General features: G+C 49.7%; 3 protein-coding genes across 9 annotated transcripts; 2 read left to right on the top strand and 1 right to left on the bottom strand.

Moving 5' to 3' along the window:
- The first annotated feature begins 5,384 nt into the window (after positions 1–5,384).
- On the top strand, positions 5,385–6,089 carry CBY3 (chibby family member 3). Its single transcript, XM_062189899.1, has one exon. The coding sequence runs from the start codon at positions 5,385–5,387 to the stop codon at positions 6,087–6,089; it is 705 nt and encodes a 234-aa protein (XP_062045883.1).
- Positions 6,090–62,380: 56,291 nt separating this feature from the next.
- On the top strand, positions 62,381–71,358 carry HNRNPH1 (heterogeneous nuclear ribonucleoprotein H1). Of its 7 annotated transcripts, none has more exons than XM_062188552.1 (14): positions 62,381–62,474; positions 62,887–63,015; positions 64,273–64,428; positions 64,633–64,776; positions 66,253–66,391; positions 67,339–67,517; positions 67,612–67,683; positions 67,740–67,873; positions 68,017–68,152; positions 68,470–68,529; positions 68,622–68,681; positions 69,428–69,520; positions 69,980–70,029; positions 70,597–70,685. In XM_062188552.1, the coding sequence occupies exons 2-13, from the start codon at positions 62,919–62,921 to the stop codon at positions 70,027–70,029; spliced, it is 1,320 nt and encodes a 439-aa protein (XP_062044536.1). In that variant the 5' UTR covers positions 62,381–62,474; positions 62,887–62,918; the 3' UTR covers positions 70,597–70,685. The 7 variants fall into 7 exon arrangements, with proteins under 7 accessions (XP_062044536.1, XP_062044533.1, XP_062044537.1 ...); XM_062188551.1 differs by having other exon boundaries at positions 62,382–62,474; positions 68,622–68,711; XM_062188549.1 differs by lacking the exon at positions 69,980–70,029 and having other exon boundaries at positions 70,597–71,358.
- A 3,696-nt stretch (positions 71,359–75,054) lies between these two features.
- Positions 75,055–131,316, bottom strand: RUFY1 (RUN and FYVE domain containing 1). Its single transcript, XM_062188547.1, has 18 exons — positions 131,220–131,316; positions 119,099–119,272; positions 117,810–117,927; positions 113,490–113,591; positions 110,780–110,903; positions 102,887–102,948; positions 102,487–102,552; positions 98,308–98,377; positions 96,041–96,142; positions 94,311–94,427; positions 93,504–93,671; positions 90,420–90,517; positions 82,841–82,960; positions 82,146–82,275; positions 80,118–80,212; positions 77,191–77,239; positions 76,240–76,317; positions 75,055–75,563 (listed from the first exon to the last, which is right to left on the bottom strand). Exons 2-18 carry the CDS (start codon positions 119,256–119,258, stop codon positions 75,420–75,422), a joined length of 1,803 nt encoding a protein of 600 aa, XP_062044531.1. The 5' UTR covers positions 119,259–119,272; positions 131,220–131,316; the 3' UTR covers positions 75,055–75,419.
- Positions 131,317–141,302: the final 9,986 nt, after the last annotated feature.

Below are 141,302 nucleotides of genomic sequence, written 5' to 3'. Positions count from 1 at the left end.
CCCAAGCACTTGGGCCATCTTCTACTGCTTCCCCAGGTGCATTAGCAGGCAGCTAGACTCGGAGTGGAGCAGCCAGGACTCAAACTTGCTCTGATATGGGATGCTGGTGTCACAGGAGGCAACTTAACCCACTTTGGCAGCCACAGTGTTGGCCCCAACAAGTTTCTTTAAAAGTTTTTCTAAAAGAATAGAAAGCCCAGATCCACACATACACAGTCACAGGATGACACCTGCAGACAGGGAGGGAAATGCCAGTCTTTTCTATAAATGGTAGAGTCAATTTGACATCTGTATGAAAATCAATATATAAACAAAAGGGAGACAAACATAAATTGCAAAGCTAAAACCATAAAGTCTAGGAAAACAGAGGAGAAAAGTTCTCAAATATGACACCAAAGACCTGACCTATAGAAGAAAAAAAAGCTGATAAATTAAATTGGACTTCATTAGAATTTAAAAGTTTTATACTAAAAGACAAGCCACAGAGTGGGAGGAAATAACTGCAAAACATAGCTGACAAAGGACTTTAAAAAAATAATTGTTTGAAAGGCAAAGTGGAAGAGAGAGAGAGAGAGAGAGAGGTGGATGGAGAGGCAGAGTAAGAGAGGGAGAGAGGCCGGCGCCGTGGCTCAACAGGCTAATCCTCTGCCTTGCGGCACTGGCACACCGGGTTCTAGTCCCAGTTGGGGAGCCAGAGTCTATTCCGGTTGCCCCTCTTCCAGGCCAGCTCTCTGCTATGGCCCGGGAAGGCAGTGGAGGATGGGCCCTGTACCCGCATGGGAGACCAGGAGAAGCACCTGACTCCTGGCTTCGGATCAGCACGATGCGCCAGCTGCAGCGGCCATTGGAGGGTGAACCAACGGCAAAAAGGAAGACCTTTCTCTCTGTCTCTCCTCTCTCTCTCTCACTATCCACTCTTCCTGTCAAAAAAAAAAAAAAAAAAGAGGGAGAGAAAGAATCTCCCATCTACTAGTCTACTCCTCACATAGTTGAACAGCTGGGGTTGGCCCAAGCCAAAGTCTGAGTCTCCACTTGGGCCACCTTCCACCATATTCCTATGCACATTAGCAGGAAGCTGGACTGGAAATGGAGCAGCTGGGACTTGAACTGGCACTCTGATACGAGATGTGCCACAGCACCTGCCTGTCCCCTCCCCCATCCCTTCACATACACAAAGGACTTTTATCTCACATTAAAGAACTGCAATTGGCGGGGGGGGGGGGGGGGGGGCGGCGCTGTGGTATAGCGGGTAAAGCCGCCACCTGAAGTGCTGGCATCCCATATAGGTGCTGGTTCAAGACCCAGTTGCTCCACTTCTGATCCAGCTCTCTGCTATGGCCTGGGAAAGTAGTAGAAAATGGCCCAAGCCCTTAGGCCCCTGCACCCATATGGGAGACCGGGAAGAAGCTCTTGGCTCCTAGCTTCAGATGGGTGCAGCTCTAGCCTTTGTGGCCAATTGGGGAGTGAACCCTTTGATGGAAGACCTCTCTGCCTCTCCTTCTCTGCGTAACTCTTTCAAATAAATAAATAAACCTTAAAAAAAAAAAAAAAAGAACTACAATTCAGTAAGACAAATAATTCAGGGCCAGCATTGGGGCACAGCAGGTTATATTACCACTTGCAATGTCAGTATCCCAAATCATAGTGGGAGTTCAAGTCTAGCTGTTCTGTTTCTGATCCAGCTCCCTGCTAATGTACTTGGGAAAGCAATGAAGATGGCCCGAATACTTGGGCCCTTGTCACTCACATGGGAGACCCAGATGGAGTTCCTGGCTCCTGGCTTCAGGAGCTGTGGCCTGGATCGGTCCTGGCTATTGTAACCATTTGGGGAGTGGACCAGTGAATGGAAGATTCTCTTTGTCTCTGTTACCCTGCCTTTAAAATAAATATTCTTTAAAAATAAAAAATAAGACAAATAATTCAACCTTTTAAATGGGCAAAAGACTGGAACAACTGCTTCATCAAAGTGGGAAACATAAAGGCATGAGAAGATGCCCACCATTATTAGCCGTTAAAGAAATGCAAATTAAAACCACAGGACTACAGTGACTAAAATTAAAAAGGCTTACCATACACATGCTGCTCAGGCCACAGAGGAACAGAAACTTCTGTTCATGGTTGATGGGGACACAGTACAACTATCTTTGGGAAAAGCCTGCCTCTGTCACGAAACAGCAAACACACACCTGCCATCCCATCTAACCACCATGCTACTAAGCCTTTAAGCACTGGTCCACACAAAGACTTCTACAGACGGGTCTGTGGAAGCCTTCACTGGAGTAACCCCAAAGCAGAAAGCAACCCAGATTTCCAGCAGCTGAACAGAAAATCAAATGCTGTGGTATTTTCATAAAATGGAGCAGTACTCACCAATGAAAAGGAAAGGATTGTCGATAAAGGTGATAACACAAACAAAAGAATTCCCCTGCAGGAAGCCGATGACACAAACTACATGCTGAACAATTCTAGAAAATGCTAGCGAAATACGTGGTGATTGGAACAGAGAAGACTCCTCGAGGTATTTATTGGGTGCCTTAATGTCTTGATTCAGAGGATGATTTTGCTCAATAAATTATCAAACACGTTGAATTGTACATTGTAAATATATAGAGTTGGTTTTATCAATTATACCTAAGTAAAACTGTGAGAGAGGAGCCAGCATGGTGGCTCAGTGTGGGTTAAGCCACTGTGTTACAGGCATCCCCTATGGGCACCAGTTCCAGTGTCAGCTGCTCTACTTCCAATCCAGTTCCCTGCTAATGTGCAAATGCATCTGGGAAAGCAGCAGACAATGGCCCAAGCCCTTGGGCCCCTGTACCCACGTGGGCCTGGCTTTGGCCTGGCACAGCCCTGGTCTGTAACTCTGCCTTTGAAAGAAATACTTTTTTTAACAAAACAAAAAAATTATTCAAGAAGTGTTCCCTGAGGTGGCACTCCCCTGGCTTCTGAACTTCCCCGGAGCTGGGTCCTACCTCTGCAGGGCCAGGAGGGCCCCTGAAAGTGGCCCCAGGCGTCAGCAGTCAAGGGGATGGGCTCATCAGGGGGACTGCCTTCACTTCCCACCACTGCCCCAAACTCAGTGCTTGTCTTCTCACAGACGCCCAGTACCTTCCTGCCTCTGGTCCCCAGATCTGTATGGGGCTGGGGTCTCCTCATCCTGCAGGTCTCAGCATGAATGTTAAGCGCCTTCTCTGAGCACCATGTCTAGATCTGTTCCTACCCCAAGTCACTTTCCATATTTCCCTGTTTTTTTTTTTTTGTTTTTTTTTTTTTTTTTTAATTTGAAAGGCAGAGTTACAGAGAGGCAGAAGCAGAGAGTCTTCCGTCTGCTGGTTGACTCCCCAGATGACCGCAACAGCCGGAGCTGAGCCAATCCGAAGGCAAGACCCAGGAGCTTTTTCTGGGTCTCCCACGTGGGTGCAGGGGCCATCTTCTACAGCTTTTCCAGGCCATAGCAGAAAGCTGGATCAGAAGTGGAGAAGCCGGGACTTGAACCTGTGCCTATATGGGATGCTGGCACGGCAGGTGGCAGCTTTACCCACTATGCCACAGCGCTGCCCCCTTTCCCTGTTTTATTTTCCTAACTGCACGTTATCACAATCAGAAACTCTTACCCACTTAGCAATGTCCTGCCATTTTTACTAACTATTCTCTTCCTCCCCTGTCCATGCTGTGGGCATCCCACCCAGGCCCCCATTACCAGTGGGGCACCATCCCAGAGCTTCCCTTGCCAAGGAGGAACTGAGTATGGGGGCAGTGGGAGGTAGGGAACACAGCAGGGGTTCCCTTCCCTGCAGGGGTCCTCACTGGGGGCTGCAGTGCATGCGGGGAGCTCCTGTGGAGCAGGCTAGCCTCCAAAGCCCTTGCTTGGTAGCTTTCCACCAGCTTGTCCTGCAGCCCTCGCTCCCTTCTCCTGAGACCACTTCCTCCATGACTCACTCAAGCAAGAACTGTCACCAGAGGAACTATCTTGTTAACCCCCACAGAAGACATTCCTGTCTGCCTATGACCATTCCCGCATCCCACTCCCCATCAAGAATGATGAATGAAAGAGCGAGGACAATGAGAATGGAGCTTAAGGGGCCAGTGTATCCCTCTCTCCTAGAACTGTGCCTGCAGCTCAGTGTGCACTCAGTAAATGCACTGAGTGAGCGCAAGGGAGACAGGGAGACAGCCCAGGTCTGCAGTCAGCACTCCTGTGTTGGGCTGGCCTGGCTGGGAGGCATTGTGAGTCGTACAGCAGGTAAGACAGGAAGCGAGCGGGGTCAGAGATGGGGCCAGGTTTGGGACCGCAGCTGGGCAGCTCGGCACCTCCACCACATCTTCCAGGCGAGGGGCGAGCCGGTAAGGTTATCGGGAAGGGAGTCCTCTGGGAAGACACGGCCTGATGGGTGGGCCTGGCTGTGGGTTGCCAGGGACTGTCTCCCTGAACCAGGGGCACAGTTGGCCTCTTGCCCAGCTTTTCCTGAGAATGCGCTGGGTTAATGAGAGCGCAGCAGAGGGAGCCCTGCCCGCAGTTCTCTCTTCGCCCACCATGAAAAACAAGGACACACAGCTCCTTCTCTGACACAACAGTCAGCACTCACCAGGGGAAGGGGAAGGCAGGACAGGCCTCGGCTGTTATCTGGACTTCAAATTCCCTGAGGGTGTGGTCTGCTCACAACAAGAATACTCTTGTCTCACGTGCCCAGGCCCTTAAGCACAAGTCTAGGCAGGGCACCCAGCCCAGATGGCACTGGGTCTGTCCTCCCAGCTGGACCAGGAGCACCCAAAGGGCAGGCACAGGCTGTGCTGGGGTCCCCTGCCCAGATCAGGGCCCAGCACGGAGCAGGTGCTAGTTCAAGATGGTCAAATCTCTGGATCTTGTGAGCGGCATTTATGCACAGAGCCTGGATCAAACCCTCAGGCAGTCCTCTTACCATAGAATGAAGCCTAATTTCTGAACCAGCCTGCACAGCGCCCTCACCTGGTGGCACCTGTCACCTGGTGGTGACACCTTTTGGTGTCCTTTCCTGTTTTTCGGGGCACCAGCTCCCCTGGGCTGCTGGTCCCATTTGGAAGGGGAAAGCCTTGCCTGGCTCTTCACTCCGCCTGGAAGCGCTCCATTATCAGACCGCAATCACCCTGGCAGAGAGCCCTCCTCCTCTTTCTAAATCCAGGCTGCAAGTCCTTCGTCTTCCACCCACAATCCATGCCCAGTCCAGCTCAAAGAGTAGGGCCCTGCTCCATCTGCAACCCCATCCCCATCCCCATCCCCAGGGCCCGATGCCGCAGAGCGATCTGTGGGGGCAGGGACTCTGGTCCGGGGTGGGGGAAGAGGGAGGGCAGGTGTGCTGAGCTGGGTTCCTCGTTGGCCCTACTGTGTGCCGCGGGCCCAGCTGTGAATGGGGGTGGCCGGCCTGAGCAGGCTGCTCACCGGAGACGCCTGCTCCCCGGCAGTGGCCCTGGCTCGCCTTCATCTTTCAGGACCCCGCGGCTGCCTTGTTCAGCACCTGCACGCCATTCAGAAGCGGCCCCACCCAGCGCTCGTCCTGGCGGCCTTCGAGTGCCTGGCCTCGAGCCACCCCAGCCGCCTGTGGGAGCAGCTGCGGCAGTTCTGGGCCGACAACTTCTCGCGGCGCTTCTCGCCTCGGCGCCCGCCGCTGCGCCGCATCTCCTCCATGTCCACCTTCTACCTGCTCGACCACCGCACACGCCAGGCCGAGCTGGGCCTCAGCTACGGCGCACCGCGCACGCGCCTCAACGGCGAGGCCTTCGTGTTCCGAGGCGGCCGCTGGACGGCCGAGGGCTCGGGGGCCGGGCCGCGTCCCCGGCCGCCGCTGCCCTCCGCGGCTCTGTCGGGCTGGAAGGCGCAGGTGCAGCAGGTGCGGAGCCAGGTGCTGGTGGAGGAGAACAACTACCTGAAACTGCAGCAGGAATTGCTCCTGGACATGCTGACGGAGACCACGGTGCGCATGCACATGCTGGAGCAGCAGTTCGAGCCCGAGGCCAGCCCCGCGACCGCGGCGCGCGCCTGGCAGGGGACGCGCAAGCGCGACGCCGCCAGCGCGGTGCTGCGGCTCGAGCCGCGCGCGCTGGAACCGCGGTGACGCAATAAAGCCCGTGCCGCGCACGCGCGCCTTGCCCTACTCGCTGGTGGAGGCTGTCTGGGTGCGGGTCGCGTGGGGTTGGGGCCGGGGTGCTGCCCGAGGCAGCAGGCCCTGGAGGGTGCTGGGCTGGGAAGGCCTGAGCTGTGGAGGAGGTGCGGGGGAGGTGCTCCAAGATCCTGGCTCGCGGCAGAGTGCGGCGGGGAGTGTTGTCCAGGCTTCCGACTGAGCAAGGGCGAAGGCTGCCAGGCCTGGCGTGGATGGGGCGAGGGTCGAGGACTTTACACTTCTGCTCCAGGTGCCGGGGCAGGGTGAGAGCGCGAGATTCCTGGGGAACCTTGGGCCATGGCTGCCTCCCATCTCTCCCTGTGCTGCTTTGTGGAGCGGAAGGTGGCGCCTTTGTGGAACGTTTGCGTTTGCATTAGTTGCCGGCTTCTCAGCGTTTGTAGAAGTCACCTAAAAATAAATCAGCATTGGGGAGGGAGCTGTGGCACAGCAGGTTAAGCCCGTTTGCAGCACCGACTTCTCATATGGATGCTGCTTCCAGTCCGAGGGCTGCTCCACTTCTTATCCAGCTCCCTGCCAATGCGCCTGGGAAAGCAGCAGAGGATGACTCAAGTGCTTGGGCCCCTGCATCCACGTGGGAGACCCAGATGCAGCTCTTGGCTCCTGGCTTCAGCTTGGACCAGCCCCAGCCATCGCAGCCATTTGGTGAATGAAGCAGCAGATGGAATATCTTTTTCCTCTGTCTCTCTAAATTCGCCATTCAAATAAATAAATAAAAATCTAAAAAAAATAAAACAATTTTTAAACCCAGCATTTTTCCTGCTCTCCTGAAAAATTCAGGAAGACTTGGCCTGAAGACTCCACATCTTGGAGTACAGACAGTCCACATTGGCAATGTCCACATTCTGTAGGACTTAAACATTTTTTTTTTCTTTTTTAAGATTTACTTGAAAGGCAGAGTTAGAGAGAGGAGGGGTCTTCATCTGCTGGTTCACTCCTCAATTGGTCACAACAGCCAGGGCTGGGCCAGGCTGAAGCCAGGAGCCAGGAACCTCTCTTCCAAGTCTCCCATGTGGGTGCAGGGGCCCAAGCACTTGGACCATCTTCTGCTGCTTTCCCAGGCACATTAACAGGGAGCTGGATCAGAAGCGGCGCAGCTGGGACTCGAACTGCCTCACGTATGGGATGCAGGTGCTGCAGACGGCACTGTGTCCCAGTGCTGGCCCCAGGTCTCCACCATTTCACTAGGGTGACCTGCAGGCCTATGAAAGGGGGTGGGGTTCCGACTTGCTTTCTGGAGACGAAACTACTGCTTCGTTTAAAAATGTGTACTTAAATTCTGCAAGACGACACAAAGCCTGTCATTAGACACTTCAAAATGACACCTCTGGGGTAGGTGTTTGGCATGGCAGTTAAGGTGCCTGGGCTTGAGTCCTGGCCTGGCTTAGTACCCTGGAAGGTGCTGACAACTGAAGTAGTTGGATCTCTGCCACCCGTGTGAAGGACCCAGATTGAATTCCCAGCTTCTGGCTTTGGCCCAGTCCCAACTGTTGCCAGCAGTGGATGGAAGATCTCTGTCTCTCTGTCTTCCAAGTGAAATGAAAATAAATGTTTATAAAGGGTGGATCTGTGAATTCTACTACACACAAAAAATTAGTAAAAAAGAAGAAGGTGGGATACATAAAAATATGAAGCAAAAATAATATGTGGGATGGTAAAATAGCAAAACCATAAAGGTGATTCAAGAAGGCCTAAAGTTTAGGGAATGGTGCTTTGGTCAGATGGCTTAAAACCAGTGGCAGTTCTGGGGTAGAGAAGAGAACCACCCTGGCCGACAGGGAGCAGGAAGTAGGGTGCCCCACAGGCCAGGGTAGGCCTAGGCAGTGGCATCCAAGTAGGGAAAGAGTCCACAGTAAATGAGCCAGGATGATCTCTCGAGATATCTGCTCTGGAATTTCACTCCCTAGCCCTGTGCCTGCTGTGGCAGCCAAGTTCATTGCCCAGAGAAGAAAAGTGACAGAGCAGAAGCAGGAGCAAAGGACTGTGGCTTCCTGCCTCCTGCACCTCAGAGCTTTGCAAAAATATCTTGGGTGGGGCAGAGGAGGGCGAGTGTTTTGGCATAGCATGTTAAGCCACTGTTTGGGACACACACAATCCATTCGGAGTTCCTGGTTCAAGTACTGGCTATTCGGCTGCTGAGCGGGCTTCCTGCCTCCTGGGAGGCAGCACACTGATAGCTCAGGTAACCACCCTTGTGGGAGACCTGGATGGAGTTCTTGGCTCCTGGCTCTGCCTAGTGGGGGAGTGAACCAGCAAATGGAAGATCTCTCTCTCTCTCTCTCTCTCTCTCTCTCTCTCTCTCATTGGCCTTTCAAATAAGTAAAATTTAAATTAAAAAAAAATAAATTGAAGGGAAAGCTTTGGCCCTTGAAAGACTTGGAAGCAGCAATATTGCAAGGATTATGGAGGTGGCTATCTTTTCTAAACTTAGCAGCTTTGAAGAGAGAGAATGAAAGGCTTGTGCCGGCCTAGCATCCACTCAGGGCACACTGTGCAAGCCAGAAACTCCCCCAAGGTAACATGTGAAGAAACCCTCACTTAGGAGGCAGAAGGCAGTAAGTGCTAAAAATGAAGCCCAAGATTACATCAGGAAAGCAACAGAGTTGCAAAAGACTCCTACATTGAACATTCCTATAATAGAGTTGGGCTTTAAAAGGGAAGGAGTGGGACCTTGGGCCCTGCTGTTAAGGTAGAAGACCAGGGGCGGGGTGTATGTGTGTGTGTGTGTGCACACGCGCTGTGACATAGCGGGTTGAGCCACCTCTTGCAGCACTGGCATCCTATATGGACACTGGTTCAGGTTCTGGCTGTTCCGCTTCCAGTCCAGCTGCCTGGTGGTGTGCCTGGGAAAGCAGTGGAGGATGGCCCAAGTGCTTGGGCCTCTGCACCCGCGTGGGAGACCTGAAGGAAGCTCCTGGCTCCCGGCTGAGGCCTGGCCCAGCCCCTGCTGTTGCAACTGGGGAGTGAACCAGTGGATGGAAGCGCTCTCTCTCTCTCTTCCTCTCTGCCTCTGCCTTGCCTGTCCTCCTCTCTGAAACTCCGCCTTTCTAATAAATAAATAAATAAAATCTTAAAAAAAAAAAAAAAAGGTAAAAGACCAAAGACCCTTGAGCTCCGGAGTCCTCTGAACACTCCTGGATGGCAGGAGCTGCCTGCTTCCCGGTGACAGAGGCCAGCTTCATCGGTCCTGCAGGCACTGCTGAGGTCTTCCCTGTGCTTTACGAGAGTCCTCAAGCTCCACCCCTTCGCCTGGCCTCGGGGTCGGAAGCTAGGATCGGTCTCTGCACAGTCTGAGTAATGATTTCCTACTCTAGGAAAAAGCTGTCACCCAAAGAGTGGCAGCCTGTACCTGACAGCAGACCCTGGGAGAAACCGTGTGGGAGTGGATCTTGGGGTCAACAAACCCAGAGGGAGGGCGTGGTAGATAAGACTGCCAGCAGGGTGCTGACGGAGCAGGGAGCATCCCCTGTGACTCAAGTTTAAGGTTCTGCCCAGGACACCTGAACTTGTCCTCCAGTGCCCCTGGGTGGCTCCCGGAAGCTTGGCCATCACCTGTTCTACAGTAACTGAACTGGAGATGCCACAATTGTCTTGGCACAGTCTGTTATGCAGCCAATGAATATATTAACTTCCAATCCAGGTTCTTGTCTCCCACAGAGGTAAAAACACTAAGACTAGTATTGTGTGCAAATAGGACCAAAATTTATTTACTGGTGAGGAAAAGGGGATGGCATTGTGGCACAGGTTAGGCCGCCACCTGCAACCCATATGAGTACTGGTTAGAGTTCTGGCTATCCTGCTTCTGACCCAGCTCCCTGCTGGGAAAGCAGTGGAGGATGGCCCAAGTACTTGGGACCCTACCACCCATGTGGGAGACCCTGCCCCTGCCATTGCGGCCATTTGGGGAGTGAACCAGCAGGTGGAAGACCTCCCTCTCCTTCTTCCTCTCCCTCTCATTCTCCCTCTCCCTCTCCTTTTCTCTCTCACTATTCCTTTCCAATAAAATCAATAAAGAAATCTCTCAAAAGGAAACAGTGAGGAATAAACACATTCATGTGTGAGTGTGGGCCATCCAAAACAGAAATACCCAGCATGAGTGGGCCAAATTGTTGCCTGCAAATGAGACAGAAGGGAAAGCAAAAATGGAACTCTAAGCAAGAGCAGGAGAGCAGCAGAGGTCCACCCGAGCTGAGTCCATGCAGAAAGATTTAGAAAATGAGAGCAGTATGTTTGTGTGTTCCATAGTGGGAAGAGAGCTTTCTCCCACCTTCCACCTCCATTTTATAAGGAACAGGATGGTACCCCAATCTCATATACAACCAGGGTGGGGCTGAATATGTGCCCTGGGCCTGAAAGCAACAGTTGCATCCTGGGAAGTTGGATGTATAGAGCCAACAGTTAAAGAGATAGGATTACATTGCAAGGGTATGAGAGTTCCAGCTCACCTAAACTTTAACTGCCCCATTACCCCATATAATCTTCATTTTATTTTATTACTTTTTTGAAAGGCAGAGATACAGAGAGAGGGAGAGACAGAGAGAGAAAAGGAGAGAAAGAGAGATTTCTATTTGCTGATTAACCCCTAAAAATATTTTTATCTGCTGATTCACTCCTAAAACAGTTGTAACAGCTGGGGCTGGGCCAGACTGAAGCCAGGAGCCTGGAACTCCATCCTGGTCTCTCACGTGGGTGCAGGGACCCAAGTACTTGGTTCATCTCCTGCTGCTTTCCCAGGCACGTTAGCAGGGAGCTGCATTGGAATTGGAGTAGCTGGACTTGAATCAGTTCCCATATGGGATACTGGCATCACTGGCAATGGCATAACCTGGTGTGCCACAATGCCAGCCCCATGATACATGGTCTTGAAGCAGGATTCTGAAGATTCAGAGAAGTGGGAATGTCGGAGTGGACTTGTAACGTGACCAGAAGATGTCTCCTAAAGTTGCCATGAGGACACACCCAACACTAAGGCAGTAAGGACAGTGCCTCTCCAGCACCAAAGAGAAGCTCTTGGTGACCGTCCTCATGGGCCAGTGGTGGCCGCAGGAGACCTAGAGTCCCAGGGGATGACGCAATTCTGAAACGCATTTAGCCAATACAAATGGTGACATTTAGCTGTCAGAAGCCAGCAGGGCATTCTCCCCAGGCTAGGCAGCAAAGCGGAAATGGCAGCTAGGACAGGCCTTGCTTCTCCGTGGTCCGTGGCAATGACGACACTGGGCCTGGTGTTCACAGAGGCAAGCTAGTGGAACTTTCCTTGGAAGTTAATGTGTTGTAAATTTAATCCCCAAAGTTTTTTTTTTTTTCCTTAAAGATTTCTTTACTGGGGCCGGTGTTGTGATGCAGTAGATTATGCCATCTCCCACAATGCCAGGATCCATATGAGTGCTGGTTCAAGTCCTGGCTGCTCCACTTACAATCCAGCTGCCTGCAAATGCACCTGGTAAAACTGCAGAAGATGGCCCAAGTGCTTGTGCCCCTGCACCCACATGGGAGACCAGGATGGAGTTCCAGGCTCCTGGCTTCAGTCTAGCCCAGTCCCAGCTGTTGCAACCATTTTAGGAGTGAATCCGCAGATAAAAATCTCTCTCTCTCTCTCTCTCTCTCTCTCTCTCTCTCATGCTGCCTTTAAAGGAAAAAATGTATTTATTTAGGAGCTGGTGTTGTTGTTTAGCCGGTTAAGCTACCGCTTGCTACACCAGCATCCCATATTAGTGTGCTGATTTGAGTCCTGGCTGCTCTGCTTCTGATCCAGCTCCCTGCTAATGCACCTTAGAAAGTAGCAGATGGGGGTCAGCGCTGTGGCATAAAGGTTAAGCCTCCGCCTTCAGTGCCAGCATTTCATATGGGTGCTGATTTTGAGTCCTGGCTGCTCTGCTTCCAATCCAGCTCCCTGCTTGGAGCTGTACCCATTCAAATATGGTCAGTGGTGACCATGAAGAAATTAGTTCCAAAAAGAATGCAGGTTAAGTATCTCTTATCCCAAATGCTTGGGACTTTCAGTGTTTTAGAATTTGGATTCTTTTTCAGATTTTGGAATATTTGCATATTCCCAGAGCTTCCCAGGGGAAGCTCCTGGCTCCTGGCTTTGGCCTGGCCCATCCTGGACCATTGTGGCCATTTGGAGAGTAAACCAGAGAGTGGAAAATCTCTCTGTTTCTCTCTCTGTATTTCTGCCTTTCAAATAAATAAAATGAATCTTCACAAACAAACACAAACAAAAAACAAGTAGCATATGAACGGCTCGAGTACTTGGGCTCTACAGAGCCCATGGGTGGCACAGGAGACCCAGATGGAGTTCTTGGCTCCTGGCTTTAGCCTGGCCCAGCTGTTGTGGCCATTTGGGGAGTGAACCAGCAGATGGGAGTTCTCCCTCTCTCTGTGTCTATCCCTCTCTCTCTGTCAGCCTTTCGATTAATTAAGTAGATACTCTTAAGAAAAAAAAGCCATCACCAGCAGCAGCTTAACCCACTGTGCCACACGCCAGTCTCCCCAGGGTCATTTGTTAACCGTATTTTTGAGTGGGGCCTTGGGAGTTCATTAGGACCAGATGAGGCCCCCATGACAGCATTAGTGGCTTTCTAAGGAGAGGAAGAGACCCAAGCTAGCACAGCCAACTCTGGCCCTGTGACAATGCTGCAAAAAAGAGCCTCGCTAGTGCCCGGCTTATAGATGTTCCAGCCTTGCATCTGGGAATGAAGTAAACATTTTTTAAAATTTATTTATTTATTTATTTATTTGAAAGGCAGAGCCACAGAGAGGCAGAGGCAGAGAAGGAGAGAGAGGTCTTCCATCTGCTGGTTCACTCCCCAAGTGCCACAATGGCCAGAGCTGGGCTGATCCGAAGCCAGGAACCAGGAACTTCCTCCGGGTCTGCCATGTGGGTGCAGGGGCCCAAGGACTTGGGCCATCTTCTACTGATTTCCCAGGCCACAGCAGTAGTCAAACTGGTGCCCATATGGGATGCTGGTACTGTAGGGTGCAGCTTCACTCACTGTGCCACAATGCTGGTCCTAAAATAAACTTCTTTACACATTACACAGCTTCAACTATTTTGTTATAGCAGCAGAAAATGGAGCAGGACAGTAGCGGAACGAAGAAAGGCAGACAGAGAGTGCCTGGCGGGAGGTACGGGGAACAAGGACACAGAACCTGGACTAAAGATGTGCTGGCCTTCCGGCTGCTGGTGTGAAGCAAGAGGTCGTGTTCGGACACGTTCCAAAGGAAAGACAGACAGGGAAACCTCCAAGCTCAGCTCCTGCTGCCGCAGTAGAGTGACAGATTTGACCTATGAATCTACTTACAGAAAAACATTGAAATGCCACATTTCTGGGATACCTGAGAAAATGACGTCATAATACTGACAGGGAGAACAAACCACACAAGATGCCACTCTTGAGCCTGAGGGGAGATGAACCTGACCCCAGGGAGGCTCTGCACTGAGGACCAGATTCGCGCACCTCCTGGAGGCAGCCCCAGAGCCGGAAGCAGGCTCAGGAAGTGGCACAGAGGAGGTGTGGGGGGGTGTTGAGGAGCGACCTGCACGGCCAGCCACCCCAGCAGCACAAGGGGCAGCCAGGACTGTAACACAGGCCATCAGAAATGGTCAGTGGTGACCATGAAGAAATTGGTGTCCAAAAATAATGTAGGTTAAGTATCTCTTTAAAAAAAAAGATTTATTTATTTGAAAGTCAGAGTTACAGAGAGGCAGAGGCAGAGAGAAAGGTCTTCCATCTGCTGGTTCACTCCCCAATTGGCCACAATAGCCAGAGCTGCACCAATCAGAAGCAAGGAGCCAGGGGCTTCATGCGGGTCTTCCATGTGGGTTCAGAGGCCCAAGGACTTGGGCCATCTTCTACTGCTTTCCCAGGCCATAGCAGAGAGCTGGATCGGAAGTGGAGCAGCCAGGACTCAAACTGATGCCCATATGGAATGCTGGCACTGCAGGTGGCTGCTTTACCCGCTACACCATAGCACTGGCCCTGGTTAAGTGTCTCTTATCCCAAATGCTTGGGCTGGTTAGTGTTTTAGCGTTGGGATTCCTTCAGGTTTTTGGAATATTTGCATATATATAATGAGCTATCTTGAGGATGGGATGCAAGTCTAAACACACACACACACACAAAATTTCATATAGGTTTCAGATACACCCTATACACATCTCCTGAAGGTCATTCTATACAATGTACTCAATCATTCTGTGCAGGAAACAAAAGGTCGGGGGGGGGGGTGTGTGTGTGGAATTTTCCACTCCTAGCTTCATGCAGTGCTTTTTTTTTTTTTTAAAGCTTTTGTTTAATAAATATAAATTTTGAAAGTACAACTTTCGGATTATAGTGGGTTTTCCCCCCATAACCACCCTCCCATCCACAACCATCCCATCTCCTACTCCCTCTCCCATCCCATTTTTCATTAAAATTCATTTTTAATTATCTTTATATACAGAAGATCAATTTAGTATATACTAATTAAAGATTTCAACAGTTTGCACCCACACAGACACACAAAGTATAAAGTACAGTTTGAAGACAAGTTTTACCGTTAATTCTCATAGTACAATTCATTAAGGACAGAGATCCTACATGGGGAGTAAGTGCACAGTGACTCCCGTTGTTGATTTAACAATTGACACTCTTATTTATGACATCAGTAATCACCTGAGGCTCTTTTCATGAGCTGCCAAGGCTATGGAAGGCTCTTGAGTTCAAAAACTCTGACCTTATTCAGACAAGGTCATAGTCAAAGTGGAAGCTCTCTCCTCCCTTCAGAGATAGGTACCTCCTTCTTGATGGCCCCTTCTTTCCACGGAATCTCACTCACAGACATCTTTCATTTAGGTCATCTTTTATGGCAGTGCTTATAAAGGGATTTTGGAACATTTCAGATGTTGGATTTTCACATTAGGGATGCCTGGATTAGCCAGAAGACTACAAAAAGCACAAATAGACAATGCTGTATTCAGAAAACAACCAGCAGATCCCAGGATGGAAGTGCTTGTATTACTATGCTGTGGCGTATTGAGTAAAAGCCGCTGCCTGCAGTGCCAGCTTCCTATATGGGTGCCAGTTTGAGTCCCGGCAGCTCCCCTTCTGATCCAGCTCTCTGCTATGGCCTGGGAAAGCAGTAAAAGATGGCCCAAATACTTGGGCCCTTGCACCCACATGGGAGACCTGGAGGAAGCTCCTGGCTCCTGGCTTCAGATCAGTGCAGCTCCAGCTGTTGCAGCCATCTGGGGAGTGAAACAGCAGATGGAAGATCTCTCTCTCTCTTTCTCTCTCTCTGCCTCTCCTTCTCTCTGTGTGTAACTCTGACTTTCAAATAAATATTTAAAAAAACAATAAGGATGGGAACCAGGTCAGCATGCAGCTGCTGCCTCCCCGCACAGGGCCCTCACAAGAGCACCTGCAGCACAGAGCCCTGGCAGAGCCCCTGCATACCCGTGGCCCCCAGTCAGTTGTTGTTCATCTGCAGCTCCAGGAGAGACCTGTCCAGCTCACTGCTGAGCCGGAGTGGGGCCAGCAGGCACCCGTCAGATTGCAAGGATACACCCTGTGAGAATAGCAAATGTCGCAGCTGGCCGGTGTCCTGGGGTCCAGCTTCTAACTGGCCCTCTTCCAGACTTGAGCAGAAAGAAAGTCCCCAGCACTGCCCCATCAGGCCACAACCTCTGTCCTGGGCCTGTGGAACCTGAGGGTGGCAGCTGAGCCCAAATGCCACCAGCATTGCCCTGCTGTGCTCTCGGGTCCCTGTGGTCATCTGGACCCTGCTCCCCACAGCGACTCCTGCCAGCAGCAGGCTCCAGCGGGGCCCGGCACAGCAGCTGGGCACTTGTCCCCCAGCTTGTTTCTGGCCAGGGTGAGCTTCTTCAGGCTCTCCTCGGCCTTAAGGATGTGACACAGATCCCGGCAGTCCTCAGCAGGGATGCCTCAGCCCCAGAGCCTGGGGGACACCGACATTCTCCGTGGGTACCCTTCACACCTGGCGGCCTGGGATCTGTTTGAGAACCAACGGGGTCCCGTGCTGGGAGCGGGGTGTGTGCGTGTGTGTGTGTGCAGCAGCCCAGGGCACAGCACAGCCAGCCTGGAGATGTCCAGCAGCTTGTTGCCCAGGTTCAGCTCCTGCAGAGATGCTGTGGAAGCTGTGATCACTGCCAGCCCCACGCAGGGACATACAACACGCATGAGGGGAACGCCAGAGCCCGCCCCAGCCCATGGCACCCAACACTCACAGCCAGGCCGCCAACTTCCCAGAAGTCATTGGCGCTCACTGTGAGGTCCTTGGAGCCAGGACCTGGGGGGGCGGGGAAGGGTGTCGCTGTCTCACCACCCATCCTGGCCTCAGCCTCCTGCCTCAGCACTGAGAGTTGTTCTTAGGGCTGCTGGTTAGGAACAGTGAGTACCCAGAATCTCCAGGCCCACGGGGCAAGAGCCTGCCTTCTGGAAACCTCAAATTCCAGAATCTACTAGACTCAGGAGAAAGACGCCAGCCCCGCATGGGCAGGGCTGAGCGCACCTAGATTCTCTCTGGGGGGCCCACATCATGAGCCTGGCCCACAGCCCATGTCCGTTCTGGAGGCAGAAAGAGGAGGACAGAGCTCCTGGCCCCAGCATCTGGGGGAGGGTGCTCCAGAGCTCCCTGAAGCCAGGGTGCTGTGGGGTTTTCATGGGGCAGGGGCCAGGGCTGGGGCCAGAGAGGGCAGCAGGGAGCTCAGGGCAGGGAACTCGCCGCAGCTTCTCGAGATGGCACAGGGAGTCCGGGGGTCCTTTGCAGGGCAGCTGCAGGCCCCCATCCCCAGAGGGCATTGTTGTTGAGGTGCAGCTTGTGCAGGGTGGCCGTGAAATGCAATGGGCCTGGTGTGCGCCCGGCAGGACCTCACAGCCACCTTCTGTTGTGTAACAGGTCTCCAGGCTGGAGCATACCGGCCATCAGGGGTAGCCTGATGGCCCCCGTATCTGCAGAAGTCAGGGCTGTCCCCGCCTATAGACTTCCACGCACCTCAGCTTCTGGGATCTGCAGGCCCTGCGGCAGCATCACCCAGCTCTTGCAGGCACAGGCTGAGCTCTGTCCGGGCGGGGTTGGCCCAGAGGCAGCACTCAAGGCTGGCACCGAGCCTCAATGAAAGGACCCTCAGTTTGCATTGTGGCAGCACCGCCTCGGGTTCAGTAACCAACTCACAGAGCAGGCCGGGACCCATCAGTGGGCCAAAAAATGCAAAGCTGAGCTCCAGCCAGGACGCATGGAGCCACAGGAGAGCCGGGTGTGAGGTGTCCTCCACACCTTCCCATGGGGCCCATGGGGCCCAAGGGCCCCTGGTCTCCAGGGGAAAATCACACCTGTGCAAAGGAGTATCCACAAGGAAGTGCTCAGGACATGGGCTCCCAGGAAGCAACGCAAGCCCAAAATACATAGTGGTCCAGGGCTGGAGCCGTGAAACAAACACCCCATGAATGAATGGTTGAACAGAGGCAGGAGGAAAGCCAGGCCTTGCTCAGAAAAGAATGAGAGCTGGTCGACGTGGCTGGCAGACACCGTGGTAGCGACTGTCAGGTAGGAACCTCCAGAGGAAGCCAAGAGCAGCAGGCAAAAGCCTGAGCTTAGGGGCCAGCACTGTGGCGTGGCGGGTAAAGCAGCCGTCTGCATCCCATATGGGCGCCAGTTCAAATATTGGCTGCTCCACTTCTGATCCAGCTCTCTGCTATGGCCTGGGAAAGGCAGTAGAAGATGGCCCAAGTGCTTGGGCCCCTGCACCCACATGGGAGACCTGGAAGAAGCTCCTGGCTCCTGGCTTTGGATCGGTGCAGCTCCAGCTATTATGGCCAACTGGGGAGTGAACCAGCAGATGGAAGACCTTTCTCTCTGCCTCTGCCTCTCCTTCTCCCCCCGTGAAACTCAGACTTTCAAATATATAAATAAATAAATCTTTAAAAAAAAAAAAAAAGAAAAAGCATGGCAAACTCTTTCTACTGGCACTTGGACTTACCACTCACATTTCCTTTTTTGTTGTTGTTGTTAAGATTTTATTTATTTATTTGAGAAGCAGAGTTACAGACACAGAGAGAGAGGTCTTCCATCCACTAGTTCACTCCCCAAACAGCCTCAATGGCTGGAGCTGGGCCCATCCTAAGCCAGGAACGAAAAGCCTCCTCTGGGTCCTCCATGTGGGTGCAGGGGCCCAAGGGCTTGGGTCATCTTCTACTGTTCAGGTCCCACTGCTCTGTGTCTCATCCAGCTCCCTGCTAATGGCCTGGGAAAACAGCAGGAGAAGGCTCAAGTGCTTGGGCCTCTGCACCCACGTGGGAGACTGGGAAGAAGTTCCTGGCTCAGCTAAGGCTGCTGTGGCCATTTGAGGAGTGAACCAGCAGACGGAAGACCTTTCTCTGTCTCTCCCTCTCACTGTGTGTCACTGTACCTCTCAGATAAATAAAAAATCTAAAAAAACAAAAAACAAAAAAACTTATTTGAAAGGCAGAGTTGTTGCAGGAGTTCAGAGTCAGCTCCTTTTCTCACTTAACAACGTAGACACTGAAGGGGCAAACAGGGGCCGGCGCTGTGGCACAGCAGGTTAACACCCTGCCCTGCAGTGCCGGCATCGCATATGGGCTCCGGTTCTAGTCCCGGCTGCTCCTCTTCTGATGCAGCTCTCTGCTGTGGCCTGCAAATGTGGCGGAAGATGGCCCAAGTCCTTGGGCCCCTGCACCCGCGTGGGACACCCGGAGGAGGCTCCTGGTTCCTGGTTTCTGATTGGCGCATCTCTGTCCGTTGCAGCCATCTGGGGAGTGAACCAGCAGATGGAAGACCTCTCTCTCTCTGCCTCTCCTCTCTGTGTAACTGACTTTCAAATACATAAATCTTTAAAAAAAAAAAAAAAAGAGGGGGGGCGGCAAACAAAGCAGGTGGAAGTAGATTTTATTGAAACTCTTGCTTGCCCGGAGGGGTCCCCAAGGCAGGGGTCTAGCTGAGTCTGGGTATTGGAAGCTCATATAGGGAGTGCCTATCAATGGATAAATTCTTCTGTGTAGTTTCAGTACATCAGGAGTCGGGTTTTTGTTTGTTTGTTTTTTTTTCCTATGTCTGATATGCCGGTCATGATATGGCTCCTGACCTGTTAACAAATGTTACCATGTTGACCACTTGGGAGATGATAGTTGGGAAATACTGTTGACCTGACCAGTTAAGCAACCTGACCAGTTGCTAAGCACTTGAGACATGCTACTTTGTGGTGTGTTCTGGTCTGGTGCCGCAGCCTAGTTTCTCATATGGTTACCTATGAGTATGGAACCCAGTGTGCTTCCTAACTATCAATCTCTTGGGGCAATGTCTTTTGTCAAATGAGTGGTTTCATGCAAACACCTAGTTCCTTATCCCACGGGAGCCTTTCCTAACTACCATTAACCCTTTTAGCTCCTCACAGAGTGGTAGAGAGAGGGGAAGAAGCAAAGAAATCTTCCATTTTCTGGTTCACTCCCCAAATGGCTGCAATGGTTGGGGCTGGGCCAGGCTAAAGCCAGGAACCTGGAACTCCATCAGGGTCTCCCATCTAGGTGCAGGGGCCCAAGCACGTGGGCAGACTTCTGCTGTATTACCAGGCACATTACCAGGGAGCTGGATCAGAAGTGGAGCACTCCTGGGACGCCAGCATGGGCACTGCAGGTGGCGACTTAACCCGCTGTGCCACAATGCCAGAGCCCCTGCTGTACTTTCTAAAATGCTGTAAATTGCTCAGTTGCTATTGCGACCATCTTTTTTAGACTTTTTGCCATCCTGTTGGGATTCTCTGAAAATATTTGCAATTATATTTATAGAACTGTGTCTTTTGTTGATGTTGTACTTAAATGGTTTTTCTTCCTGAGATTTCTAGGGTTCACAGCACTTTATTTATTTATTTATTTTTGACAGGCAGAGTGGATAGTGAGAGAGAGAGAGAGAGACAGAGAGAAAGGTCTTCCTTTTTTGCCGTTGGTTCACCCTCCAATGGCCGCCGTGGCTGGCGCATCTCGTTGATCCGAAGCCAGGAGCCAGGTACTTCTCCTGGTCTCCCATGCGGGTGCAGGGCCCAAGCACTTGGGCCATCCTCCACTGCCTTCCTGGGCCATAGCAGAGAGCTGGCCTGGAAGAGGGGCAACCGGGACAGAATCCGGCACCCCAACCGAGACTAGAACCCGGTGTGCCGGGGCCTCAAGGCGGAGGATTAGCCTGTTAAGCCACGGCGCCTGCCCCACAGCACTTTATAAAGTATAATTGTGGTGGCCAACACTGTGGTGTAGTGGGTAAAGCTGCCACCTGCAGTGCTGGCATCCCATATGGGTCCTGATTCAAGTCCTGGCTGCTCCACTTCTGATCCAGCTCTCTGCTATGGCCTGGGAAAGCAGCAAAAGATGGCCCAAGTCCTTGGGCCCCTGTACCTGCGTGGGAGACCTGGAAGAAGCTCCTGGCTCCTGGCTTCGGATCGGCCCAGTTCCAGCCTTTGCAGCCGTTTGGGGAGTGAACCAGCAGATGGAAGACTCTCTTTTTCTCTGCCTCTGCCTCTCTGTAACTCTACCTTTCAAGTAAATAGTCTGTTGTTTTTTGTTTTTTGTTTTTAAATATAATTGTGTAAAAAAAGTTTACCCACTTGCCACTTAATTCCTTCACAATTCAAAAGTATCTTAAAGTAACTTTGGGTTAAGATTATGTGTGTTTAGGCCGGCACTGTTGCTCAATAGGCTAATCCTCCGCCTGCGGCGCCGGCACACCAGAGTTCTAGTCCTGGTCGGGGCGCCGGATTCTGTCCCAGTCGCTCCTCTTCCTGTTCAGCTCTCTGCTGTGCCCCCGGAGTGCGGTGGAGGATGGCCCAAGTCCTTGGGCCCTGCACCCACATGGGAGACCAGGAGAAGCACCTGGCTCCTGGCTTCGGATCAACACGGTGTGCCGGCCGCAGCGCTCCGGCCGCAGCGGCCATTGTGGGGTGAACCAACGGAAAAGGAAGACCTTTCTCTCTCTCTCTCCCTCTCTCTCATTGTCCACTCTGCCTGTCAAAAATTTAAAAAAAAAAAAAAGACCTCTAAAAAGAAATGTTTTCTATAAATTTAGAGGTGTTAGATTATTTCAGGATATAAATTTTTTTGAAGAACTCTTTATTTGAAATAAGAAAGAGTTACAGAGAGGCAGAGGCAGAGAGAGAGAAAGGGAGAGAGAGATCGTCCATCTACTGGTTCACTCCTCATATGGCCATAACGACCACAACTGGGCCGGTCCGAAACCAGGAGCTTCCTCCAGGTCTCCCACATGGGTGCAGGGGCTCCAAGACCTGGGATACCTTCTATTGCTTTCCCAGGCCATATCAGGGAGCTGGATCAGAAGTGGAGCAGCCAGGACTAGAACTGGTACCCATATCAGATGCTGGCACCACAGGTGGTGCTTAATCTATTACACTGGCCCTGACCAAATGGTTTAAATCTCTGGCAATTCTTTAGACTCAAATGTCTAACCTGAGTCTTTTGACTTTGAGGCTTCCAGTTGAATCCCTGGAAATCTCAAAAATGACACTCTCAACCTGAAGAAACAATAGCTTTTAAGTTAATCTAGATTTATAAAATGTATTGTGAGATTATAAATGATGCCAATAGGCTGGCGCCATGGCTCACTAGGCTAATTCTCTGCCTTGCGGCGCCAGCACACCGGGTTCTAGTCCTGGTCAGGGCACCGGATTCTGTCCTGGTTGCCCCTCTTCCAGGCCAGCTCTCTGCTGTGGCCCGGGAAGGCAGTGGAGGATGGCCCAAGTGCTTGGGCCCTGCACCCCATGGGAGACCAGGAGAAGCACCTAGCTCCTGCCATCGGATCAGCGGTGCGCTGGTTGCAGCATGGCCATTGGAGGGTGAACCAACAGCAAAAGGAAGACCTTTCTCTCTGTCTCTCTTTCTCACTGTTCACTCTGCCTGTCAAAAAAAAAAAAAAAGAAAAAGAAAAAGAAAAAGAAAAAAAAATGATGCCAAACTTATCCAGCACTTATACAGAGATCCTATTTTAGAAAAAACTATTTATTTATTTATTTGAAAGGGGCAGAGTTACAGAGAGGTGGAGGCAGAGAAAGAGAGGGAGAGAGAGTTCTTCTGTCGGCTGGTTCACTTCCCAAATGGCTGCAATGGCCAGAACTGGGCCGTTCCGAAGCCAGGAGCCAGGAGCTTCCTCGGGGTCTCCCACATGTGTTCAGGGTCCCAGTGACTTGAATCATCTTCTGCTGTTCTCCCAGGCCCATCAGCAGGGAGCTGGATAGAAAGTGGAGTAACTTTAAAGTTAGGGGGTGCCCACATGGGATGCTGGCACTGTTGGCGTTGACTTTATCCACTAAGCCACAGCATCAGCCCCTACACAGAGGACTTATGAGGTTTTCTGTGCCAGGGTCCATGGGATGAGGTTCCAGAGTGGACCCATCCCCCACAGCTTCATAGCAAAAATAGTTTGCCATGTATGCTATGCTGATTGCATGCTGTTGGGGAGGGGGTAGTGGCAACGTACGTCCTCTCCCCTCCTCAGCATGTGACCAGCCTGGTCAGCAGTGAAACGGGGAGCTGGCTGCCCTCCCAGCTGCACTCCCAACCTTGCTCACAAACCCCCCTCCTTCTCTTCTTGGTACCCGGTGCATCCTGGCAACTAAGGGTTAAAGCCCTGGGGAAGGAATGTCATCCATCCACCTAGGGGATAGCAGCCACAGCATGCACTTCTTCCCCAGCTGGAGAAGGGGGAAAGATGGTACACGGGCCCTTTGCCCTGCATGGAGCAGCAGGTTCAGCAAGCGGGCAGATTCTTCAAAGGGGGACTGACCAAAAAATGCTCAGGCAAAGATAAACATGAACAGCCAGGAGTTGTCAGGAGTTGGGTGGAAGAAGTTCTTGTCTGTGACCAAGAAAATTCAGATGTGAGACAGAGAGCAGTGGGAAGCAAGGCTGTAAGGTTTCATGGGGCAGGGCATCTGTTGGAACGAATGGGCAGCTCTCCAGACAGAGTCAGGGAGAGAGTGCCTAGTCACTGAGACTGGGAAAGCAAGGTTACAGGGTTTAATGGAGACATTACGCCTGAGAGGTCAGGCGGACGGCTCAGGAAAGAGCTGAGAGCTGAGCGCACAGACTGGGGCTGTATTCAGACTGGGGCTCATAAGGGAATGGGGTCCAGTTCTTCCTGCCCTACTCCTTCTTCCTCAGGACAAAGGGTTTGCCTGGTAAGAAACAGGTAAAGTTCCTCCCAAGGTTTTGTTCCCCAGGGTTATCAGACTGGGTAGCCCACTTGGTGCTGGGTAGAGGGGCTTCTCCTAGGGGAAGGCTGGGACCACTTGCAAAGTCTTCGGGGTGAGGTCAGAACTTCCTAGCAGAAAATCCTGGGCAGCTTCCGGGATGGATGCTTTGTTTTCCTTAGGCTTCTCTCACACACATAGGCTGGTTTCTAACTTCCTACCTAACACACAAATATGGGTCAAAAATGGAGGTTCAGCCGAAAGAGAGGAAAGCTTCTAAAAGGAGACGCAGAGGCAGTTGGAGATGGCTTATGCAGCCAATGAACACTAGCCGGGTTATGCAGTGGGTGGACAGAGCTGTAAGCTACACAGCGATCCGAGGAGCCTGGAAACCCACGGCCATAACCCATGGGCTACACAGGGAAAATCCCAAAGTCCAAGGGAGAACTTAAGTGAGTGGGGAGGCAGAAGCAATGATGCCTGCTCAGCCTTCTCTGTTCTCTCTCAGATGGGGAACGACCCTCGTTACTGTGAGACTCGTGACTCTTCTCCGGGATAGGGTCGCAAAATTGGTCGCAATTTGACCCCCTAACTTTAAAGAATTGGCTAGTTTTCCTTTGGCATACCACCTGGCCATGAATTAAATTAGGTGACCAGGAAGTCTGGCCAGAAAATTGGACTTTAGGTTATAATACCGTTTGGGGCCGTTGCTGTGGCACAGCAGGTTAAAGCCCTGGCCTGCAGTGCCGGCATCTCATATGGGCGCCTGTTCTAATCCCGGCTGCTCCTCTTCTGATCCAGCTCTCTGCTGTGGCCTGGGAAAGCAGTGGAGGATGGCCCAAGTCCTTGGTCCCTAAACCTGCATGGGAGACCTGGAAGAAGCTCCTGGCTCCTGGCTTTGGATCGGCGCAGCTCCAGCTGTTGCGGCTGTCTGGGGAGTGAACCAGCGGATGGAAGACCTCTTTCTTTCTCTCTCGCTCTCACTCTCACTCTCACTCTCTCTGCCTCTCTATAACTCTGTCTTTCAAATAAATAATATAAATCTTTAAAAAAAAGTTAGAATACTGTTTTTGCAGCTATATCTGTTCTGTGGCAAGCCCAGTAAATGGACACTTTATAGCACTCAGAGAAACTCATGAACTGTCAAAAACAGCGAGCTGGACTCTGCTGTGCTGGGCTTACCTAACCCACCACCACCAGTCCTCTGTGAGACAGAGCCCAAGAAACTGCCATCACAGAATAGCGCCCCTAGAGACACCGAAAAGTCCCCATCCACTCCTGACAAGTGAGCTAGCTGCTCTCCCTGGCTTGGAGGATCCGCCCTGAGGCAGGACAGCAGAAGCTACTGGAATGTACCCTCTACAGGAGCCAGCTGGACTGAGATAAAGGGGGAGATGAGAAGTTTCACTGAAAACCCTAATAAACGGTTAGAGGGATGGTATAAGGTGACTAGCACTTTGAACTTACTTGAAAGAATGTGGTTTGTTGGGCTGGCGCTGTGGAGTAGTGGATAAAGCCGCTACCTGCAGTGCCGACATCCCATAGGGGCGCAGGTTCGAATCCCGGCTGCTTCACTTCTGATCTAGCTCTCTGCTTGGCCTGGGAGAGCAGTAGAAGATGGCCAAAGTTGGGCCCCTGCACCCACTTGGGAGATCCAGAAGAAGTTCCTGGCTCCTGGCCTCAGATTGGCATAGCTCCAGCTGTTGTGGTTATCTGGGGAGTGAACCAGCAGATGGAAGACCTCTCTCTCTTTCTCTCTCTCTGTCTCTCTTTGTGTCTGTCCTCTCTGTGTGTAACTCTTTTAAATAAATAAATATCTTTTTAAAAAAATGTGGTTTGCCTTCTAAACACTGTCCTAACTCACAAGAAAGACAGTGTTAGAACGTGCTCATAACTGCAGATTTTTAGCTCGGGATGCCCCTCTTACTAGAAGGAAACTTCAAAGATTTGGGATGGGGCTGAGCACCTCCTTGGCTAACATCCTATAAAGGCTGCCTCCATGGTCTGCTTTTCTTCCTTTTTTTTTTATTTATTTATTTGAAAGGCAGAGTTAGAGAGAGAGAGAGAGAGAGAAAGAGAGAGAGAGAAAGAGAGAACGAGATCTTCCATCCACTGATTCGCTCTTCAAATGGCCACAAGGCTGGGGCTGGGCCAGGTCAAAGCCAGGAATTTGGAACTCCATTTTTGTCTCTCATGTAGGTGGCAAGGGTCCAAATAGTTGTACCATCTTCCACTACTTTCCCAAGTGCATTAGCAGGGAGATGGATCAGAAGTGGAGCAACTGGGACTGGAATTGGTGCCCATATGGGATACAGCATAGCAGGCAGTGGCTTAACCCGCTCCACCACAATGCTGGTCCCATGGTCTGCTTTAACAGCAACCAGGAGGGAGGGGAGTGAGCCAGGCAGAGGGAGGATAGGTGGCAGGCCCAGCTAATAGCAGCTTTATGAGGTGATCTGCCATTAAAGGAGATCCAACAAAGTCAGTCCACCCGCAAATAACACCTGCTCTCAATGTGGGAAGCCAGGGCATTCGACAAACAGCTGCCTTGGCAGAAACCAGCCTCTAAAGAGGCCCTGCCCACTGTAAGGGGGACCGCCCCAAGGGGCCAAGGACTCCTGGATCGGAATCGCAAAACCTGTTGACCCTAAGCTACAGAAGCCCTTCGCCCTGAGAAACCATCTCAGCTGAGGGGACAGAGCCTAGAGTCACTGTTGACATTGCAGGTAGGACCGTACATTTTCTGACATGGGAGCCACCTGTTCTCTACTCACCTGTTATTCAGGCCAAGTCTCCCCTCATACCAGCCAGGTAATGGGAGCAAATCAAGTGCCCTCCCTAAGGAGATGCACACCCTCTATATTGTCTCTGGAGCCAGGACATAGTCTCTCACCTTGGGGTTCCTGGGAATGGCTGAACGTTCCATGCTCCTACTGGGGAGGGACTTTTTTTTTTAAAATTAATTAACTTATTTGAAAAACAGAGTTACACAGAGAGAGGAGAGACAGAGAGAGAAATCCTCCATCCACTGGTTCACTCCTCAAATGGCTGCAACGACCAAGCAGGCTGGGCCAAGTTGAAGCCAGGAGCTTCCTCTGAGCATCCCACGTGGGTACAGGGACCCAAGGACTTGGGCCATCCTCCATTGGCTTGCCAGGTACCTTAGCAGGAAGCTGGATCAGAAGTGAAGCAGCTGGGACTGGAACCGGCACCCATATGGGAGGCTGGCACTTCAGGCCATGGCTTTAACTTGCTGTACCACAGCACTGGCTCCCGAAGGGGGAACACTGTAAACAAGCTGGGAACTCAGGGAACCTTCCCCACATAGGAGGACTGACAGATCCCCAACACTGCCACCTGTCATCTCCCAGCACCGCACATGGAGAGACGGATCTTCCATGTAACCCACGGGTCTGGACCTCAGACATACCTGGCCAGGCCTTAACAGCCTGCCTGATCATTAGTAAGCTTAAAGACCCTAATAACTGCAGGAATTGGAAAGAGTACCCTATAAATACAGAGGTAGAACAGGTATAAACCTCTTATCAACACATTTCTCCAGCACAGGTTAACGTGCTGCAGTTCCCCTTATAATAAACCTATTCTAGGCCGGCGCCGCGGCTCAACAGGCTAATCCTCTGCCTTGTGGTGCCGGCACACCAGGTTCTAGTCCCGGCTGGGGTGCTGGATTCTGTCCTGGTTGCCCCTCTTCCAGGCCAGCTCTCTGCTGTGGCCCGGGAGTGCAGTGGAGGATGGCCCAAGTGCTTGGGCCCTGCACCCCATGGGAGACCAGGAGAAGCACCTGGCTCCTGGCTTAGGATCAGTGCGGTGTACCGGCCGCAGCGCGCCAGCCACGGCAGCCATTGGAGGGTGAACCAACGGCAAAGGAAGACCTTTCTCTCTGTCTCTCTCTCTCACTGTCCACTCTGCCTGTCAATAAATAAATAAATAAATAAACCTATTCTACAAAGAAACATGGGGATTACAGGTTAGTTGAAGACTTGCAGGCCATTAATGAGGCTGTAATACCTATTCATGTGAAAGACCCTCTGGGACAAAATGGCTTTCAGTCTTAGATCCTAAAGATGCTTTTTTCCTGTGTTCCTACAGTGCCCTCCTTTCGGTTTCTATTTGCCTTTGACTGCATTAATAGAAAGGGCTGAGACAACAGCTAATTTGGAGGGTACTGCCGCAGGTGTTCAGAGACAGCACACAGAGGACTGCCAGGACCTGGCTCTTGAGGGGCTTCAAAGATAATCCAGTGCATAGATGACTTCCTCCTCTGTACTCCCCATTGAGACTCTGGTCTTGGGCACTTAACTAACACCCTTAACTTCCTAGCAGAGGGGCCAGCTCTGTGGCTCAGCAGGTTAAGCCGCCACCTGCAATGCTGGCATCCCATACAGGTGCGAGTTCAAGGGCCAGCTGCTCCACTTCCAATCCAGCAGCCTGCTAATGTGCCTGGGAAAGCAGCGGAAGATGGCCCAAGTGCTTGTGCCCCTGCATGCATGTGGGAGACCTGGATGGAGTTTCCGACTTTGGCCTGGCCCAGCCCCAGCCATTGTGGCCATTTGGAGAGTGAACCAGTGGATAGAAGATCTCTCTGGAACTCTGCCTTTCAAATAAATAAATAAATCTCTAAAACAACAACAACAAACTTCTTAGCAGAACCTGGCTACTAGGTATCCAAAGAGAAAGCATAGCTAGTCCACCAGGAAGTTAATTATTTGGGGCTTCTCCTCACCCTGGTCCCAGAGAGGTTACAGGCCATGCAGCAAATTCCGACTCCTACAACCTTAAGGCAGTTCCAGGCATGTCTCTAACAGGTTTTAGATTCTTGCATGCAGGGAAAGAATGAGGCTTTATGTCAGGCTCTCAAGGGCCAGAACAGGACACCCTTCTTCGGGAGACAGAAAAAAAAAAATGACAGCTTTCACCCAAAGGCTGCCTAGGCCCCTGTGCTAGTCATCCAACCCATTCCTTTATTTCTTTACTTTTTTTTTTTTTAGTTAAGAAAGAAATTTTACTGTGTCTTTTATACACAAAAGCTGATTAACAATAGGTAAAAAAAAAAAAACACTACTCCACTTTTTCACAGGTGTACAAAAGGAAATATCATGGACTTACATTCAAAATAAAGCTTAAAGTTCACTCTAGGTAATAGTTGCATTAACATTCACATATACAAGCACAGAGTTAAGAATATTTCAGGGGCCAGTGCTGTGGTGTTATGGGCAAAGCCACCTCCTGCAGTGTCGGCATCCCATATGGGTGCCTGTTTGAGTCCCAGCTGCTCCACTTCCAATCTAGCTCTCTGCTGTGGCCTGGGAAAGCAGTAGAAGATGGACCAAGCCCTTGGGCCCCTGCACCTGCGTGGGAGACCAGGAAGAAGCTCCTGGCTCCTGGCTTTGGATCAGCACAGCTCTGGCTGTTGTGGCCAATTGGGGAGTGAACCAGTGGATGGAAGATCTCTCTCTCTCTCTCTCTGCCTCTGCCTCTCCTTCTCTCTCTGTGTAACTCTGACTTTCAAATAAATAAATAAATCTTTAAAAAAAAAAAAGACTATTTCAGGAGTCTTATATTAGCATACAGCATACATATGGGAGATTGATTTCAGGTAACATCGTAGGTGTTAGTAAGATTAGCAATTAAGAGTGTTCTAGAAAAGGGAAACTAAACTAAAGAGAAGGTGTAAGGCTAGCATACAAAGACAAGACACAGACTTAAAGAATTGAAAAATCTGTTCACTGTACATAGGAGAAAGCAACATTTTTCTTCAATTTCTGGGTCTCGATATAGTTGGTTAGAGAAGGTTGTGTATTCAAAGTACACATAACTTTTTCTTAGAAAAGAGAGAGAAGATCCTTTTATTTAGTAATTAATAGATGCAAGAGGCAGCCCCCAGAGTGACCTGAAAGAGTAAGCTGTGATTGGCAGGTGGCCGGTATACTACAGAGGTTTCAGGCAATTCTCTTAAAGCACTTCTGGAGCAGCAATGATCACTTAAAGGCTGAATTCTCTTTTTGAGGGGAGTGTAGGGGGAATGTATTCATCATATTTCTCTTTTAAAGATTTATAGCAATAATTTTTTTTTGACAGGCAGAGTGGATAGTGAGACAGAGAGACAGAGAGAAAGGTCTTCCTTTTTGCCGTTGGTTCACCCTCCAATGGCCGCTGCAGCCAGTGCATCATGTTGATCCAAAGCCAGGAGCCAGGTGCTTCTCCTGGTCTCCCATGCGGGTGCAGGGCCCAAGCACTTGGGTCATCCTCCACTGCACTCCCTGGCCACAGCAGAGAGCTGGCCTGGAAGAGGGGCCACCGGGACAGAATCCGGCGCCCCAACCGGGACTAGAACCCAGTGTGCCGGCGCCGCAAGGCAGAGGATTAGCCTGTTGAGCCACGGCGCCAGCCTATAGCAATAATTTTTTAAAATAAAAATTTTATTTTAATAATTTATTTAAATTATTTTTAATAATTTAAAAATAAAATAATTTTAAAATAAATTTTATCAAACAACAAACAGCATAAAGTGAGGTGCTGAAGTTTTCTTTCTTCTTTTGCTTTTGCATCTGTGTTGCCAGAAAAGGACCTGGCCATTTCCTACACAGCATGTGCAAAGGAATTTTGAGTAAAGTGAGCACAAGGACATATGTAGGAACACGGCAGGTCTGCTTCTGCTGCCCTGGCTTCCCCTCTGTGAGACACTGAACCACTGGCTTGTGGTCTAATGCAGGGTTCATGATTGATGACCCGCAGCCAACAGACTTTGGGAACCCCTAAAGCCTTGTCACTGAGGGTAGTTTTGTCCACAAGATGGTGGCCACCACCTCTTGAGTCGTAAAAAGAAAGAAAGAGGCCGGCGCCGTGGCTTAACAGGCTAATCCTCTGCCTTGCGGCGCTGGCACACTGGGTTCTAGTCCCGGTTGGGGCGCCGGATTCTATCCCGGTTGCCCCTCTTCCAGGCCAGCTCTCTGCTATGGCCCGGGAAGGCAGTGGAGGATGACCCAAGTGCTTGGGCCCTGCACCCGCATGGGAGACCAGGAGAAGCACCTGGCTCCTGGCTTCGGATCAGCGAGATGCGCCAGCCACGGCGGCCATTGGAGGGTGAACCAACGGCAAAAAGGAAAACCTTTCTCTCTGTCTCTCTCTCTCTCTCACTATCCACTCTGCCTGTCAAAAAAAAAAAAAAAAAAAAAGAAAAAAGAAAGAAAGAAAGAAAAGAAAAGAAAGAGAGAGAGAGAGAGAGGGGGGGAGGGAGGTAGAGAGAGAGAGAGGAAGGAAGCCAACAAGAAGACCACACAAGGATGACTGGGGGAAGTGTAAATGGCTTGAGTGATGGTGCTAAACTTGTGTAGCTGCAGTACAATTAGGGCTCCAGTTTTTTCTCCTTTTTAGAATTTATTTATTTGTTTGAGAGGCAAAGAGACAGACAGAGATAAGGTGAGCTCCTACCCACCAAATGCCCCTAAAGGCCAGAGCTAGACCAGGGCTGAAGCCTGCAGCTGAGAACACAATCCACGTGCCCCACGTGCGTGGCAGGGACCCAATCACTTGAGCCATCACCCACTGCCTCCCAGGGTCTGCATTAGCAGGAAGCCAGAGTCAAGAGCCAGAGCCAGGAATATGTGGACATAAAAAAATTATTATTACTTTATTTGAAAGCAGAGTTAGAGAGAGAGAAAGAGATAGAAAGATGTCTTCCAATTGCTTCTTGGCCTTTTGGCTAAGATCAAGTGTGAGAGATGTCTTCCATCCACTGGCTCACTACCCTAATGGCTGCAATGGCCGGGGCTAGGCCAGACCAAAGCCAGGAGCCTGGAACCTGGAACTCCATTCAGGTCTCCCATGTGGGTGGCAGGGGCCCAAGCCCTTGGGCCATCTTCCATTGCTTTCCCAGGAGCATTAGCAGGGAGCTGGATCAGAAGAGGAGCAGCTGGGATCAAGTTAGTACCCATGTGACCCATAGGGGAAGCTGTTTTCCCAGGTAGCAGCTTAGACGGCTGCACCACGACACTGGCCTCTTAACTGATGACTTAACTGCTAGGCCAGGTGCCCACTTCGTTATATTTTTAATCTTTACCTTGTAGAGATACTCAGTGGATGGGCTGGCACTGTGGCACAGCGGGTTAAAGCCCTGGCCTGCGTTGCAGGCATCCCATATGGGCACTGGTTCTAGTCCTGGCTGCTCCTCTTCCGATCCAGCTCTCTGCTATGGTCTGGGAAAGCAGTAGAATATGGCCCAAGTCCTTGGGACCCTGCACCCGGGTGGGAGGCCTGGAAGAAGCTCCTGGCTCCTGGCTTTGGATTGGCGCAGCTCCGGCCGTTGCAGCCATCTGGGGAGTGAACCATTGGATGGAAGACCTTTCTCTCTGTCTTTCTCTCTCTCTCTCTCACTGTCTGACTCTACCTGTCCAAAAAAAAAAATTTATCATGGAGACTATCAACCTTGTACAAAATGGCCGCCACGGCCTGCGCGCCGCACCGATCCAAAGCCAGGAGCTAGGTGCCTCCTCCTGGTCTCCCATGCGGGTGTAGGACCCAGGCACTTGGGCCATCCTCCACTGCACTCCCGGGCCACAGCAGAGAGCTGGACTGGAAGAGGAGCAACTGGGACAGAACCGGCGCCCCAACCGGGACTAGAACCCAGGGTGCCGGCACCACAGGCAGAGGATTAGCCAAGTGAGCCGCCGTGCCGGCGATAAAATGTTTTTTAAAAGCAGAGACAAAAAGAATCTTATATTTCCCTGTAACCACTGAAGAGATTTAATTAGTAACTGAAAAATCTCCACAGAAAAACTGCCGAGCCCAGATGGCTTCGTAGGCAACCGCCACCAAATTGTCAAGGAACAACTTATTCCTCCCGTGAAGAGAACAAATTCTCCCAGAGAACAGAAAAAGACAACGTTCCAACGTATATGATGTCCAGTGTAGCCTTCATAGCAAAACCAGGCAAGGCCTGCATGAAAATCACAGGCCAGTCTCATCAGGAAGACAGAAGCAAACTGTATTAGAAATCAGTAACGAAAACATAACACAGGGGTGAGCATTTAGCAACTGTCCTGTTGTGGCACCCATATGGGATGCTGGCACTGCAGGCAGCAGCTTTACTGATTGTGCTACAGGGCTGGCCCCATGGGAGAATATATTCTGTTTTGGGATTTCTTTCCATTTTGGGTTTACTAAGAATTTTTTTTTCCTCTCACATGGATGTTGAATTTTATCAAATGATTCTTCTGTTTCTGTGAAGATTCGCACGTAGCACTTCTTTCACTGGTCTGTGTGTGGTATATTGCATGAATAGATTTTCCTAACACTAATCACCTTTGTGATTAGTCCTGAGAAAAATTCAACTTGCTCATGACAAATTGTCATTGTAATACACTGTTGAATTTGGCTTGCTAATAACTGGCAAAAATTTTTGTATTGATCTATTTTGCTTCTTAAAAACAAAATTATTGGAAAAGCATCTATTTTGTTTGTTTGAAAGACAGGGAGACAGCGAGTGAGCTGCGATCCACTGATTGACTCCAATGATGCCTACAGCAGCTGGGGCTGGGCCAGGCTGAAGCCAGGAGCCTGGAACAAATTCCTGGTCTGGGTGGCAGAGATTTAACTACTATAGCCATCATCTGCTGCCTCCCAGGGCAAGCATCGCCCCAAAGCTGAAGTCAGAGCTGAGAATGGATGTGGGCACATGTGTCTTCTTTTTTCTTTTAATAAGAGTTATTTATTTAAAAGAATTATAGAGAGAGAGGGAGAGACAGAAAGAGAGCTCTTCCATTCACTGGTTCCCTCCCCCAAATGGCCACACAGCCAGGGCTGGGCCAGGCTGAAGCCAGGAGCCAGAAGCTTCATCCAGATCTCCCATGTCGGTACAGGGGCTCAAGCACTTGGGCCATCTTCTGCTGCTTTCCCAGGCACATTAACAGGCAACTGAATTGGAAGTAGAGCAGCCAGGACTTGAACGCGCACCCATATGGATGCTGGCACTGCAGACAGTGGCTTAACTTCCGACCCAGCTGCCTGCTAATGCACCTGGGAAAGCAGTGGAATACGACCCAAGTGCTCTGGCCCACCCCGGCCATTGTGGCCATTTAAAAAAAAAAAGATTTATTTATTTACTGTATTTGAGAGAGAAAGGGAGAGAAGGAGAGGCAGAGAAAGATCTTCCATCTGCTGGTTCACTCCCCAAATGGCCACAACAGCTGGAGCTGAGCCCATCCAAGCCAGGAGCCTGGAGCTTCATCCAGGTCTCCCACGTGGGTGCAGGGGTCCACCTACTTGGGCCATCTTTCACTGCTTTCCCAGGTGCATTAGCAGGGAGCTGGATCAGAAACAGAAGCAGCTGGGACTCGAACCTGATGCCCATATGGGATGCAGGCAGGAGCTTAACCCCCTACACCACAGCACCGGGCTCCCCCACAAACTTTTTTTTTTTTAAGATTTATTTATTTATTCCAAAGTCAGAGTTACACAGAGAGAGGAGAGGCAGAGAGAGACAGGTCTTCCATCTGCTGGTTCATTCCCCAATTGGCCACAACGGCTGAAGCTGTGCCAAACTGAAGCCAGGAGCCAGCAGCTTCTTCCTGGTCTCCCACGTAGGTGCAGGGGCCCAAGGACTTGAACCATCTTCTACTGTTTTCCCAGGCCATAGCAGAGAGCTGGATCGGAAGTGGAGCAGCCGGGACTCGAACCGGCGGCCATATGGGATGCCGGCACTGCAAGCAGCGGCTTTACTCGGTATGCCACAGCGCCAGCCCTTCCCCCACAAACTTTTTGGAGCAACCCCAAAAGCCTGCAAATGTGTCCAACAGAACGCTAATATTTAAAGATTAGAGTTTAAAAAGACAAACGTCCTTTCCCGGCCTCCACGCGGCCCCACAGAGGGAACCAGTGGACAAGCTCCACACACAGGCAAACACCGGTACTTAGCTCAGACAGCTCTCCAGGCCCAGCCTGGAGGGAGCATGGGGCTCGCGCGCCCCCTGCTGGCCACGCGGGGCCGCCAGCCGAGCGGGTTTCCGCCTGCAGAAGGGCTGAGTGGCACCTGCTCTGGAAGCAAACCCCCAGCGAGAAGCCCTGTGCTTCTCTCCACCGCCAGGCGGAAATGGTTCCTGCCTTTGGTTGTTTACAGCTACGCTGTGTTCTTTTTCGGCCCATGCCATTGGCGGAAGGGGCGCCATTCTGCCTACTCGTTGGACCTCTCCTGAGCACCCTGTGATCCTGTTCCTTGGAGATTTGGGGTTGCCAGGAGGCCCCGAGAGAGAGAGAGAGAGAGAGAGAGAGAGCGAGAGAGCGAGCGAGAGCGCCCTGGTGGGGTCTGGCCCTGTTAGAGTCATGGACTCCAACTTGCCCAGCCTGAGCTTACGAGGTCTCCTTCTCACTTGTGGTCAGACCCTCCCAACAGTGGTGCATTCTCCTCGGTCGGTTCCGTCGGAAGGGACCCCAGCCTCCTGCCTCTCATGCCACTGTGGGATTTCCTTTTGTACTTACCCAAGGTCAGAACGAAAGCTTAGATCACTGACTCATTTGGCTCAGTTAAAAAACAAACAAAAACACCCTAAAATAATTATTTACTGGGGCTGGCGTTGTGGCACAGTAGGTTATGCTGCCGTTTGCAAACTCTGGCATCCCATACTGGAGTACTGCTTCAAGTCTCAGCTGCTCTGCTTTCGATTCAGCTCCCTGCTAATGCACCTGGGGAGATGGAGTTTTGAGCTCCTGGCTTCGGCCTGGCCCAGCCCCTGGCCATTGCAGGTGTTTGGGGAGTGAACCAGCAGCTGGAAGATTCTCTCTCTCTCTCTCTCTCTCTCTCTCTCTTGCTCTCTCACTCTCTCTCTCCTCTCTTCTCTATCACTCTACCTTTCAACTAAATAATTAAGTCTTTAAAAGAGCTATTTGTGAAATTCCAGGGCCACATGGCCAGGTTCTGTCAGTTGATAAGCATCGTTGAGTGGGGACAGCTTGGGGATACGGTGTGGAAAGTGAAAAAGGGGTTTTGGTATAAGTGTGGGTGTCAAGGGTGCAGCCAGGCTCTGTGGGGACACTGCCATCATCTTTTGCTTCTCTGGGTGACTGGGGAGCGGTGGGGGCGTTAACCAAGGCTCACAACTCAAAGCTCAGTGAGATTTGGCTGTGCTGCTGGGTAGATGCTGTCTTTGTATTGCGAGAGGCATGTCCTGTTCCGTGTGTGTACAGTGCACACTCCCTTAGCTGGGGGTGGGGTGGGGTGGGGGAGGTGTGTTCCAAGACTCCCAGTGGATGCCTAGAACCATGGATAGCATCAGGCCCTATTTACACTGTTACTTCCTATACGGACCAGCCTACAATAAAGTTTAATTTATAAATTAGGCACGGGGGCAGCATTGGACACATCAGTGCAGATCCTGCTTGGGACGCCTGACTCTCAGACCAGAGTGCCTGGGTTTGAGTCCCAGCCGTGTTTCTGTTTCTAGCTTCCCACCGGTGTACACCTCAAGAGACGGGGGGACAACTTGAGTAGCTGGATCCCTGTTCCCCATGTGGGAGGCCTGGATTGAGTTCTTGGGTCCTGGCTTTGACCTGACCCAGTCCTGGCTGTTGTGAACATTGGGGGGAGTGCACCAGTGGGTGGGGGATCTCTCTCTACCTGTCTCTGTCTCTCTGCCTTTGAAATAAAATGAGCATAAATTAAATTTAAAATTTAAAAATAGTTATAAATAGATTAGGCACAGTAAGAACCTCACAATAATAAGTAATCATGACACACGATTATTAGAACAGTACTCTCTAATAAGTGTTAATTTTTATTTAATTAATTTTAAAAGATTCATTTATTTATTTGAAAGGCAACAGAGGGAGGGAGACAGAGAGAGACAGAGAGAGAAAAAGAGAGATTTTGCATTTGCTGTTTCATTCCCCAAATGCCCACAACAGCCTGGCTGAGGTCAGGCCAAAGCCAGGAGCCTGGAGCTCCATCCAGGTCCCTCCCCCCATGGGGGTCAGAGACCCAAGTACTTGGGCCATCATCCTCTGCTTTACCAGACATGTTAGCAGGAAGCTGAATCAGAAGTCGAGCAGCCAGGACTGGAACTGGCCCTCTGATAGGAGATGCAGGCATCCCAGGTGGCAGCCAAACACCCGCCCCAGAAGTTATTTTAAATGTATAAATTGCTTATTTCTGGAATTTTCCAATTCATGTTTTCAGACTGTGGGTAACCACGGGCAACTGAAACCTTGGGCGGTTCAGGCGCGGAGGAGAGGGACTGCCTTGTTTAAGCACAGACCCTCCTCCTCCTCCTGGGTGCTCTCTGCTGGGCTCTCTTTCCAGGCCTGTGGGAAGGGCTCCTTTCTTGGCCTCTGGAGGAGAGGTGAGGCCTGTGACTCACTTGGCTAATAAGTTGTGAACTGAAAGTGTCACTTCTGGACAAAAGCCTTTAAGAGCGTTAGGGATGGCTCCAGATGCTGGCAGCTCCCCCAGCCTCTCACAGTCTGAGCAGTGAGAAGTAAGTCTTGTTATATTAAACCGCCACTGGTAGGGGGCAAGGTGTTTGGTGGAGTATTTCAGATGCCACTCAGGACATCCACGTCCCAAATCGTCCCAAATCGACTGGCCTGAGTTCTAGTCCGGGGCTCCCTGCTGATTCCAGCTTCTTGCCGACTCTGGGAGGCGGTGGCGATAGCTCAAGTGCTTGGGTCGTTGCCACCCATCTGAGAGACCTGAGTTGAGTTCTTGGCTGGCTTTGCCGTGGCCCAGCCCCAGCTGTTACGGGCATTTGGGAAGCAAGCCAGTGGGTGGAAATTGTCTGTCTCTGCCTTTGGCTTTGTTTCTCTGCCTTTCAAACAAAATGAAAACAAAACCCACTGATTTTGTTTGTTACTGCAGCAAACCTGACAGATACATCCTGAAACCTGTCTGAAACACAGCAGGGTACAAGCAAACTAGCACACAAGCAGGTGCATCGGATGATTTCCCCCTGGACCGGGACCTCTGTGAGTCCACAGTGCTTCTTGGGTGGCAGATAGCAGGTGCAAATATCCTCAAATCATGACTGGCAGGCTCACCCTCATAGTGAGCAGAAGACCCCGGGAGCTCACTGGCTGGCCTGCGGGGCCATGGCCGCTATTCAGTTAGGCTTGCCTGCTGCTCTTTATGGGAGTGGACTCGGGGGATGGGGGACTTTAGTCCGTTCCACCCTGCTCTGATAAGGGCCTCCTCATCCCCCCTGGAAGAGCATCTTGGCTCGAGCCCTGTGAGCTGAGCCTCTCCTCTCCTGCTTTTATATTCATGAGTCAATTGTCAAGATTGAACACAGAAGGGCTGGTGCTGTGGCGTAGTAGGCTAATCCTCTGCCTGCGGCACTGGCATCTATATGGGCACTGGTTAGAGTCCTGGCTGCTCTGCTTCTGATCCAGCTCTCTGCTATGGCCTGGGAAAGCAGCAGAAGATGGCCCAAGCACTTGGGCCCCTGCACCCACGTGGGAGACCCAGAAGAAGCACCTGGCTCCTGGCTTTGGATAGGCTTAGCTCCAGCTGTTGAGCCATCTGGGGAGTGAACCAGCTGATGGAAGATCTCTCTCTCTGTCTTTCCCTCTCACTCTCTGTAACTCTACCTCTCAAATAAATAAATAAAATCTTGGGCCGGCGCCGCGGCTCACTAGGCTAATCCTCCGCCTTGCGGCACCGGCACACCGGGTTCTAGTCCCGGTCGGGGCACCGATCCTGTCCTGGTTGCCCCTCTTCCAGGCCAGCTCTCTGCTGTGGCCAGGGAGTGCAGTGGAGGATGGCCCAAGTGCTTGGGCCCTGCACCCCATGGGAGACCAGGATAAACACCTGGCTCCTGGCTTAGGATCAGCGCGGTGTGCCGGCCGCAGCGCGCTACCACGACGGCCATTGGAGGGTGAACCAACGGCAATGGAAGAACTTTCTCTCTGTCTCTCTCTCACTGTCCACTCTGCCTGTCAAAAAATAAATAAATAAATAAAATCTTAAAAAAAGAAAAGATTGAGCACAGCATTCAGTGGACTCTGTCATTTGCACCGTGGTTTTTTTTTTTATTATTTTTAAGATTTATTTTGTTTATTTGAAAGACAGAGTTACAGAGAGAATCAGAGGAAGAGAGACAGGTCTTTCATCTGCTGGTTCACTCCCCAAATGACTGCAACGGCCAGAGCTGAGCTGATCCGAAGCCAGGAGCCAGGAGCTTCTTCTGGGTCTGCCATGCGGGTACTGGGGCCCAAGGACTTATGCCATCTTTTACTGCTTTCCCAAGCCACAGCAGAGAGCTGGATCGGAAGCGGGGCAGCCAGGACTCGAACCAGCTCCCATATGGGATGCCGGCATCGCAGACTGGGGCTTTAACCTACTGTGCTACTCAGGACCCCTGCATCGTGTTAAAGGAACAATTCAGCTAAGCCTGCCTCGGACCTAACAAACTGTAACCTAATTTAGCATGTAAACAACTGAAACCTAACTCACAAGGGTATTTTTTCCCTTTAATATTTATTTATTTATTTATCTGAAAAGGGGGGTGGGGGGAGAATCTTCCATTCACTGGTTCACTTCCCAAATGACTGCAACAGCTGGAGCTGGACCAGGCTGAAGCCAGGAGCCCAGAACTCCATCCGGGTCTCCCATGTGGGTAACAGGGGACCACGTGTTTGGGCCATCACCTGCCAGTTTCCCAGATGCATTGGCAGGGAGCTGGATCTGAAGCAGAGCAGCCGGGACTCAACCAACACTCAGATATGGGATGCAGGTATCATAAGCAATAGCTTAATCTGCTGTGATACATGCTGCCCAGGAGTGTATCTTATAACAGCTGAATTTCAGCCAATCACAGACAGCCAACAAATCAGCCCATGCCTAAATAAGGCAAGCACCTAGCTACAGCCAATCAGGGGATTTATTTACTGTGCGTTCAGCCTATAAAATCTTGGGACTTGGGGCAGGTGCTGTGGTTTGATGGGTAGAGCAGTGGCAGCTCTATCATATGGGCACTGGATCGATTCCCGGGTGCTCCACTTCCAATCCAGTTCCCTGCTAATGAGCCTGGGAAAGTAATGCAAGAGGGCTCAAGTTCTTGGGCCCCTGCACCCACATGGCAGACCTGAAAGAAGCTCCAGGCTCCTGACTTCAGCCTGGTCCAGTCCCTGCTGTCATGGTCATCTGGGGAGTGAACCAGCAGACGGAAGATCTCTCTCTCTCACACACTCTATCTTTCTGTAACTCTGTCTTTCAAATCAAATAAGTCTTAAAAAAAAAAGTTTGGGGCTCACACTGCTGGGTAGAGCCCTCTACCTTTTGTGGATCTAAATGTTATCTGATTTTCCACTCAACCACAGAAACAGATGCACCTACAAATTTTTTTTTAAACTCCAATGTGTTTGTGGGATGAAGGTGAACTGGAGTGGGATACTGTGCAGAAAGGCAATATTATTTTCTTTCTTTTTTTTCATAAAGATTTATTTGAAAGGCAGAGAGAGAGAGAGAGAGAGAGAATATCTTCCACCTGCTGGTTCATTTCCCAGATGGCTGCAATGGCGGGGGAGGCCAGACTGAAGCTGGAGCCAAGAGCTTCTTCCAGGTCTCCCACGTGGGTATAGGGGCCCAAGCAGTTGAGCCATCTTCTGCTACTTCCCCAGGCCATAACAGAGAGCTGGATCAAAAGTGGAGCATCTGGGTCTCAAACCAGTACCCATGTGGGATGCCGGTGCTGTAGGTGGTGGCTTTACCTGCTGTGCCACAGCGTCGGCCCCGGTAACATTATTTTCTACTTGTGAGCAGGTCTTGCTCAGAGCCCTCGTTGCTGCTGAAAGTGGAAACAAAGCAAACTTGCTCTCAATGGTGACAAGCCCTCTGAATGCAATTTAGTGTCTTTTGGGAAATCCCTCTTTCTGTGCCTGTGCCTGTGCCTGAATGCCACAGTCTGGGCAATTTACAAAGAACGGAGGTTTGCTGGGCTCGCGGTCCTGGGGGCTGGGAGGTCAAGAGCCTGGCACCAGCGTCTGCACCACACAGTGCAGGGCCTTCTCGCTGCACCCGGGTGGCACGTGCAGAGAGGAAGAAGATGGCCATAAAGCCCCTCCCACACTAACTCACTGATCCAGTCATCCACAACCCTCTCGCCTCTCAAGATCTCACCTCTCAGCACTGCTGCACTGTGCACCAGGTTCCACACTGTGGTTTTTTTTTTTTTTTTAAGATTTATTTATGCATTTGAAAGTCAGAGAGAGGGAAAGGGAGAGAGGGAGAAGAGAGATCTTAAATCCTCTGGTTTACTCCCCAGATGACCTCAACGGCCCAGGGCTGGGCCAGGTGACAGCCAGGAACCAGGAGTTTCTTCTGTGTTTCTCAGGTGGGTGCAGAGGCCCAAGTACTTAGGCCATCCTCTGCAGCTTTCCCAGGCGCATTAGCAGGGAGCAGGATCAGAAGTGGAGCAACCGGGACTCGAACCGTTGTCCATATGGGATGTCAGCACTGCAGGTAGCAGCTTAACCTGCTGTGCCACTGTGCCAGCCCTGAGTTCCACATTTAAAGCATGGCATTTAGCAGAGAATTCTGAGTTCGTTTGGGTGGCACTCTCGGAGAAGGTGCCAGTGTCCAGGCTCAGGGACCAACCCTGACTTATAAGCCATCAGTAAAGCCACTTGCTTTGCTTGGCTGCAGTAAGCGTGGGACCAAGTTCTGATCAGAAGAAACACAGAAAACGAAACCCTCGGTTACTCACACTTTCCCCAAAACCAGACTGCATCTCGCTGGTCACTTTTACCAAATAGTCAATGAAGAAATAAACACCAATCACATACAAACGGTTCCAGAAAATAGAGGAAGGTGTCATTCCCTTCTATGAGGTCCGCTTGACCTGAGACAAACACCCAACAACAGCATAAAAAACTCTGGAGAGTTCTTTCTTGTGGGGGCTCCTTGGCCATTGCCCAGTAGTTAGCAGGGTCCCTGGCCGCTATGTCAATAGTACTCTCTGGTTGGGACAGCCAAAAATATCCCCAGACTTTGCTGAATATCCCCTGGGACACCTGCTGTTCCCAGACCCATAGGTTAGAGTCCAGCTTTTGTTTCTTCCCATAAGTGTGGCTAGTAATGTCAGCACTGTCTGTCAAATAAATCATGTGTTTTCAACTCAACCACACTGCCATCCTAGCCTATAATTTCCCATGTACTTCTGTATTCCAGCTCTTTCTGCATTCTGCTCGTCTGTTCTTTGCCAGTCTCCACCCACCCCACCCCTCCCCGTGCCACACACATGCCTGTTCTTCTGCCCACAATACAACATTTCTTCCTGCAACTGAACTTTAGAATAACTATAACCAGGGGCTGGAATTGTGGACAGCAGGTTAAGCTGCCACCTGTGGCATTGCCATCCCATGTGCACACTGGTTCAAATCTTGGCTTCTTTACTTTTGAGGCAACTCCCTGCTAATATACCTGGGAAAGCAGTGGAAGAATGGCCCAAGTGCTTAGGCCCCTGAATGCATGTGGGAAACCTAGATGGAGTTCCAGGCTCCTAGTTTTGACTTAGACCAGCTAAGATTGTTTCAGCCATTTGGGGAGTGAATCAGTGAATGGTCTCTCTCTCTCTCTGTCTGTCTATCTCTCTCCCCACCTTCCTGTAACTCGTTTTCAAATAAAAATAAAAAACACACTGTAACCAGCTCTGATTACAATGTGCAGCTATACCCTCCAAAATGATGTCCAGCAGGGATGTATATCCTTATCTTCTGGATTTTAGTGAAAATAATTTTATTTATTCATTTTTTTAAGATTTAGTTATTGCCTGCGCCACAGCATAATAGGCTAATCCTCCGCCTAGCAGAGCTGGCACACCGGGTTCTAGTCCCGGACGGGATGCCGGATTCTGTCCTGGTTGCCCCTCTTCCAGGCCAACTCTCTGCTGTGGCCAGGGAGTGCAGTGGAGGATGGCCCAAGTGCTTGGGCCCTGCACCCCATGGGAGACCAGGAGAAGCACCTGGCTCCTGGCTTTGGATCAGCGCGGTGCACCTGCCGCAGCGCGCCAGCCGCGGCGGCCATTGGAGGGTGAACCAACGGCAAAGGAAGACCTTTCTCTCTGTCTCTCTCTCTCACTGTCCACTCTGCCTGTAAAAAATAAAAATAAAAAAAGATTTAGTTATTTATTTGAAAGCTTGAGTTACAGAGAGGGAGAGGCAGAGACAGAGAGAGAGAAACAGAGAAGTCTTCATTCGCTGGCTCACTCCCCAGATGGCCCCAGTAGTCAGGGCTGGGCAGGAGCCAGGAGCTTCATCCCGGTCTCCTATGTGGGTGCAGGGGCCCAAGCACTTGGGCCATCTTCCGCTGCTTTCCCAGGCCATAGCAGGGAACTGTATTGAAAGTGGAGCAGCTAGGACTTGAACCAGCACCCAAATGGGATGTAGGCACTGCAGACAGCAGTTTAACCTACTATACTACAGTGTCAGCCCCTTTATTTAATTTTTAAAATATTTATTTATTTAAAAGGCAGAGTTACAGAAAGAAAAGGAGGGACAGATTAGATCTTCCATACACTGATTCAGGTAGGGGATGTTTCTTTTTGTTTTCATTTAAAGATTTATTTATTTATTTGAAAGTCAGAGTTACACAGAGAGAGGAGGACAGGTGTATGTGTGGGGTCTTCCATCTGCTGGTTCTCTCCCCAATTGACCGCAACGGCCAGAGCTGAGCTGACCTGAAGCCAGGACCCAGGAGCTTCTTCTGGGTCTCCCACATGGGTGCAGGAGCCCAAGGACTTGGACCATTTTCTACTGCTTTCCCAGGCCATAGCAGAGAGCCAGATCAGAGGTGGAGCAGCCAGGAATCGAACCAGCGCCCATATGGGACGCTGGCACTGCAGGTGGCAGCTTAACCTGCGACGCCACAGTGCCACTCCCTCAGATAGGGGATGTACGTGTCCTTTGCTTCCTCCCAGGATGTGCATTAACAGGAAGCTGAATCTGAAACAGAGCAACCAGGACTCAAACCAGACCCTCTGCTATGAGATGCAAACCTCCCAAGCAGTGGCTGTACCCGCTGTGCCACAGCACCCGCTGCCCATCCCCAGGTTTTAAATATCTGTATCCAGTGACGTTCAGATCAGTGTATCCAGCCTAGTCTATTCTTCTGGCTTTCAACTAAAAAAACTCCTTGTGGAGTTACTCATCTCCTGGTGAGTATCTCAGAGGCTCTAGCACAGCGTGCTCCAGCTGCAGCTAGCGATCCGCTCCCCTTGAGTGTTGCCTGCTGCTGCAGGAGAGCTCCGCAGACTGCATAATTCCCAAATAGCAGCCGCCTGCCCACCCCCGTCGGAGGTTTTGTTACTTGCAGCCACCCATGACCCAAAACCATGAAATGAAAAGTTCTGGAAATACATAATTTTTTTAAAGATTTATTTATTTTATTTGAAAGGCAGAGTTACAAGAGGCTGAAGGAGAGGGGGAGTCTTCCATCTGCTGGTTCACACCCCAAATGGCCGCAACGGCTGAAGCTGAGCCAATCCAAAGCCAGGAGCCAGGAGCTTCTTCCAGGTCTCCCATGTGGGTGCAGGGGCCTAAGGACTTGGGCCATCTTTTGCTGCTTTCCCAGGCCACAGCAGAGAGCTGGATCGGAAGTGGAGCGACAGGACTTAAACCCGCGCCCATATGGGATGCTGGCACTGCAGGCGATGGCTTTACCCACTATGCCACAACACCGGGCCCATGGAAATACATAATTTATCCATTTTGAATTGTGTGCCATTCTGAATGGCATGATGAGATGTCGTGCCATGCTGCTGTGTCCCACCTGGCACGCGGATTGGCCCTTCGTCCTGCACACCTGTGCTGAGTATGCTCTCTGCCCACTGGTCACTTAGCCTCCTTGGTTAGCACAGCAACTGTGTGTCACAGGTAACCCTTATTTTACTTAATAATGGCCTCTAATGGCAAGTGTGGCTCTAATGGCAACTTGGGTATGCCTGTAACGCGCTTCCTTTAGGTGAAAAGGTGAGAGTTATCTGCTGAAGGAAAGGAAAACGTGTTGTATAATGAGGTTGCTCAGATGCAAGTCATTGTTAACCTCTCACAGTGCCTAACTTATAAATTAAACTTAATCAGGGGCTGGCACCTGTGGTGTAGTAGGCTAAGTCTTTGCCTGTAGCACCTGCATCCCATTTGAGCATCAGTTCCTGTCCCAGGTGCTCTTCTTCTGACCCAGCTCCCTGCTGGTGGCCTGGGAAAGCAGTGGAAGATGTCCCAAGTGCTTGGGCCCCTGCACTCACATGGGAGGCCCGGAGGAAGCTCCTGGCTCCTGGCTTCAGATCAGCCCGGCTCTGTCTCTCCCTCTCTCTGTCTGTAACTCTGCCTCTCAAATAAATAAATAAATCTTAAAAACAAAACAAGATCAAAAATAACCAACTTGATCACAGGTGTGTAGGTATAGGGAAAAAATGGCACAAATGTTCCCTTATTTATAATGGCTCCACTGAACTTTTTTTTGACTTTTTGTAACTGTACTTGAGTTCTGAATTTTGGTCTTTTCCTGGGCTAGCAGCAGGAGGTAAGATATTCTCCTGCGATGCAGGGCAGTGACCATGAGCAGAAGTACCTGGCCCCGGTTGTCACATAATCTCCAGGCTGACCCTCTACACTGTGTGATGTTGTGAGGTTGTGATGTTCAGTAGTGAAGTGTATCAGCTGCCCCCCCCCTTTTTTTAAGATTTATCTGTTTGAAAGGCAGAGTTACAGAGAGGCAGAGAGAGAGATCAATCTTCCACCTGCTGGTTCACTCCCCAAATGGCTATAATGGCCAGAGCAGGGCCAATCCCAAGCCAAGAACCAGGAGATTCTTCCGGGTCTCTCACGCAGGTGTAGAGGCCCAAGGACTTGGATCATCCTCTCCTGCTTTCCCAGGCCATAGCAGAGAGCTGGATTGCAAGTGGAGCAGCCAGGACTAGAACCAGCACCCATATGGGATGCCGGCACTTCAGGCAGCAGTTTTACCCGCTACACCACAGCGCTGGCCCCTCAGCTGCACTTTCAACACACAAGTTCATTGGGCCGTAACCCTCTTGTAAGGCAAGGGGCATCTGTCCACTCAGGGTTTGGTACCACTGCAGTATCAGGCATCTACTGAGACTCTTGGAATGCATCTTCACAGATTCAGAGTCCACTGTATTTGGCTCACAGTTCTGGGTGCTGGGAGGTCCAAGAGCACGGTGCTGGCATCGGGCAAGGGGACCTGGTGCTGCAGACGGGCGAGACAGACAGAGGGGCAGGAGGGTACCGACCTGATAACGAACTTACTCTCAAGATGATGACATTTGGGGCTGGTGTTGTGACATAACAGGTAAAGCTGCTACCTGCAACACCGGCATTCCACATGGGTGCCAATTTGTGTCCCAGTTGCTCCACTTTTGATCCAGCTCTCTGACAATGGTCTAGAAAAAGCACTGGAAGTTGGCCCAAGTGTTTGGGCCTCTGCCACCCATGTGGGAAACTGGGATGAAGCTCCTGGCTTCGGGGTTGCCGCCATCAACCAGCAGATAGAGGATCTTTCTCTCTCTGTCTCTCCATCTCTCTCTGTAATTCTGACTTTCAAATACATAAATCTTAAAAAAAAAAAAAAAGATATCAACATTCATCCATTCACAAGAACAGAGCCCTTGTGACTTAATAACTGCTTAAAGGTCCTGCCTCTTAATCTTGTTACAATAGAAATTCAGTTTTTAAAGATTTATTTTATTTATTTGAAAGACAGAATGACATAGAAGGAAAAACAGAAAAGGAGGACTAGAGAGACAAAGAGATCTTCCATCTACTGCTTGACTCCCCAAATGGCTGCAATGGCCAGGGCTGGACCAGACTGGAGCTAGGAGCCCAGAACTCCATCCTGGTCTCCCACATGGGTGGCAGGGGCCCTAGCACTTGGGCCATCTTTTGCTTCTTTCCCAGGCATGTAAGCAGGGAGGTGGACTGGAAGCAGAACAGCCAGGACTTGAGCCAGGGCCTTGACAGGGTATGCCAGCATCCTGAGCGGCGGCCTGACCTGCACTATAACACTGGCAGGCTGGACACTTCACTTCAGCATGTGCTTTGGAGGAGACAGTCAGACCCTAGCACCTCCTCATTTCCCTGCCAACAGATCTCCCATCTTATCCAATGGTGCCTTCCTCCCCCTCCACCCTAGGGCAATGATCTCCCTTCTTTCCTTAACTTCTCCCTTCTGATGCTTCCCTGTTGATGCTTACAATGCGACAGGTGCTCCATCTGCTGCTATTCATAAAACCTAAGTTCTTGGGGCCGGCACTGTGCCATGGCGGGTAAAGCCAGTGCCTGCAGTATTAGCATCCCACATGGGTGCCAGTTTGAGTCCCGGCAGCTCCACTTCTGACTCAGCTCTCTGCTACGGCCTGGGAAAGCAGCAAAAGATGGCCCAAGTGCTTGGGCCCCTGCACCTGCATGGGAGACCTGGAAGAAGCTCCTGGCTCCTGGCTTCAGATCGGCTCAGCTTCAGCCATTGCGGTCAACTGGGGAGTGAATCAGTGGATGGAAGACTTCTCTCTCTTTCTGCCTCTGCCTCTTCTCTCTCTGTGTAACTCTTTCAAATAAATGAATAAAATCTTTTAAAAAAATTAACAGTCAATGAAAATGATTAAACTGATGTGAACTGATTAAATGTGAACTGATTAAAGTTGTAAAACTGCCAAAATATATATATATCATAGGTTGGAAATGCATGTAATCCATCTAAACTATCAAACTAGACAGACTGGCCCAGCTCACATTAAATATGGCCAGAACACTTACCTTAACAAAAGCATCTATTGGGGCCGGCGCTGTGGTGTAGTGGGTTAACACCCTGGCCTGAAGCGCTGGCATTCCATATGGGTGATGGTTCAAGTCCCAGCTGCTGTACTTCCCATCCAGCTCTCTGCTGTGGCCTGGGAAAGCAGTAGAAGATGGCCCAAGTCCTTGGACCTCTGCATGCATGTGGGAGATCCAGAAGAAGCTCTTGGCTCCTGGCTTCAGATCGGTGCAGCTCCAGCTATTGCGGCCAATTGGGGAGTGAACCATCGAATGGAAGACTTCTCTCTCTCTCTCCCTGCCTCTCCTTCTCTGTGTAACTCTGACTTTCAAATAAACAAATAAATAAATCTTAAAAAAAAAACAGAAAAGCATCTATCACAAAGCCTGTTTTATAATCAAGTGTTGAATATCTGATGTAATTTATTAAATACGCCACTGAAAATGGAAAACAGAATGGTTGTATAGCTACAACCTTGGGGCAGCATGGTAAAAATGAAGAATCATGAGTCAAACCATCACACAAGTTAGGGACTGTCTATACGTAAGGCTGGGGGATTTCTAAAGAACAGAAAAATGACTTCTTACAGTTCTGGGGGACGAGGCATCCAAGATGGAGGTGCTGGCATTGGTGTCTGGTAAGGGTTCCTCTCTGCTTGCAAGATAAGTCTTGCCTTGTTGGCACCTTCTTACATGGTGGAAGGCAGAGGGGCAGGAAGGGGGCACTCTCTCTGAAGCTGATGCTTTTTTTTTTTTTAAGATTTTATTTATTTATTATTTGAGAGGCAGACTTACAGACAGTGAGAGGGAAAGACAGAGAGAGAGAGGTTCTTCCATCTGCTGGTTCACTCCCCAAATGGCCACAATGGCTGGAGCTGCACTGATCTGAAGTCAGGAGCCAGGAGCGTCAGGGCCATCTTCCACTGCTTTCCCAGGCCATAGCAGAGAGCTGGATCGGAAGAGGAGCAGCCGGGACTAGAACCGGCACCCATCTGGGATGCAGATAATTAACCTACTGTACCACAGCACCATCCCCTGAAGCTGCTCTGTCACTGTATTCATCTGTCCAGGCAGGTAGAACTTTCATGACTTAATCACAGCTCACTATGGAGATTAGGTTTCAACATGAATTTTGGAGGAAACACCATGTTCACACCACTGCAGGTGCAGTGGGGGGGTGGGGGGGGATGACAGGCAGTGAAAATGTTCTAGATGTAGACTGTGTTGATGGTTGGACAATTCTGTGAATACTCTAATTCTGGCAAATTATGTAGTATGTAGATTACAGTGCAGGAAAGCTGTCAGCAAAAACAATCAGGCAAAAACCATCTCTGGGTGCAGTGAGGGCGATCAGGCTAAGGACAAGGGTGTAGCCAGCGAGACCAGCTCATTCATGAGATGATGGATGCCTGGTCGATGCCTATGGATTGGAAGGAGAGGCAGGATGTGGTGCATGTCCAATGGGGCAGGGGGAAGAAGGGGGGCTCTCTATCAGATTGTTCTTACACAGCACTCAGAGTAATAATTCAAGATATAAATTCAGTTATGCCACTGTGCAGCTAGGGCCCTCAGCATTTGCTCCCTGCAAGTAGAATCAACTTCTCAGGGTGGCATTGTGGCACAGCAGGTTAAACCACTGCCTGCAATGCCAGCATCCCGTACGAGTGCCTGTTGGAGTCCCAACTGCTCCACTTCTGATCCAGCTCCCTGCTAATGTGCTTGGGAGAGATGATCCAAGTGCTTGGATCCCTAACACTCACACGGGAGACTAAAAATGGTGTTCCTCGCTCCTGGCTTAGGCTGGCCCAGCCCTGGCTGTTATAGCCATTTGGGGAGTGAACCAGTAGAGATTGAAGATCTCTCTCACTCTTTCTGTCTTTTCTACCTCTCTCTGTATAAAACTGCCTTTTTTTTTTTTTTTTTTAAACAGGCAGAGTGACAGTGAGAGAGAGAGACAGAGAGAAAGGTCTTCCTTTACCGTTGGTTCACCCTCTAATGGCCACTGCAGCTAGTGCGCTGCGGCCGGCACACTGCACTGGTCCTAAGCCAGGAGCCAGGTGCTTCTCCTGGTCTCCCATGGGGTGCAGGGCCCAAGTATTTGGGCCACCCTCTACTGCACTCCCAGGCCACAGCAGAGAGCTGGACTGGAAGAAGGGCAACTGGGACAGAATCCGGCACCCTGACCGGGACTAGAACACAGTGTGCCGGCGCCACAGGCAGAGGATTAGCCTATTGAGCCGTGGTGCCGGCCAAAACTGCCTTTCAAATAAATTAAGAAAATAAATAAAAAGAATCAGTTGTCCTTGCTGGACAAGGTTGCCATTCCTGGTCTCTGGCCCCTGGCTTCCCAGATTCGAGGCCTGGTTCCCTCTGCTCAGCCAGGCTCTATGAAAGATCAAAATTTGGTTTAGGGGCTGCTTTCCCAGCAATTTCCTCCAACTCTAACCAACATTAAGGGTCCTCGCTATACTACAAGTCTCTTGCTAACATCTGTAGTCATGGACTGAGTTTTGTGTAGTTGTTTATTTTTGTCCACCTTCCCTGCCATATTGTAACCTCCTCTAGGGCAGAGGTATATTTTTTTCTCCTGTGTTCATTCTGGGACATGGATCAAAGTAGGCACTTGGACGTTCATTGGATGGATGAAAGCATGAAATGAACACATCCCAGAGGAGCAGTGAGTCAAGCATTCAAAGGAGAATGAAATTATGAGGATCCAAAAGTGTAAGAAACAAAGCATAGAATGAAAGAAAATATTTGCAAGCCATGCATCTGATAAGGGACTGACAACCAGGATCTGTATGAAGAACTCCTACAGCTCAAGAAAAAACCAAACACCCGGAGCAGGCATTTGGTCAGTCGTTCACGTCCCATGTCAGAGGGCCTGGTTCCAGTCCTGACTTCTCTGCTTCTGCCAGCTTCCTGCTAATGTGCACCCTGAGAGGCAGCAGACAAAGGCTCAAGTCTTTGGGTCCCTGCCCTTCACGTGGGAGAAGTGGATGGAGTTCTAGGCTCCCCACTGTTAGGCATCTGTGGGAGTAAACCAGCAGATGGAAAAATCTTTGTCTCTCTGCCTTTAAGTGAGTGAAAATAAAGACAACACTAAAAATGGGAGTAAATGTTGGCAAGAATGTGGACCCCTCATGCACTACTGGTTGGAAGGTAAAATAGTGTAGCCACCATAGAAGCTTGGTTGTTTATTAAAAAGTTATGCACAGAGGCCGGTGCCTTGGCATAACAGGTAAAGCCGCCACCTAGCAGTGCTGGCATCCCATATGGGCGCCAGCTCAAGTTCCCAGCTCCTCCATTTCCAGTCTGGCTCTCTGCTACGGCCTGGGAAAGCAGTAGAAGATGGTCCAAGTCCTTGGGCCCCTGCACCCATGTGGGAGACCTGGAAAAAGCTCCTGGCTCCTGGCTTTGAATCGGTGCAGCTCCAGCCATTGTGGCCATTTGGGGAGTGAACCAGTGGGTGGAAGACCTCTGTCTCTCTGTAACCCTCTCTCCCTGTAACTCTGCCTTTCAAATAAATAAACGAATCTTAAAAAAAAAAAAAAAGAAAAGAAAAAAAGAAAAAGAAAATATATGAAGAGAGAAGCAAAACATGGTATGTACACATCATAGGATATTAGTCTCAAAAAAGAAGGAAGTTCTGGCCGGCGCCGTGGCTCACTAGGCTAATCCTCCGCCTCGCGGCGCCGGCACACCGGGTTCTAGTCCCGGTTGGGGCACCGATCCTGTCCCAGTTGCCCCTCTTCCAGGCCAGCTCTCTGCTGTGGCCAGGGAGTGCAGTGGAGGATGGCCCAAGTGCTTGGGCCCTGCACCCCATGGGAGACCAGGAAAAGCACCTGGCTCCTGCCATTGGATCAGCGCGGTGCGCCGGCCGCAGCGCGCCTACCGCGGCGGCCATTGGAGGGTGAACCAACGGCAAAAGGAAGACCTGTCTCTCTCTCTCACTGTCCACTCTGCCTGTAAAAAAAAAAAAAAAAAAAAAGAAGGAAGTTCTGACCCATCCTACCCAATATAAACTTTGAAAACATTATGCTGTTACATAAGACAAATACTATATGATTCCACTTATGTCAGTTACATGGAATATACAAATTCACAGAGATGGACAGTAGTGTAGAAGTTTCCAGAGGCTGAGGGGAGGTGGACTGGGGAATCAGGACTTAGGGGGCACACAGTTTCCACTGGAGAAGAGGGAAAACTGCAAATGGATGGGGGTGGTGGTCGCAGCAGGTCGCGAGTGTACTGAATACCACTGAACTGTGAAATGAAGCATGGTTGAGGTGTAGGCATTTGGTCTAGTGGTAGGGCGCCAATCCCCCATATCAGAGCCTGGGTTCACTCCTGCTCTGGCTCCTGCATCCAGCTTCCCACGACTACACCCTGGAAGGATGCAGCTCAGTAGTCCCTGCTACCCACGGTAGGAGACCTGGCTTGTGTTCCTGGCTCTGGCTCCCGCCCAGCCACAGCAGCTGCTGGCATTTGAGGAGAGAACTACCAGATGCGAGAGTTCTCTCTCTCTCTCTCAAATAAATGTAAAAAAAATTTTTTAAAAGAAGTGATCAAATAGGAACTTTTAAGTTACATATATTTTACCATAATTTAAAAATCTTTACATGTAAGGAACATTAGCCACCCACGCACTTTGAACACACGCTGAAGAAGCTTATCACGGGATGCCACCCCGGCTGCAGGAGTCCAGGGCGCTCCCGCCCAGCTCACCCCGGCGCCCCGCGACCAGAAGGGGGCGATCCGGGACCCGGTTCCCGCGCGCTCAGCCGCAGGCCCCGCCTACCCTGGGGGCAGGGCTGCGCGGCGCCTTTGTCTCCCGCGCACGATTTATCCGGGCTCGCTTTAGGATGGTTTGGATGGCTACGCATCCCGCTTATTTGGCTGTCCCACTTAGTATATTACAGGGAGGGCTCGGGCGGCCGAGAGGCGCCGGGGTCACCGCCCCGGCAGGGCGGCCGCCGCTGTCTTCCCGGTCAAGCGGCCCCGTCGCCGGAGCGCGCCCGGCGTTGGTGCCCGGCTCCGCGCGCATAGGGGCCCGGGGCGCGCTCCCCGGCTCCCGCCCACGGTCGTTCTGCAGTGAGTCCTCAGAACTTTCTCCCTCTCCGGGAGCGTGTGTATCCTGGGGTGTAGTTCGGAAAGCGGGATTTGGCCGTGCTGTTTCGTAGAAGGCTTTCTCTGCAGTGCGCGAGCGTTGTGACCAGTCTGCCGCCGTTTCAGACAGCGAGCAGCCACAGTTTTCTCAGTGATCGCTACCCTGTAGGGCGTTAAACACTTCTCCCCGACTCCCACACGCACTACTGCGTGCCCGACGTGGCCCCTCCCAGCGCTGCTCAAAAGAGAGAGCACCTGTACAGGAAGCAGGTCCTGTTGTGCCTTGGGGGAGGGGGGTGTGTGGCAAGGAAGTAGGAACAGTGAATCCCTTTAGGGTGAGGGTGGAGCTGACACCTGTGGTTGGGCCATCTGGTCACCTGGCTTGTAACCATGGCAACGAGAGCCTAGAAGAGTGTCCAGGGCGTAGACCGCGCCACAGACAAGACTGTGCCATTTTACTAACACTTCCACTGATATCCCAGGCACGTTAGCTGGGAGCTGGATCAGAAGTGGAGCAGTTGGGCTTGGAACCGGCTGGGAACTGGAACCCATTTGGGAGGCTGACGTTGCATGCAGAGCCTTAACCTTCAACGCCACAGCAGCGGCCCCTAACATTTCCTTGTTTCATGCTGAGAAGGGCAGTCCTATTTAACTGCAAGAGTGGAAGTGGAATGGTCAGACTTTCAATATGTGTTCAGAGAGCCCTCAGAGAAGGAGTGCACCTGTCATGTTCCAGATACAACACACCAGCAGGACGCCTGCCTGAAAATGAGTGGCAAAAGGCACTGCATCATTTGATTTGATTTGCATTTCCGTGGTTACCACTAGAGGAGATACTTCACATATCTGGGTCCTTTGCACTTCTTTTGCCAACTGCATGGTTCTGTTCCTTGGTCGTTGCTTGGTGAGAGGTGCTGCAGGGACGCCAACAGATTGGGGGATCAATCTCTTACCAGTTTAGCGTCTGTACACCAAAGCAAATTACTTGAACCTCTTTAAGCTTCATTCTGCCTATAATGCCATGAAGTTGGTTTGGTGATTAGCTGAGATACCGCATCTAAAACGCTGGGTGGAGTATCTTGTATCTGTGCATCTGTTTATATACATTTCACTTACCATGCTCACACACACACCCACGCATCCATCCTTGTGTTTCATAGGTGTTGCAAATGTTTTTTCTTCTGTTGTTTCTTTCAATTCTCCCATTTATACCACACAGAATGTAAAAACAACTTTTAAGGGCAGATGTTTGGCTTAGCAGTTAACACACACTGCGTGGGACACCCACATCCTATATCAGATTGCCTGGGAGCCCATCCCAGCTTCTTGCTAATGCACACTCTGGAGATGGCTCAAATAGTTGGGTTCCTGCCACCCACATGGGCAGCCCCGATGTGGAGTGAATTCCTGGCTCCTGCCTTTGGCCTGGCCCAGTGCTAGTGTTATGGGCATTTGGAGAATGAACCAGTCCATGGGAGCACTTTCTGCTTCTCTCAAACAGAAATGTTAAGAAATTATTTTTTTATAATCGAATTCATCAATCTTTGCATTTGCCTTTGAATGCCTTTAGTTTTTCATGCTTTAAATTTAAATCTGATTGAGTTATTTTGCTATCTGCTGTGATTTAGAGCTCAAATCCTGAATTCCCACGCCTGACAAAACTGGGCACAGAGAGTTAATCTAAAGACTACTTTAGGGGCCGTCGCTGTGGCACAGTGGGTAATGCCACCATCTGCAGTGCCGGTATCCCATATGGGTGCCAGTTCAAATCCTGGCTACTCCACTTCCGATCCAGCTCTCTGCTATGGCCTGGGAAAGCAGTGGAAGATGACCCAGGTCCTTGGGCCCCTGTACCCACATGGGAGACCTGGAGAAAGCTCCTGGCTCCTGGCTTTGGAACTCACAGCTCCGGCAATTGCGGCCATTTGGGGAGTGAACCAGTGGAAGGAAGACTTCTCCCTCCCACCGCCCTCCGTCATGGTATCTCTGCCTTTCAAATAAATAAATCTTAAAAAAAAAAAAAGGGGGGGGGGGACTGGGATGTTGATTGCTCCGGAAAGCCCCACACCTGGGGACATTCCAAACTAAGACAAAGCCCTCTAAAGAGCCTTTGTGTATGCCACCCCCACCCCCACGCCTTATCAGGGTCTAGTGGCACTCTACACCTCCTCCAGCCAGCAGCTGAGGAAGGGACTCTGCTGCTCAAACAGAATGAAGCCTGGTTTCAAATCCCCTGCCCTCTGTCTGGGAAGGCTCAAACCCCACTCTATACCCCCATTCTGCGCCCCCTAAAATAAAGTCTTCTCTAACTAGCCACTTTCTCTCCTTCTTTGAACCCTAAAGTCCTAAAGCCTAAAAGCAGTTATGAATGGGATGAAGGCAGACTTGAGGCGACTTCCACGCTGACTTCCCTCCTTCACTGCCATTTCGGAGTGAGTACCTCTCCCCTAGAGCACCCTCTTTGGCCTGGGAGACAAGTTGAGCATTGCCTTGGTTTCTTACCCCCTCAGCTCCTGCTTATGCTTTCTCATCTCTGCGGGCTCACAGCCAGATCCTCTACATGCAACACCGGACCTGGTTTTCAGCCTGAGGACCAGTAAAAGGATGGTCCCTGTGTCCCCAAAGTGTGCCTGGGCAGACTGGCCATTGTCCCCTGCCTCTGGAAGGTCTAGGGTAGACTTTGGTTCCCTTCTCCTTTCCCTTTTGTTCTGGAACAAGAGGAGAGCTCCGGGAGGTCTACTGTGGGGGTGGGGGAGTAGAAGGGTGGGGTGGGTGGGGGTTTTCCCTCTTTTGAGCAGAGAGCCTTAGACTGCTCTTACTTTTGTCGCTTCCCAACATTTGAGATGAAGGGGAGGGGTAGGGAGTGGACCCTGGGCAGACCTGCAAGCCAGCATCAGGAGGGCCTGGGTGGAGAGTTTGAGAGCCGGTAAGTTGGCCTACATCTCTGCTAAGATGTTCTCCTTGCGTGGGTGTGGCCAAGAGGCTTGGGCTGCAAGAGCAGGGCAGGGAGAGCAGCAGTGTTTAATGGGGTAGGGCCTCCTCCGCAGCCAAGGCCCAGCATGGATCTCTGGTCCCTCCCTCCTGCAGGATGCCATGTACCTCCTTTGTCACCATCTTAAATAGACTGATCATAATGGGACTTGTTTTAAACAGCTGGTTTTTTTTTTTTTTTTTTTTTTTTACAGGCAGAGTGGACAGTGAGAGAGAGAGAGACAGAGAGAAAGGTCTTCCTTTTTGCCATTGGTTCACCCTCCAATGGCCGCCGCGGCTGGCGCACCATGCTGATCCGAAGCTAGGAGCCAGGTGCCTCTCCTGGTCTCCCATGGGGTGCAGGGCCCAAGCACTTGGGCCATCCTCCACTGCACTCCCTGGCCACAGCAGAGAGCTGGCCTGGAAGAGGGGCAACCGGGACAGAATCCAGTGCCCCGACCGGGACTAGAACCCGGTGTGCCGGCGCCACAAGGTGGAGGATTAGCCTAGTGAGCCGCGGCGCTGGCTTAAACAGCTGTTTTTTCCACTGCCTCTACTCTACAAGGTCATGTTTTCCAACTGCCTTATCCACTGGCTGCCCTGACCCAGAGTTCACGTTTTCTCACTTACTAAAGTGATGTAAGTTTCTCTGTCCCCCTATTTAAGCCTCCTCTGTTCTCCATTCATCACTGTATGCCTTGTTAAACTGCAGAGCTCTGCACTGACTACTGCCCAGAAAGTATAAAGATCAGTGAAACTCTGCGATAATTCCTGAGATGCTGTGCACTGTTACTATCATAATCGTGACTATTTACATTTTTGTCATCTACAATATGATTCCCGAAATATTTTTGTCTGTTAACAAAATTGGAACTATTTTTTTAGGATGTATTTATTTATTTGAAAGTCAGAGTTCCAGAGAGGGAGAGGCATAGGCATAGGCATAGGCATAGGCATAGGCATAGGCGAGAGAGAGAGAGAGAGAGAGAGAGAGATCGACCTTCAATCTGATGGTTCACTCCCCAAATGGCTACAATGGCTGGAGCTGGGCTGATCTGAAGCCTGGTGACAGGAGCTTCTTTCGGGTCTCCATGTGGGTTCAGGGGCCCAAGGACTTGGGCCATCTTTTATTGCTTTCCCAGGCCATAGCAGAGAGCTGGATGGGAAGAGAAGCAGCCGGGACACAAACCAGTGCCCACATGGGATGCTGGTGCTGCAGGCAGTGGCTTTACCCACTCAGCCACAGTGCTGGCCCCACATACTATTCTTAAATGTCTTTTCTTTTTTTAATATGTATTTATTTATTTGAAAGTCAGAGTTACAGAGAGGCAGAGGCAGAGAGAGAGTCTTCCATCTGATGGTTCATGGCCGCAATCGCCAGAACTGCGCCGAACCGAAGCCAGGAGCCAGGAGCTCCTTCCGTGTCTCCCACGTGGATGCAGGGGCCAAGGACTTGGACCATCTTCCACCATTCTCCCAGGCCATAGCAGAGAGCTGGATTGGAAGTGGAGCAGCCGGGTCTCGAACCGGAGCCCATATGGGATGCTGGTGCTTCAGGCTAGGGCATTAACCTGCTGTACCACAGCAACCAGCCCCAAATGTCTTGTTTTCAAGGCTAAATATTTTTCTGAGACTCCTAGGGTTCACAACACCTGGGTAAAGTAACTTAATTCTCCAATGTTCAAAAAACTGCTTGAACGTTTTCATGGGTTCATATGCTGATATCACATGCTAACCCTTTTCAATAGAGGTTTTTCTGTGTTTTTGTAACTGACCTAGGTAACAAAATTCTATGCATCTCAGGGAAGTTTCATGTGTTTTATAAAATGATGCCAAATTTATGCTGTACTTATATAAAGTTCTGATTTTCCCACACTGGGGTTAGTCACTGTTAATAGTTCACAGTTATAGGGCAGATCCAAGCCCCATTGCTTTATACCAAAGCTTGCCCTTACACGTTGTGTGATGGTGAGGGGTAATGAGGTTGCTCTCTCCCTCATCCCCAGCTTCTGACTGTGGCCAGGTCAGCACTGGGACATGGAGCTGGCTAAATCTCCCCAACTACATTTCCATTCTTGCTTCACAACCCTGCCCCATCCTCTCTTTAGACAGCTAAAGCCCATAAAAGTAAAGACAAAAAAAAAAAAAAAGTTACACTGACAGTCTTTGTCCTGTCTAAAACTACCAGCCACTTAGAAAATAATCCCAGAACATAAAAACAGTATCCTAATAGATAGATAGATGATACAAAGTAACTGACCTGTTAGATCCGATCTGTTAAGATTAATAGCTGTTTTATGTGGTGATCTGTCATCAAGGGGACCCTACTAAGCCAGTCTATCCCCCCAATATCTCCCCTATTGTTGATGCAAAAAGCCAGGGCATCTAACAGCTGCCATTGACAGAGGCTGGCTTCCAAAGAAGCTCCACCCACTCTGCCAAAAACCTGGGCCCTGGGAGTGAGCCTGGATCCCTGGATCAGAATCACAGAGCCTGTCACAAGTTCTCTCAGCCTGCATCAGTATGGAGGAGACAGCCTGGGCTCCTTGTGGGCCTTACAGGTAGGGCCATAAATTTCTGCACCCTCCTATTACTAGCTAGGTAGATACTAGCCTATGTGAGCAAGAAAAAATGGGAATTCTGTGTGGCTAAATGATCACAAGTCTTGCCTTTGTTCATAACCCTGTCAACAGCTCTCTCCTTGGGGGCAGCATAAAAAAAATCTCCACCACCCTGCACCGTGAGAATCCTACAACAACCTTGCTGGGGGAGTCCCAACCTTCCTGCAGGGGCAGGTTAGGGAAAACTTTCCCCACTGTGTCTGAAGGAGGATGCCGAGTTATGGTGAAGTCCTGGGAGAAACCTCAGGAATTCCACACCCAGGAAGCCCTCCATTCAGACAAGGAGAGAAAAGAAACAGGAAGGGCCCAGACACCCTCCTAAAAATCACTCTTAAGGACCTCTCTCCATTAAACACTCAATCCAAAGCCACTCAAATCCAGTTGGAGTGGGCCTTGTTGGGTCATTTTAGCTACTACAGGGGCTCAACTGTCAGGCTTTCCTGCCTGGATTCATTTCTCCAGGTCAGAACTCGCCCTGACCCGGGAAGACAACTGGGGCAAGGGTCTGAAGAGGTGGCCATCACAACCCCCAATACCTGAGCCTCTTTGCTTCACTTCTATTCCAGAAGAGTCTGAAGAGATCACTGCTCACAAAACTCTAAGACCCTCCCCTGTCTGACCTTGGACAGCACCCTGATCTTGTACTAACCTCTCAAGGCTGCCACCCTGTCTCCTCCCTCCATCCAGTACAAACAACAAACTTCACTCTCCTATGCGGCTGTTTTCCTCCCAGGAATTTGATCAAGTGCATTCCTGAGTGCCTTTATCCTCCACAAATTGTTCAACTTTTCCTGAGCCCTAACACTCAAAGGTGATATGTGACACAAAGTTTTTCTTTCTTTCTTTCTTTCTACATATGTATTAAAATACTGGATTTGTGAGAACCCCCAGGCCTGTTGACATGGGGCACAGATAGTTCATCTAAAAGCAACTGGGATGTTGATTGCGCTGGAAAGCCTAGCACCTGGGGCCATCCCAAACTGCTAAGACAATGCACTGTAAGAGCCTCTCCGCACCCCCCCACCCCCACCTTATCGAGGCCCTTGTACTGCTTTGCATCTCCCACCTCCCCCACCAAGCAGCTGTGGAAGGGACTCTGCCTGCTACTCAAACAGAATGAAGCCTGGTTTTAAACTCCCTGCCCTCTGTCCATGCACCCTCAACCTCTCCCTCTCCCTGTCCCCCCATTCTGTCCTCCCTAAAATAAAGTCTTCTCTATTTTAGCCATCTATTCTCCTGTTTTGAACCCTAAAATCCTAAACTCTGACAACCAGTCATTCGTTTGTTTTGAAGATTTACTTATTTGAAGGGCAGAGAGACAAGAGAGACAGAGATAGATCAGTTGAGCTTCCATTCCCTGGTTCCCTTCCCAAATGCCTGAAACAGTCAGGGCTGGGTCAGGTTGAAGCCAGGAGTCAGACACTCCATCCTGGTCTCTCACATGAGACTACTTGGCCATTTTCTTCTGTCTTCTTAGGTGCATTAGTAGGAAGCTGGATCAGAAGCAGAGTAGCTAAGATTCAACTGGCACTCAGTAATGGGATGCCATTGTCATAGGCGGGGGGTTTAACCCAGGTTTTGACACCAGTCATTGCAATACTTTCCATTCTGTTACCAGTGCCAAACTCTCAAATATACCTTGAACTTATTTCAGTGTACAGTCTCTTTTTGTACTACTGCTACATTGTTTTGATATAACATTGACACAGTTTTGCTAGTGCTACATTTTTTTTTTTGCTACATGGTTTTAATATAACATTAACATAGTTTTATATGGTAGATTTGCTAATTTTTACATGTTGGCTTGTTAATTTTGTACCCCCCACATACTATATCAGAAGCATCACTTCACATTTAAATAAAATCTATAAAAATACGATTTAAATGGCTACAACATGTCATCACAAGAAAAATTGCAGTATATCAGTTTCCCATCAAATCTATTATCGATTTTATCACCATTATTTCATGCACCACTTAGGAAATGATTCTGCCATGGCTGATGTTGTCACACAGCTGGTTAAGCTAGTGCCTGCGATGCCAGCTTTCCATATGAGTGCTGGTAGACCTGGATGAAGTTCCAGGCTCCTGGCTTTGGCCTGGCCTAGTCCCAGGCCATTGCAGCCATTCAGGGGAGTGAATCAGTGCATGGGAGACCTGTCTGTTCCTCTCGTTCTTAACTGTGAAATAAATAAATAAATCAAAAAAAGAAAAATGTATATGTACTTTATTTCTGTTTGCAAAGGAACTTTCTAACCTTAAACACAAATCTGGGGGCTGGTGCTGTAGCGCAGTGGGTTAAAACCTTGGCCTGAAGCTCCGGCATCCCATATGGACGCAGGTTCTAGTTCCGGCTGCCCCTCTTCTGATCCAGCTCTCTGCTATGGCCTGGGAAAGCAGTAGAAGATGGCCCAAGTACTTGGGCCCCTGCACCCACATGGAGACCCGAAAGAAGCTCCTGGCTCCTGGCTTCAGATTGGTGCAGCTCCAGCCATTGTGGCCGTCTAGGGAGTGAACCAACAGATGGAAGACTTCTCTTTTTCTCTCTCTCTGCCTCTCCTCTCTCAAATAAATAAAAATAATTTTTTTTTTAAAAAACTGACAAATCTGAAACAAACATATCCACAGCTTTGACATCACCAACATTTCTGCATGTCCAAACACTAGAAAGCATGCAAATAATAACAATTAGAAGGCAAGCAACCTAGGAAAAACATTTGGGGCAACTATGGCCAAGTGTTAACAGCCTTAAAAAAGGGTTCTTCTTAAGTACACCAAGATCAAAGTGTTACAGAAGAAAGAGATCAATTTTTTTATGTAAGACAGTTTTTCATATATAATTCAGCTTATATGAGAATTGGCTATAAATGTATGGAATTTATTTTTTGTCACTAGTAATCAGCTGCAAATCAGATATGGCTTTTCTCAGTATTAAATGAGCAAAGATTACAGGTAATTTTTGCTGCCAGCAGAATGAGGGCTGTGGAAACTCTTCACACACCACAGAGAGGATTAAGGGCCGTAACCTTTTATTATTAATAGCCTGAAAATATTCAGGTCCTCTCATTGAGTGATTCTTAACTCTAGAAATATATCCTAAGGAAATAATCTGCTCTTTCTAGGATTATTACACATCACATTTACTCTTATTATGGAAGACAATTTCTGAAAACTTTAGGAAAAAGAAACATCTTTGAGAATTTGGCCATGTTGTTAAAAAGCAAAAAGACGATTAAAAAAAAAGTGACCCCTCCCCCCTCGAGATAATGAAATCAGACACCAGCGTTAAATCATCCAAAAATACCTGCGCTCTCAAAGGCGGCAACCCACCCAGGGACTGGGGGAGGGGAGGTGTCTTGATCCTGTCCTGGCTTTTCAATCACCCAGAGTCAGACTTCTCGGTTGCAAGACCGGGGGAGTCTTGATCTGGCTTAAGTCCCTACCAGTCCTTTAGTTCACTGGGCAGTGGGGACATGCAGCACCGTGTACCCCACACGTGTTTTACACAGCACTCTGGAGTTAACCCCTTTGCAACGCTCAAGTGGCCTTTCCCAATCTGGCTCTGCCGGCCTCTGCGCTCCTATTTTATCTTAAAAGACAGGATTCAGCCTCCACACCATTGCAACCTGGAGGTTGGCGATGCTGCGCTTTCGTCTTACCGTGGTGGCATCCGAAGCCTGTCCTAGCTGCTCTGCACCTGTCCAACGCTGCCTGACTACCAACTTGTCATTGCCTGTGTGCACCGGGTGTGGGATGGGGAGGGCGGCCAGCTTAGACGTGGGAGCCTTGCGAGAGGCTACGGGCATCGCGCCACACGCACACACGGGGTGGCCCCGGGGACGCCTCGGGAGGAGCCAGCGGAGCGCGCAACCGAGTGGCCGGTGCGCAGGGTCCGGCACGCACCGGCTAGCAGCCTGCGCCCACGAGGCGCGGCAGCGCGATCTCTCGTGCGTGCGGAGGCCCGCGGTCAGGGTCCGCCGACCCCGGGCAGAGCAGGGGGTCGCAAAGGGCGAGTTCGTTAGGCCAAAGCCGGGTACGGGACTGAGAGCTGGGCACGGGGACCCAAGGCAGCAGGTAAGGGGAGGTGGAGGTACACGGGCCTCGGGCGGCCCCAGGTGCCGCGGCGAGGCCGGGCCTGCGGGACAAATGCAGCTCCCGCCGGCCCCAGGTGAAAGGAAAGCCGCGCTCGTCCTTCAAGTCAAACCCGAGCGTGGGCACAAGCCTGGGCTAAGGATGGAGCCTGGGAGTACCACACGGCCCCGATTGGGCCCTAATCGCCGCCGCCATTCCCCTCCCCCACTCCGGCGGGTAGGCTAGAGAACCGTTTGAAGGGAGACGCATGCGCACAAAGATAAATTAGAAACCGCTGCGGCTCCAAGTTCAATATTTGCGGGAAAGCGCAGGCGCAGGAAAAGCCCGACGGGATTAGGGAGGGGACCTCGAGCTCAAAACGCATGCGTGTAATAATTGGTCGGCGGGAGGAGGGCCCGCTCATGGAGTCACGCATGCGCCTGAGGGCGCTGTGACGCAAAGGGGCGGTGCGGGCTCACGCTGCGCACGCGCAGAACGTGCTCCAAAGGCCTTATTTAGGTTGCGCAGGCGCCTGCTGGCCATTTCTTCTCAGCCACGCCGAGGTCGTGTATCTTGGTGAGTGCGGGTCTCTTGTTTGCCGTCTCGCGACCCCCGAGGATGCCATTTTTGCGAGGATTGCTTGTCCCCAGGCCTCCAGAGGAGCCTCGGGACCCTTGGTCAGCCTCGTGCTGCCGCTGGGGACCAGGAGCCGGCGGCTGACTGAGGGCAGCGGCGCCGAGGCCTGCGGGCCTCACCGACTCTATTGTGTGAGATGTCGGAGGAGGCGGAGCGGAAGCGGCCGCCGCCATTTCCTCGTCTCAGGCTGGCTCTGCGCCAGGGCCCCTCGGCTTGGGGCCTGGTGCGCATCGCAGGACGCGGGGTGCGGCGTGGTCCCTACGGGCCCCGCTGCTTGTGCGGGGCGCCTGGAGGCGCAGAGCCGCTGGATGCTGAGGTTTCGGGTCTGATTGGCCCTCATCCCACCCTGCAGGCTGCTTGGACGCCGGGATTCGCGAGGAGACGATGATGTTGGGCACCGAGGGCGGAGAGGGATTCGTGGTGAAGGTCCGGGGCTTGCCTTGGTCTTGTTCTGCCGATGAAGTGCAGCGGTTTTTTTCTGGTGAGTGAGACGCGCGAAGCGGGAGTTGGCCGTCGGGACTGGCGGGGCCGTGACGCCCCCTAGCGGGCCGAGCCGGCGCCGCAGCCGTTCGCTCCGGTGCGGCGCGGGCCCAGCCGGCCGCGGTTACGCAATGGAAATGACGGAAGCCCCGCCTGCGGTCCTGGCCCCTTCGGGGGCGAGGCCACCCGGGTGCATTTTTGTTTCCTTTATGTCCACGTTCACGTACCAGCCTTCTGCTAGCGATGCCATTCGCGAAAGGATGAGCTGAGAGCGATGAGTCCAACCCCCCGCCCCCTTGTAGCCTGGAGGAAATTGCAAGCTAGTATCTGGGAAAATAGTAATTTGCAGCGTTTTAACTATTGGTTTTCCGATTTGGGTGTTTCTTTGGGAAGGCGTGTTCTGCCTCGGAAAGTTTGAGAATCCACTTCTTTAATTTCAATGATCCTAATCAAAATTTGGTAATCAGAGAGTTATTGTTCATCTAGTTTTTGATGTAGCGCACGTGGCAGTGGAGGGTACTGACGCCCAGGAAGTTTGTTTGCCGCTGTAGCTTGTTTGTTTGCGTGTGTCGCTTGAATATTTAATGCCAGAATGTCCTTGTTCCCGTTATTAGTGTAAGATTAGGCTGATAAAGTTATGTTTGGAAGAAACTTGACATTTTTGGAAAGACTTGTAGTATTGACTGTCTGGATTCAGTGTTGATTGCGGAAATCGACCTGTAAAACAAGAAGCAAGTTCGCTGGAAGCCACCGTGCAGGGGGCAAGGCTGGGTTTGGGTTCAGCTGTTCAACTTGGATCATTTTAAGTTGATAACATTGAGCCCTTTCCGGGTGAGTATTGGATAATGAGAAATTGTCATGTCGTTGCTGATGTGGTACAAACAACAGATGTCCCAAACCAAAACTGTGATGTGTTCACAAAGTGCGGTAAAATCGAAGTTCATTCTTGAAACATTTTGAGACCTTTGAAAGGATTTGCCAGTTATGAGTAGCAAGCACTTAAGAGACATGGAATTGAGAAAGTGCTTTGGTTTGGGTTTATGTGATGGATTGCACTATATCACTTAGAGTTTGGTTGATTGTGAGAGGATCACAGTTTAAACACTGAGGAGAGAGCTCTAGACGTTGGTAATGTCTTGGTCATTGTGATTTGCAGCTGATTGACTTTTTAGTGGTGACATGAATAGGAATTTCATTTCTATCTCCCAGAGGTGGTTGTAGGTTTTAAATTCTGTATTAACGGTTGTTTTCTTTCCAGACTGCAAAATTCAAAATGGGGCTCAAGGTATTCGTTTCATCTACACCAGAGAAGGCAGACCGAGTGGCGAGGCTTTTGTTGAACTTGAATCAGAAGATGAAGTCAAATTGGCCCTGAAAAAAGACAGAGAAACTATGGGACACAGATATGTTGAAGGTTTGATTTATGTTGCCCTAGTAACAGTAAATACAACGTTAAACTTGGAAGTCTTACCCTGTTCTGAATTTTAGGTATTTGACCGCATGGAAATGGTCTTCTAAGGGAGTTTATGGCAGCTCTTCCTAGCTTATCTAAACACCCAGGAAGTCTGGAATGTGTTCTGACTTTCCAAAATTGACTAATTCTAAGCACCTCTTTCAGTATTCAAGTCAAACAACGTTGAAATGGATTGGGTGTTGAAGCATACTGGTCCAAATAGTCCTGACACGGCCAATGATGGCTTTGTACGGCTTAGAGGACTCCCCTTTGGATGTAGCAAGGAAGAAATTGTTCAGTTCTTCTCAGGTATGTAGTCCTGTTTGTTGCTGAGCAGTGAGTTTTGGCTAGCTTCTGGCAACATGATTTAATAGACATTAAAGTTGAGTAGCTTAGGTAATGAAATAAGTTGTAAGTATATGCTGATGAATTACTGTTTTCTTCCTGGAGACCTTCAAATAATTTAAGCCCATCTTAAAGGTGGAGATTAAATACTTCCAAAATGTTAACTTGTATGAGTTTTCCTGTAGTTGTAGTTCAGAGTAGATCTTTGAGGATTGTCCTCAACAGCCTACCTATTCCTCAGATTGCTGTTCAGCAAAGTACTTCAAATGAAAGGTAAGATCCCTTAACATTAGATTAGTTTGAGCTAGATAATAATTTATAGCAGTCTCTGTAAGAGACACTTAACTTCAATCATGGGACCACAAACATTTCTTACGGTCTGATGGTCTGATCTATATACAAGATTATTAGGAAGCAACTTTGTTCAGCCAGCCTGTCACAAATAGTGTCATTCAAATGTGAGAGTAGATTGAAAACTTTAGTCTCAATATCTGAAATACAGAAAGCGTTTTGGAATTGTTTTGGGCCTAAAGTATTTGAATGTTTTTATGCTGAAGACCTGGTTAAGATTGCATGTTTGATAGAATGTTAGATCATATATTTTAAATACCATTAATATTGATGTGGTAAACTGATTTTTAATAAGAAATCCTTTCATGGTTTAGTATGTATTGAAATTTTGATTATTAGAATGTATCAAGTCCTAATATTGTGAGAACTTTTTGAATCAAGTCTGTTTTGTTTTATCTAAATTGGTGAGAATTGAATGCTATCTGTCAACGTTAAATATGAACATAATTTCATATCTTCTAGGAAAGTGCTTTAAGCCCTTTTTGTAAGCTTGGGAATGTATCCACGGAAAGGATTTTTCATAGACGGATTTTCCAGAAGTGAATCATACTACTGTTAGATTATAAGAGTGCATGATTGTGCTGTGTAGATCAGTTGTTCTGTTGAAAGTTTAGATTGAATGTTTGTCCATTACATGACTTAAGTAATGCTTCCATTTTTATATGAAATGTTTAAATGTGTAGTTTTTAAACTTGAAGTTCCAATAATAACTTAAAACTTTGAAATATAAAATGAGGTAAAAGGTGTGTCTTGAATTTAGTAAAACTGTTTAATGCTTAAGTTTATTAAGTTATTGTATAATTCTCAACATTGAATTGCATAGTTTTTAACTGTTGAATTCTTAATGCATCCTGTGTTCAAGTTTTTTTTTAACATATTGTGCCATGGGGTGTGTTAAGAATTGCGTTATACTTTGTAATGATGGAACTTCATATTATTGCAATGCATATTTAAAGAGTACTTGTTGAAAGCATACCATTCACCTAAAGTTAAAATTCTGGTTTATTTAAAGCTATAAGAAGAAATCATTTCTGGGCTTGTGATGTTAATATTGCCCCCCTACTGGGGTTATTTGTCCTTGGGTTGAAGGGTTGGAAATCGTGCCAAATGGGATAACATTGCCGGTGGACTTCCAGGGGAGGAGTACGGGGGAGGCCTTCGTGCAGTTTGCTTCACAGGAAATAGCTGAAAAGGCTCTAAAGAAACACAAGGAAAGAATAGGGCACAGGTGGGGATGGATGGTTGGTTGGATATGTCACTTTTCTTATGGTAAACAATTAAATCCATATTCTCTCTGCTTAAAATGAGGAAATTAATCTATTTCCTAGTCCCAATGAATTGATTTTTGCCACAATTTTCAACGTCCTACATCAGTGTCCCATATTGCACTAAAACTCAATTTTAGGTTTTAAAATTGTCCCCAGTAAATTTGGTCTGATTTATAATTTTGTAACTTAGCCCCACTCAATGGAGTTGAGAGACTATGGCTTTAAAAAATTAATGCAAACCTGGCTTTAGCTGTAATAACACCCATCTAGTAAATTAATATTACCATAAGAAAATGTGATAATTTCTGATCTTGTTTTTAAAGTTGAAATGCAACAAACTTTTTCTTGCTGTATAAATATTCTGCATACATATTAATAAGCATAGCTTTCAAGAAATTGTCACAAAAGGTTTTATTCTCTTTGCTTGTGACTATTTTTCATTGAAGCATGCGCTTACCTATGCTGATTCTTACTAAAAGCATAGGCTGGGGTAATGATTGGCAAAAGGAAATGTGTAGTGTGGGCTAGACTGTTGGTGGAGGCTGGCTTTTTAGCCCACTTGCTATACATGCTGCCAATGGATGTGAGACTTGAAATGTTGAAAGTTGAGTGGAATTCTTTCCCTCCAAAAACATTTTAATCCAGTACTCCTCTACCCTTAAGGTTGGGCTCTGCCTCGGAGGAGTGGTTTTTTTTTTCTTTAAAATTTATATTAAATAATTTATGAGTGAATTTCTGGTCATTGCCTATGCAAATATAAGAAATCTGGCTTTAAATACTAGTCAGTATCATGGCTATGACTAGATTAGACTGTTTTTTTTTTTTTTTTTTTGTATAACTGAATACCTGTATGAAATGAACTAATGTTTTCTTCTCCCCTTCCCCTCTCCCATGAACAATGCTTTAGGTATATCGAAATCTTTAAGAGCAGTCGAGCTGAAGTTAGAACTCACTATGATCCACCACGAAAGCTTATGGCCATGCAGCGGCCAGGTCCCTATGACAGACCTGGGGCTGGCAGAGGGTATAACAGCATTGGCAGAGGAGCTGGCTTTGAGAGGATGAGGCGTGGTGCCTATGGTGGAGGTATGAGAGGTTTTGTGAGGGGCCGCTGATCTGTTCTGTATTTGAGCGTTCTCATTTAACTGATGGTGCTTTTTTTTTCCTTTTTGTCCTTCAGGCTATGGAGGATATGATGATTATAATGGCTATAATGATGGCTATGGATTTGGGTCAGATAGATTTGGAAGAGGTAAGGTAAGAATTGAATTTCTAAGCTGTGGGATATTTACACTCTTGTCCATCTAGACCTCAATTACTGTTTTTCAGGAATGTCTGATCACAGATATGGGGATGGTGGCTCCACTTTCCAGAGCACAACAGGGCACTGTGTACACATGCGAGGATTGCCTTACAGAGCCACTGAGAATGACATTTATAATGTAAGTGTGAGTTGGACTCAGGTGAAGTGTTCACTGTTGGCAGGGAAAATGGGTGACTGATGAGGCCACACTGTATTCTAAACTTCAAGTTTTTTGTAATATTAGAAAACTGATTTGATTCTTTGAAATACCTTGTGTTTTAGTTTTTCTCACCCCTCAACCCTGTGAGAGTACACATTGAAATTGGTCCCGATGGCAGAGTAACCGGTGAAGCAGATGTTGAGTTTGCAACTCATGAAGATGCTGTGGCAGCTATGTCAAAAGACAAAGCAAATATGCGTAAGTGTGTTTCAAGCATTTGGGGGCTTCAAGCATTTGGTGGTTGTGTGACAAACAGTAGGAATGTATGAGAAATGTAATGGGTAATTCTTAATGGCTGTTTAAAGGGTATTTGCATAATAGACCATTTAGATGAATGTGTAAAGGCTAGGTTTTGAAACTTGAATTAGTTCAGGTAAATTACCCAAGAGAGATAGCTATAGGTTTTTACCCGAGTATTTGGAAGTTCACAGGTACACTTGTTTTAAGAACTTTAAAGTGCTTACTTTGTTTTCTTTCACCAACAAATGTTTTCAAACTTTGTTTTCTCATTTCAGAACACAGATATGTAGAGCTCTTCTTGAATTCTACAGCAGGAGCAAGCGGTGGTGCATACGGTAGCCAAATGCTAGGAGGCATGGGTTTGTGTAAATATCACTTTAGTGTCTTTTTTTAAAGCTAACCTTGTATGCCTTTTCTCTCATTTCAGAACACAGATATGTAGAACTCTTCTTGAATTCTACAGCAGGAGCAAGCGGTGGTGCTTATGGTAGCCAAATGATGGGAGGCATGGGCTTGTGTAAATATCGTTAGTTTTTTTAAAAACCAAAACATTTATATCTGTATAAGGCAATTATAAGTTAAGTTAATCTATATTTAATGATGAGTTTAGCATGATTAAGTTTGCTTAACAATGTAAGTTAGCCAAGAAAACAGTTCCTTGATTTGAATAAATGTTGTGTTTGGCTTAATAACTAACTGCTTAAATACTTGTGAATTAATTAACATTGCTTAGGCTAGAAATTTCAAAATAGATTTAAGTATTGTCTGGGGGGAGGGCACTGTATAATGAAACTAAATATTTTAATCTGAGTATAAAGTTTAAAATAAATACATGGTCAAAACATTAAAATGAGTTAATTTGTTGAGCATAATTAGGTGTTCAGTGCTAACACGCATATTGATGTCCTTAGTAAAACTAAGGGGGAAACCCTGCTAAATCCAGTCCAAAAGTTTTCATAAAATTGTCAGAAACTGCCTCTACTTATGGAATTGTGAATTTAGTCCTGCTGATGTATATTGTGTTACTCATGTGGTTATAAATATTTGACTAGCTCATGCTAAATTGAAGGATAGTCTGGGTATATATAGGCAATAGGCAGAAGGAAGCAGCAGAGGGTTAGAGTAACATAAGATCAAGACTGCAAAGTCTTAGATGTAGAATGACAAGCCCGGTACCACCAGGTACCACCTTACGCAAGGAACAAGGTTCTAATATTCTCTTAACTTAAACAGCGAACCAGTCCAGTTACGGTGGCCCAGCCAGCCAGCAGCTGAGTGGAGGTTACGGAGGGGGCTATGGTGGCCAGAGCAGCATGAGTGGATATGGTAAGCCCGTTTTTTTATATACTTAGAATAAGTCAGGTTTCTTTAGTTGGGAATGTGCAGGCTCCTTTTTTGGTGAAATTAGGGCATTATAAATCTGTGCTTTATCCTAATGTAACTTCATAATAGCTTAATTTTCAGAAGCAATCATTGGGAGGGGGAAGTGTACTGTGAAGTAAACACTAGTCATTGCAACTGCGGAATACTGTCGAGCCAGAACAACATCTGCCTCCATTTATTGAAACATGAAATAAAGTAGTTGACTTTTTCTGTCTTTTGGTTAGCATTAAAGCAATTTTTGATGGAGGGAGACTTTTAAAGAATAGAATGGTGGTTGGGTTCAGGACCGTATTTACTAGTCAGTTAACCTAGGGATTGGTTTTATTAATTATTATTTTTCAATTTGGTCTAAAGAATGGTGATTTTGGTATTATAGTCTTACCCTACAAAATCCTTTTGCAGACCAAGTTTTACAGGAAAACTCCAGTGATTTTCAATCAAACATTGCATAGGTAAATATTTTCTCAAAAAATATAAATTCCCAATAGCAAATACTGATAATGTTGTAATACCACCTTCCATAGCAGTCAATGGCTCTGACTTCACTCCATGGAGGCTGCCATTTTGGGCACAGTGAGTTGCTTTTTAGTCCAACTTTGTTGTCTCACTTCCTGCCCACCATGAATAGGAAAAGCAAGAGACTTCCCCCGTGCTCCCAATTCATAATACCATTCAATGGACGCCTTGTGAATGCTTATGGTAAAATTTTTTTTAAAATGCCTTGTTTAGCTTTAAAAACATGAAGTAATTTTGCAATTTTTGAAAAACACTAGTTTTCCTTTAAACTTAATTCTCTATGTTGATCCTGAAGAATCCGTTTAAATGGTAGCACAAGAATCTGGCAAGTTGGTACTGCAGAGAAAAGGGGTTAATTGAGACTTGTTTGGAGTCGGGATTCCCCTACTTGGACAGCAGCCATTTGCACTCGTATACCTTTTAAACTTTTTCTTGGAATGCAATATTTTATTTGACTGATGAACTGACACTGCTCCTAACTTGTCAACTTGCTCTCTCTACAGGTAGCCAAGGAGCAGTGAGCAGCAGCTACTACAGTAGTGGAAGCCGTGCGTCAGTGGGCGTGAACGGAATGGGAGGGATGACTGGCATGTCCAGTATGAGTGGGGGATGGGGAATGTAATTGGTCCTCATCACTGACTCTTGGTCAACTTTTTTAACGGAAAAAAATACAACTTTGGTTTAACAGTTTCCGCCATATGAGCTTGTGATTTATGCTTACTTTATAAGTGGGAATCAAGATTGTCAGCATAAGGTGCAGTATTTTTGGACGTGCGTCATCTGGGATGTAACAGCGGCAAAGTTAACTATATAACTGTTAAACAATTTTCAGCTTTTCTCAAGTTAGTTATATTGTAGGATGTACTTAAACAGTAAGTGTATTTAGGTTAAAGCAGTTGAATTATGTTAAATGTTGCTCTTATACCACATTACATCAAACACTGTTTGGGTGCATGTTGAAAGACATGCTTTTTTGTAAAACAATAGGGGCTGTGTCTACAATTAAAAGTGAAACATTTGGCATGTTTGTTAATTCTAGTTTCATTTAATAACCTGTAAGGCACGTAAGTTTAAGCTTTTTTTTCTAAGTTAACGGGGAAATTTGAGACGCAATACCAATACTTTAGGATTTTGGTCTTGGTTCTTGGTGTTTGTATGAAATTCTGAGGCCTTGATTTAAATCTTTCATTGTATTGTGATTTCCTTTTAGGTGTATTGCGCTAAGTGAAACTTGTCAAAAATAAATCTTCCTTTTAAAAACTGCACTTAGCTTCAGTGGACTGTTTCTTGGTGCTCTGGTTCTGCCTGGGGCATGCGTGGGTCCAGGACTCTGGCTGTGGCAGAGGTTCTGCAATGGAGGCTGTTATAGATGTCTCCAGACTTCTCTTCCCTCCAGTGCAACTACAGGTAAACTGGCTTTGGGGCCCTTGTGGAAGGGCTATGTCTGCCTGCCTGTGATGAGCACTTGCTAATAAATTAGTACTTGCACAAAGCAGAGGGATTGGTGCGGTGCCCTCACTGCATGGTCTGCATGTCTACGAGGCCCTCCGGCATGGCTGAGAGAAGTGCCAGAGGACGGGTTAACTGAGGGCTGTTCTTTCCCCCCTCTGTACTTGGGGGCAGTCTGCTAGGAACTTAACTGTGTTTTAAAATTGGGGATTTTGAGCTTGTGTCTATTTGAACAGAAGTCCATTCCCTGTAAACCTCCTTAGGTAGAAGAACTTTGTCCAGCCAGTGTGACTAGTTTTAAGCCGTTGTTGAGGTAGCAGTCCTATTAGGTGGGACTCCAGTGACACCCTGGCCAAGTTGCTTTTAAGAATTCATTCAACTGGCCAGTGCCGTGGCTTAACAGGCTAATCCTCCACCTGGCGGCACCGGCTCACCGGATTCTAGTCCCGGTTGGGGCGCCGGATTCTATCCCTGTTGCCCCTCTTCCAGGCCAGCTCTCTGCTGTGGCCCGGGAAGGCAGTGGAGGATGGCCCAAGTGCTTGGGCCCTGCACCCGCATGGGAGACCAGGAGAAGCACCTGGCTCCTGGCTTCGGATCAGCACGATGCGCCGGCCGCAGCGGCCATTGGAGGGTGAACCAACGGCAAAAAGGAAGACCTTTCTCTCTCTCACTATCCACTCTGCCTGTCAAAAAAAAAAAAAAAAAAAAAAAAGCATTCAACTGCCACTCAAGTTGCGCACTGGGAGCAGAGCTTGGAATCTGCACTGCAGTGATAGAGGCTGGTACTGCCTGTGACACCAGGTTTCCCTCAAGTTTGTTCCTTTGTAAGGTCAGCAGTTGGACAGACTGAAAAGTTGCATTGTCCATGCACCTAGAGGACAGGCACATACGCCCTCCTTGGAATACTGCAGCTGGAATGAATCTAGCTTTCATTTGGGCCCCAGGTGAAAAGCTCTTGGAGGCGCTGTTCCCGATAATGCTTGGTAAGCTACTGAAGGCTTGAGGGTTCCTGTGTGCTTCAGTTAACTGTTCATGCTTAGGGGCATCTTTGTGGAAGAACTCTCCTTGTTAGAGAACCAAGGCTAAGTGAATGTAGCTAGGTGAATCTGGCTTAGAAAAAGTGAGTCGGGCCCCCGGAAGCCTGTGCCATATATTGGCCCTACGCCCCCTCCTGGGAGCTTCCCACCAGGGACTCAGAACCTCTATCTAGCCCTTGGATTTTTTTTTGTTTGAAAGGACAGAGATTGCCCATCTGCTGGTGTATTTCTCAGTGCGGGGCTGGGCCAAAGCCAGGAGCCTAGAACTCAGTCTGGGTCTCCCTGTGGGTGGCAGGGACCCTTGCAGGGTACACAGCAGGAAGCTGGAATGGAGAGCAGAGCGGGCACTGCTTTCTGGGATGTGTGTGTCTAGCAGTGAGGCACTGCCTAATGACTGTTCCAGAATCTGCATTTAAACAACGCTGGCTTCAGCTCCGTAGCCTATGTGGAAGCTTGAGAAGCACTCAGAACACAGGTTGAGCAGGAAGTTGTGGTGCCAAGTTGGTAACCGTGTATTTTGGATTGAGTAGAAGTTACAAGTTACTTGACACTAAGGCAGCCTACATTTGTTGCTGACTTTGACCATTTGTTGCTTGGTGGAGGGGAGGCTGGGAGAAGGGGCAGGGGATGATGAAAGAGAAACCTTCACTGAGCAGTTTATTTTTTTTAAAGTTTACTTACTTGAAAGTTAACAGTGAGGAGGAGAGGCAGAGAGAGGTCTTCCATCCTCTGGTTCACTCCCCAATTGGCTGCAACGGCCATAGCTGTGCCAATCCAAAGCCAGGAGCTTCTTCTGGGTCTCCCACACAAGTGCAAGGGCCCAAAGACTTTGGCCATCTGCTTTCCCAGGCTATAGCAGAGAGCTGGATCTGAAGTGAAGCAGCCAGGACTCGGGACGCCAGCTGCTACTCCACAGTGCCAGCCCCTCACTGAGCACTTTAAATAGATGCCAGGCACAGCAGTGAGTGGCTTGCCCAAGGGCTTCCAGCAAGCTGAGGAGCCTAAATTGGGTGTGCTGAAAACAAGCTAATACTAGGAACTTTGGGTCATGTGGTGGTCTGTAAACTGGATGAGTCCTGTGGGAGGCTAACAGCTGCCCAGGTTGAGGGAGGAGGGCCCTTGGCAGCTGCTTGCTGCCATGCGTTTCCACTGCCAGGGTTTACAACCTCCCAACCTGGAACACAACTTTGGAGCTGTGCAGATGCAGTCTGGAAGCCTGGTGGCTGTGCGGTTGCCTAGCTTGTAGGGAAGGGGTCAGCATGGCACAGTGGGTTAGGCTGTTGCCTGTGATGCTTGCCTTCCTGACTTCCACTTCTGATCCAGCTGCCTGCTAATGCACCTGGAAAAACAGCAAAAGATGGCTCAAGTGCTTGGGGCCCTTCCTACCCACACAGGAGTCCCGGATGGAGTTCTAGGCTCCTGGCTTTTGCCTGGCCCAACCCCAGCTTTTGTGGCCATCTAGGGGGTGAACCAGTGGATGGAAGCTCCCTTGCTTGCTCTCTGACTCTGCCTTGTAAATAAATTTTTAAAAAGTATCCTGGGTGAATTCTGGGGCTTAACCTCCTCTATCTCCCTATCCTAAAACTTAGTAAACTACACAGGTGGAATCTGCTGAGATCATAATGGAAGTGTCAGAACCATACCGAGCCATGTTTGTGGGTGAGCTTTCTGCAGGGAAGAGGCGGGCCAGTGAGCAGAGGAGTTGGGACAGCAGGCATCAGAGTGGGAGTAAAGGCAGGGCTCACCCAAGCAAGGTGTCATTTCAGAGGCTGGACAAGGGTTGAGGTCCTGGGCAGATGGGTTGACCCTGCCTGTGTCTGAACATTACAGTGCTTGCTCATGCTTACCTTCTAAGTTCTAGGACATGACCCCTACCCCCGGGGTGTGTGTGAGCATGAGGAGGAAGACTTGCAGCTGGTCCCTCGCCCACAGCCAGCACTTAGTACTGCCTCTGAAAATAACATGACTGTCTAATCTGTCAACTCGCAGTTACACAGGCAGTCCCTGATTTAAGCTGGCTGTTTCATGATTGTTTTACTTGGTAGCCAATAAAATGACACGAGCACCTAATGCCACTTAATGTGTTTGAACATGTTAGGGTGGACTAAGCTGGGCAGGGCAGCTCTATTCAATGTGTTCTTTAATGTCACTTTCAATTTGTGGCGGGCTTGTTCAGGCCCTGCCATCATACATTTAGGAGCATTTGCATGTTGTGTGACGGGGTCGTTCCTGAGGGTCTGGCAGGCCCAATCAGGGCTGGGCCCGGTCAAAGCCAGGAGCCTGGACCTGGCATCTGAGTCTTCAGGCAGGGGCCCCAGTATTGCAGCTATGACTGCTGCCTCCCCATGCTTGCCCCTCCCCTCCAGGGCCTTTAATCCTGAGGACTCCTTGAGGGGTGGCCCTGTGACAGACCTCCAAGAGCCTGATTGGCGGCTCTGGCAGAGCTAACGGTAAGTTCAATTTTTATACAACAGAGTGAAAAATAATTGATTTTATTGCAGGCCCAATGATAGGAACTCACAAGGCTGTGAAGAGGCAAACCTCTTGACTCTGGCTGAGAAGGCACGCCCACAGACCTGCCCCCTCTCCCTTGAATAAAACACTGCACATCCTGAAAGGTGGGAGAGAAGCCGATTATGCACTAGCACAGTTGCTGCAAAACAGTAGGCTAATTCTTTTGAAAAGTGGAGAAAGACAGTAGCAAACTCAGTAAGTCACATGTGAACCAAAGCCAGCAATGTCTGAGGAAGCTGGAAGGGTTTGGAACCCAGAGGTGCTCTTCCGGCCCCAGCACAGACAGTCCCAGCGTGACGTCTTCCCGCCGCTCCCCAGCGGGGAGGTCAGGAGGCCGTGGAGGAGCAGCGCTGCAGCAGCAGCGTGTGGCAGCTGTCACACACGCGCACCGGCTTGGGGTAGGAGGGCAGGGCCAGCTCGTTGCTGGAGCAGGTGCTGCAGAAGATGTGGCCACAGTTGCGGCAGTGGTGCTGGGGGAGGGGGGAAGAGGCGGTCACGGGCCGTCTGCACCGGGGATGTGCCCTCACCCCCCACCCGGCTTCCCTTTCATGCACCCCCCCCCCCCCCAGAAGCCTTGCCAGTGTGGCCTTCTTATATTTTCCTTTTCTGTGAGCCTGCTGTAACGCCAGCATCCCAGGGGGACCCCAGGGTTCTGGGCACATCACAGACACTTAGACGACTGCTCTCCCCTGGGGCTGCACCTCTGGCTGGCCCTGCCCAACCTTCGGCAGGCACTGGGGACAAACGTGACCTCAGGCAGCCTTGGGAAGCAAGTACCGCCAAGAATCTGAGGCTCAACAGAGAACAGGAGGGCTGTGGGCTGTGGGGTGGGCCTTCCACTTCTCTTTAGTGACCCTGGGCTCACTGTTTACCCTGCCTTTCCCCTGCATCACAGCCTGGCTGCCTGGAATACAGGGTGGGCCCGGGACCTCCTATTCCCGGAGCCTGAAGGCAGGCAGAGGAAGGGGCAGCCCAGGGCACCAGGGACCTTCTCATGACCTGCTGCCCCACGGATGGTCTTTGCCTGACCTGGTAAGAATTTGCACACAGAATTCTAGATGCCCGTCTCCAGGAGGTCTGCCAGTTAAGGGAAGGGCTGAGGCCAAGGGGCCGGGCAGGACTTCTTGTCACCCCGCCCCCACGTACCTTTCTGCGGGCGATGGAGAACTCCTTCTCGCACTGCTTACAGTGTGTGGCTTCGTCATCTTTCAGCCACGTGTGCCCCTGCAGAGGAGGAGACGAGACAGCCTCTGAGAGGCACAGCCAGCTGGGGTCTGCCTGCAGCTGGGAGCCAGGGCACTGCCCCGAGGGGTCTGTGTAAGGCACGCGCGCTTCTTCTGGGCCCCCTAGCATCTGCTGGACATTGTCTCGCCCGGGGCATCTGTCCTCACAGCGGAGAGCCCTGTTGTGTGGCTTTTCTCCTTGCTCGCTGGCGCTCTTAGCTGTCACTTTGTGCACACACTTCTGGGCTGTGTGAGGATAATGAAGACCGGCAGCTCACCGCAATCACACCCAGGGGAGGGTTGCTGTTGGCGCGGACAACTGGCTGCTTCTGACCTGCCATGACTTGGCAAGTTAGGTGCCCAAGAGACATCAGGGTCTCTGCTGAGGGTCCTGGAGGGGCCACGTATGTGGAAGAGCATTACAAGGCCCCAGGGTGGAAGTCCCAGCACAGGAGAGGTGGGCGGGGGCCATCCTCCTCAGAGCAGCCTGCTCCTGTCCTAAGTGGAACGTGTGCTGCCCCCCTCAGATGGTGCAGGAACCTGGTCCGAGTCAGGCTCAGACTGAGTGGTAACGGTTCAGGGCCCTGCCGGGCACCGTCCATCTCTGGCCCTTCTCACTTGAATGAACAATCTCTTAAAAACAACAACAAAAACCGATCTCCGCTACCTTTTTCCTTAGGGTTCCCATCAACTACAGGCCCATTTCCGGACTCCAGCTGATGGCACAGGAATTGAACTCAGGAGGCCAGGGGCCTGGGTGTTGGCCCTGCCACTTGTCAGCACAGCCAGTGCCGCCTGCTGCTGGGACTACAGAGGAGCAAGTAGGCGCTGAGCACCTGCAAGCAGCGCTGAGGGGGGACACCAACACCAATACCTTCAGGGCCTTGTTTACTTCTTTTATGTCTTCCATCTTCAACTTGGATCTAAAAAAAAAAAGAGGCCATTTTGTAGCTGTGGAGAGGGGCTCTGGGACTCTGGCACAGCTAACTCCAGTGACCTGGGCTCTGCAAAGGGGTAGCATGGGAGAGGCAGGAGAGCCCTGGGGTCCCAAGATCACCTTATTGCACCAGCTCATGTGGCCACCAGCTCTGGGGCTGAACCTGGGAACTGGATCTGGTCCAAGAAAATAATTACTTAGTTGCAAGGGTTTAAGAAGATTTGTAACAGCTGCCACAATCTAAACACAGAATAGGCAGGTGTCTGGCCCAGCAGTTAAGACGTTTGCACCCCACATCGGATGGAGTAATCCGGGTTTGCTACCCTTCTGGCTCTTGACTCCAGCTTCCTGCTAATGTGGACCTAGGAGGCAGTGGTGATGGTTCAAGTAGCTGGGTTCCTGTCACCCATGTAGACCGGGATTGGGGTCCCAGCTCCCAACTTTGGCTTAATTCAGCCCTTGCAGGCATTTGGGGGAATGAACCAGCACATGGGAACTCTTTGTCTCTGTCTCCTAAATAATAAACAAAGCAAAACGGAGAGTCAGCTCTTGGAACACAGGTTTCTGGCATCTCTGGGCAGCCGTCCCTGCCTGGACGTGTGCTCCCCACAGGGCAGGGGCACCCTGCTCTGCCCGGCAGGAATCCCACTCCGCAGGCTCTGTGGCCTGCACTCCTGCTGCTCTGGCTAGAAGGGGCAGGTTCTGAGAGCAGGGTGGGTGGTTCTTGGTCCATTCTTGTTAGAGCAAGTACTGTTCTTTAGCTGTCTACTAAGAGACAGGAATGAACACAACCTGAATGGGCAGAACAAGGCAAATACAAGGAAGCACTGTGCATCTGCAACTGTGGGCTGCAGTGCCGGCCTTTCCTGTTAGTCTAACCTGTCATCGGACTAAGCGTCAAAACAGCAGTTCTCTGGCCACCACAGACGACCACTGAAGGAGGGGTTGGAGAAAAGCCCTGTGGCCTTGGCCAGTGCCCAGGCAGGCAGTGCCTCCCCTCCCCTGTCAGCTGCCCAGATGGGGGGCCTGGGAAAGCAGGTTCAGACGGCGTTCTGGAGGTGCAGGGACCCCTGCTCTAACCTGGAGGGCGGATGAGGAAGAACCCAGATGAGTCCAAGCAGAGGGGTCTGAGAACACGCTCCTCCCCCTCTGCGCCTGGCACGGGCTCCCGGGAGGGAGAGGAAAGCAGGGAGAAACACACAGGCAAGCGTGTGGGCGACCCTGTGGGCTGCGGGCACCTGGCCCTGCAACAGGCACACGCCTCCACTGAGATGGGCAGGGTCACCAGTGGCTGGGGGCCCGGGGGTGAAGTTGAATCAGGCAGTGGCAAACGAGACCGTACATTTTCAAGTGCAGAGACCACATAGGTTTCTGAAGTGGATGCTCCACCGGCAGGGTGAACTCTGATTTGCTCTTGCTGCCCGTCCAGCGTGGAGGAGGATGCGCAGGGGGAACATGCTCACCACCACTGGCTGCACACCCCTGCAGCCAGCTCTATGCCAGCTCTGGCCTCCATCTTTTTTTTTTTAATGTTTAGTCTCATCTACTTGAAAAGGAGAGTGACAGATGGAGAGATCTTCCATCCTCTGGTTTACTCCCCAACAGCCAGGGCTAGTCCAAGCCAAAGCTGAGAGCCTGAAACTCCATTCAAGTCTCCTGTGTAGGTGGCAGGGGCCCGTGATCTTCGGCCATCACCCGCTGCCTCCCAGGATGCATAGCAGGAAGTTGGATCAGAAGCAAAGTAGCTGGGACCTGAATCAGGCATTCAGATGTGGGATGCAGCTGACCCGGGTGGCAGCTTAACCTGCTTCACCACAAGGCCTGAACCTCGGTCTGCTTCTGCCTGTGCCCCTGCGCATGGAGCTGCTGTTAGGTGGGCAGGGCTGGGACAGGCAGGGCTCAGCAAGGGCCTGAACAGGGCCACGTTCCTGCCAGTCCTAAGATTCTCCTCGTTGACACCAGAGCTTCCAGGCTGAGAAAACACCTGAGCATATCTGTGCACCTCGTGGCTGTTTTCAGCCACTTGTCATGTTAGCCCCCAGGGGCGGGCCTTTTCTGGTGAGGTGTCAAATGCTGGGCCTGAGCCCAGGCTGTGCAGGGCTATCTCTTTGGTCAGGGTGCTTGTGCCTGGCACTGGTCCAGGACTCAAGGGCACAGGAAGGATAAGCTATGCCGGACCTCTGCTGGACGGTGCTGCTGGCCCCAACAGCGCCTACTCTCTTCTGCGTGGCAACCAACAGGCAGGAGCAGGAGAGCAGGGCTGGGAGGAGGAGACTGATTCCTGATGGCTTTCTTGGCTGAAGCCACTTGAGCTGTCCCTTGTAGCCCAAACCCAAAGACAGGAAAAGCTCTGAACCCACTGTATCTGAAATGCAATCATCACACAAAAGGGTGAGTTCCAGTCCGCACCATGATCCACGCCTGGGGGCCCAGAGCAACCTGGCCAGCCTGGGATATGGGGGAGAGGAACTGTCAGGGTGTGTGCTCCCTTCACACCAACCAGCAGCCTGGCACCACAACTGTGCAGTCTGCGGAGAGGCAGGGGGGCTGGGCTCAGCAGCACCAGTGAGTGCACTCGGACAGGGACCTCCCCATCACCTTGGCAGGCTGGGGAACGTGACAGTTCCGGTCCCCAGAACAGAGTATTCCTGATGAGTTAACTAACTAGTCACTAGCAGCTAGTTAACGAACACCCTCCTTGGTTCCCCAGAGGCTGGCCTGCCTTCCGGGGAGGGCGCTGTTGGTTCCCTTCCAGCAGCATCTGGCCCGTGATGGGTGGGGCGAAAGATGGGAGTGACGTTCCTCGTGGGGAGGGTGCCCAGGCCCCAGCCCTGCACATGGGGGGAGGGAAGCTGGGCTCTTACTGGCTGAGGTGCAGTCCCATTTCCTGGAGGGCTTGCTCCTGCTCATCACACACCTTCTGTAGCTCAGCCTTCTCGTCCTGGAGCCCCCGCAGCTCCTACAATGAACAAACCAGGCACTGGACACCAAACCACACCCCCCTGCCCCTTGGGAGCACCAGCAACCGGAGCGCCAAGCAGATCAGGATGTTCCAAGGGCGAAAAGCAGGGCTGCTCTATCAAGGTCATTGAAGACAGGGTTCTTCCCGCTGCCTCTCCCCCAGGCTCTCAGCTGGGGACAGGGTTCGGCGACATTCTTCAGGCGCGTTCAACAGCTATCTGTCCAAGGTATTTCAGATATTTAAAACACACACATTTAGGTGAACCTTCCACAAGGTTACAAGAAGCCGCATCAGGAAGGCCTCTGTGAAAGGTGACCTTTTTGGTCTGCACTGAGAAAGCTGCTTGCGAGAAGGGCCGGGCAAACCTTCCCGAGAATGCATGAGCAAAAATGATGCCAGCCAGGACCTGGGACCTCACTCATGGCTCAAGAGTGGCCAGACCGACCCTCAGGGGCTCATGAGACCCAGGGATGGGCTGTGGGCAGGACACTACCCGGGGATGGCACCGCTGGCGACCACACCACCTGAGGCTGGTGCAGCCAGGCTGGGGACCCAGAAAGGAACTGGGGGTTTCCCAGCTCATGGGGAGCAGCAGGAGGGCTTAGAAGGACGACAGCCACCTACCCATCTCCACGGCCTCTTCTGACCCCAGAGCCTGCTCACCCAGGGGCTCCTGACAGGCCCCTTCCCTTTTTCTGCCTAAGGTACGTCGTTGGTTCTTTTGTTGGAGGGCTGGGGTAATTCGAGGCTCAGACCGAGTATTCTGAAGTGGAATAAAGGGCTGTGTTCCAGGCTCAGCAGGGGCTCTAAGCCCTCTCCTGCCCCCCCCCCCCCCCCCGAGCTCCCTTCCCAGCCGACCCCGAGAGCCACGCCTGGCGTGTGCAGAGTGTGGTGGCTACCACACAGTAGGGTGGCGACAGATGTCAGCGCGTTGCACATTTCTCTACGGAAACAACAAACTACAAGATAGGATTCTGGATGTTTCCTCCATAAAGCAATGTTATCTGGAGATAAACACAGTATCCTGACTGCACACTCTGTGATGTATACATAGACCAAAACATCACATAGTATTCTGAATGTGAGCAACTTTATGTCTGTTAAAATTAAAAACAAATTGTGCAGTGGTATTCATTACTGTGTTCAATGCCACAAAACCCAAGCTGGGAAGCTGCCCAACCTGTCCACCAAAGAGAGGGTCACGGGCACCCTGCCCCTGAGGACAACCAAGGCAGCCACAGTAAGCAGGCCACGGTCAACAGGGCGAAGGCTCCAGTGCCCTGGGAGGGACCATGACCATGGAGTGCAGCTCCATGACTACATGGGAGCCTCGCCAGCACCCCCACTTGCCTGGCTGGCTAAGAGCCCTGGGACCCAGGCCAAGCGTTCAAGTGAGATGGGGCCTCCAGAGCAGAGAGGCAGCACCAGCAGCAGTCTGGGGCTCAGGTCTAGCCCAGGGTGTCTTAGGGCTTGGGTTGAGTCTGCTTCCCAGGGCTACCCGGCTAACTTCTGGAATGAGGGGGGCCACTGGCAGCTTCCTCCCTTGTAAGTTTCTGACCCACTCTCCACACAGGAGCTGGTACACGTCTTCGTGGTAATGCATCTGTCCCGCAGCTTCCTGTCATGCCCGCAATAAGCCCAGATTCTGCCCCATGGCTCCATGCCCCCTTCTGCTCTCCACCTTCAGGAAGACAGAACCCTTATGCCTGCCGCATGCCCGACAGGTGCTCTGCCCAGGTCCCCAGAGGCCCTGTGCAAACACTGCACTCTTTCACTGTCCTCAGAGGGCGTCTGCCTTCCTGAGCTCACTGCTAGGCTTACTGGCCCTGAGCTGCAGCAGAGGCTGAGGGAAAGGGCGGGGAGTGGAGGGAGGGCAGCACTCCCTCGCCCTAGGGCCTGGCTCCCAAAGGCACAGGGCTGTGCCTCTTACCTTTTTCAGTCCTTCCACTTGCTGCAGCTCTGTCCGCAGGAGAGAGCAGGTATCCTTCTCGTGCTGTAATTCCCGCTGAAGAGCTTGTCTCTGTTCTTTTTCTGATTTCAACTCTTTCTCTAGACTTGAGCTGTTTCCCCAGAATGAACTGGAGTTAGTGTCAGGGCGAGATCCCCACGGAAGAGCCACAATCCACAGTCATGTATGGGCACTGGGGAGCCCTCTGCACTGCCACTGAACACCGAAGCCCGTGAACGAGACGCTCCGGGCCAGCCGCACCTCGCTGAGGGCAGGCGCCCAGGCGGTTCTGCACATGCTGAGGAAAGGGAAGAGCTCTGAGCCCAATGGTGCACACCAGACTCCTCTCCTGAGAGGGAGCCCTGATGGCAGGGTGCCACCGCATTTATTCTTTCTACAACCCACTGCCGGCGGCCAACGGGATGCCGGAGGGAGGAGGGGAAGGAGAAAGGTACCAAGGTCACGCGAGGGCTGGCGGGAGGTGTGAGCTGGGGCTGATCCCTGTTCTGCTCTCACTTGGGTAAGGGAGATAAAGCTGTTCTGGCTCCCCCAGGCCGACCTGGCATCTGTGTGCCCTCCCCCGCACTGGCCGTACAGGCTGAGTCTGAGGTTGAGGCTCGGCCCCAGTTCTTTCTGGAGGTGAGAGGTGAGAAGTTGTGCGCGGCCGCGCTGCCTACCACTGCTCGTGCAGCTGGGAGAGCTGCAGCTGCAGGGCGCCCACCCGGCTGCCCAGCTCCTGCTGCAGCTTGCGGCTCCGCTCCTCGGCGCCCTGTCTCGCCTGGTCTGAGAGCTGTAACCTATACGGTGCGGAGGGAAAGAAAACATCGCACTCAGTGTACCTTCTTCTAATGGTCTCCCAAGAAGCATCCTGAACCAAAGCTGTTGCTGGGGATGTCAGATAAAAAACAGACCGCAGCTGTGGCTTAGCAGGTAAAGACACTGCCTGCCGTGCCAGCATCCCATGGCGCTGGTTCGAGTCCTGGCCGCTCCACTTCTGATCCAGCTCTCTGCTATGCCCTGGGAGAGCAGAAGAAGATGGCCAAAGTGCTTGGGCCCCTGCACCCGCATGGGAGACCCGGAAGAAGCTCCTGGTCAGCACAACTCCAGGTGTTGTGGCCCTCTGGGGAGTGAACCAGCAGATGGAAGACCTTTCTCTCTCTGCCTCTGCCTCTCTGTAACTCTCTGCCTTTCAAATAAATGGATAAATAAGTAAATCTTAAAAAAGAAAATAAAAAGCAAGATACCCAAGCAAATCTGAATTTCGAATGGACAACAAATAGATACCTGTATTTTCAGCATAATTACATCCTAAGTATGTCTCATATATTCCTTGGAATATATACATTATATGACAAATATATTTGTTGTTTATCTGCAATTCAAATTTAATTTGGTATCCTGTATTTTTGCTTGGTTAATTTTCACAATTGAGGTGACTTTTGTGTTGTGCCTTTTAAAAGCAGGCTCAGGCATTCTGATTTTAAAGTGAACAAGCAGCCAAGATGGCTGCTGTGTGAGCGTAGCTCCCTGTGCTGTGCTGCACATATATGGGGGCTCATCACTCTCAGGCCAAAAACAGTCCCTCCTGCCCGTAGACTCCGGGTGTGGCCCCGCCCCTCTGCGGTCACACTCTCTGCCCAGCAAACCCAGACTTATTCTGTGACTGTCTCCCTGAGAACGTCACACAGACGCAGCTGTACTTTCTCCAGCCTCCATCTCTCAGAACGTTTTGGGAGCAGCCCAGGCTGGCGCGTTTGGTGGCTGGTTCCCAACGGGGGTGGAGCTGTACTCACTGGACAGACCGACCGCCATGTGTTTATCTGGCCACTCAACACAGGACACTGGGTGCCTTCTAGATTTTGGCAACTATGAACAGAGCTGTTGTGCAGCTTGGCACACTGGCTTGAGGGGATAAGATTCTCACCTCCCCCTGGCAGAATCCAGGAGTGCCACGTGGAAGAGGAGGCCTAGCTGTTGCAGGGAATCCCCCACAGGGCCCGTGCTGCCTGGCATTCCCACCAGCAAAGCTGCAGCTCCCAGCTGCTTTGTGCTCTCGGCAGCACTGTGTGGTCATTAAAAGAAACAGGGGCAGGCATTTGGCCTAGTGGTTGAGAGCCTGGTTAGATGCAGCATCTTCCCTGGAGGATCTCCGTTAGTTCCCCAGCCCGTTCTGGCTCCTGATTTCAGCATCCTGCCTCTTAAAACAAAGCTACTTTCACAGATGTGAAGGGGCCAGCACTGTGGCACAGCAGGCTGAGCAGTGGCCTGCAGCGCCGGCATCACATATGGCATCCCCTGGCAGCTCCACTTCCAATCCCATTCTTTGCTAACGCGCCTGAGAAAGCAGCAGCAAATGGGCCCTGGCATCTTTACGGGAGACCCAGAAGCTCCTGGCTTCTGGCTTCGGCCAGGCACAGCCCTGACTATTGTGGCCATTTGGGGAGTGAACCGGCAGATGAAAGATCTTTCTGTCTCTCCTTCTCTAACTCTTTCAAATAGTCTTAAAAATATATAGATGTGTACTGGGAGCTCATCATGGTTTTAATTTTTTAAAACTTGTTTATTTGAAAGAGAGAGATGAGACAGAGGCTGGGAAATCAATCTAGGTCTCCCACTGGGCAGCAGGGACCCAAGTACTTGCACGACCTGCTGCCTCCCAGGGTGCGTTAGTAGAAGGCTGGAATCAGAGCAGCGCTGGGGTTTGAATGCAGGCACTCCACTGCCACGCAGGCGGCCCAAGCGTGTCTCCACTGCCCTACCATATGCAAGCCCCCCTCATCATGTTTTCACCATGCGTTCCTCTCCTGGCTAGTGATGCTCAACGTCTTTTATTGAGCTTGTTTGCCCATCATATTCCTCTTGGTGAAGTGTGAGCTCAAGTTGTCGTCCATTTTTGAAGTGGACTGTTTGGTTATACTGCTGAGTTTGAGAGTTCTCTATATATTCTGGATACAAGTCCTTTGTCAGATATGTGATTTGCAAATATTCTCCAACCTTACAACTTGCCTTTTAATATTCTAAACTGTATCTTTCTTCTTTTTTTTTTTTTAACAGTACATAACATGTATTAATATTTTCAAGGATTGGGATTCACAGAGATTAGGTCATTTGGAATTGAAAGTCAGTCTTGTGGGGCTGGCACTGCGGCATAATGGTTCCCAGCTTGATTCCTGGCTGCTTCACTTCCGATCCAGCTCCTGGCTAACATGTCTGGGAGAGCAGCAGAAGATGGCCCAAGTGCTTGGACCACTGTCACCTACATGGGAGACCTGGAGGAGGCTCCTGGCTCCTGGCTTTGGCATGACCCAGCCCTGGCCATTGTGGCCATCTGAGGAGTAAACCTACAGATAGAAAATCTCTCTGAACCAGCAGACAGAAAATCTATCTCCCCTTCTCTCTGTAATTCTGCCTTTCAAATAAAATTTTTTTTAAAGATTTATTTATTTATTTGAGAGGCAGAGCTACAGAAAGGCAGAGGCAGAGAGGGAGAGAGAGAGAGGTCTTCCATCTGCTGGTTCACTCCCCAGTTGACTGCAACAGCTGGAACTGTGCCGATCCGAAGCCAGGGGCCAGGAGCCTTTTCTGGGTCTCTCACACGGGTGCAGGAGCCCAAGGACTTGGGCCATCTTCTACTGCTTTCCCAGGCCACACCAGAAAGCTGGACCGGAAGCAGAGCAGCTGAGACTTGAACCAGCTGACAACATTGCAAGGCGGTGGCCCCACCAGCAATGCCACAGTGCTGGCCCCTCAAATAAATGTTAAAAAAGAAGTCAGTCAATCATGGGGCTGGCGCTGTAGCACAGTGGGTTAACGCCCTGGCCTGAAGTGTTGGCATCCCATGTGGGCGCTAGTTCAAGACCCAGCTGCTCCACTTCTGATCCAGCTCTTTGTTATGGCCTGGGATAGAAGTAGAAGATGGCCCAAGTCCTTGGGCCCCTGCACCCGTGTGGGAGACCCAGAGGAAGCTCCTGGCTCCTGGCTTCATATCAGTGCAGCTCCAACCATTGTGGCCGACTGGGGAGTGAACCATCAGATGGAAGACCTCTCTCTCTTTCCTTCTCCTCTCTCTGTGTAACTCTTTCAAATAAAAATAAACAAATCTTTTTTTTTTTTTTTTTGACAGGCAGAGTGGACAGTGAGAGAGAGAGAGACAGAGAGAAAGGTCTTCCTTTTGCCATTGGTTCACCCTCCAATGGCCGCCGCGGCTGGCGCGCTGCAGCCGGTGCACCGCGCTGATCCGATGGCAGGAGCCAGGTGCTTCTCCTGGTCTCCCATGGGGTGCAGGGCCCAAGGACTTGGGCCATCCTCCACTGCACTCCTTGGCCACAGCAGAGAGCTGGCCTGGAAGAGGGGCAACTGGGACAGGATCGGTGCCCCGACCGGGACTAGAACCCGGTGTGCCGGCGCCGCAAGGCGGAGGATTAGCCTTGTGAGCCGCGGCACCGGCCCAAAAATAAACAAATCTTTAAAACAATAAAAAGAAGTCAATCAGTCTCAGGGAACCTACTTATCCTAATGAAAGGGAAAAATAAGTGTTTGGGATTATTAAACCATGTTATGGGAGGACCTCATTTGGAATGACCAGACCAGACTGGAGTTCAAACAAGCAGAAGGCACTGATAACTAGACTCAGAATAAGTCTCCAGTGTTAATCCTGCAAGAAAATTAACTTCTGAAATGGTTCCAGAAAAAAGTCAATTAAATCTTTGGTCCTTCTGGCTGTTTTATGATAGACTTCGGGTGACCCATAAGTACAAAATACCTCGAGGCTGATGGAACTTAATCCTAAAAAGGCGGCTGTTTTGGGGTGAAAAAGCTCCTGACACCTTCCAGAGAAAAGTTCAGGTGTCTTAGAAACAATGAACTGTATATGAAATAGCCAAGCATTTTACCAGCATCACCCGAGTTTAAAGGAAACTGCAAACATGTCCACTGGAAACAGTGTCAGCGCTGACTTCAAGGTTGCTTTTCTCAGAGTTAATTGTCCCTTTCACAAGTTTTACACATTTCCCATTTCCATTTTTATTTTTAAAAATTTATTTTCATTCCACTTGAAAGGTGGTGAGACAGAGACGTACATCTGCTGATTTATTCCCTAATTGCCTGCAACAGCCAGGGCTAGGCGAGGCTGAAGCCTGGAGCCAGGAACTCCATCTGGGCCTCCCATGTGGATGGCAGGTACCCAAGTAGTGGAGGCTCACCTCTGCCTCCCGGAGTGCACGCTGGCAGGAAGCTGGATTCGAAGTGGAGGAGCAGTGACTTGACCAGCTACCCTGATATGGATGTGAGCATCCTGAGCAGTGTCCTAGCTGGTGTGTCAATGCCTGCCCACCCAAAACAAGTTTTAAATTTTTGATGAAGCCCAAGTGACCAAGTTTTCCTCTTAAGGACTGTGTTTTTAAGTCATTTTAAGATTTTTCTGTCTAACTTGAGGACATGAAGATTGTTTTCTTCTACTACTTCTATAATTTTTTAAGTTTTACATTTAGATTTGATCCATTTTAAGTTAATTTTTGGTAAGATATGAGATGTAGGTTCAGGTTCCTTTCTTTGCAGATGGATGTCCAATTGTGTCTCGATCACTTACTGAAACAACTACCTTTCCTTCATTGCCTTGGTACCTTTGTGAAAAACCAGCAGTTGTACTTGTGTGGGTCTAGTTTTGGACTCTATTCTGATCCACTGCGGACTTGATATTTAAATTGTGCACAGCCCGTTAAGTCACTGCTTGGGACACCCACAGCCTATACTAGAGTGCCTGGTTTGTATCCCAGGTCCTCCAGGCTTCTGATCCAGCTTCTTAGCTAACGTGCTAGAGAGGGAGGCAGCAGATGACTGCCTGAGTACTTCAATTCCTGCTGCCCACGTGGGAGAGGGAGACCTGGACAAAGTTTTGTCCTCTTGGCTTCAGACTGGGCCCCTCCGGGCTATTTAGGACATTTGGGGAGTGAACCAGCGGATAGAAGATCTCTTTCTCTGTCATTCTGCCTTACAAATAAATCAATAAATCTTTAAGGGGCCAGCACTGTGTCAAAGCAGGTTAAGTTGTCGCCTGTAGCACCGGCATCCTATATGGGTACGAATTTGAATCCTGGCTGCTCCGGTTTTTTGTTTTGTTTTGTTTTTTAAGATTTATTTATTTATTTGAAAGGCAGAGTTAGAGAGAGAGAGAGAGAGAGAGGTCTTCCGACCTCCGGTTCACTCCCCAAATGGCCACAATGGCCGGAGCTGCGCCAATCCGAAGCCTGGAGCCAGGAGCTTCTTCCAGTCTCCCATGTGGATGCAGGGACCCAAGCATTTGGGCCATCTTCTACTGTATTCCCAGGCCACAATAGAGAGCTGAATTAGAAATGGAGCAGCTGGGACCTGAACCACTGCCCATATGGGATGCCAGCATTGCAGGCACTAGCCCCACCCCCGCCCCCCGCTACTCTTTTTTTTTTTTTTTTTGGACAGGCAGAGTGGATAGTGAGAGAGAGAGACAGAGAGAAAGGTCTTCCTTTTTGCCGTTGGTTCACCCTCCAATGGCCGCTGAGGCCGGCGCATCTTGCTGATCCGAAGCCAGGAGCCAGGTGCTTCTCCTGGTCTCCCATGCGGGTGCAGGGCCCAAGCACTTGGGTCATCCTCCACTGCCTTCCTTGGCCATAGCAGAGAGCTGGCCTGGAAGAGGGGCAACCGGGATAGAATCCGGCACCCCAACCGGGACTAGAACCTGGTGTGCCGGCGCCGCAAGGTGGAGGATTAGCCTATTAAGCCACGGCACCGGCCCCGTTACTCTATTTCTGATCCAGCTCCCTGCTAATTAGCCTGGGAAAACAGCAGAAGATAGCCCAAGTCCCTGGGCTCCTGAACCCACATGGGAGAACTGGAGGAAGCTCCTGGATGCTAGCTCTGGGTCAGTCAAGCTCTGGCCATTGTTACCATTTGGGGAATGAGCCAGCAGATGGAAGATCTTGATCTTTCCCTCTCTGTAACTCTGCCTTTCAAATAAATAAAATAAGCCTTAAAATAAGAAATAAATATATCAGGAACCAGCGCTGTGGCGTAGCGGGTAAAACCACTGCCTGGAATGCCAGCATCCCATATGGATGCCAGTTCAGGTCCCGGATGCTCCACTTCCGATCCAGCTCTCTGCTGTGGCCTGGGAAAGCAGCAGAGCATGGCCCAAGTCCTTGGGCCCCTGCACCCACGTGGGAGACCTGGGGGATGGTCCTGGCTCTGGATTGGCACAGCTTTGGCCATGCAGCCAACCGGGGAGTGAATCAGCAGATGGAGGACCTTTCTCTCTCTCTCTCTGAGCCTCTGACTCTCTATGGCTCTGCCTTTCAAGTTAATAAATAAATAAATAAATATATATTTTTTTTGACAGACAGAGTGGACAGTGAGAGAGAGACAGAGAGAAAGGTCTTCCTTTTTGCCGTTGGTTCACCCTCCAATGGCCGCCGCGGTAGCGCGCTGCGGCCGGCGCACCGCGCTGTTCCGATGGCAGGAGCCAGGTGCTTCTCCTGGTCTCCCATGGGGTGCAGGGCCCAAGGACTTGGGCCATCCTCCACTGCACTCCCTGGCCACAGCAGAGAGCTGGCCTGGAAGAGGGGCAACCGGGACAGGATCGGTGCCCCGACCGGGACTAGAACCCGGTGTGCCGGCGCAAATAAATAAATATTTTAAAAAATAAACAAATCTTTAAAAAACAGAAGTGACAGGGACAAGGAGCTCACTGTGTAGTTTTGACCTGCTGTGAGGCTGATTAACTGAACACCGGCTTGGGCAAGGCTGCTGAATCCAGTCCTATTCTCTGGTAAGATGTGGACCTGCAGAAGTCATTCCACCTTGCCTGTAGTTATTTTTTTTCCTTTAAAATATTTATTTAATTATTTGAAAGGCAAAGTAACAGAGAGAGAGAGAGAGAGAGACAGGCAGAGAATGAGACCTTCCATTGCTGTTCACTCCCTAAATGCCTACAATAGCCACTTCTGGGGCAGGCTGAAGCCAGGAGCCAGGAACTCCATCTTGGTCTCCCATGTGAGTGGCAGAGGCCCAAGTACTTGGGCTGCCACCTGCTGCCTTCCCAGGAGCATTAGTAAGAAGCTAGGAGTGGAGCGGCCGCAATGCAAACTGGCACTCTGACATGGAAGGCTGGCATCACAAGTGGGGGCTTAACCACAACGCTGCCCTCTCAGGGTCTGTGCTGAGAGGGTCTCTGAGTCAGCTTCCAGGCCCAGGGAACGCCCGGCATCTTCTCGGGGGAGTGATTACCTTTCTTCCATCTGCTTCATGCTGGACATAACTTGGTTGGTTTTACCCTCAAAAGATGTGATGGTTTCATTCTTCTGCTGCAAGCTGCTCTCAGCATCCTGCGAAACAAGAACAGGGGTTCAGAGTCGCCCGCCTCCCCCACCCCTGCTCAGGTTACTAGTGGGGTTTAATGTTAGCCTACTTTTTCTGATTGCTGCTCTTCCCTACAGCCCTGGCAGACAAACTGGGCAGGGCTCCCAGCTGCCAACAGAAAGAAAGGCAAAGAGTAAGAGGAAGGTACGACCTTTGCTGCTCCTTGACAAGGGCCTCCAGAGTCAGGTCCCCAACTGTCCCCAGCTGCCAGGCCCATTCTCCAGGGAGGCGCTGTCAGCCTCACCTCTCTCTAGGACAGATGGAGGCCCAGGAAGAGGAAGCAATGGGCTGCAGGTAGAAAGCATGCGGGGGCGTGGCTGTCCCCATCCACGCCTGTACGACTCTCCGAGTCCCGGCTTTTAGCCAGGCCAGACACCAAGTGCCCAGGAGGGAGCTCTCTATTCCTGGGCACTTACAATGAAAGGATACAGCAACCGACCTTAAGGAGATACACTATAATAGAATACACTATACTACTAACAGTAGAGAACAGCTCCAAACCACCTCATACCTGCCAACTAAACAACCTATTTCCAAAAACCGTTGAACTAAGAAAACAGACCGGAGGCAAGCAGTTGGCCCAGGGGTAATCAGTTAGGACACCCACTTCCCATATCAGAGTGTCTGGGTTCGGAGCCTCACTCCCATTTTCCTGCTAATGCACACCCTGGGAGGCAGCAGGTGATGGCTCCAGTAAACCACATGGGAGACAGGGACTGAGTTGCTGGCTCTGGCTGTGGACTAGCTCAGCCTCAGCTAACAGGGGCATGTGGGAAGTGAACCAGTAGAATCTCTCTCTCTCTCCCTGCTTTTCTTTTCTTTCTTTCTATTTTTTTTTTTTTTTGGACAGGCAGAGTTAGACAGTGAGAGAAGACAGAGAGAAAGGTCTTCCTTCCGTTGGTTCACCCCACAATGGCTGCTGTGGCTGGTGTGTTCCGGCCGGTGCGCTGCGCCGATCTGAAGCCAGGAGCCAGGTGCTTCTCCTGGTCTCTCATGCGGGTGCAGGGCCCAAGGACTTGGGTCATCCTGCACTGCCTTTCCAGGCCACAGCAGAGAGCTGGACTGGAAGAGGAGCAGCCGGGACAGAACCGGCGCCCCAACTGGGACTAGAACCCAGGGTGCCGGCGCCACAGGCGGAGGATTAGCCCAGTGAGCCGCGGCACCGGCCCTCCCTGCTTTTCAAACAAAGATAAAAACAAGACCAGGCTGGAGAACTGTCCAGAGACTATAACTGAGGCAAGTGCATTGTCACAGGAATTAGGTGAGGAACTGCTTCCCATGGGACGGATGGGAAGTGGTGTGTGCGACTCCTCTCTCACTGCACCGCTGGAAGCACGCTCTGGCTCTGGACTCCTGTGTTTCTCCCTCTTCCAGTGGGAAGAATGGGGAGAACGAGAGCTGCCTGGGTAGCTGAATGGCTGTGAGGAGCGACACTGAGTGCTTCCTTGCAAGTATTCAGTCACGGAAACGCAGGCTTCCGTTTCTTCTTCTTCTTCTTCTTTTTTTTTTTTGACAGGCAGAGTGGACAGTGAGAGAGAGAAAGGTCTTCCTTTTGCCGTTGGTTCACCCTCCAATGGCCGCTGTGCTGCGGCCAGCGCACCGTGCTGATCCGAGGCCAGGAGCTAGGTGCTTCTTCTGGTCTCCCTGGGGTGTAGGGCCCAAGCACTTGGGCCATCCTCCACTGCACTCCTGGGCCATAGCAGAGAGCTGGCCTGGAAGAGGGGCAACCGGGACAGGATCCGGCGCTCCGACCAGGACTAGAACCTGGTGTGCCTGCGCCACAAGGCGGAGGATTAGCCTATTGAGCTGCGGCGTCAGCCAGGCTTCCACTTCTGTAGCCGGTCTGCTAAGTCATGATGGCGGTGTAGCTTACCCTAAATAACATGGACTAACAGCACATTTACATATGGGCTCCAAGCAGAGGAAACCAGGAGAACTTAAAGTAGACAATTTGTCATGAGGGGAAACATGCTCCTCCTTTCCCCCTTGTGGTATTTAAATTTTCTTTGTTGTTGGTATAATACCGATTATCATTCAAGTTAAGTCAAACTGAACCCGGTTTATTACACCATCTGCCCTCATGCCATCTTTGGTGAGAGTCAGCCTATGTCCATGGAAAATGAAGCGTCACTGTTTTGGGGATGAAACAGGAAGCAGAACTTCAAAGACAAGCTTGAGAAGGACGCAGGATGCTGCCCCGAGTAGCCTCTGGGTAAGGAAGCGTCACCAGTTTTGATGCTGAGTGTCTTTCAGACTCTGGCACCCCTGGGAAATGCCAGAGAGGCAAGACTGACCTGGGGCAAAGTGACAACAGGAAATGGTATCTTAATTCCCCGCTGCGCAATTAGTCATGGAGACAGAAGAAACAGACAGCAGGGAACAGTGGAGACATGCTGAAGAGAGAGTGACAGCTCAGTTTCCAGCTCTGCTTATTAGCTGTGCCACCAAGGGCTCTGTCTGGTCACTTACACACCTCCCATCGCTCATGACATGCCAGAGGGCTGAGACCAGGCCTGACATACTAGAGGCGCGCACAGATGTGCTGCGCCACTCACGTGGCAGGAAGAGTGAAGCAGGACTGTAGAGGGGCAGGCACTGTGGCGCAGCAGGTAAAGCTGCTGCCTGTGATGCCGGCATACCATACAGGTGCCGATTCCAGTCCTGGCTCCTCCACTTCTGATCCAGTTCCCCGCTAATGGCCAGAGAAAGACAGTGCAAGATGCCCCAAGTGCTTGGAACCCCTGCACCCATGTGGAAGACCCAGATGAAACTCCTAGCTCCTGGCTTCGGCCTGGCCCAGCCCTAGCCATTGTGGCCACCTGGGGAGTGAACCAGTGGATGGAAGATGTCTCTCTTTCTGTCTCTTCCTTTCTCTCTAACGTTTTCAAAATAAATCTTTTCTTTTTTAAAAGGCTATAGAAAGCAGCAGGGAAGACATGAGCCAGCTCCCACCTGAACTTTGTGAAACATCTGTAAATTAATTGCTTTGACTTCTTCCAGTTGCTGGCGGAGGGCGACGAGGGTGTCCTGCTTCTCGTGGGTATCCTTCTCCAGTAACTTCATTGCAATTTCCATCTCCGTTTTCATTCCAATTTGTAATTCCAGTTCTTTTTCTAGTTCCTTAAGAGGATATTTACAAGGAAGATATTGTTAAACCATAGCAGGGTATTACTTGAGGTTGTATGGTGGGCAACGTCTCAAAGACAAACCACAAGTCAGGACGGCTGGGGAGATGGACAAGAGCCCGGTGGCACAGTTAGATGGCACAGTTCATGGTCAAGCTGACAGAGCTGCTCAGTGGCAGTGGCTGCCTAGAGCTCCAGCACCCACATTCTCCCCACGGTGTACAAGGATGTCTGTCGTGGGCTTCGGTGCTGGCAGCGAATGGCTGTTTTGCGATGGTAGAACTTCTGGGACGGTTGCTAGGTGATGGCACCAGAGTTTGTCCTGGCCAGCTCAGGACCCACTTCCCGCACTGTGCAGGTGTGAGAAGTATGTGTGGTAAAGAACCTTGCTCACAGACACACAGTGCGTGGAACTACGCGGACCTAGGGCTCGGACTGTCACAGAAACCACGAATCTAGTCAAGGCAACCCCTGAAAACAGGACTGCAGAATGGGGGAAAAGGTGTCTGAGTGACAAGGCAGCACTGAGCTGTAAACACAGGGCTTCCCAGAGAATGGGCAGCTCCCGCCTCTCCGCGGCACAGGGCCGCGGGCTCCTGCAGTGCCCCCCAGACCCGCCACCTCGCCCGCTCACCAGTCGGATCCGCTTCTCCTCCTTGAGCTGCTTCCACACGTCGCTGTACATTTCATCCAGGCCTTGCCGTGTCTGCTTGTAGGTCTCCAGCTCCACTCTGGTATCTTGTTTTGTCATCTGTATCAAACAATACCCAGAGCAACGGTTTGCTTCAGAAAGCTAGCTACAAAGTATTTTTTATTTTTGACAGGCAGAGTGGATAGTGAGAGAGAGATAGACAGAGAGAAAGGTCTTCCTTTTTGCCATTGGTTCACCCGCCAATGGCCGCTGCGGCCGGCGCATCTCGCTGATCCGAAGCCAGGAGCCAGGTACTTCTCCTGGTCTCCCATGCGGGTGCAGGGCCCAAGGACTTGGGCCATCCTCCACTGCACTCCCGGGCCATAGCAGAGAGCTGGCCTGGAAGAGGGGCAACTGGGATAGAATCCGGTGCCCCAACCAGGACTAGAAACCAGTGTGCCGGCGCCGCAAGACGGAGGATTAGCCTGTTGAGCCACGGCGCCGGCCGCTACAAAGTATTTTAAAAACAGACCAACATTTTTTAAAAAGGGAGATAATTTCTATTTTTAAGCATGATAGAGACATAAAATCTTGACAATATTTGAACTTGGAGATAAAGGATGCGAGAAGCCAAGAGATGCTTAAAAGGTACTGGTCATGTTCACAGTCACTTAGAGCTGATTTTCTTTATGACAGAATAATAGTCCTTAGTGGGAAAGGCCTTCTTTTAATGGGTCACTTAGTGTTTACTGACCATACTTTGATCTAGCCCTGGGAGGATTTAGAGGTAACTAAGACATGCTGAGACTTAGCTGCAAGCCAGAAATTCTACAAACAGTAACCGGGTTCTGTACCGGAGGGAGGTAAAAGAGCTACGGGAACATGGGAGAGGGGACGCCTAGGCCCACCACCGTGCCGAAGTTGGTGGTACGGAAGACTGCACGTGAGCGGATGCTGAAGAATGAACAGGAAGTGTGGCTTGCAGAGGCCCAGAGTGGAGGTGTCTATGTAGACCAAGAGGGACGTAGGCTAGGCCCCTTCACACGTTATGAGCACTGAGTCAGTACTGTATTACAGCTGGCTTGCTGTGTCTGCACAGGTTTTACATTTGTGGATTCAACCAACTGCAAATTGAAAACATTCAGGGAAAAAAAAGAATATGCATAATTTTTTACTTATCATTATTCTCTAAATAATACAACTTAACAACCACTCACATACATTCACATTACATAAGGTATTATAAGTAACCTAGAGATGATTTTAAAACATTTATTTATTATTGAGATGCAGATACACAGAGCTGGCTCCCATCCACTCCCCAAATATCTGAAATGGCCCCCCGCTGGGGCCAAAGATGGGCGCTGGGAACTCAATCCTGCTCTCTCACGTGCAAGGAAGAAAGCCAAATCAACGGAACCATCACTGCACTAGCAGGAAGCTGCAGTCAGGAGCCAGAGCCAGGCATTAAACCTAGGGAGTGCAATGTGGGCTTGTGGGCATCCTAACGGCAAAGGCCAAAGGCCCATCCCTAGAGCCGACTTAGAGTAGAGAAGGATTTCCTTGGTTCCATGCCATTGCTATGCCACTGTATACAAGGACGGGGCCGTGTACAGATTTTGGTATCCCCAGGGACCTGGGAACCAATCCCACAAGGGCTACTGAGCTCGAGACTGGCACCGGGTGTATCTGAGAGAAAGACAGGCCACCTGGCTGCGAGGCCAACCTCTCACCTCCACACTCTTCTCACTTCTTTCACGGATCAATTCATTTTGTTCTCTTAACTGCTGCTGCTCTTCTTCAAGTGAGCAAATCCGGTCAGTTGCTGCTGAAAGCTGATTAGGGAAGATTTTGACATTTCTTAACATCAGCATTTATCTTACTATGCTAATTAAAAACTAACATTATTTGGCGTCTTCACTATTTATGATGCATATTCACGTGTCTGACATTTTTATTTCCTTGTTTTGAATGGTAAGACACAGTTCAAAATTCCAAAGACCGAAAAATACATGCAGTAAATACTCCGGCCCTCCCCTCGCCAGCTCTGCCTCCCTAGGCTCTCTCCCTCTGGCAAAAATGACCATGAGCTACTTCATACAGGCAATGGGTCACGGACACACAAAACCAGAAACAGTCTGAGTCCACTGCGAGAGAAGTGGTTCAAGAAATTACAGTTAATAAATACTTGAAGGCTTTTAACAACCTAGGATGTAACAGCGACAGGGAGCGCAGGTGGGTTACATGGTATACTCTCACTTGTAATTAAAAACTACCACCAGGTTGAAGATGCTTAAGAAATGATGGAGCTGTGTAACAGATAAATGACATGATGGGTGTTACACAGCAGAGCTCAGCACAGGGGTTATGGCTTTTTGTTTGTTTTTCTGATTCTCTATTCCTTTCAGGTTTTCTAGTCAACATTTTATCATTGAGAGGGAATTAAAGTGGGGGCGTGTGAGGGGGTGGGTAAAAAACAACCATTCAAGACCAGCCCTAGAGGAACCCTTCCTTCCTCGAATGAGCTGCTGTGGGTTAGGGACAGGATACTTTTCCCAGCCTGGCTGAGGACAGAATGTCAGGAGAGGTGGGGAGAGTAGCTACACCAGCCACCCCAGGACACAGCCTGCAAGGGAAGGGGAGCTGGAGAAGGGGCCGGAAGCAAGACAAGGAACCCTGGTAGCAGGCTCTGCTCTCAGCATCAACTAGCAACGGAGGGACCCAGGAGCACCGAACTCCTCACCTCCTCTTTGCCAACTGTGTCTACAACCCTTAGGAATAAGTTCCACTCAGACCTAGAACCCAGGCCTGGGGTCAGTAAACATAACCACTGCACCCCTACTAAGCCAGTCTCCAGCTTTAAAGCACATGTAGTGGCTACAGCAGAAGCAACAGGCAAAAGCTGAGCAGGGGGCGTGCCCTGAAGGGAGTGTCCTCTTCTCCAGTGCACACCTTGTTACAAACCAACTGAGAGCTCCTTTCAAAGCCAGCCACCTTGTCTGAGAACAGAGAATCTGCTTATGTGCCCCGCCTGCTAAGAGCGGTATTGGGCATGTTAACATCTGACTGTATCTTTACAATAATGTGAAGTATGTGTCATCATCCAATGTGAGGCTGGTTTCAAGAGGCCCCCCTCCTGTACCCCCCAGCGTATGCGCTCTCTGGACTGCCTTTACTCGCACAGCTCCGCATGCCTCTCCTGAAAGCCTCAGGGCTGGTCCCGCAGCACAGAGCAGCTTCCAGGGGCCTTAAGTGGGGTCCTGCATTACAGAGGCCTGCTCTGAGATGCCTTCCAGCTGTCCCCTGCCTGCATCCTCGAGCCTCTGCTCCAAGCCCTCTTCCTCGCCAGGGAGACTAGGTGGGCAGGCCTGGGCAGCCGGGGACCGCTACCTGTGGAAAGCCTTAGCAAGGCTGGGCAACCCCGCTCCTGCTAACAGGAGCCAAAGATGTGTCCACCAAGGAGCCTGCCGGGCAGCTGGCAGCAAGCTTTCTTCCTCGGCCTCAGCCCTCCTTCTTCCTGTCCTTTCATTCTCTCTCTTCCTAGTGAGAAAGCAGAGAAAGACCACACTGTGGGGAGCTTGGCTCCGTGCTCCCGAGGCCAGAAGACACGGAGGGCTAGGGAGCTGGTACCCAGGGGCAGAGCCTCTGCCTCCCGGGCAGTGAGGGCACACACCATCACAGCAGAGGTGGAGAAGAGGAAGAAAATGCACTTTCCTGATAGATGGTGGGCTTTTCCAAGGTGCTTTCAGCCACTGGATTACTTTGTGGTGATAAAACCTAAGTCACGGAGAACGGGCTCATGAGCAGCTGAGTGTCTTCCCCAGGAGCCCTGCAGAGGGCGCAACAGGCACTCAGGAAGCCTGTCCCAGGTGCAGCTCAAGCCGCTGTCAGCAACTCCCCTTCCTAGCAGCAGGAAGCGCTGGTCACACAGACCAGCTGCGCCATTTCTCTTAACCTTGGGTCATTCTGTTCTGTGGACGAATTTCAAACAGTTACACACCTCTTCTTGGAGCTTTGAATTAGTCTTTTCTAAGCCATCTATTTTTGCTTGAAGATCCCCAACCGTGCAGCTGTAGAAGATAAAACAGTGGTCGATGTGAATGCATCAAGGCTGTTTTCCCAGCCTGTCAACTGTGAGACTTCCGATTCTGGCCTTCCTGTACGTAGGAACGGAAAGGCAAAGCCTCTTCCCAAAGCACTCAGAGGATTCTAAATGTCTCTGTGCACACAGACATTCACACCTACTTGTCACTAAGTTTTATTCCTTTTCAATAAAATTTATTCCTAAAATATTCATTCATTTTTTAAAGAACCTACAGAATTTTACTTTTGTTTGAAAAGTAAATAAATAAAAGAGCAAAAGAGAGCCAGAGACAAAGACAAAGAGAAATTTTCCACCCACTGGTTTATTCCCCAAATGCCTGCAATAGCCAAGTCTAGGCCAGGCTCAAGTTAGGAGCTAGGAGCTCCATCTGCGTCCCCCATGTGCGCAACAGGGGCCCAAGTACGTGGATCATCTTGCACCACCTCCCCAGGCACATTAGCAGGGAGCTGGATGGGAAGCAGAATAGCCAGGATTTGAACTGGCAGTCTAATAGAGGGTGCTGGCATTGTAAGCAGCAGCTTAACCTGCTGTGCCACAATGCTGACTCCTGTCCTAAGCACTTTATTTTTGTTTTTTTTTTTTTTTAAATTTCATTTATTTGAGATGCAGAGTTAGAGAGAGAGGAGAGACAGAGATAGCTTCCATTCGCTGGTTTACTCCCCAAATGGCTGCATCTGCCACTTGATCCGAAGCCAGGAGCCAGGAGCTTCCTCTGGGTCTCCCGTGTGGGTGAGGGGCCCAAGCACTTGAGCCATCTTCTGCTTTCCCAAGCCACCAGCAGGGAACAGGATCGGGAGTGGAGCAGCTGGGACTGGAACCCACATCCCTGTAGGATGCCAGTGCCACAGGCAGAGGCTTAACCTACTATGCCATAGCACCAGCCCTCCTAACCACTTCAATGCATCAATTCACTTAATCCCTCCACAGTTTGATGAAATAGATCCTACTGTTAACCTATTCTTTTTTTTTTTTTTTTTTTTTTTTTGACAGGCAGAGTGGACAGTGAGAGAGAGAGACAGAGAGAAAGGTCTTCCTTTTGCCGTTGGTTCACCCTCCAATGGCCGCCGCGGTTGGTGCGCTGCGGCCGGTGCACCGCGCTGATCCGATGGCAGGAGCCAGGTGCTTCTCCTGGTCTCCCATGGGGTGCAGGGCCCAAGCACTTGGGCCATCCTCCACTGCACTCCCTGGCCACAGCAGAGAGCTGGCCTGGAAGAGGGGCAACCGGGACAGAATCCGGCACCCCAACCGGGACTAGAACCCGGTGTGCTGGCGCCGCAAGGCGGAGGATTAGCCTGTTAAGCCACAGCGCCGGCTGTTAACCTATTCTACACATGAGGAAACCCTAAGCTTATGTTAGAGAAGTCACTCAAGTTCACACATCTGTACAGGCAGGTGGCAGGAGAACCCACGTGGTCTGGCTGCAGAGCCACGCTCAGAAGCATCAGACCAGACTGTCAGAGACTAAGAACAAACCTGGCAAAGCTAACAAATCAATATGAGGACCTGGATGGAAGGGAAAAAAGCCACTAAAGACACAAAAATGAAAATGTGAAAAACAAGAAATATGGAGGGAATAAAAAAATTTTAACAATATACAATTTTCAAAGTTATACCAACTGGGCTCAACATTGTGGTACAGTGAGTTACACTGCCACTTGTAATGCTGGCATCTCATATCAGAGATAGTTCTAGGCCTAACTGTTCCTCTTCTGACCCAGCTTCTTACTAATGCACCTGGGAAGGTAGCAGAGATGGCCAAAGTATTTGGGTCCCTGCCATGCACGTGGGAGACCTGGCTGGAGTACCTGGCTCCTGGCTTTGTCCTGGACCAGCCCTGGCTATTGCAACCACTGGGGGAGTGAACCAGCAGATGCAACATTGATCTCTGTCAGTTTTCTTTTCAAATATATAAAGTAAATATTTACAAAAAGTTGTACTGTGCATCTAACAAAAAATAGCCAAATTAAAGTTTTCTTAGAAAATATATATTACCAAAACAACACACTTCCTCAAGGGGAGAAAACCTGGATGAACTCACAGCTAAGGAAAAACCAAAAAGCTGACACGGCATTGCCTTATAAAGGCTCCAAGCCTCTTCTTTTTTTTGACAGGAAGAGTGGACAGTGAGAGAGAGAGAGATAGAATCAAGCTTCATTTTTTAAAAAAAAGTTTATTTGAAAGGCAGTTACATAGACAGGGAGAGACAGAAATTTGATCAATCTTCCATCTGCTGGTTCACTCCACAGATGGCCACAATGGCTGGGGCTGGGCCAGGCAGAGCCAGGAGCTTCATCCAGGTCTCGCATGCAGGTGGCAGGGGCCCAAGTCCTTATGCATCTTCCGCTGCTTTTCCCAGGCCCCTAGCAGAGAGCTGGACAGGAAGTGGAGTAGCCAGGACATGAACTGGCACCTACAAGGGACGCTTTACCTACTACACCACAATGCCAGCCCCCAAGCTTCACATTTTTAAGGAGAAAATAATGCCTGCAATTAGAAGCTGTTCCCTAGTACAAAAATAGGCAAAGCAGATGAATTCATTCTGTGAAGCTGCTTAACCCAGACGCCATGCTCAAGAAAGGAAACACAACTTTTACAGGATGGTGAGATCAATAACTGGTCTGCTGAGTTTGAGTCCATCCTTGGCAACAGGACACATAACATCTGGGCTACGAGGCACGCCTGCATCACAGCCCAGAGGGCCTGGCTCAAGCCCCGGTTTCTCAGCTTCTGATCCAGCTTCCTGCTAAAACTCATCCTTGGAGGCAGCAGATGATGCCTCATGTACTTGTGTCCCTGCCACCTGTGTGGGAGACCTAGCTTGGATTCTGGGCTCCTGGCTTTAGCTTGGTCCGACTGGCTGTTGTAGGTATCTGGAGAGTGAACAAGCAGACGGAAGATCTTTCTCTGTCTGCCCTTCAAAACACACACACACACCCCACACATACACAAACTAACAACAGAGTACATCCCATCAATAGATACACGGATAAAAATGGCTACCTTAATGATGCTAAAACGCATCTGTTCCTTATAAAAACTCTCAAACTAGGTATCAATCAAGAAAGCCTCAACACAGCAGCCAAGCTGACAGGTAGGGAGCAGCATCTCCTCAAGCACGTCGGGAACAATAAGCCAACTTCCGAGCCTGTTTCATCGGCTTTGGGGGCCAGAGAGGCTGCTCCTGTGGAGCACTGTTAATGACTCATGCGCGCTCCAGAAGGGGATCCCAGAGAATGTGTCTCCCCTGGGGCTGGCACTGTGGTATAGCGGGTAAAGCCACCGCTTGCAGTGCCGGCATACCATATAGGCACCAGTTTGAGTCCCAGCTGCTCCTGTTCCAGTCCAGCTCTCTGCTGTGGCCTGGGAAAGCAGTAGAAGATGGCCCAAGTGCATAGGCCCCTGCACCCACATGGGAGACCCAGAAGTTCCTGGCTCCTGGCTTCAGATTGGCACAGCTCCAACCATTGCGGCCAAAAGGGGAGTGAACCATTGGATGGAAGACCTCTCTCTCTCTCTCTCACTCTCTGCCTCTCCTCTCTCTGTGTAACTCTGACCTTCAAATAAATAAATAAATATAAAAAAAAGAGAGAGAATGTGTCCCGCCCAAGAGTCCCTCATGGCCCATCAACACCTTCAAGGATTAATGTTTCATGAAACGCGCATGTCAGTAGCTTTCCACCTGAAATTTTAGAGTCAGGACAAAGATGCCTGCGATTGCTGCCCACCGCTCTGGAAGGCTTAGTTCGGTGGCTTTCAATCCTTCTTTCCTGCCCCAAGGGCTGCATGCTGATTCCCAGCAGCAACAGTGCAGTCACGGCCGGGGGCGCAGAGGGAAGGTTTAATGGATTTACCTCTCTGGATTGTCTAACTGCACAAAGAACCAAAGACTTCCAAAAGCTGTTTTATCAAGAAGAAATCACACTCATCCTGTCTGTACACATGTTGCTTGAATAACTCTTCTTGGTTTGAAAAACGTGTTATAAATACACGGCAGCTCAGAAAAGCGCCATGAAGCAATGACAGGATACACAGCACGTAACTGGAACAACACCAGACCCAAGAAGCGTGTCTTACCTTAAGTGCCGGTTAAGTTCTTCCACGTAATTTTTTTGATCAAGGACATCAGTAATTCTTTCATGTCTTTGAAAAAGAGCAGAAAAGGGGAGCCTTTTAAATTCATAGGTAATACTTTGTCTTCCCAACCTTCATATCACCTTGTCACGGTACCAATGTCTTCAAGAAACTAAAAGACAGCCACAGCTTAGCAACACGTGCATGGTCCCAGGGCAAACAATGGGGACACAGTGGCAGGGCCTCTAGTGGGGACAGCCATTTGCCATAAGCAAAGGCCTCTGAAAGTGGCACATGGCCCTGCCTTTACTGTGTGGAAGAAAAGGAGCCTAACTCAGGGAATGGAAAGCGCAAGACTTTTCAGAGCGCAAAGCCGCAGAACAGCAGCACCCAGAGCCCTTACTCTTTGCCTCCGTCAAGATCCTGCACATCCTTGAGGTAGATGGAAAAGTCGATCACTCCAACCTGACAGAAATAAAACACACAAAGTCAAAAATACCAGTTTCCACTTTCCATAAACCTTACCTTTTTTTTTTTTTTTTTTGACAGGCAGAGTGGATAGTGAGAGAGAGAGACAGAGAGAAAGGTCTTCCTTTTTGCCGTTGGTTCACCCTCCAATGGCCGCTGCGGCCGGCGCATCGTGCTGATCCGAAGCCAGGAGCCAGGTGCTTCTCCTGGTCTCCCATGCGGGTGCAGGGCCCAAGCACTTGGGCCATCCTCCATTGCCTTCCCGGGCCACAGCAGAGAGCTGGCCTGGAAGAGGGGCAACTGGGATAGAATCCGGCGCCCCAACCGGGACTAGAACCCAGTGTGCCAGCGCTGCAAGGCGGAGGATTAGCCTGTTAAGCCACGGCGCCGGCCAAACCTTACCGTTTTTAAAATTCAGTGCACTTAACATTCCTGTGCACATTTAGTTAGGCTAATCAGCTCTGAAAAGTGGCAATCAACTGAACAAACCAAAAGAAAACTAGCCCACCTTTCTGAAAGAAAAACTGACTAAAAACCAGAACTAAAGGAGGAATGCAGAGCATGGTGAGCAGAACAAGGGAGAAGCTGCACGGGAGGAGTAACTTGTAATGATCCAAGCTGGGCAATGTTAGCTAGTGCAGAGGATTCTGAGTGTTCCCAACACACAAATGATAAATATCAGAGGTGACGGATGTGCCAGTGACCTGGATCTGATCATTATACACTGTGTACATGCACTGAACTGTCACGCTTTATGCAAAAACACAGACAATGAGGCTGGTGCCATGGCTCACTAGGCTAATCCTCTGCCTGCAGCGCCGGTATCCTGGGTTCTAGTCCCGGTTGGGGCACTGGATTCTGTCCCGGTTACTCCTCTTCCAGGCCAGCTCTCTGCTGTGGCCCAGGAAGGCAGTGGAGGATGGCACAAGTGCTTGGGCCATGCACCTGCATGAGAGACCAGGAGGAAGCACCTGGCTCCTGCCTTCGGATCGGCGCAGTGTGCCGGCCTTAGTGGCCATGTGGGGGTTAAACCAACGGAAGGAAGACCTGTCTCTTTCTCTCTCACTGTCCAACTCTGCCTGTCAAAAAAAAAAAAAAAAAAAGAGAGAAAAATTAAAAAAACCCCAAAACACAGACAATGGCTATGTGTCAATTAAAAATGAACAAAACCCTGAGAGAGTGTATCAACCTATGAAAATACTCAGAATTTGAGAACATTCTAAAATTTACCACCTCATTAATGTTAGTTTTGTGTGTTTATTCAGTAATTCTGCTATTTACAAAAATCAACAATGTTTGGATTTAAAATTAAGAGAGAGCTGGATCTCTAGACTAAAGTGACTTAATTTCTGAGTCCTTCTTCCCCATTTGTGGTGAAATGGTCAGATCAGTATCTCAGGGAAAAATTCTCTCCCTGCTGGGAACTGAAGGGAACAAGATGCCTCACACACCTTATCAAGACCTCTGGCAGGAAATACTGTGCTCAAGAGTAAGTGACACCACTCCTATCTGAAATATAGAAAAACTGGGTGCAACCTAAATGCCTGTCTGCGGGGAAAAATTTACATCAGTCATGTTATAGTTGGGTCACAGAACCATATCCAGTTGCAACAAAGAATGCCGTGGGTCAATTTGCGTGATATGAAGAGTTTCAGGTTAAAATTTTAAGTGGTGGGCCAGCATTGTGGTACAGTAAGTTAAGCAGCCACCACAATGCCAGCCCTTTGTTTCTTGGAATTTTTGTGTGTCTGATTTTAAATGAAACTGTTCAGAACTCTCTTTTCTATACTGTCTTTGCTACTCTTCAGGGTCAGGATTATTTTAGCCTCATAAGATAAACTGGAGGGGCTGGCTTTGTGGTATAGTGGGTAAATTGTTGCCTTCAGCACCAGCATCCCACATGAGCACTGGTTCGAGTCCCGGCTGCTCCACTTCTGATCCAGCTCCCTGCTGATGGTCTAGGACATGTGGGAGACCCAGAAGCTCCTGGCTCCTGGCTGTTGCAGACATCTGGGGAATGAACCAATGGATAGAAACTGCTCTCTCTGAAACTCTTTCTTTCTTTTTTAAGATTTATTTATTTGAAAGGAAGAGTTTACAGGGAGAGAGATCTTCTATCTGCTGGTTCACTCACTAGATGGCCACAATGATCCAGTCTAAAGGAAGGAGACTCGAGTTTCTTCTGGGTCTCTCACGTGGGTACAAGGGCCCAAGCACTTGGGCCATCCTCCACTGCTTTCCCAGCTACATTAGCAGGGAGCTGTATCAGAAGTAGAGCAGCCAGGACTTGGAACTGGTGCCCAAGTGGGATGCTGACACTGTAGACGGTGGTTTTACCCACTACACCACAATGCCAGCCCTGAAACTCTTTCAAATAAATAGATAAATCTTTAAAAAAAAAAAATCCAAAAAGCCATACACATACACATACACATATGAAATACAAAGGTACACTAAAAGAATAATAGATAAGCCAAGAAGACTTACTTTAGGAATATATGAATGATATTAAAATGAGAAATCTATGAATTAACCCAGTTATATTTAGGGTTAAATACAGATATGCCATGCCAATTGATGCTCTTAGTATTCAACATGCGTTTAAGTCAGAATTACAGAGAGAAAGAGAGCAAAAATCTTCCCTCCGCTGGTTCACTCCCCAGACAGCTACAACGGCCAGGCCAAAGCCAGGAGCTTCTTCCAGGTTTCCCATGTGGGTAGCAGGGACCCAGACACTTGGGCCATCTTCCACTGCTTTTCCCAGGCTGTTAGCAGGGAGCTGGAATGGAAGTGCAGCAGCAGGGACACGAACCAGCACCCATATGGGATGCTAGCACTGCAAGTGGTGGCTTTACCCACTATGCCACAACACTAGTCCCCAATATGTGTTTTTAATAAAAACACAAAAGTAAACTGGAATAGAACAGTACTCTCTAATCATAAGAAAGGATCCCTCAGCTGTCAACAGCAAATATACTAACGGATGTTTGAAGGCTCTTTCCATCTAGAAATTAACTGGAGTTTTAGGTTAATTTTACTTATTAATTTGAGAGGCAAAGGGATCAGGTTTGGGGGAGCAGAGAAGGGGAAAAGGAGAAGGAGAGAAACTCCCATCTGCTGGTTCACTCCCTAAATTCCTGCATTGGTAGGGCTGAACTCAATCCAGGTCTCCCTCCTGGGTTGCAGGAACCCAATTACATCTGCTGCCTCCAAGGGTCTGCATTAGTCAGGAACTGAAGCCAGGAATCAGATCCAGGCATTCCGATGTGGATGCAAGTGTTTTAACTATCTGACTAAACACTTGCCCACAGGTTAATTTTAATTAGATGACATATGAAAATAACTGCCATTCAAGATAAGAATGGACCAGGGTATTCAATCCCATCTATTAGCTAATATAAATCCCAATGGAGCTTTTATTATTTGGAAAAATGATGTTCAAGTTCAACAGGTAAACTGGACAGCCTAGAAATATTTGAAAAGAAGTACAACAAAGCAGGCTGAAGTTAATTCCCAGGGTGTGAAACATCTTATACTGCTCCAGTGATTAAAAGAATGAGCTGCTGACGTAGGAACAAGAGATCTGGGGACTGAACAGAACAGATCAGAAATAAACCTAAGCACATTATAGACATTTCACATATGATAAAGGTGGAATTTCAAATTACTAGAAAAATAACATATTTAATAAGTGATATTGAGAAAATGGACTTATTATTCGTAAGAGAAATCTAGATTTCCACTTCACACTGTGTCAAAATGAATGAAATTATTTAAATGCAAAAAATACACATCTGATTTTAAAAACTGGGCTAATTTTTAAGCTAGGAGGGATTTTCAAAGCACAGTATCTTAGAAAATATAAAGGAGGGGCTGGATGTTGTGGTGTGGTGCATAAAGCTGCCACCTGTGATGCTGGCATCCCATATGAGCGCTGGTTCAGGACCCGGGTATTCCACTTGAAATCCAGCTCCCTGCTAACATGACTGCAGATGATGGCCCAAGTGCTTAGGCCCCTGCACCCACGTGGGGGATGCAGAAGCAGCTCAGAGCTCCTGCCTTTAGACTGGATCATTGAGGCCATATGGGGAATGAAATAAGAGGATGGAAGATTTCTCTGTTTCTTTTCTCCCTCCCTCTTGTAATGCTGCCTTTCAAATATACAAATAAACAAATCTTAAAAAGTAAAATAAAGGAAAAGCTGCCAAGTATGATTATAAAAATAAATAAATAAATAAATAAATACAAAATTCTACAGAGAAAACTACTCCCTGAGAATCCAGACAGAAATTCCAACCAAGGAACAATATCCTTAATCTACAATGGAGAAGCAGATAAAGGCTGAAAACTTGGGGCTGGCGTCGTGGCTCAACAGGCTAATCCTCCGCCTTGCGGCGCCGGCACACCGGGTTCTAGTCCCGGTCGGGGCGCCAGATTCTGTCCCGGTTGCCCCTCTTCCAGGCCAGCTCTCTGCTGTGGAGAGGGAGTGCAGTGGAGGATGGCCCAGGTCCTTGGGCCCTGCACCCCACAGGAGACCAGGATAAACACTTGGCTCCTGCTATCGGATTAGTGCGGTGCGCCGGCCGCAGTGCGCCGACCGCGGCGGCCATTGGAAGGTGAACCAACGGCAAAAAGGAAGACCTTTCTCTCTGTCTCTCTCTCTCTCTCTGTCCACTCTGCCTGTCAAAAAAAAAAAAAAAAAAAAAAAAAAAAAAAAAAAGACTGAAAACTTGGGAAAATGGGCAAAGAATATGAACAGGCAGTCACAAAAACTCAACTGCTACTGGCAAATAAAGCATGCAAAAATACCCGAGGTGGGTGTTTGGCCTAGTATAGGCATTCACATCATCTACATCGAGTACCTGCATTTCATACCCACCTACAGTTCTGACTCATTTCTGCTAACACAGACCTGGTAGGATGGCACAACTGACAGGCATCAGTGAAGGCTGAAGCAACTGGGCCCCTGCCATTCACGTGAGACACCCGGACTGAGTCCTCAGCTCCTGGCATTGGCCTGACCCAGCCTTGGCCGTTGTGCACATTTGGGAAGTGAACCAGTGAATGGAAGTTCTGTGTTTTTTGCCTTCGAAAAAACCAAACCTGACCTCCCTGCTTCTCAAAAATGTAAATTTGAGGGGCTGGTACTGCAGCATAGTGGGCTAAGCTTCCATCTGTGATGCCAGCATCCCATATGGCGCCAGTTCGAGTCCCAGCTGCTCCTCTTCTGATCCAGCTCTCTGCTATGGCCTGGGAAAGCAGCAGAAGATGGCCCAAGTGCCTGGGCCCCTGAACTCGCATGGGAGACCCAGAAGAAGCTCCTGGCTCCTGATCAGCCCAGCTCCGCCTGTTGGCAGCCATTTGGGGAGCGAACCAGAGGATGGAAGCCCTTTTTCTCTGTTTCTCCCTCTCTCTGTCTGTTAACTCTCTCAAGTAAATAAACAAAAGATTTATTTATGTATTTGAAAGTCAGAGTTACACAGAGAGAGGAGAGGCAGAGAAAGAGAGTCAGAGAGAGAGAGAGAGAGAGAGAGAGAGGTGTTCCATCCTCTGGTTCACTCCCCGATTGGCCGCAATGGCCGGAGCTGTGCCAATCTGAAGCCAGGAGCCAGGAGCTTCCTCTGGGTCTCTCACATGGGTACAAGGGCCCAAGGTCTTAGGCCATCTTCCACTGCTTTCCCAGGCCATAGCAGAGAGCTGGATTGGAAGTAAAGCAGCTGGGTCTTGAACTGGCACTCGTATGGGATGCCGGCACTTCAGGCCAGAGTGTTAACCACTGCATCACAGCACCAGCCCCAATAAATAAATCTTTTAAAGTAAATCTGGGATGATGAGCTGCTTTGTCTGTCAGACCGAAGACCAAGAGTCCTCATCACCCCCTGTGCTGGCAAAAGGAAACGGGCTCTGACGGACTGCCTGTGGCTGTGCAGAACGGAAGCCCTTTCTGCACAGCAGTTTTCCAGCGTCTGTGAAAATGCACAAAGCTGGGCTGCGCATATGTGCAGCAGTGAAGCTGGTGCGTCTCCTGTGGGAGTTCCACCTCTGAACCCAGCTTCCTGCTGATGTGCATCCTGAGACACAGCAGGTGACGGCTCAAATACTTGGGCCGTCTCCAGGGGAGATGCCGACTGAGCTCCCAGCTCCCAGCTTCAGCCTGGCCCAACCCGAGCTGTCTGAAATATTTGAGGAGGTGAACTAGTGGACGGAAGATCCCTGTCTGCCTGCCTTTCAAATAAAAATAAACTTTAGCCGGCGCCGTGGCTTAACAGGCTAATCCTCCGCCTTGCGGCGCCGGCACACCAGGTTCTAGTCCCGGTCAGGGCGCCAGATTCTGTCCCGGTTGCCCCTCTTCCAGGCCAGCTCTCTGCTATGGCCCGGGAAGGCAGTGGAGGATGGCCCAAGTCCTTGGGCCCTGCACCCGCATGGGAGACCAGGAGAAGCACCTGGCTCCTGGCTTCGGATCAGCACGATGCGCCGGCCGCAGCGGCCATTGGAGGGTGAACCAACGGCAAAAAGGAAGACCTTTCTCTCTGTCTCTCTCTCTCACTATCCACTCTGCCTGTCAAAAAAAAAAAAAAAAACAAACAAACAAACTTTAAAATATAGAATGTGTATACTTCAACACAACAATCCCAAAATTAACACTAAGGAAATAAACAGACAAGGCTACAAAGAGATATAAGGATGTTTCAATATTGGTGTTAAAAAATGGAAGCAACCTAAATTGATTAAGCACTGGTTAAATTGTGACACATTAAAAATGAACATTCTGTAGCTATTTAAAGTGGGGTATATATCTCTGTAGTCATTGAGAGCTATATGGAGTATAAATCTGCTAAATTAAAAAAAAAAACCTGCAAAAGCGTGGCATAATCACAGTATGGAAACTCCAAATGTCTCACTCAGAAACACATGAACACTTGCACCCACACAGACGTCTTCATGCACGTGTAGGAAGGACATACACCAGAACCTAACAGGGATCCACTGTCCTGGAGCAAAGGGACAATGGATGCTGTTTAGTTTCTTTTCAAAACTACCACGGTCTGTATTTTCTGAGAAATTCCCAACATGCATAACAACAAAGCTATTTATGAAAAGGGAGGTTATGAACAAATAGTTGACCGGGGCTTGGAGAGATTAGGAAAATGTAGGTTCCTCAAGTCCATGCTGGCAGTGGTCCAGCCACGGCCATCAACGCCCTAAAGAGGGGGTCTGCTTCTTCACAGACATTTACAGTGCCCACTCGGGGGCCCTGGTCATCCCAAGAAAGCTGACCCTGCGCCTTCCTGTCGCTTTATCAACCTCATTCCCCCAAGCCCTCCTGATTCCATCTTCTTACTCCCCACAGCCAACGTTTTGGGGCTTCTAGCTCAGACTGCATGTTTTGGCTATCTTTAATCCTGGCCACTTCGAAGTCGTCACCCGAACGGCTGCTAGAGTGAGCGTTCTCAAAGCCCGCTCTGGTCATCTCAGCACAGCACTTAAAACCTCCATCAACTTTTCCCATGCTCAACGGCTGAAAGTTACACCCTTTGGCACGGCATCCGTGGCATCCGTGGCCTACCACTGGGGCCGAGCCTCAACCTTCAGCTCACTCCCTGGGCAGTCTACGTCCCAGCACGGACAACTGTTACCTGCTCTGAAGCATGTTGTGCCTCTCACGTGTGCATCTGTCTGCGTGACCTTTCCACCCTTCCCTGTGCTTCGCCCGTGCCCCAGCACAACGCCTTGCCCGGGCCTCTGGCACGTGGCTCTTTGCCCTCTGCCCCTTCCTCAGGGTCAGCTCCTGTCTGGAGATTCTCCCAGCGTCAGAATACCGTTTTACCTGAGAATCCAAGTCTTCTCCTTTTAGGCAGAGATTGGCATCGAGAACATTGAGTCCCACCAGCAGGCCGACAATCACCATGCCTTCTTCCTCCATCATGAGTGCCTCGGGCTCGTAGAACTCACTGAAGGAGAGGGATGGCACAGGGAGCCCCTCAGAAGCGCCCTCACTCCTGCCTCACCACCCCCGCCCTGGCACCCCGACTCCCAGCGGACAACTCCCTTTCTTCCTCTCACTTCCCGCCACCACTGTGAGCGCTGCCGCGGCTTCTCTGCCCTCTGCTCTCTTCCTGTGGCTTTGAGCAGCCTCTGTCTAGGCTCAGCTCCTCTGTGCGCACCTGCTCCTCTCCTGGACACTGCTTTCTGCTCTCCTGTCTTCCACAATGCTATGAGCCACTTCTACGCGTACACTCACATAAACAGGAAATGGTATTCCGCAGCTCTTCCCACCACAAAGCGACTCTTCCCTCTTCATCACATTTCACTGGGTGATGTTCGCTTTTACTTCCTCACCTCCCACTCACCACAGCCCGGCCTTCTGGTCACCAAGGATTTGCTGGTTTACTAAATCCAGTGGCACCCAGCCCAGTGGGGGTGGGGAGGTGGAGTGGTGCTAAGAACTTGTCTTAATAATTAGTTCATGAGAACAAAATCTGTGTCTCAAAGTTACTCAGGGTAACTATTCAAAATACAAACTCTGAAATATTTGAAATCAATATTTATCACATAAAGATATGTTCAGTGATAAGCTGTGACTTGAAAACCCCAAAAGGCTTGGGTTTTAGGCCGTGCTGTAATCTTATCTCAGACAAGAGAACAGACTCTAAAGAGATTCTTCTCTTGTAAATTATTACAGTCTAGGAAAATTCCTGTTATAATGATTATTTAATTTTGGAGTTATAAACAACAAAAATGAGCTAGTCATAAATTTCAATTACAGCTAGTTTATACTTGCTAAGAAACATAAAATTTTATAAACTGGATGTGTAATCCTAAAACAGATAACATAGGTAGGCTCACTTAGAAGAATAAGGTTTTTTTTTTTTTGTTTGTTTGTTTATTTTATTTTATTTTTTATTTTATGACAGGCAGAGTGGACAGTGAGAGAGAGACAGAGAGAAAGGTCTTCCTTTGCCGTTGGTTCACCCTCCAATGGCCGCTGCGGTAGGCGCGCTGCGGCCGGTGCACCGCGCTGATCCGATGGCAGGAGCCAGGTGCTTCTCCTGGTCTCCCATGGGGTGCAGGGCCCAAGCACTTGGGCCATCCTCCACTGCACTCCCTGGCCACAGCAGAGAGCTGGCCTGGAAGAGGGGCAACCGGGACAGGATCGGTGCCCCGACCGGGACTAGAACCCGGTATGCCGGCGCCGCAAGGTGGAGGATTAGCCTGTTGAGCCACGGCGCCGGCCAGAAGAATAAGGTTTTTAGGGGCTGGAGCTGTGGCACAGTGGGTAAAGCTGCCGCCTGCAGTGCTGGTATCCCATATGTGCGCCAGTTCGAGACCTGGCTGCTCCACTTCCAATCTGGCTCTCTGCTATGGCCTGGGAAAGCAGTGGAAGAGGGCCCAAGTCCTTGGCCCTCTTGGGAGACCCAGAAAAAGCTCCAGGCTTCGGATTGGCGCAGCTCCAGCTGTTTCAGTCAACTGGGGAGTGAACTAGTGGATGGAAGAGCTCTCTCTCTCTCTCTCTCTCTGCCTCTCTGTACCTCTGCTTTTCAAATAAACAAACAGACCTTAAAAAAATTAAACAGAAAAATGAAAACCAAGGTTTTTATATTGTAAAATTGGTCACTGGGGCCACATTGTGGCACAGTGGGTTAAGCTGCTGCCTGTGACGCCAGCAGCCCATGTGGGTACAAGTTGGAGTCCCAGACACTCTGTTTCTGATTCAGGACCCTGCTAATGTGCCTGTAAAAGCAGCAGAAGGTGGCCCAAGTCTTTGGGCCCCTGCTACCCATGGAGTTCCTCCTCCTAGTGTTGTGGCCATTTGGGGAGTGAACCATCAGATGGAAGATCTCTGTCTCTCCCTTTCCCCCGATTCTCTGCCTTTCAAATAGATAAAATAATCTCTGAAACTATGAAACTGTTCACTTTTCTAAAAGTAATTTTTCTCATTACCAGCCAATTTAATAAATACCATTTCACTGAAACTCAGTTATCTAATCTTGGGTGCTGATATTATTGAAAATTGTTTTCAAAATGAAAAGTCTTATGAATTTTCATAATGACTTTCAGATTTTAGTGGTCAAAAAAATGAAATACTACTATTTTAAAACAAGCCACTGAATCCTTAAGATGAATAATAACTTGAGAAAACGCATTTGGCGCAAGCTGTTAAGATGCTGCTTGGGATGGCCATATCCCATACTAACGAGCCTTGCTCTGCTTCCAACTTCCACTTCCTTCTAACGTGCATCCTGGGAGACAGCATGATGGCTCAACTACTTGGGTACCTGCCATTCACGTGGGAGGCCAGGGAGTTCCAGGCTCCAGCCTTTGGCCTGGCCCAGCCCTGACTGCTGCCAGCATTTGGGAGTGAACCAGAAGATGGAAGATCTCTGTCTATCCCTTTCTGTTTCTCTGCCTTTCAAGTAAATAAAAATAATTTGAATGCAAACTATGAACATTAAACACTTTTAATTCAAAATGATGTATAGAACCAGATTCTAATTCTTTACAAGGCAAAAGATAAGCAGAAATAGGAGATGAAATACCTTAACAGATGTTTATTGTCTATAAGAACTTTCAGATAATCTGCCAGTTTCTTTTGCATGAGTGCAAGATAAAGCCAAGCTCTGCCTCTCCCCACAGGTGTCCTAGAATTCAAACAGAGAATCAAACTATTGTGGCATAACAGCAACAATGGATCCAGAAAAAACATGGATTTCCCAGTGAGACAGACATGTCCCCCCACATTTGTGAACTCAGAGAACAGGGTAAGAACAGCAGCTCTAGGGTATGCTGAGGGGTGGGTACTGCCTGGCAGGTGAAGGCCAAGGACACTACACTCCTCTGATACTTCAACAAGTCTGTGGAAAATGGAGTTAGATCATTATTTTGGTGCAAAAGTATTTGAAACACATGTGCATAAAGGCTCTTGAGAAAAAGGTCATGAAAAATGTGTATTAGGTTAGATTTGTATATGAATGAACATTCTTTCAAATGATATAGACTATCATAGTTGTTAAAGTGCTGACATTTCTTCAGATTTCAATGCACTAACTCAAAGGTTCAAGTTATTGCTTTATTTTTAAAAGTAAAAAACACACAACAGAACATTCATCTTGACCATTTTAAGGACACAGCTCAGTTGTGTTAAGTACATTTGCCCTGCTATGCGAACCAAAGGCTTGCATTAAATATTAAAAGGAGGAAAAAAACACCCTCCCAATTATAAACCTGAATTATAAATCTGTTTAAAGGAAAAAAGGCTCCATCCTGAGCAGAGGAGCTGCAATTGTAACACTCAAGAAGGCAGTCAACGCTGTAGGCAATCATCCACCCAAAAGAGCCCTCAGGGTCAGAGTGCACCCTCTGAAACTAGGAGCCAGGTGCAGAAGGGTTCACCTCAATAATAAAAAAGATTTTGGGACTCACACATGCATTCGAAATAAATGCTGTTAAGGCAGAGTTAGAAAGAGGAAATAAAGTAGGGGGAGGGAGGATTTCAGTGTTGGCACGGCGTGAGAAAGGAGGCTGACCCATGAACTAGCACAGCTCTGCTACAAGGCAGGTGAGGAAAATTCTCCATCTTCCACTACAGTCTGAGGGAATCAGCCAGGCTGGGCACAGCGCTGTACATCTGGGGATGGTCACCGCGGTGCTGTCTGAGAACGTGAAGACAACCACAAAATCCGAAGCCGGCTTAAACAGATGGCTCTAGCACAGCGGGCTATTTCCATCTAGCATACCATACTGTGAAAAAGAAGAGAGGCTGGCGCTGCAGCTCACTAGGCTAATCCTCCGCCTGCAGCGCTGGCACACCGGGTTCTAGTCCCGGTTGGGGCGCCGGATTCTGTCCCGGTTGCCCCTCTTCCAGGCCAGCTCTCTGCTGTGGCCCGGGAGGGCAGTGGAGAATGGCCCAGGTGCTTGGGCCCTGCACCCGCATGGGAGACCAGGAGAAGCATCTGGCTCCTGCCTTCAGATCAGCGCGGTGAGCCAGCCGTGGCGGCCATTGGAGGGTGAACCAACGGTAAAGGAAGACCTTTCTCTCTGTCTGTCTCTCTCACTGTCCACTCTGCCTGTCAAAAAAAAAAAAAAAAAAAAAAAAAAAGAAGAAGAAGAAGAAGAGAAACCAAAACCAAGAAGAAACAAAAAACAAAACAGTCAATCTCTCAATATTGTGGACCAATATTTGACAAGGGAACAGGCTTAATGTCTAATATCGAGTGGAAAAAGGGCTACACAACAGAATGTACAGTTTTAATACATCCTGTTGAATGGGCAATACAATTACTTGGTTGAAGAACCACAAAGTATGAAAAGGTACACAGTCACAACACTCTCTCCACTTCCCTTTCTGCTCCCCATACATTAATAGTGTTCTTAGTTGAGGTTCACTTCCAAAACATTTATATATATATATATATATATACACACACACATATATATATATAGAAAACAAATATAAATACAAAACCTTATTTTTCTCTTTTTACAACAAAATTAATATTACACGTACTCTTCTGCAACTTGCTTATTTCACTGAATGTCGGTCACCTTAAAAATCTTTCCAGGGGCCGGCGTTTTGGCAAAGTGGGTCAAGCCACAGCCTGCGAAGCTGGCATCACATATGGGCACCAGTTTGCATCCCGGCTGCTCCACTCCAGTTCCCTGCTAATGTGCCTGGGAAAGCAGCAACATACACACTTGCCACCCACGTGGGAGACCTGGAAGAAGCTACTGGCTCCTGGTTTTGGCCTGGCCCAGCTCTACACTGTGGCCATTTACACAGGGGTGTAAACCAGTAGAGGCTCTTTCTGTCACTCCCTCTCTTTCTGTAACTCTTTCATATAAATAAATAAATCTTAAAAAAAAAAAATCTTTGCGTATCAGTACCCAGAGGACTCTTCATTTTTTTTACAGCTTGAGTGTTGCATTATTGGACTGCACCATGGGTTATTTAGCTGTCTTATTGTTGTCTAGGATGTTACTCAAAATGCTACAATAGAAAAATTCTGCACGTGTCTCTTTCATGCATTAAAACTGGGACAAAATGCCGAGAAGTGGCATTGCTGGGTCAAAGGGTCAAAGGGTCAAAGGGCAGACACCTCTGTAATTCTGTTGAATGGTCCCCAGCTGCCCCCAGAATGACTGCAACCTGACGCCTAGGATGGGATAACATGGAAACAGAAATCTTTTCCATCTGTCTGATTAAAATTAGGCAATCAGAAAGGCTACTTCTCACTTTCAAAAAAGACAGACGCTTTGTCTGGGTTTAAGTGCCAATATTTGAAATTGGTATTTATCATGTAAAGTTACATCCACTAATAAACCAAGGCATAAACATGGAAAGACTTGGAGTGACTCTCTCAGATGAGGGAGTTAAAACTCTATAGATACTACTTTCAGGATGCAAAATTCATCCTGCACATTTCGCAACACCTGGAAAGACACCATCCTCCACTCTCCGGCTCCCTCAAAAAACACGTCATAACTTCCAAAATACCGTAGGCACTTTAGAACTTCTGTTACTATTTCATGAAACAGTGAAAATATGGCAGCTCTTTAGGAAGCAGAAGAGCAGCCCTTTCCCACGTGGCTCCCAAGGGGCTACTTTTCCCCAAGGTGTCAAGGGCAGGGAGCCACGGACTTCCCTTCTGGTGACAGGCGAGGATTTCCCTCACGTAAGCCTGCCGCTTGTTCAGCACCCTGCGGAAGCAACAGGGAAACAGGTGGTGCACTTAGCCAAGAGAGCTCGGGGTTAGCACAGCAAAACTTCAAAAACACTTGGCGTGTACGATAAGGAAGCCTGGGTCGGCTCAAATCAGCAAACACCGAGCGCTCTGTCAGGGCGCTTTAACTCTTGGGAGAGTGAGCTGGTCAGGAAGGGGACAGGAGGCTGTTTCTATAAAGACCGGCTGAAGAAAGCAGGCAGAAGACTGGAGGGGTGCGGGGGGACACCTCATGAAAGAGCTCGGCCAATAAATGAGGCAGACACAGGCAGAGAGCTTTAAACCGACGAGGCAGAGGCCTGGAGGACTGAACCGGGGGCAGGGACAGCAGGTTAGCATCAGATCTTGAGAACAGTGTACAGGGCTCAGCAGCAACGGGGTCTGTGGGATTCAGAGTTCAGCTCCGCCACTCACTTGCTCAGGGACCATGGGCAAGTCGCTGCACGGCTCTCCATCTCACCTCCCACACTTGGGAGTGGGGACGCCAACAGCTATCCTAGAGGGTCACGGTGGCGGACTCAGAGCATGAAGAGGGACGTCCTTGGCGCAAGGCCTGGTGTTCGGCAGGCACACGGGGTCGTGGCTGTGGTCATCCTCTGAAAATGGATTAGGCTGGCTCCACCAGAAAGGCCCAGTCCTCCGCAGAGTGCGCAGGGTTGTTTGAAATCAGTTTCAGGGGCCCTATGTCCCCTTCTAAGCGTCAGATTTTATGATGCCACCTTATTGGTGTTCTGGCCAGCTTTTAATTTGGAGTTCTAAGGGCAAATCCAGACAGGGAAAATGATTTTTGGGTCCTGGTCTATTCACAAGTATCCCTCGTCCTGGAATCTAAAATCTATCTAAAAGTGTATTTTTCAGAAACATGGCCGGATGTATGTGAAGCAGAGCTTGTGGGAGTGTAGCAAGGATTCTCTTTCCTCTGTCCGTAACACTTTTCAGTGCACTGAGCCAGGGTGGCGAGCAGGACGCAGGGTCCCCATGTTGAGGCTGAGAGAGGGGCAAATCTGGCTCCAGACTGTGAACAACAAGCAGCAGAGCTGGGGCTCACATCTGTGTGCCTCACGCTACAGTCTGCTCCACATGAGAAAGAGTTGTATTAGTAAGGAATTGAGAAATCAACGTGAACTACTTCTCACTCACTTTAATTCTGGCAGATTTCTGACACTAGTAGCTATCTCTGCCGCTTCTGGACAAAGTTTCTCCACCAGCTCCAAGGGACCAAAGAAAGATTTATTTTGGCCAATAAAACTCTTCTTAACTAAAAGGGAAAACAAAAGGGTTATTCATGAGAACAGTCTGCAAAGTTTCTCCAGGGCCCACAGGCTCGCTCCCAAAAGCCAAGAGGCAGCTGCAGAGTCCCACTGCCTCAGCTCCGATTTAGGCTGTGGGAGGGGAGAGGGCCAGTGCGAATCGGCCCTCCCTCCCTCCAACAACAGCTTCTCTGATCTGACCCGCAACGCTCCTCCAAGCATGTTCTGCCCAGCGAAGGAAGTGAGTGTCTCACACAGCTACCGGAGAAATCTTTCCAAACCCTTGCCCCTTTTGATGGTAAAACCAAGGCTTGATGTCTCAGATCACTACTCTCTCTCACCCGGACTGCTGTGACTCATTGGTCTCTCGGACCCTAATATTGTCACTTCCATACCCTTACAATCTGTTATCAACGTAGTTGGACATTCTTTTAAAAATCCAAGTTGGGTCACATTTCTCCCTCAGTTAAAGTCCTTCAACTATGCTTAGAATAGAATCCATTTCTCACTGTGACCTCGCTCCCCTTTTCTCTGGAGGCCCTGCAGTCTTCCTCCAGCCAACCCTGCACCTGTAGCAAGGCTCTTGTTCCAAGTCTCTGCAAGGATGGCTGCTGTTTCTGTTAGAGCTCAGTGCACATTTCGCCTTTCACCTGGCTGAGAGGTTCCTTCCTGGATTCTATGGCTGCGCCCGTTCTGCTTCCCTGACTTCGTAGTGCTTTGCATTAGGTCTGTTTCCGTGTTTACTGTCTGTCTTATCCCAGGCCTGTGCTGTCCAAGGCAGTCACTTGCCCACGTGCTACTGAGCGCTCAGAACTTGCAGAACCTAACTCAGGAACTCAAAGTGTGGTCTCTAAGCCTTGGTTAAGGAACGTAAACTCTTCACTAGCAAGGCTTTTGACTACTGAGTGAGTACGTGTCAACCAACACCGCTTTGGATATACTGGGTTCAATGAAATACGTTAAAACTAACTTCACCCCTGTCCTTTTGCCCTTCTTAAAAACGTGGCTACTAGAAGACGAAAACTTGTCTAGGAGGTTTGCATGTTGCCACGGGCAGCGGGCTCTGGAGCCGCGCCTGCTCAGGGGCTCTGCTCTGTACACTGCAGGTGCTCGCACCCGCGAGGAAATGCGCGCAGAGACCCGGCCGGGCCCCACACCCCCCCACCCCCCCCTGCGCACCTTTCAGCCCGTGTTTGAGGCAGTGCTCCATCACCACGAAGAACTGCTGCAAGGGGGCATGGTCGGCGTCCAGGCTGCGGCCCAGGCTCAGGGCGGACTGCAGCAAGACCTTCACGCTAAGTTTCATCATGTGCATCAGGTTGGCTCGCTCCTCCATCATCTGGCCCTTGGACGCTGCGCGACAGACCAAGGACAGCTTCGTCAGCGGACCGAGTGTGGTTGGAGAAGAGGCGGTCGCTGGGTAAAGGAGGGAGGACAGGCCAGGCAGCCTGCTCAGGGCACGCCAGCGCCGGCAGGAGGGCCACTGGGGTTCGTAGCCAACCGGTTTTTGGTCTCCGGAGGTCCGGGACCACCGCCACCGTCCTAGGTCTAGGTCAAAAGAGAACCACGGGGCTCCGACTCTAGAAGCTCTCCCAGTCGGCTATGCGCGTTACTAAGGCGACGGCTCAACCGAGACTTGCCGCGATTGGTCCCTCCCACGCTCGGTATTCCATTTACAGCCAATGGAAGGGCGGAGACTCCAGGAAGTCCTGCCCCAACCCAGAAGAGAGTTCTGGGAGAGCGTTCCGTTCCCGAACTACCCCCCCATGCACCCATTAGGCCACGCCCACGGGGCGCGCGGGCGCCATTTTGCCTGCTCAGGTCCCAAGGGGACAGGTCGCTACCCTTCCCAAAAGGCTTCCGAGCCTATGCTTGATCCGACGGCGTCAGTCCCAGGCCCTGCAGGAAAGCCTCCTGCACTCCATTCCTGATTCTAAGTCGACTGGTGGCAAGTCGAGTTTTGCAATTTTGTAAAATCGTTAGATTGAAAAGAATCCAACTATTGTTTCCATTTCAGTTCCATTAATCTCGTCGCTTCGTTTTGATAGTTGAGTCTGCCCACAGTCAACATCTGGTATCTGATAAGTGCTAACCAAGAAAGTGGGATCCTACAAATTAAAAAATTCAGACCCCAAATGCTAGCCCTGTACCAGTGTTAACACTCAACTATTTGCCACTTGGGCTGGAGTGGGGAGATCGGATTGCTTTAGTTTGCAGCTAATTAGTACAGAAGTTAAACATCTTTTCTTGTATAGGGAAATTAAAATTTTTGTGAGATCAGGCTAGTTTCCATCTGCTGGTTCACTCCTCAAATGCCTGCAACAGCCAGGGCTGAACCAGGCCAAAGCCAGGAGCAGAAAACTCAAACCTGGCTCCCTCATGTGAGTGCCAGGGCCCCTCGCACTTGCAGCCATCACCTGTGGCCTTCCAGGGTGTCAAATGGTAGGAAGCTAGAAAGGGCACTGGTGTCAGGACTCACACCCAGGCACTCTGATACAGGATGCTGGGGTCTTCATTGCTAGGCTAGACATCCACAGCCCAACTTCCCATACCCATTGTCTCCTAGTGTTACTGTGGTACCAGATCAGAATAATGAGGACAAGGATTTGGATTGAAGGAAAGAGAACACAGAACCTGTTGACAGGATGAGGGTTGCAGAACTCGGGTCTCCAGAACTGCTCTGTTGAATGAGGGTGTTTTGGAGTTGGCTGGAGGAGGAGTCAGGTGTAGGGGGGTGGGGGCAGCTGAATATTGGCTTCTGGCCAGGTGCCTAAGCTTGTACATTCTTCTCTCTGCTCTAGTCATCTGCAAAAGAAGCTGAGAGAAGGAACGTGGCAATGCGTGCCTCAGGTGATGGGTGAGTGGGAAGCTAGAATCCCCCTCTGAAGCATCAACAAGGTGCTCTATTGTTTTATTATTATTTTTTTTAATTAATTAATTTATTTCAAAGAGTTACACAGAGAGAAAAGGACAGGCAGAGAGAGAGAGAGAGAGAGAGAGAGAGAGAGAGAGAGAGAGAGGTGTCTTTCATCTGCTGGTTCACTCCCCAGTTGGCCGTAACAGCCGGAGCTATGCTGATTCAAAGCCAGGAGACAGGAGTGTCTTCCACGTCTCCCAAGCAGGTGCAGGAGCCCAAGGGTTTGGGCCATCTTCTACTGCTTTCTGAGGCCATAGCAGAGAGCTGGATTGGAAGTGGAGCAGCCGAAACTCAAACTGGCACCCATATGGGATGCTGGCACTGCAGGCAGTGGCTTTACCTGCTATGCCACAGCGCCAGCCCCTGCTCTATCTATTATTATTATGGCCAAGTGGGCTTCAGTGCCCCTGGAGGTCACATGCAGGTGGCAGCTTTCTTCTGTCCCAGACCTGCTGCCTGTGACACCAGTATCTCATACTGGAATGCCTGTTTGAGTCCTGGATGCTCCACTTCCGATCCAGTTCCCTGCAAATGGGCCTGGGAAGGTAGCCGAAGATGGCCCCTGCCACCCACATGAAAGACAAGGATGGAGTCCCTGGCCCCTGGCTTCAGCTTTGGTCTAGCACCAGTTGTTGGGGTCCCTTGGGGAGGGAACCATGGATGGAAGATTTTTGTCTCTCCTGCCCTCTCTCTGTCACTCTTTCAAATAAATAAAAATTTTTATATAATCTTAAAAACAAAAAAACAAAAAAAAAACAAAGGTCTTGGGCTATTGCTGTGGCATAGTAGGCTAAGTCTCCGCCTGTGGCGCCAGCATCCCATATGGGCACTGGTTCGAGACCCAGCAGCTGCTCCTCATCCAATCCAGCTCTCTGCTTATGGCCTGGGAAAGCTGTGGAAAATGGCCCAAGTGCTTGGACCCCTGCATCCACTTTGGATTGGCCCAGCTCCTGCCATTGTGGCATTCTGGGGAGTGAACCAGCAGATGGAAGACCTTTCTCTCTGTCTCTCCCTCTCTGTAACTCTACTTCTCAAATAAATAAAATAAAATAAAATAAAAGTCTCTTGCAACACATGGAGATAAAACCTGCCTTGAGGCTGTGTCAAGTCACAACATGTGAAAAGATCTCTCACTGAGTTAATGCACTTAGTTAATGAAGCCTGGTCTTGCCCTGGGGTGGTCTCTAGACCTCTGCTGAGTAGCCTGAATTCAAAGAGAAAAATGGTTTCCCTCTACAAATACAGTTTCCCCCTCATCTACAGGGATAAATTCCAAGACTTCCACGGATGCCTGAAACCATGGATAATAACAAATCCTATGAGTCTATGCCCTATACACTATATTTTTTTCATACATCTAGATGAGAAAGTTTAATTTATAGACACAATGAGATATTAACAACTAATAATAAAATATAACAATTATATATTGTAGCAAAGGTTATTTAAAACTTACGAGTTGTTTTTTTTCTGGAATTTTCCATGTAATATTTTCAGACCTTTTCAGGGTTGACCTCAGGTGACTGACACTGCAAAAAGTGAGACTGTGGCAGGGGTAGGGGCCCTGATAGGCATCCCTAAGATGTGCCATTACCCGGATGGACATTTCCCATAAATTAAATGACCTAAAACCACAGCTCCGAGTTTCTGGTGAAAATGGACCTGAATGACATGATAAACCTTTTGTCAAAAAGTATTGTATTGGGGCCGGTGCTGTGGCGTAGCAGGTAAAGCTGCTGCCTGCAGTGCCGGCATCTCATATGGACACCAGTTCAAGTCCCGGCTGCTCCACTTCTGATCCAGCTCTTTGCTATGGCCTGGGAAAGCAGTAGAAGATGGCCCAAGTCCTTGGGCCCCTGCACCCGCGTGGGAGACCGGAGGAAGCTCCTGGCTCTTGGCTTCGGATCAGTGCAGCTCCAGCCCTTGGGGAATGAACCAGTGGATGGAAGACCTCTCTCTCTCTCTCTCTCTCTCTCTCTCTACCTGTGTAACTTTCAATTAAATAAATAAATCTTAGAAAAAAGTATTGTATTGGTAATGGTGCAGTAAAATAGTGATATTTACCTCAACCATTCTGCATATTCTGAAAAATAAGGTGCCTGGGGCCAGCGTTGTGGCCTGCAACACTGGGATCCCATTTGAATGTCGGTTCAAGTCCTAGCTGCTCCCTGCTGATGCGCCTGGGCATGCAATGGAAGATGGCTTAAGCACTTGGACCCCTGCACCCACCTGGGAAACCCAGATGGAGTTCCAGGTTCTTGACTTTGGCCTGGCCCTGCCACTGTGGCCATTTGGGGAGTGAGCCAGCAGACAGAAGTTAGCTTTCTGTCTTTCCTCACTCTCCAACTCTGCCTTTCAAATACATAATAGATTTTTAAAAGAAATAAATCTTAAACAGTGTGCTTAAGAATAGCAACTATTGTTTGCTAAGTTGAGAAATGTCTTTAATATGGCTGTGTTGCTTCCTTTTGTAAGATGATTGATTTTCAAATATTTGCTTAGAACAAAAATAAAAGAACCAAAAAATTTTTTTGGTACTACAGCAAGCTGATTTGGAGTACATAATTTGGAAAGAGGTCAAAGATAAACTACACTGCAATAACAAAACTCTCCTTTTTTTATTTATGTGAACTAGGTTTCTCAGGGATCACACCTATAAAAAACAAAACAGGACAAAAATTGATGCTGAATTCTATTGTATTTTCGCAGGAAATTACATATATTTATCTACAGATAGAGGCTACTGATAAAAACCAGCATCATTCAGCTCACTAAGAGCTGCAACTCAAAAGATTTATGGATGATAATAATTATAAAAATTGTATGGGGCCGGCACTGTGGCGTAGCGGGTAAAGCCACTGCCTGCAATACTGGCATCCCATATGGGCCTCGGTTTGAGTCCCAGCTGCTCCACTTCTGATCCAGCTTTCTGCTATGGCCTGGGAAAGCAGTGGAAGATGGCCCAAATCCTTGAACCTTGCACCTGTGTGGGAGACCCAGAAGAAGCTCCTTGCTCCTGGCTTTGGATTGGCACAGCTCCAGCCATTGTAGCCATCTGGGGAGTGAACCAGAGGATGGAAGACCTCTCTCTCTCTCTCTCTCTGCCTCTCCTCCTCTCTCTGTGTAACTCTTTCAATAAATAAAATAAATCTTAAAAATTGTATTAATGTTCCTTTTTATCATTGTAGTATTCTAATGATTTCAAAGATAATTCATTCCAGAAGAAAAATTTTTATATATCTAGAGCTTTTTCAGAAAAGCTTATTAAATTTTAATTTATTTATATATTTTTGCTGAGTTGTATAACAGGATGACCAAAAACACTTTTTAAAAAAAATATATAAGATTTTAGGGGCCAGTGCGGTGGCTTAGTAGGGTAAGCCTCCGCCTGCAGTGCCAGTATCCCATATGGGTGCTGGTTTGAGTCCCGGCTGCTCCACTTCTGACCCAGCTCCCTGCTAGTGGCCTGGGAAAGCAATGGGAGATGACCCAAGTGCTTGGGCCCCTGCACTCACATGGGAGATCCAGAAGAAGCTCCTGGTTTCAGATTGGCCCAGCTCTGGCTGTTGCTGCCTCTTATTGAGTAAACCAGTGGATGGAAGACCTCTCTGCCTCTCAAATGTTAAGATTCTGTGAACACGGGCTGGTGTTGGGGCACAACGGGTTAAGCCGCTTGCAATGCCGGCATCCCATACTGGAGTACCAGTTGTGCATCCTGGCTGCTCTGCTGCTTATCCAGCTCCCTGCTAAAGTGCCTGCAAAAGCAGTGGAAAACGGCCCAAGTATGTGGGCCCGACACCCACGTGGGAAACCAGGGTGGAGTTCTCGGCTCCTGGCTTCAGCCTGGTCCAGCCCTGGCTGTTGTGCGCGTTTGGGGAGTGAATCAGTAGCTGCAATGTTACAGGTTGTGGAGGGGAGGGCGGTTGCTGAAGTGAGTCTCGTGAGTTCTTTTTCTCAGCTTGGTATAGAAATAAAAAGCCGGGAGGCAATTTGCAAAGAGGCAGAAACTTTTATTAGACAGAAAAGAAACTTTTGATTGGCAAGCGACAGAGAAAGTATCTGGTCGGCGAGGAGAGCAGGCGGAGTGCCTGAGCAGGACACTGGCTTTGAGGAAGTGTCTTGAGTTTTTAAGTCATTACAATCTGTTCATTGGGTTCCTACTGGGGGTGCCCACTGGACAGGGGGTTTCACATATATATGTTGATTGGCTTGGGGCTCATGGAGATAATGGGGGTCTCCTGGAGACTGTCTATCTCCTTAGGGGCTCAGCCCCCTCGTCTGCTAGCCCTGGCTGAAAGAGTGCAGCCACTCTGGAGGTGTGATTTAAAGCCACAACATCACACAAGCTAGCCTGAGTCTCCTGGACCAGTCTGACTCTCCCCAGGGGCTCAGCCCTTCCCCTGCCAGCTCTGGGTGAAAGATTGCACCCACCCTGAAGGTGCAGTTTAAAGCTGCAAGGTCATACATGCAGCACAAGAAGCTGTCAGGGCTGGCGCCACGGCTCAATAGGCTAATCCTCCACCTGCGGCGCTGGCACACCGGGTTCTAGTCCCGGTTGGGGCGCTAGATTCTGTCCCGGTTGCCCTTCTTCCAGGCCGGCTCTCTGCTGTGGCCCAGGAGTGCAGAGGAGGATGGCCCAAGTGCTTGGGCCCTGCACCCCATGGGAGACTAGGAGAAGCACCTGGCTCCTGGCTTCGGATCAGCGCGGTGCGCTGGCCATAGCGGCCATCGGGGGTGAACCAACGGCAAAGGAAGACCTTTCTCTCTGTCTCTCTCCCTCACTGTCCACTCTGTCAAAAAAAAAGAAGCTGTCAGTGGGGGAGATGCCAGTTGGACTGGAGACAGGTATTCTAGCCACAGCTGACAGCTTGCTTGTAAAGGACATTCCACCACCTATGAGGGGCCCACAGGCCCCCAGCCCCACTGGAGAGCTTTGTGGAAGATAGCTCTTTCTGTGTGTCTCTCTCCTTCTGTCTTTCTGAGATTCTGTGGCAAAGGTGGATTGGAAATTCATGTTTAACAAATAAAAGGGGGGTCTGCGCTGCAGCGTAGCGGGTAAAGCCGCCGCCTGCAGTGTCAGCATCCCATATGGGCGCTGGTTCGAGACCCAGCTGCTCCACTTCCGATCCAGCTCTCTGCTGTGGCCTGGGAGAGCAGTAGAAGATGACCCAAGTCCTTGGGTCCCTGAACCCACATAAGAAGAGCCAGAGGAAGCTCCTGGCTCCTGGATTCAGACCGGTGCAGCTCCGGCTGTTGCAGCCAATTGGGGAGTGAACCAGTGAATGGAAGACCTCTCTCTCTCTCTCTCTCTCTGCCTCTCCTTCTCTCTCTGTGTAACTCTGACTTTCAAATAAATAAATTATATATATATATATATATATATATATATATATATATGGGACCAGTGCTGTGGTGCAACAGGTTAAAGCCCTGGCCTGCAGCACTGGCATCCCATGTGGGCGCTGGTTCTAGTTCTGGCTGCTCCTCTTCCAATCTAGCTCTCTGCTATGGCCTGGAAAAGCAGTGGAAGATGTCCCAAGTCCTTGAGCCCCTGCACCCACATTGGAGACCAGAGGAAGCTCCTGGCTCTTGGCTTCCGATCAGCGCAGCTCTGGCCATTGTGGCCATCTGGGGAGTGAACCAGAGGATGGAAGGCCTCTCTCTCTGTTTCTACCTCTCTCTGTAACTCTGTTTTTCAAATAAATAAAGTAACTCTTTAAAATAATAATATAAGGCCGGCGCTGTGGCTTAATAGGCTAATCCTCCGCCTTGCGGCGCTGGCACACTGGGTTCTAGTCCCGGTCGGGGCGCCAGATTCTGTCCCGGTTGCTCCTCTTCCAGGCCAGCTCTTTGCTGTGGCCCGGGAGTGCACTGGATGATGGCCCAAGTGCTTGGGCCCTGCACCCGTATGGGAGACCAGGAGGAAGCACCTGGCTCCTGGCTTTGGATCAGTGTGGTGCACTGGCCGCAGCAGCCATTGGAGGGTGAATCAACAGAAAAAGGAAGACCTTTCTCTCTGTCTCTCACTGTCCACTCTGCCTGTCAAAAAAATAAATAAAATAAAAAATAATATAAAAAAGAAACAAAAGAGAAATGTAAAATTTTCTGATGTTAAATAACTTGGTATTATTTTTAAAATTCATTTATTTTTAAAGGTTTATTTATTTATTTTGGAAGTCAGAGTTAGAGAGAGAGAGGGAGCAACAGAGAGATACTCCATTGGCTGCAACAGCTGGGGCTGGGCCAAGCTGAAGCCAAGAGCTTCAATGGGTCTCCCAAGTGGGTAGCAGGGGTTGAAACACCTGGGCCATCTTCTGTTGCTTTTCCCAGACCATTAGCAGGGAGCTGAACAGGAAGTGGAGCAGCCGGGATACAAACTGGAGCCCATATGGGATGTCGGCACCACAGATGGCAGCTTTACCTGCTACACCACAACGCCAGCCTCTGGTATTTATTTTTAAGATTATTTATCAGGGGCTGGCGCTGTGGTGTAGCGAGTGAAGCCACCGCCTGCAGTGCTGGCATCCCCTATGCACTGGTTCAAGTCCTGGCTGCTCTACTTCCAATCCATCTCTCTGCTGTGGCCTGGGAAAGCAGAAGATGGCCCAAGCAGTTGGGTCCCTGCACCCATGTGGGAGACCTGGTAGAAGCTCCTGGCTCCTGGCTTTGGATAGGCTCAGCTCCAGCCATTGCAGTCATTTGGGGAGTGAATCAGCGGATGGAAGACCTCTCTGTCTCTCCCTCTGTCTGTATATCTACCTTTCACATAAACAAATAAAATCTCTCTAAAAAAAAAAAAAAAGAAAGAAAAGATTTATTGGGGCCGGTGCTGTGGCTCACTTGGTTAATCCTCTGCCTGCGGCGCCGGCATCCCATATGGGCATCGGGTTCTCACAGCTCTCTGCTGTGGCTCGGGAAGGTAGTGGAGGATAGCCCAAGTGCTTGACCCCTGCACCCGCATGGGAGACCAGGAGGAAGTACATTACAAACTAGAAAAATGTACTCTGAACAGCTTTAAAATTTTGGTCAAGAATTTTATGTAACAACTTTAAAAGTTGGAGATGTCTTTGATGGGTAACACATGTGAGTAAAGCTGTGCAGTCCAGAGCTGCAAGTGAGCAGAGGCGGGCAGCAGCAGCTTGCAGCGACTGCCGTCCCTGGGAACGCCAGCTCACCCATCCTGTGCTCTTGGGCGCCTTGTCCTGTTTACACTCAATTTACAGTCTCAGAAAGTTAGAGCAGGAACCGTGTTTTAGCCCTCCTCTCGGTGTTACTGGCTTTGTGACTTTGGCCAGGCTAGGCGTGATTAATAATGACATAGCACACAAGTGTCGGGACACAGCAAAGTTCTGCATTAAGTGCATAGCTCAACAGTCGGCAGGGGCTGGGCCCGCAACACAAACAGTAAGCTGAGCTGGACAGAAAATGCCCAGTCTTGAGAGGTCCCAGGGACACTGGGGCAGGGAGTGGTTCTGAATTACACAAGAATGACTAGATTCTTCACATTTTTGATTTGGAGGAGCCCTTTGGTGTCTCCAATGACATGACACAGGCTGAGGTTATCCTGTACGGTACTGATAGAGACATGTTTTGCCACTTTCCTGATTGTTTTTGGCTTAATCAGAATTTGGCAACATAAGGGGAAAAAGTTGCAGTGTTTCACTCTGGAAAGAGTAGTACTTCTGCAGCAGGGACATTATTTTGTATGATTTATTTTATTTGAAAGGCAGAGTTACAGAGAGAGAGAGAGAGAGAGAGAGAGGGAGGAGATCTTATATCTGCTGGTTCACTCCCCAAATGGCCTCTGGGCCTGGGCCAGGCCGAAGCCAGGAACCTAGAACTCCATCTGGATCTACCACGTGGGTGCAGGGACCCAGACCCTTGGGCCACCTTCCACTTATTTCCCAGACACATTAGTAGAGAGCTGGATCGAAAGTGGAGCAGATGGGAGCAAGCTGGTGGCGATATGGGATGCTGGCATCACAGGCGGTGGTTTAGCCTGCTTATGCCACAATGCCTGCCTGCAGGGGTATTTTAATGTGTGGCAAAGAATGGAAGCAGGCATAATCCACACCACTGATCTGATGACAAAGACTTAGTTGAACAATTTCAAAATAAAAGAGTACTTTTTTTTTTTTTTGAACACCCATGAACAAGAAAGACCCAATGCTTGGTGTGTTCCTTCTTGGAAGCACATGTTTTATTACTCATCCTTTATTACTCATCATCACGACAAACAAGTGGTAGTGCCTCCTGTGTACATGCTGATGGCGTGAAGACAGGGAGAGAGGAAAGCACCCGTGCTACATGCAAGCACTTGTAAAGACACAGCAGTGGGACGGTTTCTTGCAAGGAGGACTTACTGTACATTGAATGTTCTTTTGCATGGTTGGATTTTTATTTTTATTTTTGATCTTAAAGATCTGATTTATTTATTTGAAAGGCAGAGTTACAGAGAGAGGTACAGAGATCTTAACATATGCTGGTTCACTCCCCAAATGGCTGCTATAGCTGGGGTTGGGCCAGTCTGAAGCTAGGAGCCAGGAGCCAGGAGCTTCTTCTGGGTCTCCCACATAGGTGAAGGAGCTCAAGTACTTGGGCATCTTCTGCTGCTTTCTCAGGCACATTAGCAGGCAGCTGGATCAGAAGCGGAGCAGCCGGGACTTGAACTGGCACCCATATGGGATGCTGGCAGTGCAGGTGACGGCTTTATCCGCTACGCCACAGCACCAGCCACATTTTTAAAAAAATCATGTGGCTTTATTGACTTAAAAAAAAATCCCCTAAACCAAACAGATCCCATGTGGGATAACATCTTAAAGCAAATATGCCATATATCCCACAACACTCCACTGTATTGTCCTGTAATTGCCATCATCAAAAATATTCCTAGCAGGAGCACACCTCCTCTCCAAGCTCTGCGCCTGGTGGCTGCCCTCTGAGAATCACCCTGTCCTCAGCAGAGCAATGGGAAAGGAGGAGCCGGCACCTGCCCCAGGCCTGACACAAGTGCTGGCCACTGTCTCCCCACCAGTTTTCCTGAGGCCTCTGCAGAGGGTGGTGCTCACACTTGGCTCCCTCCCCACCTCCGCTCCTGTCCTACCTGAGGGTTTGAAATCTTCCAGGGACCGGCCAGGAAGCCATGTTCATAATTTTTTTTTTAAAGATGTATTTATTTGAAAGACAGAGTTACAGGAGATACACACACACACACACAGAGAGAGAGAGAGAGAGAGAGAGAAAATCTTTCATCAGGTTTACTCCTCAAATGGCTGCGGTGTCCGGGGCTGGGCCAGGCTGAAGCCAGGAGCCTCAGATGCCATCCTGGTCTCCCACATGGACAGCAGGGGCCCATCGTGTGCTGCCTTTCCAGGCGCATTAACAGGAAGCTGGATCGGAAGTGGTGCTTAGATAGATAAGAGATGCCGTTTCCCAGCTAACTGGCTGTGCGACAACACCAGCCCCCCCCCCCCCATGTTCATTTTTGTTCACAATTTTTGCCAGTTCAAGTGGCAGTTACCACTTACCACTTTCTTTAAATTGACCAGTTTTCAAAGTCCATATTATATATATTATATATAGTATATATTACTATATAAAGTTATCAAGGAGACAGGCAGGGAGGGGTGGTGACTAAGAGCGTGGCTCCGGGGGTATCCTGATTTGGTGGAAGTCTCCCCCTTTATAAAAGGGATTACGAATGTCACCTGTCACTGGCCTGGTCAATATCAAGACCCTTCTCAAAACTGCAAATACTGTATTTCTGATCTCCGGTTGGTCGGTTGCACCTGTGGCTGCAAAGCCCACCGACACAGAGAAGTTGCTGTATGCACTTTGAGTTTGGGAATTGAAACTGAATCAATTACGGGATTCCACTTTGGAATGTTAACTAATTTTTCATGCGAATGTCACCCGCGGCTCGTGGCTCCTGTATGGGGCGTCACAGCCCAAACATCTGGTTTGGAGGGCTTGTTAGGATCCTAATGGTTGGATGTTTCCAGTCTTCTCACGCCGACACTGCTCCAGACCACAAGCGCTGAAAAGCCGTCTGCGGAGATGCCCGCGTGACCGGGGCCGTGGCGGGAGCAGTGGCGGCTCGTCCCACGCGCGTCAGCGGCGGAGCCCAAGCCTGCGGTCTCCACGGCGAGCCCGGGGTGCGCGGGGGACACGCGGGACCGGCGGGAAACACCAGGGGCCTCGCGCCTCCAAGCACGGAAACACCCGACACAGATTCCTGAAGCCTAGACGCCTACGCCGCCTTACTAAAGCCAACTCAGGAGCTTTCCGGGGCCGTTCCCGGGGAGCGCCACGAAAAGGCAGGGTGTGGGAGCGCGGCCCCAGCCCGCCGCGCAGCCCCGCGCGCTCGCCCGCGGGCCCCCCTACCTGCGCGCGCCGCCCCGTCCGCGCCGCCGTCCGTACCGCCCAGCCCCGCGGCCGCGCGCAGCGCGTTCCCGCAGCTCGCCGACAGGTTCCCGGTGGCCCGTCGCGCCAGGGTCAGAATGGGCGCCGACCAGCCCTCGGCCGCCGTCCGCGGCTTGGCCGCGCTCCGCAGCTCGCCTGGGCTCGGCAGCTGGCCGCGGTCCACGATCTCGAAGTCCTCTCCCGGCTCAGACCCCAGCCCGGACTCCGGCTGCGGCTCCGGCTCCCTCCCCGCTGGGGAGCCGTCTTCCCGGTCGGCCATCTTGGCCGTGTCAAGTGGCCCGTGGGCGGGGCGTGGGCGCGGCGCGGGCGGGCGCGGCCTGGCGGGGCGGTGCGGACGGGCGTGCCTGAATCTTGGCAGGATTTTTTTGCAGTGCTTGCAAGGTGCTTCTCCTTCCTCGCCGCCGTCTTCACCTTTCTTTCACTCTGAAACCGTTCAGGGCCAGGACAAATTGTAAAATAAGAAACATCCTTGGCAGCTGGGGCTCCTGTTTGCATGGAAAGTTCTTCTTGAACTTCCTCTCTCCCGGGACCCTTGCACACCCAGCCTGGCCCGTATTGGGGCCCCGGACTTCACTTTCTCTGTGATGCTGTTTCCTGTTTTTAATTTTCATTTCCTATTTTGCATTTTTTACCTTGTCATCTTCTCGTAGCAGTCTTCAGAACGAGCCATCATTGAATGGGCGGCTCAGCAAACTGGAACAGAGGTGCCAGGAGAGTTTTTTTTTTTTTTTTTTTTTCTCCTTTTAAAGGAAAATATGCTACCGCGTGTCCGTGAAGGGTGCACTGGAAATCAGATTTGGTCCTGCTCTTATGTAAGGTGACGACAGCACTGCGCCCATCATTAAGGAACGCTGGGCAGATGTTAAGGACATCTGTTCAGCCTGTTTCCTCCCTTGGAAAAGAAGGAAATTTGGCTTAAAACAGAAAACTTTCACTTTGGAACCCTCATGAGGGTGGGGACATCTTTACAGCTTGTTGCAGACGTGCAAGAACCAGAAGTTTCGCATAAAACTTTGGAGTTGCATCTTCTCTTGAGTCGTGGGGAGATTGAGCAACTTGGCATATGCCCTATTGGCAGCAACTGTTGGATTCAGCCATGGCTGCTGCGTAGGATAAAAAGGGCTCAGTGACACCTGGGGAAGTGTGAGGAGGCCGATTGTGGCAGGGCCGTGCTGATGCGTGGAGCGGCAGCAGCAATGGGGTTTGCGGCTGGGGAACAGGTTGAGCTCAGTTCAGAGCTCAGCACAGGCACAGGGAGACGGGATGCCAAGGAGCAGGGTGCGGTCGGTGGGTGGAAAATGAGCAAAGGGGACCAGCAAGGGTGAAGGGGACTCTGATTGAGGAGACTCAACAGGCTTCGTGCTGAATTTGGGCGAGGGTGATCAGAACCAGAGCAGCGGATGGAGGAGGCAGAGGATGAGGAACCTAAGTGGATGGTGAGTGTTATGGGTGATTCTTGTTAACGTGGCTTAGCGGGGCTGCTCCGTAAAACCGGTTTTTATGAGGAAGAGTACTGATAGGCCAAGGAGGAAGTTCAGAAGCCTGACTCAGGGGTGGTCAAGAGAAGAATCTTGGTTATTGCTGTTTTAGCAGTGGCGGTGCTCCACGGATCTCATCTTGTTCCAGCCATTTCACTGGTTTTCATGACCTATTGGTCCCTGAAGGCCGGTTCTCCGTGGGGTGCTGCTGCAGCCAGGGGAGCTGGTGAGATGGTGTTTGATCGTCCTGGTGGGCTGCCGCTCCTGGTCTTTACCAGGTGGATGGGGCGAAGGTGTCCTGGGATAAGAATCGTCCCACACCCCTCATCCCTTTCCAGTGCTGCCAGGCGTTTATGTTTATTTTTATTTTTATTTATTTTTTAAAGATTTATTTGAAAGACAGAGCCACAGAGAGAGGTAGAGACAGAGAGAGACAGAGAGGTCTTCCATCCTCTGGTTCACTCCTCAAGTGACAGGGACAGCTGGAGCTAAGCCAATCTGAAGCCAGGAGCCAGGAGCTTCTTCTGGGTCTCCCACGTGGGTGCAGGGCTCCAAACACTTGGGCCATTCTGTGCTGTTTCCAAGGTGCATTAGCAGGGAGCTGAATCAGAAGTGGAGCAGCCAGGACTTGAACCAGCAGCTGTATAAGATGCTGGCACTGCAGGCCTGTGCTTTAACCAGCTGCACCACAGTACTGGCCCTGCAGGTGTTTATATTGCTGCAAAGCTTATTTATAATGATCAGGGCCTGGAACTGAATTCCATTTTGTGTAGAAACAAACTTTTTTTGAGGAATAGCTTTAATATTGCATCAGGCCTTGTCCCTCAAATCTCAGTGGCTTTAACATAAAAGCTTGTATCTTGTGCATTGCAAATCAGCAGAGGCCTGCTCTGCTCATGCCTGGGAGTCTCCTGGGCCCTAGGCTTCGAGGGCCTGCATTACTCTGAGTAGAGTTTTGCATCCACAATTCACTTATGCACAGTTCATTGACAAAACAAGTCTCCTGGCCATGTCTAACTTCTTGGAAAGTGAGAAGTTCAGTCCTACTAGTGTCTGGGAAAAAGAATGAGAAATACTGATGAGCAGAATAACCACTATCATCAAGGAACCCTTCTTTTTCTCAGAATGGAGTATATTATCAAAATGGAGTGATGAACAGACTCATAGAATGACAGTTGCTTTAAGTAGCACTCTGACCTCAGAATCAGCCCTTAAGGCATCTGGTCTGGCTGAAAAGCCCATAAGACCATTTCAGGCATGGAAAGCCAAGACACTGTGGCAAAAAATGTCCTACATGAGGGACCTTGGTGGGTGAGACCCCAGTGGAAAGAAGGAGGTATTTTTCTCTGAAGGGAGGAGAGAACTTCCACTTGGCTTATGGCCTTGTCTGAATTCTGACAGTTTGTGGATTCAAAACATTTCCATAGCCATAGCAGCTCATGTCAAGATCCTCAGGTGGTCACTGACATCATACATAGGAGTGTTAATTGTTAAATTAACAACAGGAGTAGCTGTGCACTAACTCCCCATGCAGGACCTTTGTCCTCAAAGAGTTGGATTATGAGAGTTAACAGTAAAACTTGTTCACAAAGATTATTTCTTTCTTTCTTTTTTTTTTTTTTGACAGGCAGAGTGGACAGAGAGAGACAGAAAGGTCTTCCTTTGCCGTTGGTTCACCCTCCAATGGCCGCCGCGGCCTGGCGCTGCAGCCGGCGCACCGCGCTGATCCAAAGGCAGGAGCCAGGTGCTTATCCTGGTCTCCCATGGGGTGCAGGGCCCAAGGACTTGGGCCATCCTCCACTGCACTCCCGGGCCACAGCAGAGAGCTGGCCTGGAAGAGGGGCAACCGGGACAGAATCCGGCACCCCACCGGGACTAGAACCCGGTGTGCCGGCGCTGCAAGGCGGAGGATTAGCCTATTGAGCCGCAGTCCCGGCCCACAAAGATTATTTCATTTTAGTGTACTAAGTGGAAGATATTCTTATGTCTCATAAGTTTCAGCTATGCCTAAGTGTCCATCTCCACTGCTTGTTTTCTTAGATGCTTCCTTAGTTAATGGTAAAACTCATTCTCAAGGACTTACTTTCTTTTAATGTATTAAGTGGAGGATATTCTTATGTTCCATAAGTAATAGTTATGTCTTAGTGCTCACAAAAGATGTGTCATTCTTGGGTGCTTCCTTAGAGTTAATTAAGTTTCTTTTAAAAAAAGTGAAATTAACTTCGAGATGCAATGATTTTTTTTTTAAGATTTATTTATCTATTTTGAAAGGCAGAATTACAGAGAGGCAGAGGCAGAGAGAGAGAGGTCTTCCATCTGCTGGTTCACCCCCCAATTGGCTGCAACGACCAGAGCTGTGCTGATTCGAAGCCAGGAGCCAGGAGCTTCCTCCAGGTCTCCCACATGGGTGTGGGGGCCCAAGCACTTGGGCCATTTTCCACTGCTTTCCCAGGCCATAGCAGAGAGCTGGATCAGAAGTGAGGATGCCAGGACTGGAACTGGTGCCCATATGGGATCCCAGCACTGCAGGCAAAGGCTTAGCCCACTACACCACAGTACCTACCCTGAGATGCAATGTCTTTGAACAGCCCTTATCTTGACTGTTGAGGAAAATTTCTATGCAAATTGTTGAACTCTTTACTTAGTATAGAGTTGGTCTTCTGTGTATAAAGTTAATTGGGGGAAAAAAAAAAGGCTATGCAAAGGAGTTTGCTGGTACTTATCTTAATTCTGCTAGCACCGAGCACAGCAAGGTAAAGTTCTTTCTGTAAGACAAGCCGTAGGGAATGCTTGGTGCCTTAGCGTGCTTTCTGTTGCTGCAATTCACAGACTGGATAGTCTGTAAAGAGCAGGAGTTCCTGTATTTCATCCGTCTGCAGGCTGTGAAGTCCAAGAGCGTGGTGCCAGCACAGGTGAGGGCCTGCTTGTTGGCAGGGCTCTCTGCAGAGTTCCATGGTGACACGGCACCACACAGCCAAGGGCCCTCCAGGAGATGACAAAGCCGGCTTTGGGTACAGACCTCTCATGATAACTAATCTGCTTCTGCAGTAACCTTCCCCCCACCCCCACCCCATGCACGAAGGGCTCCATTCCTGAAGGCACTGTCCTGGGTGCCCAACCTGCTGCCTGGGTACCACGCTTACAACATGGGAATGTTTAGGGGGCATGTTCAAACCCTAGCACGTGGTAGGAGGGTTTTGGTGAGCAGAAGTTGTGTGCTTATTTTAGGTACAGACAGTGACATGTCAAAGGCTCTCACATGTGTTAGATTAGTCTCTGTCATAGTCCAGCTCTTTGTAAAGCTCTGTAATAATTAAAAAAATAAAAACCCCTTCCCTAAGGCACAGGGCCCAGTCCCTCCCCGTCCCCTTTCCTGGAAGCCCTCTGTGTGTCTCCTCTCCTCGCCTATCCTTTTCTCTTCCCAGCACCCAAGAGGGTACTTCAAGAAGTACGTGGGAAATGGGAGAAAAAATTAATGGTTGCATTTTTATTTGAATGAGTTGAAACATTTAAACCAGGCTTCTCTTCCCAAAGGAGATAGAAAGGAAAAAAGTCAATGTGTTCATTTTTCAGAGTTTAAAATGAAGGGATTGCTTCTTGATCTGTTTAGAAGAGTGATTAGCCTGAAAAAAAAAAAAAAAAGATTTGACACATTTAATTTGATGCAAGTTTTTTTAACTTGATGCACAGCTTTTTCCATAATATACTTTTTGATAAGCTTTGTGAAGACCTCTGCTATTTCTTTCTTTTTCTTTTTAAAGATTTGTTTATTTGAGAGGCAGAGTTACAGAGAGAGGGAGACAGACAAAGTCCTCCATCTGCTGGTTCAGTCCCCAAATGACCACAATGGCCAGCACTGGGCTGATCTGAAGCCAGGAGCCTGGAGTTTTTTCTGGATCTCCCATATGGGTACAGGGACCCTAGGATCTGGCTTCTACTACTATCCCAGGCCATAGCAGAGAGCTAGATTCGAAGTGGAGTAGCCAGGACTTGAACTGGCACCCATATGGGATGTCAATGTTACAGATGGAGGCCTAGCACAGTACAGCACAGCACTGGCACCAACCTTGACTATTTCTTATGCCTTGGGTTTCCTCTGTCCGCTGCCTTGGCTAGGGCGTGGGGGGTGACTTGTACTTTGTGTGTTGCCCATCACGCCTGCTTCCCTTTTTTATTTTTAAAAGATTTATTTATTTATTTGAAAGTCAGAGTTACACAGAGGAGGGGCAGAGTGAGAGAGAGAGAGGTCTTCCATCCGCTGGTTCACTCCCCAATTTGCCACAATGGTTGGAGCTGCGCCAATCCGAAGCCAGGAGCCAGGAGCTTCTTTTGGGTCTCCCATGTGGGTGCAGGGGCACAAGCACTTGGGCCATCTTCCACTGCCTTCCCTGGCACATCAGCAGGGAGCTGGATCAGAAGTGGAGCAGCCAGGACTCGAACTGGTGCCCATATGGGATGCCGGCACCACAGGCAGAGGCTTAACCACAGTGCTGCCCCCTCCACCCTGCCCGGCATACAATACATTATGAATGGTTCTCACTAGGCCATGAGACAGACCTCCCGGGGGGCTCACTCCTCCAGTATAGTTGAAGCTTTGTGCCTCCTGGCCAACCTCTCTTCTTTCAGCTTGCCTTTTCATCCCTCAGCCCCGGTACCCTACTCTCTGATTTCATTGATTTTTTTTTTTTTTTGACAGAGTTAGTGAGAGAGACAGAGAGAAAGGTCTTCCTTCCGTTGGTTCATCCTCAAATGGTCACTGAGCCAATCCGAAGCCAGGAGCCAGGTGTCTCCTCCTGGTCTCCCACGCGGTGCAGGGGCCCAAGCACTTGGGCCATCCTCCGCTGCCCTTCCGGGCCACAGCAGAGAGCTGGACTGAAAGAGGAGCAACCAGGACTAGAACCCGGCGCCCACATGGGATGCCAGCACTGCAGGCAGAGGATTAACCAAGTGAGCCATGGTGCCAGCCCCATGGATTTGATTCTTTTAGGTGCCACGTGTATGCAGGCTCCAGCAGTCGCTGCCTGGCTTGTTCCACTGAGTGCCATGTGCTCCTGGGTCACCCCTGTTGCAAATGACAGGACGTGCTTGCTGCTGAGAGGCTCGCCACTGTGTGTCTACGCCACGTTTTCCCCATCCACTCATCTGTGCGTGGGCCCTTGTCTTGCCCGCGTGTCTCGGCCGTTGCAAACGATGATGTGAAGAACATGAGCTGCAGAGAGCTCGTCGAGAGTCTGACTTCAGTTTTTTTGGATAAGTAGCCAGCAGCGGGATTGCTGGATTGTATGACAGTTCTATTTTTAATGTTTGGAAGAACAGCTTTCCATAATGCTTGTACTCATTTACATTCCTTGCAGTAGCATGACCTATGGCTTGAGAACTGGAACTGATATAGGCAGGCAGATAGGATCCAATTGATTAAATTTGTGAGCTGAAGACCACACCCGCTGTGTGATCTCATGCCTCTATCTGACCCCATCTGTACACCCACTTGCCAATCAGACTATGTAACCACTCCCTCTTTGGGAGTAAATAAAAGGCCTGGAACACTGTGGGGCCTTCCCTTGTTGGCCTGTGGGCGCGTGGCCTTCGGCCCCCCGATCTCTGCTTCCCTGCTTGCATGCTTGCTCCACGTGGCCCATGGCCTACCCTCTGCCTGGTATGGACCCAACTCAGCTTCTATTCTTCCCTTTCTTCTCTAAATAAAGCCCTCACTTTCCTGTGCATTTCTCTAACTGAATAAAAAGCTTAAAAACTTACCATGTTGTCTGGGATATTTGAGCCAGCATTCCGAATTCTTCTCTGAATAAGTAGCAAGAAACCACAGGAGTATTGATATTGAAAATTAATAAGCAGGATTATTTGAGAATATTGTCTTTGTAGCCATCATAAAGCTCTCAAATCAGTTGGGTTAACACTGATACATACCTGTGATCTAATCTTACCTTGGAACCCAGTTGCTAGTTACAAAAGGATTATGTTGAATTGTGCTGTCTGGAAGGATTTTCCCAATTCCTGCTGTCCTGATTTTCAACCCTGTGAACAGCACTGTATCTTTGTGCAGTTAGCTCCTTAAAAGAACTTAGTGGGAGGAAAATTATGGAGTCAAAGTGCATTAACATAAAAATAAAACCCAAAACTTCCTTTCCAGAATTTTGGCCAATGAGGAGTGTACCCTCCAAGTGACACATGAGAATATCCTCTTGCCTGCCCCTCCCACCAGTACATATTATCAGCTCTTAAAATCTGGGCTGACCCAATGGGCAAGAGCCATCTCCTGCTGAATTTGCATTTCTTCAATCATCAGCGTATGAGGCACACTGTTCATTGTGATACCGTCTAACTATAAGCCAAGATTAACATTTTGAGTCCTTGTCTCAAAGAAGAATCCTAGACATAGACAAGACAGACATGTTATCAGGGAGCATATTTTATTTTATTTTAATTTTTTTAAAGATTTATTTTATTTATTTGAAAGACAGAGTTACAGAGAGAGGTATAGACAGAGAGAGAGAGAGGTCTTCCATCTGCTGGTTCACTCCCCAAATGGCCGGAGCTTTGCCGATCCGAAGCCAGGAGCCAGGAGCCTCTTCTGGGTCTCCCACGTGGGTGCAGGGGCCCAAGGACTTGGACCATCTTTCACTGCTATCCCAGGCCATAGCAGAGAGCTGGATCGGAAGTAGAGCAGCCGGGACCAGAACCAGCACCCATATGGGATGCCAGCGCTTCAGGCCAGGGCTTTAACCTGCTGTGCCATAGTGCTGGTCCCTGGGAGCATATTTTAAAGATTTATTTATTTATTTATTTGAAAGAGTTACACAGAGAGAGAAGGAGAGGCAGAGAGAGACAGGTCTTCCATCCGCTGGTTCACTTCCCCAATTGGCTGCAACAGCTGGAGTTGGGCTGATCTGAAGCCAGGAGCCAAGAGCTTCTTCCTGGTCTCCCACATGTGTGCAGGGGTCCATGGACTTGGGCCATCTTCTACTGTTTTCCCAGGCCACAGCAGAGAGCTGGATCAGAAGTGGAGCAGCCAGGATTCGAACCAGTGACCATATGGGATGCTGGCAGTGCAGGCTGTGGCTTTACCCGCTACACCACAGCGCAGGCCCTGGGAGCATATTTTAAAATTAATATTTCAGGGGTGGCGTTGTGGAACAGTGGATTAATCCTCTGCCTGCAGCTTTAGCATCCCATATGTGCACTGGTTCTAGTCCTGGCTGCTCCTCTTCCAATCCAGCTCTCTGCTAAGGCCTGGGAAAGCAGTAGAGGATGGTCTAGGTGCTTGGGCCCCTGTACCCACATGGGAGATCTGGACGAAGCTCCTCTCTTTGGATCGGCACAGCTCTGGCTGTTGAGGCCATTTGGGGAGTGAACCAGCAGAGGGAAGACCTCTCTCTCTCTCTCTCTCTCTGTAACTCTACCTCTCAAATAAATAAAATCCTTTAAAAATTTATATTTGAGAGTCCTTGCCGTTTATGTAGACAAGAATTCTAAATACCAACTCAAATGAGGCAGACAACGACGTAGTAACGTTTAGAACTTATTTAGGGAAATGTGGCAAACACACAGGACTGTGAGAGCTTTATAAGGGAGAGGATGGGAGGCAAAAAGGTGAACCGGGAGTTCCATACCAGGCAGGGAGCAGATCGGGGGCCAAATGCAGGAGTCCACAGGCCGGAACTGCCTGGGCAACAGTGACTGAAGACTGCACGGCTGAACAGGGCAAGAAGTGGCCAAACGGCCGAGCACTGGAGAGGCACTCGGGAGAGCAGGCCTCTTATTCACTTCCAAAAGGGGAGTGGTTATGTAATCTGATTGGCAAGTGGGCTTATACAAGTGAGATCAAGTGTGTGTGTGTGGGGGGGGGGGGGGGGGGGCGTTGGCTCCAGCTCAAGAGCCTAATTCTATCTCCTTGATTAGTACCATATCAATTGCATACCCAATAACCATTCCCTGTTTTTGTTTTGTTTTTCTAATGGAGACCTGATTTTGTGAGTAGGCTCAGGCTCAGGTGAGAGACCACGTTCACAACTTCCCTGGAGTTCACAACCGTTTCTGGCCAATGAGCTGGAGATTGAGTTGGGGCTTCTGGGAAGTCTTTGGCTTTTTCCTGTAGATGGGAAAATGCCCTTTTTCCTTTCTTGCTGCCTGAGTGTAGATGTGATGCCTGGAGCTGGGCCAGGCATTAGGCCGTCACAGGAATGGTCAACATGGATAACCCTGTGTATTTCAGCCCCAGTGAGCCTCTGGCTGCAGTTGAAAATACTCCTGAAGGATGTGTCTGGGGCTGTGGGCCTGGTTTTGTGTCCTGCGTCACCACAGCCCTTGCTGCTCCTAACGGGGGAGATCTTTGCAAAGAGGGGCCCTCTGCTGTGCTGTGGAGCAAACAGAGAGTGGCCACTGAGTGTGTGCTGAAAGAATGGGTGAGATAATTTAATTCCATTTGCAAATTGTTTTTGAAATGCAGAGTCCAAGAAGAATGCTTACTACTTTTCTAGGGAAGGTGGCCCTTCCAATTCTCAAACTTTTTAACATTTTTAAACGTTTCTTTATTTGAAAGGAGAGTGGG

The sequence above is a fragment of the Lepus europaeus genome, chromosome 4, assembly GCF_033115175.1.
Source record: "Lepus europaeus isolate LE1 chromosome 4, mLepTim1.pri, whole genome shotgun sequence".
Taxonomy (NCBI): Eukaryota; Metazoa; Chordata; class Mammalia; order Lagomorpha; family Leporidae; genus Lepus; species Lepus europaeus.
The sequence above is the reverse complement of the archived record's forward strand: the minus strand, read 5'-3'. Positions and strand labels throughout refer to the sequence as shown.

What these genes read in the sequence shown, in the direction of transcription:
- CBY3 (XM_062189899.1), top strand. Translation starts at nt 5,385, where the DNA reads ATGGGGGTGGCCGGCCTGAGCAGGCTGCTCACCGGAGACGCCTGCTCC.
- HNRNPH1 (XM_062188548.1), top strand. Translation starts at nt 62,919, where the DNA reads ATGATGTTGGGCACCGAGGGCGGAGAGGGATTCGTGGTGAAGGTCCGG. An exon ending in AAGGAAAGAATAGGGCACAG is followed by an intron (nt 66,392 to 67,338) that starts GTGGGGATGGAT and finishes ACAATGCTTTAG; the next exon opens with GTATATCGAAATCTTTAAGA. An exon ending in GTCAGATAGATTTGGAAGAG is followed by an intron (nt 67,684 to 67,739) that starts GTAAGGTAAGAA and finishes TTGTCCATCTAG; the next exon opens with ACCTCAATTACTGTTTTTCA.
- RUFY1 (XM_062188547.1), bottom strand. Translation starts at nt 119,258, where the DNA reads ATGATGGAGGAGCGAGCCAACCTGATGCACATGATGAAACTTAGCGTG. An exon ending in GAGAAGACTTGGATTCTCAG is followed by an intron (nt 102,949 to 110,779) that starts GTAAAACGGTAT and finishes TATTTCTGTCAG; the next exon opens with GTTGGAGTGATCGACTTTTC. An exon ending in ATGAAGCAGATGGAAGAAAG is followed by an intron (nt 82,961 to 90,419) that starts GTAATCACTCCC and finishes CGCACCGTATAG; the next exon opens with GTTACAGCTCTCAGACCAGG.